The sequence below is a fragment of the Lucilia sericata genome, unplaced genomic scaffold (genome assembly GCF_015586225.1).
Source record: "Lucilia sericata isolate MDLA Ls3-8-SP2 unplaced genomic scaffold, ASM1558622v1 Contig000147F_arrow, whole genome shotgun sequence".
Lineage (NCBI taxonomy): Eukaryota > Metazoa > Arthropoda > Insecta > Diptera > Calliphoridae > Lucilia > Lucilia sericata.
Window position 1 is genome coordinate 1 of NW_023994179.1, and position 144,179 is coordinate 144,179.

Genomic DNA, 144,179 nt, shown 5'->3' on the forward strand with positions numbered 1-144,179 from the left:
TTTTAATTTAATTATATATTTTCCAAAAATTTCACATATTGTTTCCTAAAACGTTATTTTTTTGTTTCTTTTCTTTATATACATTCTCGATTGCAAGTGTCTGTTTGTATGTTTTCCGCCTTTCAATTAAATTAAGATTTTGCGGTAAATCAATTTCAATCAATCGTTGTACCATGCATGAACGTTTATAGATAATAATAAAATATTTATATTCAAAAGTATAACGAAAGTGTATGAATAATAATATAAATAAATTTTTATCGTTTTGCATTCAGAAAATCACTTAAGTTAAATACAAACACACAAACACAATATAAAAGAAAAATATTAAAGAAAATTAAATTTAAATTCTTCATTTTATTCGGTTTTTCTTTTTTTTGGTTGGTAAATTGGATTTTACAAACTGATGAACATGAAATTGCAACAGGCAGACAAGGCAAGTGAAGAAAAACGAAGATGAAGTACAAACATTGAAAAGTACACGTTGTAAAGTCAAAAATTCTTATTTTTTCCCTTTGTAAATTGATTATACCAATGAGTTTTTATGTAGTCGAAAATTATTACAACACAGACACAATTCGTTAGGTAAGAAAATACACACAGGAAAGAAATTTAAAAACAAACTCAAAATAGTTATATGAAAAGTTTATAAAGAAAACCACAAGGCAATAAGAAGACAGACAACGAAAAAACAAATAAGCCAAAAAACCAGGGAAAGGTATTGTGCATATAAATGTTTACCAAGAAACCAACAGAAACTCTATAGCATTATGTAAGCAAAAAGTGCCAAGTGAAATGAATATATTTTTGCACCTTTTAATTAAAAAATACTTTCTGGTCCATAGAGCTATGTCTATCCGGAAATTATGATACGGTTACTGATTGAATAAAATTATAGGAAAAACCTCTATACCAATTTTTATTTAGCTATCTAAGCAAATACCTAATTTGGCTGGACTAGTTTGCACTCAAACTTTTATTAAACAAATTTCACATGAAATGTTGTAACTAAGTGGTCGTTTATGATAGGAAAGAGTTATAAACTGTTCATTTGTTTTTGTTGTTCGTGTGTTGTATTTGTAACAGTATTCTATTTTTATACTGCACATCATTTAAGCTAAGAACTTTCAAAATCGAAATAGACAAGTTTTACTTTTAAATGCAGGTTTTATGCAAACAAATGCCAACTCACATATTGACTAAGGTAGGTATGAAAGTATATCTATTTACATTTGTTAGTTAGTGCTTCTTTCAGCTTAATACAAAATTTAGAATATTTTCTTTGCTTTATGCCATACATGCACATAAATTGAAACTATAACCTTCCAGCAAATCGGAATAATTCTATAGGTACTCATGTTAGGTACTTTTAAAATTCATGTGACAAATATCTAGATAACTTTAGGGCACTAAAATGAAGAGTGACATGCTGAATGATTAATTGAGAGCACTAAGGACGTATTAAATGTCTCAAGTAATTATATTTACATTCGAGTCAACCAAGAGTCATACAATTAAGAAAAATATACTTTAAAGGGATACAAGTACGTCTTTAAAAACTGCTGGGTACTTTGAAGTGCACGTTTAAGAAAAAATCACACAACATACTAAGTATCTAAGGCAAAGTTTATGCATTTGTTTGTATTTGAGTATCTGTGTGTATTTTACTGTTTGATTTAGATTGCCTTTCGTAGTCATTCTAAAGAGACCTAAGTGACCAATTTACTACATTAATGCCTTTTCAGTTTTTATACCTGTAACAAACAAATGTATACTGTATATAAGGATATATGTATGTGTACTATATATGTTTAAGATATGTCAGTTCTTGCATGTGGGGCATAAAAGAAAAGGACACAAAATGAGAACTCACATTCATTTTATCTTTTACCTGTTGACACTATTTAATGTTGGCTTACTTGTCTTCTTTTATAGTTTAACTTTCATTATATGACTTTATATGTATACATTTGAATATGTAAACTTACACATAGAATATTTTGTGCAGGAAACAATTATCTCTTTGTAAGGCTTCAAGTTCATTCAACTGATACTTTTTTTTAAATTTAGAAGATGGTGTATAATGAATTTGAAACCTTTATTTGTTTATTATGAAGGACCATATTAAGGTATTTCAAATACGCCTATTATTTTAAACTTTTTATAATTCTAGGTGAATGTATATTTGTTGCTTCTATCAATCTATCTATCTATCTATCTATCTATCTATCTATCTATCTATCTATCTATCTATCTATCTATCTATCTATCTATCTATCTATCTATCTATCTATCTATCTATCTATCTATCTATCTATCTATCTATCTATCTATCTATCTATCTATCTATCTATCTATCTATCTATCTATCTATCTATCTATCTATCTATCTATCTATCTATCTATCTATCTATCTATCTATCTATCTATCTATCTATCTATCTATCTATCTATCTATCTATCTATCTATCTATCTATCTATCTATCTATCTATCTATCTATCTATCTATCTATCTATCTATCTATCTATCTATCTATCTATTCCTATCTATCTATCTATCTATCATCTATCTATCTATCTATCTATCACTATCTATCTATCTATCTATCTATCTATCTATCTAGCTATCTATCTATCTCTTCTATCTATCATCTATCTACTTCTATCTATCTATCTATCTATCTATCTATCTCTATCTATCTTCTATCTATCTATCTATCTATCTATCTATCTATCTATCTATCTATCTATCTATCTCTATCTATCTATCATCTATCTATCTATCTATCTATCTATCTATCTATCTACTATCTATCTATCTATCTATCTATCTATCTATCTATCTATCTATCTATCTATCTATCTATCTATCTATCTATGCTAGCTATCTATCTATCTATCTATCTATCTATCTAGATATCTATCTATCTATCTATCTATCTATCTATCTATCTATCTATCGATATCTATCTATCTATACTAATCTATCTATCTATCTATCTATCTATCTATCTATTCTATCTATCTATCTATCTATTCTATCTATTCTATCTATCTATCTATCGATCTATATCTATCTATCTATCTATCTATCTATCTATCTATCTCTATCTATCTATCTATCTATCTATCTATCTATCTATCTATCTATCTATCTATCTATCTATCTATCTATCTATCTATCTATCTATCTATCTATCTATCTATCTATCTATCTATCTATCTATATCTATCTATCTATCTATCTATCTATCTATCTCTATCTATCTATCTATCTATCTATCTATCTATCTATCTATCTATCTATCTATCTATCTATCTATCTATCTATCTATCTATCTATCTATCTATCTATCTATCTATCTATCTATCTATCTATCTATCTATCTATCTATCTATCTATCTATCTATCTATCTATCTATCTATCTATCTATCTATCTATCTATCTATCTATCTATCTATCTATCTATCTATCTATCTATCTATCTATCTATCTATCTATCTATCTATCTATCTATCTATCTATCTATCTATCTATCTATATCTATCTATCTATCTATCTATCTGTCTATCTGTCTATTTGTCTATCTATATTTTTATTGTAAATTGTTTTCTATTTCCAATTAAGCACATCCCTCGTACAATTGTTTATTGTAAATTTTTTAAAACATTGTATGCGGAAATTTTTTACTGGAGTTATAAAAATAATATAAACTGTAATATTTATTTGAACAGTAAATGTGTGTATGTGTATTTTAAACATGTTTGTTTACTTAAATTCATACATGTCTGCCTGGAAGTAAGTATGAGTGCTGGTTTTATAACGGAACGTAACTGTAAAGAACAAATTGTACAATTGAACTTGCTGTTGTTATATTAGCAGCCATATTAAAAGAAATAAAGTAAAATAAAATTTAAAAGTCTCATAAAATACACATAAATATGTTGAATATAAAAAATTCAACGTTTAAAATAAGAATAAAAAGCAATTGTCTTTGACATTTTGATTTCGATCAATCTCCAGAGATTTGATTAAAATACATACAAACTCTCACATAAATGTTGTAAATATATGTAGGTTCATATTTACATAAATAAAAATATAATAATAATTCTTTAAATATTAATAAAGACTTTATATGTTTCGCTTTTTGTTTGTCCTTTAAAATTTATTGAATGTATTATTGGGTAGTGAAACAATTACATTTCTATTTATTTTCAGAGTGGAAATATGGTCTCCAACTTACCATGGTGAGTAGAAGAAACATTCGGATGTGGGCTAATAAAAGTACCAGTTAGTTAGATAGCCTACCGGAGGTCACACCAATAATTAGTATATTTAATTACATTTTTGTAGGTTATTTCTGCCTTTTGTTCTTTGTTAGAGACCTGCTGAAAGTCCAATTGATCGTTTAGATTTATTAGCAAAAATTTCCCCATTGATATAAAAACGTCTCCTTTTAACTATAGAAATTTGCCATTATACTTACCCAATAATAAATTAAACTGTATCTTAATGTTAATACTTAAAACAAATTGCATTAAATATTTATGGACAATGTTTGGCTAATTTAAATATTTTGATAATTCTGTGAGATTTTGTACAAGTTCAATTAATTGTTGTTCTTTTTTTATATTTAATGTCTCAGTTAACACTGTGTGTCATTTTTTAAAGATATAGAAATATAACCGTATACAGACACCCAGTTTTGCACAAAGTCATGTACTGCTTTACATGATTAGGAGTCTCGGTATAATTTTTTCTAAAAAGTGACAATTTTCTCAGGCTCACATCTTGTAAACCGTTCGGAATTTTGATTTACTCTCTGAGGCAAGTAGCTCTTGAGCTTTCTGTATTAACGATACCTGTACGTATACGTATTAATGATTTATTTATATTACAAATATTAAGTATACGCCTAATTTAGAGAAACACTTGAAATATTTTTTTAAAACGTAAAAAATCTAATTTTTTAAAGTACATATTTTGCGTTTTTAATCTTGAAGATGAAGTTTTTTGAATTTTATATTTTCACAACTTATGTTCGTGTTGCACTGTGTAATTGGTTTGTTTACAAAAATATAATGAAAATAATTTCAACATGCATTAACATTTTAATCTCCCAAGTTTTTCTTCGTACGTTTTGTTTACGCTGTTAAAATGTTGTTACAGGTCAACAACATTTTTGAACTTTTGCAATGAATCGTTTTTAAGGACTTCAGCGTTAAAGCGACAACAACAGTAATTGTAGCAAACACACATACCATGCACTCTCAAATCTAACATACATAATTTGTCCCTTTTTTAAACATGTATTGTGCTGTTGTCAGTCAGTGACAGCAACAATATGAGTTGGTATGAACAAGTGGAATAGACCACATGCCACCAACGATAAAATGCTAGCTTTATGTTGTAACTTAAAATGAAGCAAAAAAAGTAAATAAAAAACATACAAAATCCACACAAAAACATTATTTGCCACAAAAACACACAATGCATGTCGTTGTGAGGAATCCCTTCAAAACAAAAAGGGTACAAATTACTGCCACATAACAACAGCGAAGCAAGACCAACAATGCGACAACAACAAAAAATTGTAAAGGGACAAAAAATATATAAAATCCACTATTTAAAAACATACAAATTTGTGTGTTTTTCTTTTCCTTTTTTTGTAAAAGAATTTTGTTTTATATTTCGGTTAAGAGGAGAACGAATATTGTTTGGAGGCAAAAGAACAAGCGTTTTAAATAATTTAATTTGGGTCTTTAATTTAAGCACATTTGTTTTTGTTTCAACTTTTGGTCAAAGTCTTCTCTGAAGGTCATCAGGGGAGTAAATTGTTAGCTCTGCCCATTTTAGTACTTTTTGTGGGAAATTCTAAAGTGTAATTTTTATAATTAAATATTAAATTTAAATACTTAAGTACTTATTTTTTGGAATATTTTTATATTAAATATAATAACAAAAAAGTATTTTATATCTTCTAGATTTATTTCTTTTAAATTTCTAAATAATGAATGGTACAATTCTTTTTATTTCTGTTTCATGTTTTCTCGCAGAGTTTAATTTTTAATAACCATAATTTAGCTTTAACTTTGTGTTAAATTGTACAAAATTTTCACTCTCTTAAAATATTGTTAAACATTTATGGTATTTACGCAAAAATAATAACTTTAAGTGAATGCAATTATATGATAAAATAACACTCTTATGAGGTATTCCATATAAACACCGAACACACATACATATGTCGTAAATTTTAAGTGAATTTGTAAAGTTGGCTAAATGTGGATTTTAACTTAAGCAATTAGGTATTGATCCATTCGGAATTAGCATGATTTTTTAGCATGATCATTTTATTACATTAATGCTGAATTATATTGACAGGATTTTAATATAAATCAAACTGACGAAATTTGTAAGTTCAGTAGACACCCGGTTTAATTCCTGTTAAAACATCGGCCTCATTCGGTAGACTGTAACACATGCCTGAGCAGTACCGCCTGAGTTCACAGTTGAAGAATTTTTGCATAACTACAAGTTTGTCTGTTTATCTTCTTAAAATCTGATACATCATTTGGATTGTAGAGGTCTTGAAAGGCCAAATAAATAAATGTGTACAACACAATAGGCCACTACTTAAGTGGAGCTTTGTGTATCTCCATTTCAGTAGACTCCAGGCTCACATTTTTATATGAAATGACCCATATCAGCATAATAAAACGAGCTTGTTGCAACAACCATATTACCAACACTTAAACTAACTATTGCCACGGTTTTTGTTTCCTATTCAAATTTAATGTACTTGCTCTCGTTCTCACAACAATTTCTTGTTGCACCTGCATGTATTGCATGTTGATAATCAACTAGATTGTATGAGTATTGCGAAATATCGCTAGCTAAAATCACAAAAAAAAACGAAAATGAAAAGAAACGTACAGAAATAAAACAAGTAAAAACTTTTAAAACTTGTTAAGGAAAAACATTGTTAAAGTGTATTTAACAAACAATAAACTACGAAAAAAGGCAACAACAATAAAACACGAAGAAAGGGGAAAAAGAAACATTGTAGAAAAAAAGTGGCAAGAATTAAAAGTTAAATTCCTGCGGAAGTCATATGAAACAAGTTGCAATTTTCAATTATTATTCTACATTTTTATATAGTACATTCTTAGATGATGCCAACAAAAACAACAACAACGACAGGGGTAGCACTTGCAACAAAAGTCATCCAGCACTATATTTTTTTCATGGACACTTTCATGTGTTTTTGTTTTCTACTCTATTGTTCAGCTTTCTTTGGAGTTTAAGCAAAAAACTTCTAAGTCCATAAGCGGTGAAGGACCTGAAAAGAAAATGGATAATATTGTTATGTTTAAGTACAAGTAGTTTTTTCCAAGTTTTTTAGTTTTTATTCTTTTTCATACAGTTTTAGTTTTGTATTTGTTACTTTTTATTTCTTTTACTGGTCAAACATTATAAAGTTCGTTAGCAGTTATTAGCTCTTGTACCTCGTTGTTTAATGTTGCATGGAAGTTTAAAAGTAAAAAATCTTCAACAGAAACTAGTTTAATTTATATTCTTTTTAATAGAAAGAAAGTTAAGAATTAGAACGAAACATAAAGAAGTTAATAGACCTTTTTAATTGAAATAAAAAAGTCAAGAGTTCTTTTTCATGTTGTTTTAAAATAATGTAGTTTAAAAAAAAGTTGTTTAAAGTAATTTATTTCAAAGTCAATATTTTTGTCCAAACATCCGTACGTCAGTCTGTAAAATCGCTTTGTTTGCTTCTTATGGAGAATTATGAAAAATTGTGATTATTTCAAATATACCATCCGAAACTGATTATATGAAATACGTAAAGTTTGGCGTAGTACCTCTTAAAAGTATTATTTTTTCGGCATCCAAGCTTAATAGGGAATCACACTAACAATGAATTATTTATAAAAGTTTCGCCGGGTAGAACCAACTAATTTGAAATAAAACACACATATGCCTAATCTAACGTTGTTTATCGTTAAATGTCAGTTTTCTTTTAAACCTGACAATTTTTCGTTTCTTTTACTTTCTTTTTGACATAAGTAAATGAAAACAAAAACTTGTTACTTTAAATTCAATGTGCAGTTATCAAAATTTTATATTTGTACTCATACACTCATACATATGTTCTAATGAAAATGTTAAATGAATACGAATAAATTTTGTCAACAAAATTAAAAATTTAACTTGATTATTTTCTATCTTCCACGACTAGTGAACAATATTTTGTAGTAACTAAACTACTGAATACTTTTAGTACTGAAGTGAATAACGAATATAATCTTATTTCTTATTGTTGTAGGTTGTTTTTTCCATTTTGATGAAAATGTTGTTTTGTTTTTTTGTTTCCATTTTTTATTATCTAACGCTGATTGTATGTGTCATTATCCTTATTCCATCTCTTCATGTAAAGCGTACGCCATGGGAGTAAGGGAATAGACGACATCACAGCATTGTTGTGCGAGTATTATTGCGGTTCACAATGATTTGCAGTTAAAGTTTTTTTATGCTATTTTTGGAGTATTTCTAAAATACACTGAAAAAGAAAGAGAGAAAGAAGATAGATAGATAGATAGATAGATAGATAGATAGATAGATAGATAGATAGATAGATAGATAGATAGATAGATAGATAGATATAGATCGCTCGAGCTCGCTCGCTCGATAGATAGCTCGATCTCGCTAGATCGCTCGCTCGCTCGCTCGCTCGCTAGCTCGCTCTCTCGCTCGCTTGCTTGCTGATCGCTCGCTCGCTCGCTCGCTCGCTCGCTCGCTCGCTCGCTCGCTAGCTCGCTCGCTCGCTCGCTCGCTTCGCTCGCTCGCTCGCTCTCTCGCTCGCTCGCTCGCTCGCTCGCTCGTCGCTCGCTCGCTCGCTCGCTCTCTCGCTCGCTCGCTCGCTCGCTCGCTCGCTCGCTCGCTCTCTCGCTCGCTGCTCGCTCGCTCGCTCGCTCGCTCGCTCGCTCGATCGCTCGCTCGCTCGCTCGCTCGCTCGCTCGCTCGCTCGCTCGCTCGCTCGCTCGCTCGCTCGCTCGCTCGCTCGCTCGCTCGCTCGCTCGCTCGCTCGCTCGCTCGCTCGCTCGCTCGCTCGCTCGCTCGCTCTCGCTCGCTCGCTCGCTCGCTCGCTCGCTCGCTGCTCGCTCGCTCGTCCTCTCGCTCGCTCGCTCGCTGCTCGCTCGCTCGCTCGCTCGCTCGCTCGCTCGCTCGCTCGCTCTTCGCTCGCTCGCCCGCTCGCCCCCCTTGTTCCCGTCTTCCCTCCCCCCCTTCCTCTTCCTATTTTTCCTTGTTTTCTCTTGTGCCCTTGCTTTTTTCCCGCCCTGTCCGTCTCCGTCTGATTTTTGATATTACAATATTAAGTATCGCCTAATTTTGAGAAGCATTTCTTAATCTCGAAGTTTTTTTTTTGGATTTATAGGTTTACAATTTTAGTATTTATGGCAAGAGATCTAAATTCCTAACAGTTTGCAAGATATGAGACTGAGAATAATATAACATTTTTGCAAAAATTTCACCGAGGCCGCAAATCTTTAGGGGCTCATAAATAATGTGTATGACTTTGGGCAAAACTGGGAAACACGGGCCCTTTTTTTAGTCCTTTATATCGTATTAGTGTCCGTTTATGGTTATATTTTTCGTGTTGCATTTTGTAATTATACAATAACAAGTAACTAATTATCCCTAATGTAATTAAAGATGTAGTTGGTAGTTTGTAATGGGAAATTTATAAAGGAATTAATTAATTTTATTAAATATCCATTTTTCTCACTGTTGTTACATTATTAGTATTCTTTTTTTTTCAGTGTAAATTTCATTCGAAAAACACTAAACTGTATTTGAGAGTATGTGTCCATTTCTAAGTGCGTGTTCGTTTAACTATAAGTGGGTGGGCTAGTGAGTGAGTGTAAATAAGAAAGAATATTTTTCGTCGTATCCTAGAATACAAAATGATATCGTTGGCATTTTATTTCAATTACCATCTTTTATTTCGTTGCTTTTATTCTTCTTAAAACGCTAAAAAAATTCTATATAAATATAATTTTGCATTACCAAAAGATGCTAAAAGTAATTGTTTTGTTTCATTTTTTATACATTTTTCCCAAATTAGTTTAGTGTTGTTGTGTTCTATTTTACGATTATATAGTATTCTGCTATATTTTTTGTATTAAAGTTGTTAGTTTAAAGACAAAATTGAATTCAACAAAAACACTAACATCTATTTAGCTACATAGTTCTTTGGCAAGAATAATGAGAGAGTATTAATAAAATAAATTCGTTTGGCAAATTTTAAGGAAATAAAGTTTTAAATTGTTTTTTTGTAAGGGATTAAATCTCTTTTAAGTATGTTAAATAAATGTTGTTGTCTTTATACAGTTTATTTAGTTGCCCTTGAGTCACATTAAGTCTTAAAACAATAATTCAAATGTCTTTATCTAAAGGGGTTTGTTTTTGTTTTCTTCTTTATCAGTTCACATGCTGGTTGCCCCAAAAGCCAAACAAAAAATAAAGAGAAATTATCTATTTGAGGCAGTTTGCTTTTTAAGCGATTAATCCCCAAAGAATTGTCTCATCATTTATTGACTGTGTCGCAAGGAAACAAAGCGAGCAGACAAACTCATGCGACCATTAAAAAGACAAGAAATTACTTTATATGTTGGCGAAAAACGCATATGTGTCTGTGAGTGAATGTTTGTTTTTGGTCGTTAAAGGACTGTGTCATTAGGTTACCAGTTTATCAATGAATGCCAGCCAGTCAGCAACGTTTTATGAAAATTATTAGACGTTTAATTTAACCAAAACAAAAACATAAACATAAACAAAAATCCCGTCTTCTTCCTTTTCTTTCCAATAAATCAATCCCATCCATCGGAGAGAGAGAATCAAGTCCTTCAAGTTGTTTTTAGTACCAGTATTTTCTCTAGTTTCGCTCTCAAATACTGGGTTCACTTGTGTTCCGGCACATGCTCAGTTAAGTGTTGGCATTTTGGCGCCAATTTGTTTTTGTTTTTTCTCGTGTTGTTGCTGAATTGAATTTCCTTTTTGTTGCGGTTAATTTTGCATTTTGGTTGAGAAGAGTTGTTGTTGTCTTTGTTGTGTCAAACTATCAAATGTTAAATGTTTGTTGCTGTTGTTGCTTTAATGTGGCTTTAAAATATTACCATCATTGTCCTCGTGTGTGCTCTTCGTTTTTCAATGTCTTAACACCGAATAACCGAACGCAGTGTGTTGGTTGCCAATGTCTCTGATTTGTGTAGTGTGTGTTTCTAGTTAAAGCATCCTGTGAGTTTGTCCGTGTATGTTGTTTAAGTTCTGTGTCTCGCACAAGACATTTTGTGGTGTTTCAGGCAAAAAGTTCAGTGTTGTTTTAGCCGCGTACGAGTCGAGTTGTTCCAAAGGATAAACAATTAAATAATTGACCCATTAAGTAAAAACAAAATCAAAAATAAATTAATAAAAATTAAAATCACAAAAAGGGGAAACATAAATCGCTTAGCAAAAATTAACTTAAGAATTAGAACAAAAATGTGTAACCGTCGGTATTTAAGTTAAATTTTTTTAAAAAAGAAATATCAATTAAATTTTTCAATTAAAAAAAGTTGTTAAAATATTACAGCTCTTAAAAAGAATAAAAATATTTATATTTTCTTTTAGTTGTAAAAAATTAAATGTGAGTGTTTAATGACAAAAAAAAAAATATATATAAAATATAATTAAATTAAAATTACTAAATAATCAAATAACAAAAAACGTGATTTTTTTATAATCAACAAGTTTAAGATATAGTTTTATACTATATAAAAAAAATCATCTGCAAAATACATGTAATTAGTAAAAAAATATTATTTTTTTATAACCAGAGCAATCAAAAACGTGCTTTTAACAAAAGGAAATTTAGTGAACTTAATATAGAAAATGATTTATTAGCATTTTTCACTATAAATATATTTTTTATAAATTATCTTAATTTTGTATTTAATAAAAGGCCTAAACCCCTTATTAAAAAATTTAAATTTACTTTTTGTCAAAAAATACTGAATACACTTGCTACACAATATCAAAAAATGTATATTTATAGCATAGTTTTGGTTGCTCTATTTATAACAAATCCTATTATTAATTTGAAATTTGATTAAGTGAATTTATAAACGCACATACCGTGAGTGATAATTTCATGGAAAACACATTTACACATTAATAAAAAAGTACTATGAATGCGCATATTAAATATTAAAAGCGTCAATTTAATAAATTTGCAAAACAAACAAAAAATAATTTTTGGCTTCACGCAGAAATAACGTACATTTTTTATTAAAATATTTTTATTGGATTTTTTCTAAAGCTCTATGGACTTCGCTTAGGATGTAGTTTTTAAAACAATCAATAAATTATTCATTCATATTTGTATACAATCGAGAAATATTCTATTTAGACGTCGAATTTCGTAAAAGGGTAATAAATCTGTAATTTCTGAATGTTTGATTCGATTTTTTTTAATTATCACATGTCTAGAGAGGATAAATCGAGTATTCATTTTTAAATTTTGGATCTATAATCCCATTCGGGGTGAGTTCGAAAGTCCTAAAAATAGGTCAACTCAGGTAGGTTTACAATTAAGAATACATTCACAATCTTTTATTTGTGAACATATTTAACCGATTATAGCTAAATATTTATTCTAACAATTTAAAGTTTAGTTAATTATATTGAAAGGAATATGTATGTTACATTAAATCTGAAGGAATACAACTAGGCCTCCTCCGGACCTGTTGTGCGCTCTCTTATCAGTGCCTCAGGTGGGAATCTAACCCACAACCTCTGGTCTAACAGATTAGAAAATTTAAAAATTTTGACTCTTCTAAGTGGGCACACAGGGTCAAAACCCACGCCTCCAGATGAAATTCCGCTCCTTTTCCTCCAAAATATTCAGATTAATATTAAAATTCTTCGTGAAAAATTTAAAGAATTTAGTTCTATTAGTTTCCCAGATAAATGAATTTTTGTATTTAATTATTATGGGAGGTACCGCTGCCCTCTTTGGTAGTCCGCTAATTTATTACCCAAAATGTTTACATGGATATTAAAGTTATTCGTGCAAAATTCCAAGATAAACGAATTTTTGTATTTTATTTATATCGGAGATGCCACGCGCCCTAATGCCAGTCTGCCCACTTTTTGTTCTGAATAATCATATTGACACTAAAGTGGCTCCTACAAAATTTGAGGACTCAAACTGTTATATTATCTCAAATATACGAACTTAATATTTTCTCGCCCACTTGAAAAAAAATTCAAGATACTCTGTGAAAATTTCACAATTTCTATAAAGTTCAAACATACAAACATTTAAACAAACAAACACCCACGCATAAATTTTTATAAATATAGACTAGCTATACCCAGTGTGCTTTGCTACCCTAAAGTCAATATAAATAAAAAAACACTTTACAATTTTTGAATATTCTAGCTCCAATAGATTCCAAGATACCCGAATTTTGTACTTAATTTACATGGGAATTGAGAAGCCTCTTTAATCAAAGTTCCCCAAATGTTCAAATTGATATTAAAGTTCTTCGCACAAAATTTTAAAAATCTAGCTCCAATAGTTTCCTAGATAAACGATTTTTTTATATTAATTTGTATGGGAGGTACCACGCCTCTAAAATTAAGTCCGCCAATTTATTACTCATATGTGCACATGTGAATGTCAAAGCAGCTCCTGCTAAATATACCTTCGTATGGGAGGTATATTTTTATCCTAAATTTTCACATGGATGTTAAATGTCATTGTGCAAAATTGTAAGAATAAATAGTTTATCAGATCAACGAACTTTAAAATTTAATTCACATGGGAGCTGCCACGCCCCCTATTTCAAGTTCACCCATTTAGTATCAACATTCATGTTGGTACTAAAGTGCCTCCTTAAAATAAATTGTATAAGCTTTCTTCTGAGCAAACAGAAAAGGAAAAAACAAATTTTAGAAAAATTAATTTAAAAAAATAAAAAAAAAAATGGAAACAATGAAGAAATAGCTATCAGAATTCCTTTGGATAGTTTTCGCTAGGACCAATGGGGGAAAAGTTGCACTCATTTGAATAAAACCCTGTACGACCAAAATTACCAAATTTGACCCCCTCTAAGTTCGGTAGTTCTTGACCGATAGAGCTGAAAATTCTACTATCTAGTAGTACTAACCTTGGTGTAAATTTAATCAAAATCGGAAAACATCGATTGTAAAAGTTGGGTCACTTGACACGAAATAGCCCATATTTAATAAAATAGAAAAAATTTTCTATCCTTTGATATATACTTTGTCTACAGGCGTTTTGAAATAAGAAATTTTGCGCAATTACCCCACTGTGCATCATTTAAGAAACAAATAGTTAAATATAAAAATTTCCTAGCAAAGACTTCTAAAATATGTCTATTTTCTGTAGCCCCATTAGAGCGGATAAAAAAGTAAAATTTAAATTGTTTGATTGAACAATTTCATAAAATAAGTATTATTTTTAATGTTGTAAACAAATGCTTAGTGTTTGTTTACTACAAAACCTATTTTTTTAAGTAAAAGTTATTAATTTTTTTTAGTTGTTTCAATCTGTGTCGTTGAGAATAATTTTAGGAAATTTCAGGATATTATAAATCTTATAAAATATTTAATTTATATACATAAATAATTTTGCATTCTAAAGTAAATTTCCTAGCCATTTTATTTTAAAATGCTTAGTTATGGTTTATAAATTGTTTTTTTTTTTTTTTTTTTGCTTATTATTGATAATGTGCTTATTAGAGAAGAAAACAAATTGTTTCAAGGTGTCCCTACTAAATACCAACATATATTTTCCTTTCTTAAAAGGAAACATGACTAAAAAGTTGTCGAAATCTTCCTTATCCTATACAAGTGTAAAGGAATGTGTGCCTGTAGTGCGACAGTGGTAGTCGACATCTAGTGTAATAAATTAAATACTCAAAGACAAAAACTGTTACTCGAGCACAAGGACATAAATAATGTTTATTGCTTTGAGAAGTCAACCAGGCAACAAACCAGGCATCAGCCACACACTCACACCCACATACTCATCGAAAACCACTGACACACTCACAAAATCATTTCATAACAAATTTCAACTCAAAAAACATGCAACATTAAAGTAATCCTGCCACAATGTTGTTTCTCCCCTCCCTCTGCCATTCATTCAACATCATCATGTAACATTTAATTTAGTTTGTTTTTTTTTTATTTCATTTTAATGCTCTTTGAAAGAAACAAGTACAATGTGGTTGAATTGGGACTTTGGTGAGTGCATGTGGCATCGAATAGAGCATTAAACTGTTTCACGAGCATAAATTTTGTAAGATGATGTTGTTGATGATGATCATGATAATAACGTTTCGTGTTGCACATAAACTACTTGCAGTTGCAGTGGTAATAACGTTAGTGGTAGACACTTACATCGTCATTTTGTGGCATTATTTTTGTATTTTTTAAACTTGCAACATTATTTTGTGAATGACATGTAGTTTGTTTAATTGATTTGTGTTGTATTCATGTTGGTAGTAATATTTCTTTAAGACCTACAAATTGTAGTGGTTATGAAAAAGAAAAAAAGTCTAGAAAAATTTATTTTTTCCCTTTGAAATAGAAATTGTACAGAGTTGTTTTCAACTTGTCATAAAACTTTTTTGTTAAATTTTAACCTTGTATGTATTTAATTTTCTTACCATTATTATTTACTGTATTATTAAAACATCGTATAGTTGTTTTTTAAGCAAAACTTAGTCTTCTGTTTGTGACTTAGCTACCAGTACAAAAATATGTATTTCCTTGTTCTTAAAAACAATTCGTTTTCATTTTTTTGGGGGGTTTTATAGGAGATTAAAATTTAAGTTTCTGAACTAAAATTACACTTGTAAGACATTTCTTATACATATGTAGTGTACACAGTACATGCATATACACATACATACTTACATAGTGTAAGTAAAACATGCTTCTCATGTATGTTTTATATCAAAATTTTTGGAGATGTTTACAATTCCTCTCTAGTAGAACAATTGTACATCAATGGATAAGAAACTGAGTTATAATATTATAGTATAAGCTTGTTCACAAATTGAAATTTTATAATTAACTAGCTATACCCAGTGTGCTTCGCTACCCGGATCGCATAGATGCAATATCAAAAAGTCCCCTTTTAGAGATTTCATGTTTCTAGGATCAATATTACAAAAAATTTAGAAAATACCGTTTGAAGAACGAAAAAGTACCAAAAATTCCCCTTTTGAAGGTTCTCACTTAATCCGGCCTATACATGTTTAATTACATGCTTCTAGTTCCAATGTTATAGAAAATGTAAAAAGTACCTTTTGAAGAACGAAACAGTACCAAAAAGTCCCCTTTTATATATTCCCACTTACTCCGGGCTCTACGTGTTTAATTTCATGTTTCTAGGTTCAATATTATAAAAAATTCAAAAAGTACCTTTTGAAGAACGAAAACGTACCAAAAAGTCCCCTTTTATAGATTCTCATTTACTCCGAGCTCTACATGCTTAATTTCTTGATTCTAGGTTCAATTTAATAGAAAACTCCGGGCTACACATTCTCATTTACTCGGGATCTACATTTCATGTTTCTAGGTTCAATATTATAGAAAACTCAAAAAGTACCAGTTAAAAAACGAAAAAGAACGAAAAGGTAGCAAAAGTACCATTTATACGATCTCATTTACTCCGGGATCTGCATGCATAATTTCTTGTTTCTAGATTCATTACTATAGAAAATTAAAAAAATACAATTAAAAAAAAACGAAAAAGTACCAAAAATACCCCTTTTATGTGTTCTCGCCTAATCCGGGCTCTACATACTTAATTTCATGTTTCTAGGTTCAATATTATAAAAAACTCAAAAAGTACTAGTTAAAAAACTAAAAAGTACCAAAAATATTCCTTTGTGCTGAAGTTCGAAGTGATACCCCATTGGCATATTTAGTGTTACTAAATCTAATCAAAAATATATTTTGTATGTTCACTGGTTTAAAAGATACATGGAGGGCAAAAAAAAAGTACCAAAATACAGTTTTTACCCGTTTATTCCCTAAAATGGCCGAATTTGCAGATAGACAAGTATACGCTTATTTTTTAAATGAACGACAATAAGCTTTAAACTGTTTTTTATCTTTTCTAGTTAAGGAGATATGAGGTTACCGAATTTACCCGTTTTTACCCTTTTTCCCCCCTAAACATTCGAATTTTAAAAAACTTTGTGGATCTTTTTGGTGTGAGACCAATATCTAGTCCAAATTTCAGCTCTTCAGCTTCAACCGTTTAAGCTGTGCGATGATGAATCTCAGATAGTCTCAGATATAGATGTATTTTTGCACATATAAATATTTTAGTTACTTCTAAATTTACCCTCATTTCAAAATCAAAATCATATAATATATTTATATAAAACAAAATTAAAAAAAAAAAAAACATATAATTAATGTATTTTTTGCACATATCAATATTTTAGTTACTTTTAAATTTACCCTCATCATATTATATATTTATATAAAACAACAACAAAAAAACATTAAAATTACCAGTTTCTACTAGAAATGTGAATATTGGTAATCCTGCTAAAAGATAATAGAAGCACACTTTTTTTACATATGTACATACAAACATTTATTACATGCATGTGTTTGTATAAGTATACATATAGTTCAAATACGGCAGAAAAATAAGGAAGACTTTTGGATAAATACTACTGTGCTCCACTTTATTCCATGCAAAATAAAAAATTATAGTCATATACTTAGAGGACTACAGAGACCTCTCGTAAGAAGACACATGAATGCATTCATGAGATGAGTGAGTGTGAGTTTCTTATGCTATTAAGAAATTTTATCAACATCATCATTATTTACATATGTACGTACGAAGATACCCTGCAGTTCTGGAAACAAGTTATTTGATAATTTATACCCTATTTACATTGATAGTGGCAACAACAAGTTTATGTTATTGTTAAGATAAGAGAAAGACCTTAATACCTACATATGTAGTTTAAATTTGCTACTTTTAAGACCGACGGGTATATGTATTTAATATATGTATGTATAACTACATGACATTTATTATAAATATGTATGTGTGTTAAAGAAAAACTTTTCTTATTTTTTTTAATAAAATCTGTGTAAATGTGTGTTTTGCTATTATATCCTGAAAGTCGTTATAAGTTAGACAGACTCTTTTAATATACAAAAAAAAAAAAAAAAGACACATTATACTTCTAGATACATAATATTCTTGTTTTTGCAGCGGAATTTCATATTCTTAGCATTTTTTCATATATTGTTTTCTTGTTCTTAACTTTCGTTTTGACAAAACAAATGATTAATATTAATATAAAGATTATCTAAATAATACCAACTCTTTGGTAAACAAACAAATAACAATAAAAACTTTTCTTTTAAAAATCGTGAATGTGTGTTATTTATTTAAGGATCGTTAAGTATTTTATGCTAAACATAAAACTATTTTAAAAAACATGTGAGTTTTTAAATTTAGTTTAAAATACATGAGTGTCTTTAAATGTATTTTACTGTATAATAAATCACTAAAATCGTAAAAAAGTTGTAAATTATATGAATGGCTTCTATCCTTTGTGTTGTTAAATATTTTCCAACAAATTTCAGAACATGCCAATTTATCCTTTGAAGTTTTTTTCGGTTTATCACATAACAGAGTACATTGTCAACCGCATAAATATTTTTTCCTTTTTGTATAAATTATTTTTTAATTGGATTGTTTTCTTTTGAATATAACTAAATTAATTGAATTTTTTTAAAACATGTTTTCTCATAATATTTGTCAAAATAAAAGAATTCGATTCTTATCGGTTAAATAAAATACCAAGTTTTAAATATGTGTTTTTATTTTAAATTGGATCAAACATTTGTGAGAACAAATTTTTTAGACCTAATTATTGCTTATTATTAATATTCATAAAATTTTAAAATAAATAAATTTTTGCGAATATCACAGCTTAATAACACGTGGCTTTATGCTTATATATGTAAGTTTAAAAGTTTGAGGGAAATCTGAACCGTTTGAAATTTCCACAATATAATATTGTTTTATAAGAGTTTCCTATATAAAATTAGAAGAGTACACAACAGGCCATAGAGGGCTAGATGTAGTTCTTCGGATTTTATATATGTAACTAACAAACAAACAAACAAACAAACTAACTAACTAACTAACTAACTAACTAACTAACTAACTAACTAACTAACTAACTAACTAACTAACTAACTAACTAACTAACTAACTAACTAACTAACTAACTACTACTAACTAACTAACTAACTAACTAACTAACTAACTAACTAACTAACTAACTAACTAACTAACTACTAACTAACTAACTAACTAACTAACTAACTAACTAACTAACTAACTAACTAACTAACTACTAACTAACTAACTAACTAACTAACTAACTAACTAACTAACTAACTAACTAACTAACTAACTAACTAACTAACTAACTAACTAACTAACTAACTAACTAACTAACTAACTAACTAACTAACTAACTAACTAACTAACTAACTACTAACTAACTAACTAACTAACTAACTAACTAACTAACTAACTAACTAACTAACTAACTAACTAACTAACTAACTAACTAACTAACTAACTAACTAACTAACTAACTAACTAACTAACTAACTAACTAACTAACTACTAACTAACTAACTAACTACTAACTAACTAACTAACTAACTAACTAACTAACTAACTAACTAACTAACTAACTAACTAACTAACTAACTAACTAACTAACTAACTAACTACTAACTAACTAACTAACTAACTAACTAACTAACTAACTAACTAACTAACTAACTAACTAACTAACTAACTAACTAACTAACTAACTAACTAACTAACTAACTAACTAACTAACTAACTAACTAACTAACTAACTAACTAACTAACTAACTAACTAACTAACTAACTAACTAACTAACTAACTAACTAACTAACTAACTAACTAACTAACTAACTAACTAACTAACTAACTAACTAACTAACTAACTAACTAACTAACTAACTAACTAACTAACTAACTAACTAACTAACTAACTAACTAACTAACTAACTAACTAACTAACTAACTAACTAACTAACTAACTAACTAACTAACTAACTAACTAACTAACTAACTAACTAACTAACTAACTAACTAACTAACTACTAACTAACTAACTAACTAACTAGCTAACTAACTAACTAACTAACTAACTAACTAACTAACTAACTGACTAACTAACTAACTAACTAACTAACTAACTAACTGACTAACTAACTAACTAACTAACTAACTAGCTAACTAACTAACTAACTAACTAACTAACTAACTAACTAACTAACTAACTAACTACCTAACTAACTTACTAACTAATAACGAACTTATTTTTTGGAGATCGGGAAGAAGAAATAGAATAGTTTTAAAAGTTTAACATATCCGAGGTGTCCCTGGTGGTCCTATGATGACCAAATCTAAAACATAAAATCAACAACACTTCCTCTTTACGCATGTAAAGTTTTATTTCAATCGGGCAAGGAATTAGAAGTTACAGAATTATTTCCCACTTTTGTTATTTCTATACCACTTGATGTTATTTACTCTACTGAAAACCAGGCCCATACAGATAATACATACCTATTTTTTATGTAAACATCAATTTTATCAAAAATATAGGAACCCATCTTATATGGCCAATACCTTCTTAATAATTTTTGAAAATATTTAAAAATACCCCTTCTGTTAAAGCAAATGTTCCAATTAGTTTAGATGGGTGTTGAAACAACATTTGGCCCGAATACAAAATATATGTATGTATTTCCTACTATAATATAATTTTTTCATGCCAACAAGGAAACGTTTTAAAATTTCATACGATTTTTAAATTATACAAACCACAAATCTATATTGTTCTTGGCAAAGTAAAATGTTAAAAATGTCAAGAATTAAAATTAAAGTAAAAGAATATATGTATGTATATACATATTAACACTCATATAAACGCATGTGTTTATATACCTACACGCAATCATACGTATGTATGTATTTTTATGCAGGATAAGATTAAAGGGCATCGAAAAGAGATTCGCTTACCAAGTAATAATTTTCCATCATCAAATTATGTAAATTTTAAACAATAAACGATATTTAACCATTTTCAAAAGGTTTCGTTCTTGGTCAAAGGAAATAAATTTGTCAAATTTCAGCAAATTATCTTGAAAATATTGAGACGAACGGACATAGCTAAATCGATTTAGGAAATGATTCTGAGTCGTTTAAAACCAATATATCTATACGTTACATACATCAGCATAAACCCATAATATCATCCGTACTATAGCGGTGTAGGGTATAAAAATTTTGCTAACAAATTATTTAGTAGACAGGCTCACAGTGGGCACACTGTGCAATGTGGTTAGATATCTAGGCATGTGTGTATGATTTAGTTGACTTTACACAGTAACAAGGTACATATACATACTTACTCACTGTTATTGTAATACAACGAACAAAAAAAATATATAAAATTTAAAGAAAGTGCATAGAAAACAACCGGAAGAATAAATGTGTGCAGTTGTGCACGAATGTGTGTATGTGCGTTTAATAATTATCCTTGAACTTAAAGGCATTTTAAAAATTTCCCCATAATTTTTCAGCCAGTGAAAGTGTGCAACTTTCGATTTAGACTCTGGCCAAAAAACAAATTAAATAAAAAGGAGTACGTACGAAATTCTTCATCTTTTTTCTTTTGTTTCACTGCAATTTGGCAACTGTAAACAGGAGTTTTGTGTGCAACATTTCATATTGGTAAGTTTTATACATTTCCATTTCTTTGTATGTTTTCTTTTCTTGTTATAGTTGTTGTTGTTATCGTTTTCTAAAATGCAAATTTTCATATACGAATTAAGGTAAGACGTGTATTCAAATAGAATTGCCTCAAGGTTTTATTGCTAGAGTAAAGTTAGTGATTAAATTAAAGTGAAATGCATTTTTTTGGAAAATATACGCAAGAAAAAAAATTTTGTGAAAAAGTTATGAATTTAAATGAGTTAAGTCAACAATTGTTTTTAAGTTTATGAATAGAAATTAGTAGAGTTTGTTCGAATATTGGGTTATGATTAAGGCTAAAAATTTTAATTCGTTCAATATTCGTTATTAGGAAAATTAATTGTAAAACCTATTATGCGCCGTTGTGGGTCTATTTATGACTAATATTTTTATACCCTTCACCTTCGTGAGAAGGGTATATATAAGTTTGTCATTCCGTTTGTAATTTCTATAATATAATTAGATAGCGGAGTCGATTAAGCCATGTCCGTCTGTCTGTCTGTTGAAATCAGTTTTTAGAGGACCCCAGATATCGGCGAGATCCGAATCTTCAATAATTCTGTTAGACATGCTTTCGAGAAGATCGCTATTTAAAATCAGCAAAATCGGTCCATAAATGACGGAGATATAAGCAAAAATCCGAGACAACCTCTGAAAATTTCATTAAAAAAGACAATTTTTTCATGCTTTGATTAATAAGCAACAACAACAACACTGCTTATTCATTGAGTATTTCGTTTCACATGTTTGGATGGCTGTGTGTTTCATTGGCATGTGTATATTGTTTTTGTTTCTTGGTGTATTCAGTTTCGTATTTTTTGGATGTCTGTTGGTTTGATTGCGTTGTGTATTTTGTTTTTTTTCGAGTATTTCGTTTCGTATGTTTGGATGGCTGTGTGTTTCAGTGCCTTGTGTATATTGTTTTTGTTTCTTGGTGTATTCAGTTGTGTATGTTTGGAAGGCTGTGTGTTCCATTGCCTTGTGTATATTGTTTTTGTTTGTTGGTGTACAGTTTCGTATGTTTGATGTCTGTTGGTTTTACTGCCTTGTGTATTTTGTTTTTTGAGTGTTTATTTCGTTTAGCGTTGTTGTTGTTCATTTTATTTTGCTATTGCTATAATAATGATATAATCGGGAAAATTAAATAGGTACATAAATTTAAATTTTATAAAATTTATATTTTTTAAATACACTATGGTGAAGGGTATATAAGATTCGGCACAGCCGAATATATCACTCTTACTTGTTATATATAACACATACAGTGGCAAAATCATTATATATGCTAATCTTTTTAGATAATTTTATGCACTTTAATTTTTAATATTTAAGTGATGCTTTACTTAAATATAATTAAATTTTCTTGGCATTTGATTTCAAAACACATCTTCCAAAAGTGCCAAAAACAAAAACGTTTAGTAGTTGAAAATGTCATTTAAATAAGTTTTCAAAATATCTCTACATTTATAAATTTTAATTAATATTTCAAACTGTTTTCCTAAGTTAATTAAATTTTTATTATTTCATACACAATTACAAATACAACGGCGAACATTTAACAATTGAAAACACATCATATAGAACATTAATTAAGCTCTTCTTTTGGCTTTATTCTGATTCTAATTTAGCATTGTAAGCATCTTCAGTCTTAAAGTATCTGGAAAAATAAGTTAAGTGTCATAAAATTAGCTTTTCAAAATACAATAACAACAATACTAATGAAAAATTCATTAAAATTTATTTTTTAAAAAGCAGAAAAGTTGAAAAACAAATTCCCCAGCAAGTAATGAGCTGTAGACAGCAGAGAGACAGACATAGTAGAGCCATAATGTCTACTTTTTACTTTATTTGCTTGCCATTTCCTCCTGCTGCTATTTCCTGCCTCTCTTCTAAAGGAATAAGTTAAATATTACAATAATAATCAGAATAATCGGTTTGATATTAAAATGAACTAAAAAACAGGAAAGGAAAATATACGAAAGCGTAAATAAAACGGAATTCCAAGAATTTCAACAAACAATTTAAAAATGACAGTTTCACTGGGCCGCTTTCGTTTGGCTCGGCTTGGCTTATAAATCATATTAATTTAACCACTTTATAAATCATTTTAGCAAAAAAAAAAAAAATACATTGAAATAAAAATATAAATAAAATTTCTTTATATTTATGAGAATGTTGTTATGTCTAAATATACATATTTTTTTTTGTATTGGTATTTGTGTGTTTGTTTATATAGACACAGTATTAAATTATATAAATATACATATAAATCTGGATCTGTATTATAGAATAAAATAAAACGGGATAAAAAAATAAAATTGTTAACTAAACTTTTCTGCTTCACTTCACTCACTCACCATTGAATGCAGAGGCAGGCTTTAACAAACCGTAATACTAACAAACAGACCGACAGACAGACAAAGAATTTTGCTTCGTCTTTAAGATTATGGTATTAACAAAAAGAAGGAGTATTTCTGTGCGGGAAGATTGGGATAGAAAAAGGCATCTGAAAAAGTTTTCTTATTAAATAAAGCGGTTTCCACTTCAAAAAACAATTCAAATCTTTGTTTTTTTATTATTTCGAAAAAGTTTCAGTTCAGTGCTTTATACGATTTCAGTTTGTTTTTTTTTTATATTTTTAATAAAACAAAAGCAACCAAACCCGTTATAATAATGTGTTAGGTAAAGTTTTATTTAAAAATTCTTTAAACTTATTTTGTTGTTGTTGTTTTTATTTGAGTTTCAGTTTAACAGCCTTGTTTTCCTTTTCATTGCATTTAATTCAGTCTTTATTCATTCATTCACTCACTCACTTATTCAATCAATCAGTGCTTTTGATTAAGTTTCGATTTTCATTAAGGAATTCCTGCCATAAAATAAAACTAAATATACAAGTGGATCATCAACCCTACAGCCTCATGTATGTTTTTTGGTGTAGATGTTTCTGGTCTAAATAAAACAAACAAAATTTCTTGTTTTGTAAAAGTGAACTTGCAACATTTCCGTATTATTTATTTTTTGGTTTGAACTCTGCCTCCCTTTTGTGAGTTTGTAGGAAATTAAATTCTAAGGGATTGTTTATGGAAGTAGTACATGTTTAATTTATGTTGTTGGAAAAAAAAAGAAATCTATTTGTTAAAGGGTCTGCCATAAGTCTGTGATGTGTTTTTGTGTTTCTGAAGGTGAATTTTTTACAAAACATTAATTTATTACCATTTTATTTAAGTTAAGTCAATATCAAAGACGGTTCACATTTGACTCTAGCCTCCATATAAGCCAATTATATATAATATATATAATATAATAATATAATATATATAATATATAATAATATATGACTATAGTCATATTCTGACTATTATTGGCTTAAAAATACAAAATCTCTTATGAAAATTAATTTTATTTAAGTTATTTTAAACGTTGTGGTTAATTCTTTTTTTCAGGAAAACTACTGCTACAAAGTTAATAATATTCTAATTTGAGAAAGACAATTAAATTTCTGTTTCAGTTGATCTTCAGCTGTTCTCACTGTTCATGAATTATCTTGCCATTTGTTATAGGCTGACAGTTAGTTAGTTAGTTAGTTAGTTAGTTAGTTAGTTAGTTAGTTAGTTAGTTAGTTAGTTAGTTAGTTAGTTAGTTAGTTAGTTAGTTAGTTAGTTAGTTAGTTAGTTAGTTAGTTAGTTAGTTAGTTAGTTAGTTAGTTAGTTAGTTAGTTGAGGGAATGTATGTATATAAGTACGTACATCAATACAGAAGAAATAATCCTAGGCCTCTATCGGGCCTGTTGTGCACTGAGGGAATCGAACTCACGTCCTCTGTTCTACTAGTTAGAACACTAACTACTAGCTTATTGAAGGCCATACATACTGCATTTTATTTCGTTTATAAAATTTTATACAAAATCTTATTTTAATAAATTCAGTTATTCATATTTATTTATGCAACAACATTGATATTTTCGCAGCTGCTACAAAACAACCACCACCACATCAAGTACCAAATATCTATCTTAAAAAAACTAGCTTACAAATGCTGCAGTTTTAAGTCTTGACTAAGATTTATTAAAAAAAAAAAAATTATTAATAAAAGAAGTAAACAAAATATCTTAAATTCCCTACAAATATCTAAAAGCAAGCAGCAGCAGTTGCTGTTGCATATAATACCAGTTTTAGTAACAACTTCCACAGTATTAAACTACAACAGTATTAAAATTGAAAAGAAATGATCTAGTGAGACAAACATCAAAAGGCTTTTAGTTACAAAAAATATTTCTATAAACAAAATAAAAAAATACTCGAATGCGGTCTAAACCAACAAATTGCAATGTTTCCCTTTTGCAGTCTAAAAAAATGCAAAACTTAAACTCAACTAATGTACACAGCAATAGCAACAAAATGTTTCAAGCCCACAACATTCATATTTACATCCACCCACTTCATTCCAATACACAGCAGACTTAGCATATTGTGTCATATGGTAGTAATTCTATGTAGTTGTGCATCTTTTTTCTATTAATAGATTCTATTTGCTTGAGAGTTCTCTGTAAAAGAAGATTAATGAATTCGAGGAATATTCTCGCGAAAGTGTTTTTTAATTTGATATTTGTTACAAATGTTAGAAATATTTTCAATTTATTTAAAAAAATGTATTAAGGATAGGTTCAAAAGGGTATAGTTCAAAAGTGACTCAACTCAAAATTTTATCGTCCTGTGTTCAGAAACACAATTTCCTGGACGAAAATCCTTAGAATTTTCCATGTTATTTGGATCTAATTTCTCTTCATATGCTCTACATACATGAAAACAATATGGTCCATCGCATGCATTAAATAAGAGAATGTTGATGATCATGTGATTAGTTTGTTGTAATACATGTAGGGATTACGTGGTCCTCATCGTAAAGTCAAATGGATCATGCTTTTTTCATGTACATATGTATTTGTATTAGTTTTGGACCAGTCGTAGTTCTTTGTGGAGTGCTCTTTACACTGAGTATTATCAAGTTTTGTTTAACACACGTGTGTTTAACAAGAGTGAGCCGATACCCGTTTTAAAATGAACCAATGCAGACTTTAAGTTCTCAACACTTTATCTCTTTTTTATAGCAATCATGAGTTTTTATTCTTACTTGAAAACTTAACTTTTTGACATTTTGGTATTTTTTTATTTTTTGTTTCAGTTTTTGTATTATTATTTGTTGTAGGTGTTTTATTGGTTGTTAGAAAGTAAGAAAAAGGCATGAAAAGTTTAAACTTGTTTTTATCCTTCTCAGAATAAAGTTATTGAGCTGTAAACAAGGTGTTCACTGGCTTTTTTTTCTTATTTAAAATAAACAACTTTAACACACTCAAATAAGTTAGTCAATGGATTACTAAATCGTTTACAAAGTTGGAATAGTACATAGTCGAAATAAATCTGGTTAAACAGTTTTTAAAATGATTTATTAAAATATTAGATCTTATTTCTTAAACTTTTCATTAAGTTCCTTTCAAACTTTCGACCCAATAAATTAGTAATCCCATTTTATACCCACCTACAAAAAAGATAATGGGTATATTGGTTTTGTCATTCCGTTTGTTACACATCGAAATATTCGCCTAAGACCCATAAAAGTTTATATATTCTGTCTTTATTTGATTCTGAGACGATCTGGCCATGTCCGTCCGCCTGTCTGTTGAAATCACGATAGGAACCACACTGGAGGAGCTATTCTCTATTGATAAGGTTTGTGTGGTATTGAAAATACACAAAATCGGTCCACGTTTTCGCATAGCCCCCATACAAGTGGCCCCCCAGAAAACAATTTTAACAGTCATAACTGGTTTAAAAACACCAGTATAACGATGAAATTCTACATAAATAAGTCTTATGTGAACGTAAATCTTTTAACCAAATTGTATGAGGATCGGTTCATAATTGATCCTATGCCACATATAAGGACCCCTCCATAAAATGTCTTTAATGTCCATTACTGGCTCAGAAATGCGAGTACACAGATGAAATTCGATATAAAAAAGTTTAGTATGATTTAAAATCTCTCTACTAACTTTTGTAAGGATCGGTCCATTATTAAGGTCCCTTCAGAAATTTACTTTAACAATTATTACTGGCTCAGAAATGAGACTACAGCGATAAAATTCGGCATAAACAAGTTTTGTATGTTTATGCCTCACTAACTTCTGTGAGGATCGGTCCATAAATGACCATACTTCCCATATTAGGTCCCCTTCAGAAAATTACTTCAACACTTATTACTGGCTCAGAAATAAGAATACAGCGATTAAATTCGACATAAATAAGTTTTTATATGGGCCAAAATCTCTCGTATCAACTTTTTTGAGGATCGGTCTATATTTGACCCTATCTTCCGTATAAATTCCCCTTCAGAAAATGATTTTACCGCTTATTACTAGCTTAAAAATACGAATACAACGATGAAATTCAACATAAACAAGTTTTGTCCCCGTCAGATCTTTCTACCAAAATTTCTGAGGATCGGTCAATAATTGACCCCACCCTATTCAGAAAGTGAATTAACTTCTTTCGTTAACAACAAATGCATCGATTCATAAATTCAAAGTTTATTTATAAGGAAGCAATTCTTTTCGGCAATGATTTGATGGTGAGTATATAAGATTCGGCATGGTCGAATATAACACACTTGTTAATGCTTGAAGTAAAATTAAGAATACTAGTCAAAGGAATACTCTGTAGACTAAACTAGTTAGTAGCCCAAAGACTAGTGCGAAGATTGGTTTATATGTAGTAATTTATAGACTAGTTCATAGAATAAACAGATCATTAGTCAATGGACTAGTCCATAGACTTGTCAAACGACAAGGTACTAGACACTGTATAAGATAATCGATGGAGTAGTCAATAGACTAATACATAGTTTAGTCCATAGATAGCCTATAGCTCATAGACTATTTTAAAGTTAGTACTAAATTACTCCATAGATTCCTCTAGAACATAGACTACTTCATATACAAGGCTATATATTCGTCCATAGCCTTGTTTACTCTATAGATAAGTAAGTAGATTAGTCAATAGATAAAAAGACGACTAATTTAGTTATTTTATCCATAAAAAGTACTATATCACTCTCAGTGGTTTAAAATAATTTAATATTATTACCTAAATAGAGTGCATTTAAAAATTTGCTATTTTTAACTTGCCACTCTCTACCGAAATGATTTTATTCTTAATGTTAAAATAACTATAAAATAATGTTGCATTTTACTTAAATGTTTTCTAGGAAAAATATTAAAAATAAGTATTTGTCGAAATATAAAACTTTTCGAAAAAGCGTTGACTTTATTGAAGAGGAGTAAGTGCGTTTGTTTAAAGTTTAAATCTTTCACTCAGTTTCCTCAAAAATGTGGGTGTTGCAATTGTATATAAGTATATACATTTATTATGTAAAATATTCATGTTGTTTTTTTTATGACAACTTTTCTAAAATGTTGTATTTTCAGTACAGTAAGTAGACATACAATTTAAATCTTTTCTCTATTGATTTTTCTGACAAATTAGTTTTTTGTAGCTGTTTCTTATTTCTTTTCTCTAAGTTTTTCTTGTTCTTTTTTTTGGTAGAGGATTTTATATTTATTTAGATTTTTTTATTTATTTCTTTTTGTTGTAGAGGAAAGTTTTATTTATTTAGATTTTTGTTTTGTTTCTTATATGTTGACAACACGGATGTTATAAGGGATTTTAAAGGACTAAAAAACAACAAACAATCCCTATTTGACAGATGTGTTTAACGGCTTGTCTTGTTATTTGTGAGATCAATATTAGAGTAGAATTGGTAAAAACAATTGATGATTTATAAGACACAAAATGTAAGTTAAGGGAAATAAATATACAAGTTCAATACCTACAATTTAGGGTAATGTATTTCCTTCTAAACATAAATTGTAATTTTATGTTCAAAAAAATCAAAAAAAAAAATGCTTTAAAAATACAAAAATCTGACCAATTATTTGCTTATAATTGCGGTTAAGTAAAAAACTACTATTATTGTGTAAAACTTGGTCTTCTTTATGTTTTGGCCGAATATCACATTCAGTTTTGTTTTGGCTTTAAAAATCCCAATTTTAATTCTGAATTGCAAATACTTTATTAAATTCATTAGATACAATTTTTCTGCTTAAATTTCTTTACTTTTACAAATTTAATGCCTATTTCCGTTATATTTTTAGTAAAATTCTTTTAGTTTTCCATTAAACTTAAACCTTTTCTGTGCTGTTGTAAAAATCTCTTTTTATTTTTCTTTTCTCTATTTATAACGGAAGTATAGAATCTTTATATGTTGGCTATAAAAAGATTGTTTAGAAATCTAATTAATGAAAACATTTTTTTCCAATGTTTATTTACTTCATTTTTTTCCATTTTATTTCATTTTCTTTTGGAAGGAAAATGCTCTTACAGGTATTTCCTTTTTGTATTCTTTTGTAGTTGAAAATGTTTTTTTTTTCCCTTTTGTTTTGTATCCTACAAATACTACATAAACACATACACTCACACATACTATATATAGCAATATTACAACCTTTAATACTACATTCACATTCAGACGCATAGAAAACGAAATACAATGATCTGAACTGGAATTCAATTGCAGAACACAACTATTTGCTAGAATTTATGGTAGAAATATAAAGGGAATATTTTTTTCTGTTTTACCGTATAGTTGAATACATGTTTCATTGAAAAATTCATGATTTCATTCATAACGAACAGACATTATATTTTTTTCTTAAATGTTTTAGAAATAATGTTTAACAAAATGTTACACATTATCAAATTGGTTTAATTATTAGCTTTTTATTTTTCCAATCTAATTATATTCTCTTTCACCATTACATATGTATTAGGGTTGTCATTCGAATGGAAATTATTCGATTAAAAAAATTTGTTTTGCTTCGAACGAATAAAAAAGAAGTCTGGTTGACTTCTTTGGACAAAAAGTGTAATATTAAACTACAACGGGGAGTTCAGCGTACATATATGCTGCTTGAGAACAAGTGGTGGCATAAGCTTAACGTCAAGCAAGGCTCTAGAAACGTTGCTAGATATTCCACCCATTGAAACATATTTAAGATATGAGGCGGTACTTACAACCGAACGACTCATTACTTTAGGAAATAGTCATCAATGTATACTGGACACATTGGAAGGCTATAAACAATCATAAGACGTGCCTGATCGCATACCAGACACAGAATATGTCGGAAACTTAGAAACACTGAGCCTGATCGCATACCAGACACAGAATATGTCGAAAACTTTGAAACACTGAGCCCAGATAGTATGTCTTGGTCAAGCGGAACATTTCTCACGAACACTGATTTGTAAATTCTTAGGAATTACTGCCAGGAAATTGAGTTTTAGAGCATTGAAAGATGAAAAGCTTGTGCGCTGCCGAATAGTGTCCTGTTGTGTAGTCAGATTTGATGTAATATACATACTATCAACCCAACAGTAACCTATTATCGATTTTTTTGCATATGTAACCCTATTGCCCCATAAAAAGCATCTTTAAGAAAATCGGTTTTTGAACAATTTTGTTTTAAGAAAAACATCAATAACTCAGTCAATAAAAACCAAATTGCGTTTTACCCAGAATAAACATATTTTTTTAATAAATGAATAAATAGTACGATTTTCTTATATAAAACAGTTTGTATAAACGTCTGCGAAACAGTTAAACATCGTATATATCGTAATAAAGTCCTCGGCTTCCACTTTTAAATCCGTTGGGAAATTTAAAATGGGTTGAATTATTAAATTATTCAAATGTTACTCGTTCGAATAATTTTTAAAATTTAATCGACTACTCGAATGAAAATAAATAGTACATTTTAAACGAATAATTGACATCCCTAATATGTTTGTACATTAGAATGTAGAAAATAACATGGTACTAATGTTGCCACCAAAAAATTAAATTTAGTTCATTTTGATATACCGATTCTCAACATTTTTGTCCTGGGGTCAATATTTGGTGAGCTGGATCAAAGAATAATACAAAGAAAGTTTTGAAGGAAATTATCTGAAATTTTGATATAATGCGAAACGTCTCTCAATGGCCTATCATACGTTTCTTTTAATATTGTAAACCTTATAATTTTGTAGAAAATTTTACATAGATTTATACAATTTGCGTATAATTTCTGTTAAATGTCTAAAAAAGGACTTTTGTTCCAGCTCAATATCATAGTATGAACTAAGTATTTATTTTCGCCGGAAATATCAGCAACTTTCATTTTGCGGCCACTCTATTGTACATTTTAGCAAAAATTACAAAACCTTCACATAAAATCGATAATCTAACATAAATCATACGCCTCGTACGGTTTGTAATTAGTACACGAGTATATTTTCCCATTTAATATTGAATTGGCTTTAACAGCAATAATAAATCAGTTCGTATTTGGCCACATAATTACAGTCGTAATAAAAAATCTACAACAATCTTGTTTAGTTTGAAAAACGTTCACTGAGCTCTGGCGTATATTTTTTGTATTTTGGTAATCTTGTTGTCTTACTCGTACACGATTTTCATTATTTGTTCCGTTTTGAAAATTTGTATAAAACATGTTCGGTTTGCGACATGTTCGTGACCACATGAAATGGACACTACTGATTAGAGAGAGGATATAACATTTTAGTGACAGATATCAAATGTGAGTGACCACAGTAAAAGACCATTAAATTATAAATGTAATCAGTATTTAATGATTACGTCATCCCCTTCTATATTACCTGATTTTTAATGTAAAATTCATAATAATTTTCCAAAAGTGCTGCAAAAATAATCTCTTATTGTATTTAATTTAAAAAAATGATTATGTGTGCGTGTGATTTTTTATGCAAACTCGTTTGTCATACTCATTTGTATCCTTAAATTTTGAAATGGAATATTTTAGGCAAATTTTTATCTGCCATTTAGTCTCATTTTCTGGGTATCCTTTTTATAATGTTATGGGTGCTTACGTATATTGTATGCTTTATAATTTTATATGTGAAATGTCATTTTAATTCTTTTGGGTTGTAAACAAATGGCTTTAAACATTTTACAATTTTTACTGTAAAATTTTATGAAAAGCATTATAAAGTATTTTTCTGGGTTGACATCAAACCTAAATCTAAAAACAAGTAAGCAGCAACCACATGAATACATTGTTGTTAAAGGATTTCCTTTTTTGGTTTAAAATAACTATAATAATCATTTTTACACACATGTAAGATATTTTACATATGCATGTGTATAGAAGTAAGTATGAGTATGTGTATTTTGTATATAAAATATTTTGTCATTATTGTTTTTATGATGTTCATTTGACTTTTTGGGAAAATATTTTTCCATGTTTGTTTTTGTGCTACAGAGTGTTTCGGGATGTGAAACAGAGTATAAGGATGACCCCTAAATTCCCAGAAAAATTCTCGTCATAAAATATTTACTAAAGGTGCTTTTATTTATATTTTTATCATACGAAAATGTTTTTATTATAATTGAAAAAATCGTACAATAGCATTGTTTAAAATGCACTTTCTCTCATTACCAACCCGGAAATTATGTAAATGTAAACCATTCCTAAGAAGCCCAGAAAATCATAGATATATGGTCAGTCAATCACCCACGACGATAATTTTGCATTTGTTCTTTATTTGAATACTATACTCTGCCTGTATTTTGTTTCCAAACTCTAAAATGTTGGCTTAAGAACCATTTAAAGAACATGAAATTAAATTTCAGCATTTCTTAGGGCAACAAACATAAACTAAAATTTCCATTTTATTTATTTAACAAAAACTAGATCATGTCAAAATTTTGTATACCCTTCAAGTGTTCGAAACACACAGATATATACTATGTATGTATAGGAGTATATTTGAGTATATATGTATGTGATAGTGCAAATGTGTCATATGACATGATGTGACATTATGAATGTGTTGTGGCAATATATTTGGCATTTTTTTTTTGTTAGCTTGGCAGGCAAGCAGGCATTCAGACTGGTAAATAGACAAACAGTAGTTTTGTTTTTGAAAATGCGGTCTCATAAGTGTCACCATCATTAACTGCAGTGGTCATTTATCTTGTGTGTTCGTTCGTTCATTTAGCTTTAAATTCATACAAACTTTAAACACTACACACGTACACATTCTTCTGCTAGTATTATACATTTACATATTTTGTGGGAATTGTATTTAGTGACACGTTTGTTTTAAGTTAACATTTGTTTCAATACATATAAAGAACCCTAAGGTAGATGTATAACATTTAGTGTTTGTAATTTTATTACAATTGTTCATTGTCAGTTATTTCGTTGCAATTTCAAACAATTTCTAATTTGCATTTGAACATGTTGCAAATATTGAAAATTTATATACAACACACAATTCACATGTATATTAAGTAGTATGTGTATTTTTGGAGAAGCATTTTAAATTTTTTAATTAGCTTTTTGATTTGGGATTTTCAATTTGCTGTTTTTTCGTTTATCCCTCAATTCAATGTTTCTTTTATTGCTCACAACAATTTAGTTGTTATTCATGCCAACAAATTAGATGCCTACAACATTTTTGTTTGGCTAAATTACACACTTACAAAATACGCAGATTTTTAAATTTACCAACAAACCACTATGGAATTATATGAACCCAAAACATTTGACTGGTATGCCTATACTATGGTATCTACTTTGCCATACAAAGCCCACCCTATTCCCTCTCACAACTTTTGTTGTTGTATTATTATAATGTAGCATGTTTTGTAATGGTCATAAAAAATATAGTCTTTAATTAAAACCAGCACAACAATATTAAATATCTGTGTTAATCACAACAACTCTATTGAGACCAACAACGATAACAATAATAAGTTTTAAACAAAATTGTTAATGGTTGTTATTGTTGTTGTTGTTGTAATTTATATTTGCTATTTTTAGAGCTAAATGTTTAGTAACAAGAAATGTTCATTTAAAATCAATTAGTAATTAACTAATTGCCAAATTGTCTTTAAATGCCAAAGTGTATGGCGCACGTGAATATCTCAAACCATCAGCGAAATATTGTTGTTGTTGGTTAAGTACCATACTTTTTGGAATTTTAAATTTACTGGCGACTTTTAGTTAAGTAAATTAACTTTAATTTAAGTAAATATTTCTTAAACTTTAAGATTTCTTTCTAGCATATCTATTAACTAGTGAACGGACCAGTCTATTGACCATTTACTATGCTATTGACTAGTTTATAGGCTGGTCTATCGACTTTTCTATCATGGACGAGACTAGTCTTTTAACAAGTCTATAACAAGTGGACATAGTAATTTTTTCCCTATGACTAGTATATGGACTAGGCTATTGATTATTTCAAAGACTTTTTTATTGACTAGTCTTTTATGAGCTATTCTTTATATTCTTCTTTCCTGTAAAAGACATCCCATTTTCAACGGCCAGTTCAGCATTTTAGGTTTCCAAGAATTTCCAATATACGCTCATTAGCCAATTTACTGTCCCATCCTTCAATGTAGACAGGGGACTTTAAGAGCACCGGAAGATCCCTCTTCTTTACCAGTCCCAGCTTAGCGTCGTACCCACCAAGTTCTTCAGGGTGCCAGCACATTGGTGAGATGCCAATCAACATAACGCTCATGCTGAACTCGCTGTCCACGCTCTCTATTGGTTGTTTATCTTTTGAAGCGATTACGTGGTCCACTATCCTATTGTTGACCAGATCTTCTACCTTATTCTGCTGGTCTATTGGAATCTTGCCTTTTGGATTACGGGATTCGTATACTGCATAGCAGAGATCGTCCCGGTGTCTTCTCTTGGCAACTTAAGCGTAAGATGGCGGCTATTACCCTTTTCCACTGTCTAGCTTCTCTTTCCTCGTTTTTTTTTTTTTGAGATACCCTTACCTTTGAGGTTGATTTCGCCGACATGTTTGTATTCGGAATGTCTGGCTTAGCGTTGTCTGCCTTACTCGCAGGATTCTGACTTGAGGTTCATTTGAGAATGGTATGGCTTGGCTTCGACTGTATATTAGAAGACGGGGAGCTCTTTTTCTTTTTAGGTTTATTCTCAGTCGTCAACTACTCGGGAGACCTGATCCTCTTTCCTCAGATATTGAGAGAGAATCCGATTTTTCATTTGGAGTGTCATCAGATTGACTCACTATGATTTCCTGAGGCATCTTCTTTAACTTCCTCCTCTGTGCTCCAGAAAGCCGTTTTTTAGTAATAGGTAGTTTAGCTATGCTATCACCTCTTTCACCATTTGGTCTATTTCATCCTTTTTGGTATTCGCTATGATGGTTTTGTTATTATTATCATCTGAGTCGGAACCCTTACCTATATTTAAAGGCTGAGGTAGCTTAGAACTCTGTCCGAGTACATCCTAATCTTTTACCCCTATGTGTTTGCCAACGGCATGCTGTACAGTTAACGCATTGTTCGCCACAGGGGCCAAGGTACCCACCTCCGTAGTAGTCTTTTGCAGGATGACGACGACACATGACACGCGAGCAGATCAACATTTGACGCCGGTACTGTGTTATTTAGGCCCTGCACCGGAACTTTTATATTATTATTTTTATTTTCCATATTTATCTTTTTTCCAGTTTTTGGTCCGCGAGGAATACAAGATTCCCAGGTGGTGGACAGTATGCCCTCCCTCAGCTTAAGTGAAACTATAGCTGGGAGGGACAAACGCGCTCGGTAGCAAAAACTGGAAAGACTCCCCCGAGATTATAGCAGTAAATACTATAATCTATCAATCTAAATTTGTTGATATATACAAATCTCAATGTTGAGAACATTTTTTAATTATTTCTCAAAATCATTTAAGGAATTAAAAAAGAAATTTACAGAAAACAAAATATTAAGCAATTTACAAGTGTAAATATGTTTATAAATGTAAATATATAAATTGATATTTCAATTTTAATAAAATCCTCTTATGAATCTTAACAAATCATTAAATAAACTAAAATCTTTGAAACATACATACATATGTATATATATTTACTTTTGATATTAAATATGCAAACATATACAGTTTCGTTTATATTAGTGTCAAGTATCTTAACTGTAAAGTAAAATTGTATCTACTTACGTATACATGTACATAAAATGTTACTGTTAGATGTTATTTGCTTTTAATATTGATTTTTTATTAACAAGAATAAGAATATTAATTACAATTAAATGTTTCTGAACACGCATACACCGCCATGACAGACAGCCATGACTGCTCTTAGTCTACTGCTTGAGTTTATTTAGTTTATGTTTGTGTTTTATTTGCTTTTGTTGTTGTTCTTATTGTCGTTGTGCAAATAAACAAATTCTAAAAATAAACAGCAGCAATTTGTAATAAATAAACTTGAATAGTTTAGTTTCCTATTTGTAAGTAGTAGTGTGAACCGTGACCAGGATGTTAAAGTTTCCTTTATAAGTAGCGTTAATTTAGCTTTAATTATATGTACTCAGTTAACAAAATTGTGTATTACCGTCGAAATTGTATATTTGTACTTGTATAAAAGAAATAAGAATTACTCGCGAAGACTAAAAATAAGGTTAAACTCATTAGTTACCATTCATTAGGCATTAAATTAAATACGAAATTAAATGAATTTTATTTTGGATTTTGTTTTTCTTTTAATAGAATTTGTTTGATATTTTCGTAGCAACTAGCAAAGTAATTATTTTGATTATTTGCTTAAGTATTTTTCTATTTCTCAATATTTTCTTTAATTTATATAGTAAAAACTTTTAAATTTAGTAAAAATTGAACTGAAGGTTGCTGGCCTACTGGTCGTATGAGCAATCTTTTGAGCTATATTTAATAGCACATCACACATACGTCACTAACGGTTTTTGGAATATATTTGTCACATCACTCATACGTCACCGAAAAACTTTAGAGTCAAATATTTGGCATTTTACATTGTTTGCTTACCAGACTAGGATTCAAGGAGGGGGTGGGGGTTTTTTGTTAATTTCAAACTAAAATTATAAATTTTGATAAAAGTTGAAAAAAAAATGTTCTATTTATAAAAACTGAAGTTTTTATAGCGGAAATATTAACAGTTTCTTTTTTTTTTAAATTTCCCAATAACAGGATATGGGGATCGCAATTTCGAGATTGTCCTTCACAAATTTTTACTAAAAACTTAAAGCATAAATTATGTTCATACTTCCTTATGGCAATTTCAAAAAAACATTTTTAAAACCGACAGAGACACAGACAGAGATGTACGAAACAAATTGCCCGATTGTTTGTTGGACAATTATGTCAAACATTCCGGCAGTCACTTATATGTATGTATGTATGTATGAGTTTATCGTTATATACCCTGCAATTCGGGTAGCAGTTCCAATGTGACTAATAATTATTTTAGCATGTATCTTAGCTAAGTAGAAGTTAATTGATCCATTGTTGACTACAACTATATTTTACTTTGATTACAAATTTAATATCTGTATAACATCTGTTGGGTAAAAAAACTATTTTATTAGATACAGAACGGAAAATAATTCTACATAGTATTAAGGGGCACTTATGTTAGTGATGATGGACTTCATTTTAAATGATCCAAATATTAATAAGTCTACCTCAATCTTGTAGTTAGACATTTGAAAGATATATTATTGATTTATTGACCCCTTGTAAAACTGCTGGGTATGATTGTGTTCAAACAACATAATTCCCTTGAGGCAATTTACAATATTCCATGTAGAACACATGCAAATATGATTTCACTCACATTTAACTGACTTTTATTCAACGTGGAAAAAATAAGAAAAAATATGCCCGCAAAAAATTGAAATAAAAAAAACGTGCGTTTTACTATAATGTTAATGGGGGATTCATTCTACTGCTACTTTTCTTTTTCGAACATGTTTTTCGAGTTAATTTTTTTTCTTTGAATTTTTTTAAGGAAATATTCGCACAAACATTTGCACATATGTATAAAAAACATTTGAACATGAGGAATGTCAGGCAAAAAAACCGAACAAAAAACCTAACTAAATAATATACACACTTTTACAAATAATAATAAGTAAAAACACAAACTTACAAGTACAAACGCTCAGACATGTGTATATGTATGTATAAATACTTACACACATACTACATTTGTAGAGTACACATGTTATACATGTGTATGTCTGTTGTTGTATGTGTACATAGCGTAACATAAACCCGCAATTGTGTAATAGAATTTAATTCAGTTATATTATGGTTGTATATAATTTTTTCCTTATTTTCTTTTTTGCTGCCGTTGTTGTTGGTGAAAATAAATGTGTTTTTCATACAATCACATTCACATGCTTAAGAATACATATAAACACACGTACGCTAATGTACGTACTTATACAAACAAACAATTGTTCATTCAAGTACAATACCTACACATACTATGCAAATACACTTGTATATAAATATGCATATTTACATTTGTGTATAAACAAATTTACACACATAAGCGTATGAGTGAATAAGCTTTTGTAAACTTTTTTTATTTGTTGGGAGTATTTGCAAAACTGCTACTTTAGCCTAAATGACAATTAAAGCGTTTTTCCAGGCCTCCTATTACAAATATACAGTGGGTATAGATAATTCAAAAATCCGGCAAGGTAGCAGAGATTAATTTTAAAACGATACTCATTTAAATCCAATTTTTGTGACCTTTGGCGTCCTATATCTTGCTCAGAATACATTTATAGACCTAACCAGTTTTCTAATTAAAGATGTCTTTTTGCTGTTATAACATCGCAAATATGTCCAAGCGGGTGTTTTCAAACTTTAAGACACGATATCTCGAAACTTTATGACACAATATCTCAGCGCTACTCAATCCCTTTGAAAAGTATACTTGGGTATCTAGTTTTCGTTATCGTTTAAAAAAATGTCAAATTTTAGTTCATTTTTTGTTTATTTATTTATTTTTCATCCACTGTACGTAATTTGTTTTTCATATGTAAATATGACTGCATCATCGATAATCTGTAAATTCTATACACAAACACATTTAAAAGACATATCTAAATTTACACATTTTATTTTAAACATTTTACTCGAGGGAAAACCAAAATTAAATAAGAACAAAAATATTCAATCATAAATTGAAAATGGGAAGTGGAAAATATAAAAAAAGGAAAATATGAAGAACACATGCACAATACCAAAAGTTTGTGTCTTTAAAGCCAGCAACAATTTTCGTTTATTGAAAATAATTTTTCAATTGTCATTGTACATTTTTATATCATCATTATTACAATGTGTTTTTTTTCAAAGGGGGACAATACAATTCAAAAAGTTTTAAACACTCATTCGTCCTTGTACGGTTACATACATACATACATACATGTGAGTAAACGTGAATACAAATATTCATATACTTATGTATATGTATGTGTTTTTTTATAAAGCTAATGTTGTAAAACTTTTTATCCTTCAGTCAAACCAACCAACCAAAACACCAGATACCGAAATCCTTAATCTCATTTTCTAATTTTTTTTCGTTAAATAACAAACACTTTCCTTTAATAAATGACACAATATTGGAAAAAAAGATTCAAAATACTTTTTACTTTTTGCTATAAATCATTCGTTAATTTATTGAGTTAGAATACCCTACACAAAACTATTTGAAGATTATTTAATTAAAAGGAATTTTAATATACTTATGTACAAATGTTCTTAAAATGCTATTTTAAAATTATCAATAAGACTCTTTTAGTGACATTTTATCTATTTAATTATAGTAAAACTGTAATATTAACCTAATACATAACTGATCTTTTTTTATCAATTATTCTATTAATTTAGAGATAAATGTGTACAGCTTTTTAAAATCGTCTATTATTTACAATACACATTATTATTTTAGATTTGAAAATTTCTTAAAAATTATACTCAAATTACAAGGGTTTGAATTCTATTGAAATCATTCATTCAAGTATTTCCTCATTTTTCCTCACAACAAACATAAGAGTGGCAATCGAAATATCTTAACAAATACTTGTTAATAAAAATATACGTATGTACATAAGATGATGTTTTTTTCAATTGTATATTTATTTCGTTAATTTGTAAAATGTTTGTCATGCTGATAATGGAATATTTTTGTTTACAGGCGTACAAACATTCTTTCTGGCAAATTAATAATAAATATTCATAACAATCATAATAAATTAATATATTGAAATCTTTGAATAGAGATTTCTTTTCAGAATTACAATGTTAATGCTCAATATGTAAAAAAAGTAATCTGGAAATTGTAAAAAAATTACATAATCACAATGGCAATAAATTCAATTGTCATGCAGTTTATAAAGCTAACAAGTTTGAGAACTTTATTAAATCTTATTAATAAATATTTTGATAAATTACACAGTGCAACACGAAAAAATATAATCATATACGGACACAACGTGATAAGAGGCTAAATAGATTAGGCGTATACTTAATAGTTGAAATATCAATAAATCATTAATACGTATACGTACTGGTGTCGTTAATAAAATCAGTGCAATTCCACAGTGTTATATTGATTTTATATGTTTACAATTTTTGTTTTTTATGACAAAATCTACAACTTTGCATTAGAGAGTAAATCTAAATTCCGAAAGGTTTGCAGGATTTGAGCCTGATAATATGATTACTTTTTTGCAAAATTGACACCGGCCCCCAAATCTTTGGGGGACCATACAAAAAGTGCATGACTTTGGACTACACTTGCAAACATGTATCGGTGTCAAATAAGTATATGAAAATCAATTTTAGCTGCTACTAATACTTTTTGGAATTACATTATTATCATAATGTACTTATTTTTACAATTTTTAGTTTGATTTAATCTAGGATACATATGTATGTACCTAAATTAAGTTGAAAATAAGATTGATTTAAATATAATATAAATAATATTCCTTTAAAAATAATGTGCTAATTTCAATCTTTTATTAGTTTTAGCCCGATTATTACTTGATTTAAGAACATTTCAGAGAAAGTTCCTACGAATAAAAATATTGTGCTTATTTCAAGGATTGTATTGTATTAATTCTTAATTATACTTAATTTCATATGTACTTACATTTGAAGAGTTTCTTGGCAAAATCGTACTTAAATTTTCAAGTAATTTTTCAAAATTAAATTGAGAATTGTGAACATTTTTACCAGAGAAGTTTTTATAATTAAAAAATTATTTTTATTTATTTTCAGTTTAAATAAAAACCAATTTCGAAAAGTCAAAACCGAAGATAATGCACCCAAAACGAAAGGCATATGAATGGACATCTTAACATAAACTCAGAAAAGGTAAGTCTTTTTCAGTGCTGAATTTTGTCTTAATAATTTATGGCAAGTACGGTTGTACGGTTTGTTTCATAAATTGCACTTAACATTTAAGCCCAGTAATCATAAAGTTATCGAAATCGAATTAATGAGTTCTTACCCATGAAAAATCCGGTAATGTGTTGTACTTACTTTTCAATGACTATTATTTACTGTCTTATTACTTAAAAATATTCCAATAATTACTTACTTTTAATCTGATATAGATATTGTCATTTTGTTTGTACATTTTATTTGCTTGCGACTTAAGAATTGTGGTTGACAAAAAAGAAAACAAAATTAAATTTCCATGTGAAAATCATTATTTGACGCACAATAAAATAAACATTTGACTAACAAACCGTCCCTGTCCTGGTTCGTATTCTCGCTGGCTCTTTTTATTATTAAAAAAACAAAACAACTTACTAAACAACTTCTTTATAAGATAAATTGCAAGTACTTCTTTAACTTCCTATTTGTAAACGAACGTGGAAGTACTTGCCTTCAATGACATCACCGTGTTAAAATAATGACTTAAAATGCTTATGAAGATGCCTACTTGTAAACGAACGTGGAAGTACTTGACTTCATTGACATCACCGTGTTAAAATAATGACTTAAAATGCTTATGAAGAAGTAGTGAAAAGCGTTTTTACTAACATAATCGGATTAACTTTTGTATAGAAAACTGTAGATTAGAGATATGTATAATTTTACCACCGAAAATTGATCGGGAGAAGTTTTCTATACAGATAATGAAAAGTTTACTACAGAAAATTTATCGGGGGAAGATTTCAATAGGATATTGTTCGGGAGAAGCTTCCAATAGAAAATTGATCGGGAGAAGTTTTCAATGGTTTCGATAGAAAACTTATCGGATAAAACCTTATTTTATAAAAACTTCATTATTTTAGGGTAAAAAACTGATCGGAACTTGTTCTTGTATAAAAGGAAAGAAAGAAGCATTTTGAAACTAATTTAATAGAAAACATTTTTATTTGAAAAAAAAAAAAGAAAAATTGTATTTTGATTCTTTTTATCCAAGTGTTTTATTTTGTAATGTTAATCAAATTTGTATTTATATGAAAATAAATTTATCAGCTTTATTTCCCTTAAACCATCCCTAAAGTAAAATAATAAAAAGTCCTTTGTGACTATCATGATTTTAGCTTAGAAACTCCATAACAGTACTTGAGCTTTAAGTTGTAATTGAGATACTAATTCAATGTCACAATAGCATCACTCCACCAACGCACAGATATATCTTCATCTTACCTGTAGGGACAAAATAGAAAGAACAAAATATTTTTTGAAAAATTCCAAACATATTTCATGTTGGTGAATGTGAATAAAAGTAGGGATGGTAGGGTGAAATATCCAAATGTTGATGAGAATACTGTTAATTATAACGATGATGACGTTGATTATGATGTTGTTGATGTTTATGTAGATGTTGATGTTGTTGTTATTGCTGTAAGGATAATATTGTCTACACAATATTTATACTAAATATTTGTGTATAAATATTCGTAGTTTTTGGCGTTGTAATTCCTTAGCATTAATTTACTATTTTAATTATGTCAACAAGCTTAATCTTAAGCTAAGATGGAATATATACAACAATATTATCGCAGCTAAATTACGACCAACAAAATTGTAAACAATAGCAACAACGACAACAAAACAACAACAACTTGTTAAGGTGTAAAAGAGTCATGTGAAGCATCTCATTACGGTTGATATTACAACATTGGAATATTTAAAATAAAATGAATGTGTAACAATACCAACAACATCAACGTATCATGAAGAGTATCATCATTATCACAACAATAACAACAGACAAAACTATATAGTTAAAACAAGAACAACATAAATAACCATAAAGATGGTAATGACAATGTCTGTGAAGGAGCTTTTTTTAAGATGACACTCCTCCTATTTATGGGGTTTTAATTTAGACAGTATGTTTACATATACATACATATGTATGTATGTCATGAAGGTATATGTAAATGAGTTTTTTATAAATATTGTGTTATTAAGCTGTATTTAATTTATGACAATTATATTATATTAAAGAACAAAAAAGCATAAATATTTAGTAATACGTGTTCTTATTATACTTTTACATACATCCTGCCTCATTAAGGATTGCTGTTTTTTTTTTTTAATTCAAAGACAATATAATCCAACAACACCACCAACAATGAGCTGAAAGTGTGTTCATACAAATTCATAAACAATCAAGTTAATCTGTCATAATCTTTTTACGCCCAAAAATTTAAATAAAAAAGGGTTTTACTTTTTATACGAAATGTCAAGTTAATTAAGGGAAATTTCATTTAAAATTTAAACAATTAAACGTATAATTTATTCATAGGATCGTAGTCTACGCAGCAGTATATTATAATTATACTTGTGTATGTATTGTGTTGAAAGTATGTTGCATGTATGTAACCATTTTAAATTATGAGGCTTAAGGATAAATTAAATCCCTTAACACATTGTTTTACTTGTAGAATTTTGAATATTTTAAATGTTCAGCACCGAACATTTAACAAAACTCATATGAGGAATTCGATTAGATTTCTCAGGAAAAGTATTTATTAATAATGATAATGCTGTCTAGAAAATTGACTAATATTAATAGTCTCTAGACAATTTCGTTCGATCAGTCTTCTATAGAAAACTTGTATCGATCAGTTTTCTAAAATTCCCTAATTTTTATTATAAGGTTTCTACAGAAATGCTGATCGTTGAAGGGCCCTTCAGACGATCACACTTTACGTACGACAAGTCTAATGAAAAAGTAAAATGAAATTCCATCCGTATGACAAAAAAGATAATAAAAGTCGTATGATTTATATTTTTTGTGTTTACACGACTTGTATAAAACAATAACAAAGTAAGATGGAAACAGCTGATTCACTTTTTTTGTATGTGTTTTCACAAAAATACATCCCTGATCTAATGCGACTTGCTTGTTTTTTGAATCATTTCAAAAAATAAAGAGAGCCATACGACTGTCAAATTTTCAATCCGTATTTTCTCTCAATGTGTGATGGTTTCACTACATATTGCGTTTAGACGATCCCATCCGTTCTCTTCTACACAAAATTTTGACAGATCATATTACCTGTGTGCTCGTGTGAAGGGGGCTTAACTTGTATCGATCAGTTTTCTAACGAATTCAAGAATTCCCTATTTTATCATTTAAGGTTTCTATTGTAGTTATCCATAGAAAACTGATCGCTACATTTTTTCTATATAAAACAGATCGATACAAGTTTCCTATAACAAACTAATCGATACAGGATTTCTATAGATACTTTATCGAAAAAAATTTTCTACAGAAAACTGATCAATACAAGTTTTTAAGAGATAATTGTTCGATACAATTTTTCTGTGGAAAACTTCTTCAGAACTGAACTGGTTAAAAACTATTGTTTACATCAACTAGTTATTTTCTTAATAAAATTGTAGTTCTGTTTACTCTAGCCAATCCATTTGTACATTCTACCTTAGTCTAAAGAATAAATATAAATGTATACGCATTTATGCAAATCATCATGAGGTTGGCATATGTTTTTCGCATTTTTTTATAACTATGTTATATACAACACAATTGTATAAAATAGATTATGTATATAATATTTTTTATAAAAAATTATTGAAAACTATACTTGACTTTAATGCAAAATCAAAATCTACAAGTTAAAAGTCACGCACAACTCCAGCGGCATTAATCAAAAACTATCATTCATATAAACACACATACTTATTATGTGAAAAAAAAATGTTTTACATTTAATAAATAAATAAATTTAATTAATAAAATTTAATTTCTATATTGTAACATTTGGTTCATAAAAATGGCTGCCATCACCTCGTGTATGTAATAAAATTTTGTTGAAATGCAAATGGAAATAAAAAATAACATAAAATAAAATTAAAACTATTCAATAACCAATATTGCATTGAAATGTAGTTTTTAAAGTTATATAAAATTCGTTCAGTTGTATACCCTACAACACTATAGGTATAATGCGTTTGTGCTGATGTTTGTCACATCAAAAATATTTGTCCTACACCCACCTTTAAGTGTACCAATCGGCTCAGAATCACTCAGATCACTTTAGCTATCTGAGTCCGTCCGTCTGTGCTTCCATGTAAACCTTGTGCTCACTCTACAGGTTGCAAATTTCAAGATAAGTTGATAAAATTTGGCACATAGTCTTCTTTTAACATACTCTTTAAGGGCGAAGCCTATTGGAAATGGTTAAAATCGGTCCATTATTTCGTATAGCCCCCATACAATCGTATCCGTCGAATAGGAATTTTGAGCTCATAAATATGTTCTTGTATCACTTAAAAAAAAAACTTAGTTAAGTATAAGTCTTAATGATACTGCTGATTTTCGTAACGATCGGGACTCATCCCTTTCAGAAAATGACTTGATGGTCAAAATTCACTTATAAACACTAATATCACGATGATATTCTGCATAAATAACTGATGTAGACGTAAATCCCACTATTAAAATTTATAGCGATAGGACCATATTAACCGCTTGACCCCATATAACCCCCCCTTTTAGAAAATTCCCTTTTTAGCAATTGTTAAAATATTTCTGAATTAAGGTAATAATGAAATTAAATACTTTATATATGTTCGGCCATGCCCGACTATAAATACTTACTTTATTTAAATTGTCTTATTGTGTTTATACTTTTATACAAAAAATGTAAATATTTATATGCCTTTGTTAAAGATAAAGAATTTTTATTGTTTTAATTAAAAATTTAATGAGTTTTAGGCTGATGTCAGTGTGGGCGCTACAAGCGATGCGAAGCTTTGCGCTACAAACCTTTCCTTGTGTTTTCCTATGTGTCATGTCAGAATGAAAGCGAAGCTTGATGCGAGAAAACACAAGCAAATGTATGTAGCGCAAAGCTTCGCATTGCTTGTAGCGCCCACTCTGACATCAGCCTTAGATTTGAACAACAATTAAAAAGAACTCAAACAAATTCAGCTTAAATAATGTAAATATCGAGGGCTTTATTCATAACAAGTTATCAAATGTTTATAAGACAAATTTTCATACAAAATTTGTTCTATAAACCTTTGATAAATTGTTATGAATAAGGCAGCGAATGTTTATATTCAAAATAGTCCAACTCCAAATTGGGTCACGTTCGTTAACGTATTACCTTGTACACAGAAAAAATTAATACATAACTTGAATGAATTTTGTAATAAATTGAATGAATCGAACATGACTTTTTTTCCCAAACCATTTTCATTCAGAATATTAAAAGTTCATAAAATGTATGAATTTGTACATTAAAGATTTTTTTGGTTTTTTTGCTCATTTTTTTTTTTTTTTTTTTTGATTTTCATAAAAAATTGGAATAAATATCCGCGTTACCTATTAATATCTTCCATTTTTTAGAAAATAATCACATATTAGCGAATTTTTATGATAAATAAATAAAATGTTGGAAAACAAAATATGAAATAAAAAAACATCAGCATATAGCTAAACATCCATTCTTCAGAAAATGCTGCATGTTACGCGCATATTTCATTGTTTTCAATCTAAAAATCATAAAGAAATAAAAAATTTTCCAAAAAAAATTTCAAACATTTTTTACAAATAGAAAAATATAAAGAAAATTTTTAATATTTTAAGTCAAGGCTTCTAGATTATGTTTAAAAATATAACAAGTAAGAAATTATAGTCGGGCGTGGCCGACCATATGATACCCTACACCAGTTATGAATATTAAATGTGATTTATTTTTCATAATAAAGCATTTATCTTCAATATTCCCTTGTTCCGATACATTTAAGCAATTTATGGATGAAAGACTAATTTTCTGAAAGAGGCTTTATATGGGGGCTAGGGGCAAATATGGACCAAGCCCGATAAAATTTTGTGAATATATTTATATTTACATAATATTTTATTGTGCTGAATTTCATCGCGATATTTGTGTTTATAAGCTAATTTGGGACATTCAAGTAATTTTCTGAAGGGGACTTTGTATGGGAGCTAGGGTCAAATGTGGCCCGATCTTTATGAAATTTGGCAGGGTCATCAAGACTTCTATAAAACTTAGTTGTGCCGTATTTTATCGATATATCTGTATATTTAACATAATTATGAGCTCAGAAGCGCTTTTCGGGGGGTTCTGTTGTATGGGGGCTAGGTGAAATAATGGACCGATTTTAACCATTTTCAATAGGCTTCGTCCTTAGGTCAAATAAAACGTGCATGCCAAATTTCATCCAATTATCTTGAAAATTGCGACCTGTACCTTGCGCACAAGGTTTACATGGACAGCCAGCCAGCCAGCCAGACGGACGGACGGACATAGCTTAATCGACTCAGAAAACGATTCTAAGCCGATTGGTATACTTTAAGGTGGGTCTAGGACGAATATTTTTGTATGTTACAAACATCAGCACAAATCCAATATACCCTCCCCACTAAAGTGGTGTAGGGTATAAAAATGAAAAAATTCATACAATTTAGGAACTTATTCTTAAATATTATTAACTTTAGTCAATGAAAGCAGTTCATAATATTTATGCTGGAACTTTTTTCTGTGTATGTCATATGTAAATTCTTAAAATTTATTTTACGATTTTTTAAAAATTTATTTTATGATTGTTCAGAACAAAATTTAAAAAATTTCTTTAAAAAATGTGTTTATATACATTTTGCATATAAACACACAAAACATTGATTTTTAACATATCTTTTACTTTCAGTTTTCCAATTTTTGTTTTTGCTTTAACAAATTAACTTTAAATATTTTCCAAATTAATTTATCGTTGTCGATTTGTCTCAATAATTTTTTTTTTGTATTAGAAATAAATAAAAATGTCGTATTGAAAGCAATGATGTATTGTGTAATTTTATAAACTGTCACTCAGATACGTTAATATGCCTCTAATATATGCAAACAACATTTTTGTGCACCCACATAAACTCGCAATTTGCTTGAAATACAAAAATTTGTATTTTACAAATTTATTTTGTGCGAAATTCACACAATTGTTTTATTACAAACTAATATTTCAATTGTGCAGACAAATGACATTAAAAGCACAGAAAATATTTCGGTTTTATCACCTCTCCAACCATAAGATGGTAAATAAAAGATCTGTGAAATGAAAATACATTTTGTTAATGTAATAAAAATTTTGTAAGCTGGAGAAAGACTACCAAGTGTAAATAAAATTGTGGAAATTGTATAAGCGTAGCAAATTTCTCTGGTCGCTTTATTGTTGGCAGTTGCTGAGATATGCTTTCGAAATTCTAAAATACTGGCTATAGTCCTTTGTTTCTAATTTCACTTACACATTTGTTTGGTTTTGTTCATGTTGTGTATACATATGTATGTTAATAGTTTTTTACTCTCTGCTCATTATGACTAAGGTTGCCGACCACCGATTTAATGCTGCAAAAAAAGGAAAAATTAATATAGCTAAAAATCGTTTTTGTTAATGTAGCATTTCCATTAAGTCGTTTTGGTTTGCTAATAATTTTTTTTTATATACTTAGGACTATTTTTTACTTGTCAAATATTTTGACAGTGAATTATATTTTAAGATGTCGATGAACGCTGTGTAAAGAAGTGGCTTGTGGTGGCATGTTTTAAAATCATCACGCGTTCACATTTTATTTATGTATTTGTTCAGTAAGTGGCAAGTAAGTAAATGGCATTTAAGTAAGTGACTAAGTAAGTGAGACAGTCTGTATAAGTAACACTTATGGTATCACTTTGTTTGTGTTACTTAAGTCCCTTGTTTTTTTATTGTTTAGTGATATGTTTTTTTTTTTTGTTTTTGTTCACTTCTTGTTGATTTATCCAGAGTGATGAATGTGTATTTTTTCTTTATTTTCACTACGTGACTTTATATTTGGGGAATTTCGTGTAGAGTGACCTAACTTTAAAAATCGATGTGTTCCGATTTGGATGATAGTAGGTCAGACATAAATTTTCAGCTCTATCGGTCAAGAACTGACGGAGTCAGAGGGCTTAGGTTAGGTTAAGTTGATAGGAGGATGTATTGTACACCAAATCCGAAGAAATACACCTAGGACACTATCGGGCCTGTTGTGCGCGTAATTTCTAAGAATTTTCCAATCAGTGTTAGTCAGGAATGTTATTTCCGGAATAACATCACTTCCATGATACTTGGATCTAACTTTGACGAATGCTCGACAGTGGCAAAGTTTCACTGTCTTCTCCACATGCTCTACATTCGTCTGAATCCGCACGGCCAATTTTGTATAGATGTACTCGTAATCCTGTGTGTCCACTCAGAATACGTACCATCATACTAACTTCAGACTTGCTCATTTTGAGTAGTTTTCTCGTCTTGTTCTCATCAGGGTCACCCCATAGGATCTTTGTGGTTCTACCGACCGTTTCATTATTCAAAGAGGCCTTATGGCATTCTCTCACCCATCTTTTTAATTCAGTTTTTGTTGCGTCGAAAGGTTTTGCGTTCGTCAGGTTAACTACCTCGAGCTTTCTTCCCTTTAAAGCTATTTCATTCGTCCATTCGTTGGGCTTTATAGTCCCATAATGGGATCCGAGTGGGATATCCATCAAAAAATTATTTTTTAACTCAAGAATAATTTTTTTTCAATATTTGTCACTTAATTTCCCCAATTTTTTTTTTTCAAAATGGACGTTTTTGTTGTATTTTTTTTTTTGGTTAAAAGAAAGCTTAGACCATTGCCTTTAAGAGCTCTAAGTCCGGCAGTTTTTGATCGATAGAGCTGAAAATTTATGTCTGACCTACTTCCAATAGTACTGCAAATTTCGTCGAAATTGATTTTTTGAGTTGAGTCACTTGACATGAAATTCAGCATTTATATAATTTCCACAATATAATTTTCCTATGATTGAGCTATGTCCATCTGTCTGTACATCTGTTTAAATCAATTTTTTGAAGTTCACATATCCAAAGCTTATACAGGCCTCCGAGAATTTTCCTATTTAAAATCAGCAAGATCGAACCATAATTAACGGAGATAATCAAAAATTCTAATAATTGCACTTAAAGTGTTTGTTTCATTAATTTTTCATCTGGAAACCCCTAAAATGTATTTGTATTACGATCAAATGCTAATGCTATCATTACGAAGATGAAATGAAGAATGAAATTAGAAAAAAAAAAATACAAATGTTTGTACATTATTTATGTCATTTCATTATTTTCTTTTAGATTTTCCATCTGCAATCAATGGAATTTTAATATACTTGAAAATAAATTGTCTCTTAAATGAAAATACTATAAAAATTTAACAGCAGAAATGCGCTAGAAGAAAAAGAAAAACAATTGATAAAAAATCATAAAAATTTATTTTACCACACTTTGTTCAGTGGGAGTATTTGGTGTAGACAGCCTGGCACAATTTACGCGGGAAATTAAAGAAAAATATTTTCTTTAAAAAGAAAAAAGAAACTATGGGAAAAATAATAAAACAGCAAATAAATATAAATAATAAAGACAAATAAACAAACTCATAAACAGTTAAATAAATTGTATAGAATTACAAATTACAAATTTTGTAATTTTATACAAATATTATTACTTATTCGTATCATTATTTAGTTTGTTTGTAGTTGTTGTTTTCTTTGCGTTTTATTGTTGGGTATTTCTTTTTTTTTTTTTTTTTTTTGATATTTTTATGGTTCTAAACAATGTTTGTTTATTTAACATTCGTTAGTGTTTGTGTATTGGGAAATGTTAGTTTTGGCCAAACCAACCAACAACCATCCCGTCATACAATCAACCACTAGCTGTGTTTTGACTTGTATTTGCGATTTCTTTAACTGAAACTGAGGACTTTTTAAGCTTATAAAATATTTTCATAGTTGTTGTAGTATTTCTTTTTTTTTTGGTTTATGGTCGGAAATGTTGTATATGACAACAAAATACCTTTTTATGATTGTCGTTGTTATTGCTGCTGTGTTATTATTTTCCCAAAAGAAAGCAAAACTTTTCATTTCCAACATTGGCAACTATTTGACCCCTCTTGCTACCGGATGTAAGTGGAAACTGCCTTTGTTTCCTTAACGGATGTTGCCTTATACGCTGTGTAGATGTATGAGTTTGTTGTGTATTTTTTTCCTTCAATTGTTAGATTTTTTGCTATTGTTCTTCTTCCCTCTCATTTAGTTTTTCGGTTTTGTCTTATATTTCATTTTGCTAGTTAGCGTCTTTATTGTTGTGTTTGATTGTTTGCCTTTATTTCCTGGTATCCTCTCTAAATGTCGATATAAATTGTATAAATTCCTTTCGTTGAACTTCACTGGAAGAGTAGATTTGAAATGTCATTCCGTCCGTCTTGGTTTGGCCTTTTACTCTGTCATCTATAATTAGTTTTATGGTTTGGTTTGTTTATTTTGAATTTAACATTTTGTTGACACTTGTTATGAGTTCACTTTTGCAGGTAAATGTGATGATGAAAAAAGGAACAAAACTCTTAATTGAGTTATATAAAAAGATAATTAGAGGTTAGAATTATTTAGAAGTCATAACCTAAATACATATTGCTAATTATTATAATTTTTCAGAGACTTTTCACAGACTCCTTAAAAAAATGTAACCAGTGGGACCGCTCTTAAACCATGAAGGTTTTTTCAGTTTTTCAGTAATTGAACTTTAGTCGAAATCGATTTCCTTATGATAAAAAGATGGATAAAGCGATTTACGAAATTGACAAAAATTACAAAGTTTTGATTTGGTTTGTTCCATGTAATTGTTTCGTTTTTAGGATATTAAACAAATTTAACAATATACGTAAATAGAACTATTTTACTAAATATTTGGATTGCACTAAATTTGGTACAAATCACTTTATATATTCGTCAATTAGTTCTTCTTATCGTCATATTACTAATTACTTCATTACACATTCAAACTTATTAACTAAATACAACACACATACATGAATAGCGCAAATCACTTTATTCACATAAAACATTTTATTGTTTAAAGTGTTGAGCTGTAAATGATCCACCGCGTCCTGTCCAGTCCATTCGTTTTGAATTGTATTTCCATTGAAAGTGCTAATATGTCTGTCTGTATGTAATCGACCCAAAAACACCAATGAGATAAACACATGCGTGCAGCCATTTATCCATTCAGTCCGTCATCCACTCATAATGGAAACATTTAACAATGTCATTACATACGAATGGAGGGTCATTTAAGGTTGTTTTTATTATTGCTTAATACACACTTTCATTTATACTACAGCGTCTATTATTAGTTACACACATAACTAGTCCTTACGTATTACACTGAGGGAAAAAATTACAAAATAATTTTCTGGGACACATGTTTTTAATTATCCTAAAGATTAAAGCTGCTGATAAAAATAAAATATTGTTAACTAAAGGTCAATGTTGTAAATATATAATAATATTTCATTTGAAATCAATAATCAGTATTTTTTTATTTCTTTATATAATAATTAAATTTACATTATACATTTGCAGTCCGTAATTATTAATTAATATGTAATTTTCTTGCTAATCTAATACGCCCACCAGCAAAGCATGTGTCGTAAATTTAAAGTTAATTTCACAAGGCGGCACTATATGTATACTTAGGTTTTTATGAAATTATCGTCATTTATTTCTACACAGAGGGAAAAGGAAATATACACGCCTGCCAGAATCTTTAGTGGGACTGATAGGTTAGAACACCTATCAAAAACACCTATTTTGATTTCAATTTAAACAAAACTTGATGAAATGGCTAAATTTTTTGTATTTAATCAACAAAAATTTGTATTGCATATTTTACTTTTCATAGATTTTTTATATTTCAAAAAATCTAACCAAAACTTAAAAACTCGAATATTTTTTATAAAATGATTGTTTATCAAATTTCAGTGTACAATTTTTAAATAGGCAGTTTTCAAAAAAAGTTTATAATGTGCAAACATATACGACTTCATTCCATTAAAAGAACACTACAATCTAGCATGTATCCCTAACATTATTTCTAATACTATCATTTACACTTTATTAAATGACTTCTCCTCTATTGAACCGCACTGTATGTCTGCAATATTCACATTAATTTGTTCCTTTCTTGTGTAAATATTTAATTGTTACCAAGCAAGTGTTGGCAAAGAAAAAAAAACTAATTCTCTAACCATTATAAGCCTAAGACTGTAATACCCCCGATAATATCTGGTATGTCGGACAAACCTTAAATTTATTTCTGTTAAATTTATAAAAAAAACGATGATTGCGTGCTAAATAAATACTAAACAAACCTAAAATAAAAGTAAATTGCAAAATCCTTAAACAGCAAAAAAAGAAAATAAAAGAAAAGCAAGAGAGAAATGATAAATAAATAACACTTGAAGTTCTTAAAATAAAAGAAGAAAAATATAATGAATTTGCAAAAGGCACGCTCGAATAAAAACACCACCTGGTTTGGCTGGTTGGCTTCTTAGTGAGGAATTAACTAAATTGCCGGTTACGTTTGTTTATTTGCTTTTTAGATATACATGGTTTTTTCACAAGAAATTGTTTCCCTCTACAATCAGAATGAAAAACCCGAGAAAATACAAGCGTCAGTGATTCATCGTATTTAAATCATTTGTTGGTTTTACTTTGTGGTAAATCGTTGGTGTTGATACGAGAATTTATTTACATTAATTCTTTTATACAAATGTATATACTAATGTGGTTATTAGGGTAGTATTCAAATAGATTACACATACAAATTTATTATAGGAATATTTCATCAATATTAAAGGGTTTTGTATAAATCCTTTCTATTTTAGAAATTAAACATCCTTTGAAAATGTACTTAATTTCCAGCCAAACTAACATCCGTAAAAACTTTAAATATAATAAATCAATTAATTAATCAAAAGAAAATATCTTGAAACAAATTACTTTTTTTGCACAGATTTCTAAACACCAAATAAATTTATTTGAAATTATCGAATTTTTTACTCCAAAAAATAGCGTTACCCTAATGTATATATGTCTTCCTACATCAATGTCTCAATTTCCGTATCCTTGTATCGGGTTTCCCATAAATATTTTTTTTCAGCTTTTGGTTTTGTAGAAGCATTTAATTGTTTACACAAATGACAGTCGTGTCATCTATCGTCAAGACCAGCAGCGAGTTATCGTTGTTATAAAAACACCAAAAGCAAAGCAATTTTCACGGTACCTTTCTCTTTCCGCCGCCGAGGTGCAAACCAACCATTTTATTATGTCATGTTTTCGGAAACCTACATAGAGACAGACACACACGCTTGGTAGAAAAAACTTGATATTTTGTTTGTTTTTCATTTTTGTTGGTTTTGTCAATATAAAAAGGATACTAAAATATTAGAGCAATAAGTGACACGATGGCTTTCCTTTTGACTAATAGTTACTAAGTTGTAGAACACGTTCACACAAATAAATGTAGTGAACAAATTTACATAGAGTGTGTGCACGGTAGAATTTTTAAGAGAAACTTTATTCAAACCAAAACCGATGTTGGGTTTTTACAATGATACCGAAAACAACAATTTATTCAGAAAGAAAAAAAACTATATTTTTAAGAAACATCTTTCACTATCGAAAGAATACAGAATTATGATATTCTAAAAATGAATTGTTAGTTAGTTAGGACAATTAATATAATCAATGCTATTTTGGTTATAAATATTTCGGATAAGATATTTGCAAAAAGAAATCGGAGTATCCGAACTGATTATTTGCTTAATATGAAATCTAATATTTCCACGTTCGCCGAATTTCAACTAACATTAAAAAGCTAATCTTTGCATAAATTTTTTTCCGTGTTTATTCTGTTGATAATTTGTATAGCATTTCGTAACGTTTGCGTGTCGATGATGAATGATAATGGCGTTGATAAACATTAATTTCTTCTCAAAACAAAAAAAAAATATATATATATTTATATCTGATACTCAAACATTTAAAAGCGATTGTTGTATTTAATTTGTAGATTGAACACTTTTTTGTATAATTTTGTTGTTTATATACTTCTATAATACATACTAAGTTTTATGGTTTTTGTTATTAATAAAATAATATACAAGATACTCGTATCATATTTATCTGAATAGTTTGTATTATTAAAACAAAAATTTAAGGATTAACGACAATGGTTACAAAAAGGAATACATACATATATATCTTCGATACTGGTTAACGATAGTTTTATTTAAAAAAGTTGTGTTCAACAACACACGGACATCACAATCTATACAAATAATCCTTAATAACAAACAATGTATAAATTCGGATCAAGCATGACCAGTTATAGTACAAATTTGATTTACACTCGGTGTAATTTTTGCAAAGAAGTTGTCATTTTCAGGCTCATATATTACAAACCGTTCGGAATTTTGATTTACTTTCTGACTCCAAGTTGTATGTAGCTCTTGTTATAATTTGCTTTTCATTAACAAATTGCTTTAATACATAGGAACCGAGGTAAAAATCACACAATCCGTTCGAAATTTTGATTCACTATCTGAAGCAAAGTTGTAGTTCTTGCCATAAAGAACGAAAACTGTGAACATATAAAATCAAAAACAATCAAAAACATCTTAATTTGCTCATTTCAAGTTGAATGTTTTACATTGAGAAATTGCACTAATTTAATTAAAAACACCAGTACGTATACGTGTTAATGATTTATTGATATTGCAAATATTAAGTATATGGAAAAAATCTATTTTTTTTTTTTGCAATTTTGATCTTGTAGATAAAGTTTTTTCTCTTTCTGAAAAAGGTAGGCATAGCCTTTTTCTTTTTTTTTTTTGTACTATTAGTTTTGACAAAAAATTTAATTATTTTTTCGTCAATATTCGAAAACAAAATGACAAAACTAGAAAGTAAGTACTTACAGTCATTTGTAAGACATTACTAGACTCCTTCTTAGTAGTGGTTTTAGGACCAATATTTTTCTGCTTTAGAAACATCACCAGAAACGCATAATACCCTTCCAACTATAGTGATGTAGGGTATAAAAAAAACCTAAAATAAAAAGTAAATAATATTTAAAATAATTACTTAAATCTCCGAATTTTTAAAGGTATTAAATAAATCCTATTATAAGTAATTCCAATAGTGTTTAAATCCTTAAATAGATTCAAAGGAAAGGAAAAATTAAACAAAAAGATATAAAACTACGTTATACTGAAGTAGCAAAAGCTGTAAATTTTATATATGTATGTATACCCCACTATGTTTGTGTACAATTTGCTGGTCATGCGAACATAATCTCATACAGCTCACAAATACATACTACGTATCCGTCTAATATTACAGTATTTTTAACTTTATTAGTGACAACCATATTGGCTGGATAGTAATTCCCTTAGAGGCTGGGATTTTTTTTCTTCTCTTGTAAAAACATGTGTTCGTCCAATATAATGAAGATAAGTTATATCGAAATATGGTGGATATATATTAAAAGCAACACTAACGTTAACACACAATCAATCGCATTCACAATTTTCACTTAATTGTGATTTTTAAACGCCGCAGGATGACATAAATGCGCTGCAGTAGTTAATATCAGGAAACCGGAAAATAGCGGATAAGAAAACTCAGTTTCGTATTATCTAAAGCAAAATTTGTTATCCTGCTGAACCGCAATATTATTTGCAGCAACATTGTAAAAGTTTCATATAAAATACATAGATTTTCCATTTCTAAAGGGATTTTGCAATGTAATGTTCACTGATATGTAATAATCCATTTACTAAAAATTTTCTTTTAAAAAATATGTTCTGGTTTTAAAGGGAAGACAGAAATATTAGCAAAAGTTAAGCTCAAAAGGTTAATGGCAAGAATTGTATTTATGGAATAGATGATAATGATGTTTAAGAAAAAAAAAATTGCAATAATCTTTTTAACATCAGTCCATCCATGTACGTTCTTTGCAACCTGAAAAGTTTTTGCAGAAATGCACAAAACTATGGGAAGGCTAAATGTTAATCACATAAAGGAAATTTCTGCATTTATAAAGAAGACAGGCGGGAGAGAGAATGACACAGAGTACCAGTTTAGTTTATACTTCATGGACACTATCACAAATGAATTAGAAGTATGAATGTATTTCAAGTATTTACAAGGATTAAATGTATAAATGTGGTTTACATTAGGATGGCATGCAAAAAAATTAAATCCAGAATAAGTTGTTTCAATATTGTAATATATTGGGGGCAAAAATATTGTAAAACATCCAAATTTTATGAGTCAAACAGCAAATCGTTTGATACTAACTTTTGTCTTTTCTTTTTTGCATTCGTTGACCTAATACCGATTAACGCGAACGGATTCGGGACAATTTATATTATTATATAAAAATTCATAAATTAAATTTTGTGTTTAGTGCCTTGGTATGCGTAAGTATACTGTTATATATGGTATTATAAATATTCTTAAACCATGAATTTGCATTACTAATACATACATATTTAGCATATACACATGTATGTACTGCGATTGTAAATTTAAATAGCCTAACTATAGTTTACACCATTAGCACTCACATGTCTAAACATGCACCTACAGTTAACTGTAAAAATAGATAAACAAACATTACAAATGAAATAATTTAAATGGACACTTTTCCTCAAAAAAATGTTTCATCAATAATAACTGTTTAACTGTAAATGATTGCTAAAGTATTTAATAGTAAGTACAATTTTGTTTTTAACTGTATTTTAGTTTGTTTACAAATATTTATGTAAATTTAGCACACTACTAAAGCTACGTTCAGACCTGTAAAATATTTGGTCCAAATATTTGTTATAAAATATTTATAAAGTTGCGTCAAACAAACGCAATATTTATTTCATGTTCAGACTTGAACAAATATTTGATGGTATTGTTTTATCAAACAGTGCAAAAATAATTTGGTTCAAACACACACATGTTTTGCAGCCACAGTATATCGTATATTTTCATGCAAGAAAAAAACAATTTGGCAATTTGTTTTAATTTTAACTATTTTTATTAGGTTTAAAATTAAATTTTTATAATAAAAGTGTATAATATTAATATATAACACTATTGAAAAAACTTTGTTTGTCGAATCTGAACATAAAATATTTCATGTTAACAAACAGCAATGCGGATGATTTTCATAAAACAAATTGATTTGCTGGCAAATAAATATTTTCTCATTGTTTCATCAATGTGAACACCAAAAGTCAAATAATTTACGTCATTTTGGTAAAATAATTATTTGATCTTGCAAACCAAATGTAAGATCAAACAACGTCAATGACAGCTGTTCTTTGTTTATTTTCTGAAAATGAGTGTTATCACCTCATACAAAAATGTAAATAGTCGCTTATATGACTGGTTTTATTTTATTTTTTATAAAATATAAATCTGAGACAAAGTTGTGACATTTAATTGAAATTCAAGCAATTGCGTAAATTAATGATAATTATTATTTTTGTTGTTTGTTTTGTTATTTATTGGTTGGTAACAACATACTATATATAGTTATGTTACATAATATATGCATCTATAGTCTAGTTTGCAGTCTAGTCCAACGGTTCCCAAATTACAATTAAATAAGAGATACTGTTATCTCGGAGTATGAAGTTAGGCCACATTTCATAATTCAAGGACAAGCTTATCACAGATTTAAGTTTGTCAAATTGTAAACAAAAGTGTTCTTGTTTGGAAGGACTAAAATAATATATTTCCGAAACAGAGGTGACTCTTTATTCGTTTTCAATACGTTAATCCAGGTAATTTTATATATAAATATTCCATTCCGACGTGATACACAGATTTTAACTTGATTTTGTTGACCAATATTATTAAATTAACATCAGAAAATGCGTAAATAGTCAAAACCATGCAGTAAAATTCACAGTACTTTCGCAAAGAGTTCAAGTCATATATTATGCGGATAACGCATTCCGCAACAATATCGAAGAAGTTCAACTTTCTTATATTATTTTCCCGAAAAATTAGCTAACATACTTAGTTCACCCGTCTGCAATCGCAAAAAATTTTTGCAATATGACTCTTTAAGCACATGTCGACGATATTTGATGAAGAAACCTTTTCGTTACTTTAAAGAAAAATGAACGTGAAAGATCTCACGATCATAAAATTAAACATCATGTTAACATTTCAACAATGAAGTCATTCTATCTTTAAAAACAGGCAATTGAAACTTCTCTGAAATATTAATTATTCTCAATGTACGGGAATATTTTATTACTCAATTTATTTAAACAATTATTTATTATATTAATGGATATAAAAATATATTAATAATAAACAATTCTCTATAATTTTAAATTTTATAGATATGTAATTTAATGAAAATTATTTATAATTTGGTTATTTCCGGGCTTATAGCGATTTTTTTGAAATCGCTATAAACCGTTCCAAACAACCAAGGTTTTTCGCTACATTGACTATACTAAATAGCAACAACATGACAGTAAAGATCCATTATCTATCTCTTTTCCACTTGCACAAGGTATTGAAGTGTAACTTCAATACCTTGTGCAAGTCTATCTATGTCTTTTCCACTTGCACAAGGTATTGAAATGTAATTTCAATACCTTGTGCAAGCTTTTTAGTAAATATAAACACATACATATATTTTTGGCTTTTGGTTTGGTTGCGCATTAGCTGTTCTTGTTGTTATGTTCCTCTTTGCCTGCAAACAAAATCTTGTTTTTTTACTGTTTTATCCGTCAATTGTTTTACGAAATTATTTGTTGTAATGTGAACACCGGGCAAACAAACTTTTACTATTTGTATTGAATTGTGTTTGGCTTTGTTTCTTCAAACAAAACGTCAAAATAGAAATACTCATTTTAAGCACATTATGAAATAAAAATGTATTTAATTTTTTGTTTTTAGGCAGAAATTTCTATGAAATCGTAAAAAATATTATTAAATAGTTTTTTTAACGTTTAACAAAAATGTTTCATGTTTGGTGTTCACATTGTGTTCACATTAAGAAAATATTTGTAGGTTGACATATAAAAATGTTTCAAGAAAAACAGCTGATATTTTGTTTGCTCTTCAAAAATATTTTGTGTTCACGTTACAGCCAACAAATATTTGATAAAAAACGTCAAATATTTGATAGGTGTGAACGTACCTTAAGATAAATTTGTATATGCAGGTAAATTAATATTTATTTATATGACCACATCTGTAGATGTGTATAAATCCACCCTAGGGAAATTTTCTATACAAAATAGTTTCAACTCTTCTATGATTTAAGCTCATTATATTAAGGTGGCCCCAAAATGGATTTTCGGCTGATGTTCCCTCCGGAAAGGAAATTTAAATTCATTCACAAATACCATTTCTTAAAACTATTATTTTGACGTCAATATTTGTAGAACTCAATTAAAGGATAAAAAGGTCCTTTTTTAAGCTTTTGTATGTATAAGCAAATTTTAATTTTTCGACAATGTTTTTAACTTTTTTCATTTCCGTATATATGTATGTATTTCCGTAATCGGTGCCGAAAACAAAATTTCATACATTTAAATCAAAAAATGAAGTATTTTTCGTCGCAAATGTATGAAATTTCGTTATCGGTGCCGATTACGGTGTAAATTTTGAATGTTAAGATTCAAATAAAATTTGATCTAGATTGGGTTTTGAAAAAAGAATAAAACTTTATCCATAAAATTTTATGAAATAATAAACATAATTTTAGTACATTTTTAAGTAACCTTTTTTCGAGAAAATATTTCTGATAGCCATTGCAAACGCCTCACAAAGATTTCAGATGATTCAAAACATTCCTTACAATGAACCAAACATTTTCGGTGGGAACATCAGAACAGAACACCATACTTCTCCATGCAATCGGGACCACCCCAATACACATACATGATTATACTACTCATGTGTTTCTTTTTGGTTTGAAGCATAGAATTGCCACTTTTTAATTTAATTTAAAAATTCACTTGCTTGTGCCTCTGCTCGTTAGTTTTTCAGTCAAATTGTATGGTTGATTCGTGGGTGGTTCCGTTGCATGGTGTTTTTTGGAGCACAGTTTTGTTTGGTGTCTGAATATCCATAAAATACTACATAAATGTTTACTTTACACGGCAAATTAAATTTATTATTTTATATACGAAAATGTCATTTAAATTTTGGCCTTTATGCCCACATACTAATTTAAGGATGAACGAATTATGAAAAATATTATGACGCAGTTAAAAATAATAATAAAAAATTATATTTTTATTCATACACATTTTAAATGCTGGCACAGCATAAAGGTTTACATATTTATATGCATACATTCCAACCTTTTAGGTTAATTTAAATACATTGAGAAAGAATATTTGCAATAAACCTTAGAAATGGCACGGAATGAATTTTATAATAAAAACCATTTAGTTTCAGAATATGTACTTTCAAGTTTCGGTTATTATAAATTTTTATTTGGTCTCTAAGTGATTTAATTTTCTAATATAAAATTACCAATAACATAACATATATATCTATGTCTATTAAATTAAAGAATAAAAGTTATATTCTTGTCTAGATTTGTTTGGTTTACTCCTTTGACGTCAAACTAAAAATTACGCTAAAGGGACAACCTTGGGGATATGTTGAAATTTATTTGAAAATCCTTAACATAATCACTCGTACATTCACATCCATCCATCCATCGACTCATATCATTGACATCTTCATCATTTTCAAATAATGTCAGTGCAGACATTGAATTAATAATATTGCTTTACTGTTGTTTATAATGGAATATTTTTATGTGTTTTTGTTATTTTTATCTTTGCAGATTTCATCATCTTGAAAAGCCACTAATAAAATAAAATTAAACGTAGAATTGGGAATTAATCTAATACATTTAACGAAGCAAACCACCCACCAACAGCATCACAAGGAGAAACTCAAGAAAAATGATTTCGATAAAAGTTCATTGTAACATAATATTTGGTTTTATGGTCATATGCGACAACATTGGCTGCCATTGGGGCTGCTAATGCTGCTGCAGATGTGTTATTGTTACTTCCAATCGAAATAAAAAAATAAAACAATAAGCCACGTTAACAACAGCAACAACAACGACGATTTCCAGCTAAAAGATAAATGCTAAATGATAATGAATAATGCAATCGGCCACATTGGAAACGTTACATCATCCAGCTTTATCAATACCAATAGATCTGTGCCATATTGGGAATATGCCGCCTTGCTACAACCACTGGCCGCGAACATACCGAGAGCACATAATATGGCTGCGCAACAGGCACACAAAGAACAACATCCGCCAGAGCTGTTGCTGCAGCAATCAAACTCACCCGCCTTCTCAAGAAACGACAATCACAGCCATGCATCAGCGTCGTCTGCGGCAGAGACCACTCAAACGCCTGCGTCGCAATTCTATTCGAGTTTCAATATCTCAGATGATCTCTTTTACTACTTCAATGGGTTCCTGGAGCGTGGAAACGCACCGGAAGTCTCCACCTCACCAACACCTGTTGAAACTATCACCACACCCGCGGAAACCTTCAACGTCACGAGCATACCTCAAGAGCCGGACTTTAGCGAGTTCCTCAGTGCATTGCCCAATGATCGTGTCAGCCTGCTCTCCTTCCTATTTCTCTTTTCCTTTGCCACTGTGTTCGGTAACTCGCTGGTCATCTTGGCCGTCATAAGGGAGCGTTATCTCCACACAGCCACAAATTATTTTATTACGAGTCTGGCGGTGGCTGATTGTCTGGTTGGCTTGGTTGTGATGCCTTTTTCTGCCCTTTACGAGGTGCTGGAGAATACTTGGTTCTTTGGGACGGATTGGTGTGATATTTGGCGCTCGTTGGATGTTCTCTTCAGTACGGCTTCCATACTCAATCTCTGTGTAATATCGCTGGATCGATATTGGGCCATAACAGATCCCTTCTCATATCCCATGCGCATGACCGTGAAAAGAGCTGCCGCTCTTATTTGCGCGGTATGGGTGTGTTCGAGTGCCATCAGTTTCCCTGCGATAGTGTGGTGGCGTGCAGCCCGTGATGGCGAGATGCCTGCCTACAAGTGTACCTTTACGGAGCACTTGGGATATCTGGTGTTCTCCTCCACAATATCCTTTTACCTGCCGTTACTCGTGATGGTATTTACGTATTGTCGTATCTATAGGGCGGCCGTAATACAAACTCGTTCACTGAAGATCGGTACGAAACAGGTACTCATGGCCTCCGGTGAACTACAGTTAACGTTACGTATCCATCGTGGAGGTACCACACGAGAACCCTCGACCAGCTCTCACCATCAGGCGCTGCACGGTTCGCTGGGTGGGGCGCCGAGTGGCGGATCTCAACATCATCCCCACTCACATCACCATCACCGCACTTCGCATCATAATCATAGTGCCGCGGGGACTACCACCTCAACGCCGGAGGAACCGGACGATGAACCTCTATCGGCATTACAGAACAACGGTTTGGCTCGGCATCGTCACATGGGCGGCAAGAACTTCTCTTGGTCTCGCAAACTGGCAAAATTTGCCAAAGAAAAGAAAGCTGCCAAAACGTTGGGCATTGTCATGGGTGTGTTTATTGTTTGTTGGCTGCCATTTTTCGTTGTAAATTTGTTGTCGGGCTTTTGTATGGAGTGCATAGAACACGAAGAAATTGTTTCAGCGGTTGTCACTTGGTTAGGCTGGATTAATTCCGGTATGAATCCTGTAATTTATGCATGCTGGAGCAGAGATTTTCGAAGGTAAGTAAATGTGAAATTTTTATTACACTTGACAATTTTCCAAATTTTTGTGTTTCGCCGCTAATTTCATTTAAATATTCGTTGCTGCTTTATAAGCATAATTGCTCTTTATATAAAGAATATCCATTATCATTACGTTTCTTAGCTGCTTTCAGTTTTCCTTTCTATCGATTTTTATTGCTCTTTTTCACTGTCGTTTACTATGAAGTTTGTGTAAATATTTAAAAGATTGTTGTATCGTTTTTTGTCAGCTTTGTTTTTTTTTTCTGCTTTAAGACTTTAAGGCAAAATACTCTAGGCACAATTTAGATTATCACTAAAAAGAAAAAAAGTACTTTGTGGTTTCTTGGTGTGAAACCACAAAGAAAGTTTTTTTTTCTTTCTACAGTATAGGAAGGTATGCCTAAGCTCAATGTGGAATTGTAATTCAAATTAATTAGTATATAGAATGATATTGGTCGAATTATAAGAATAAGTTTGATTTACATTCAAAATTTCATATTGTTAGGATAGTTATAAATTAAAGAGAGAAGAGCGTTTTATAAATGAGACAATGTCAATTGTTGATATTTGGAATACCATCCCTATTCATACACGTGTTTCAAACTGAAAAACATGAGGAAAGTGTTGAAGTTTAATACGACTATATTTTGAAACGTTGTTATTTTATATTTTTCTAAGGACGCAAAACATTATAGTATGTACTTAGTAGTATTAGTAGTAGTGAAATTTGTTGCTTATAGAGTCGAGTATTTAATATTCTTTGCTAAATTTGTATCCGTATTTGTTATGCTTTGTTTCATACTTATACCGAGTACAAACATATACATACATATGTATATCCATAATCACTGCTATGAAAACTTTGTGGTTGTTTTTTTAGTTTCTTTTGAAATTTTATTTCAGTGTCTTGTTGTCCTTGTTTGGGGTTTTCGTTACAGTTTTCTTTTTTTTTGGCTACCATTTGCATAATATTCTAATGCGTCTAATGGCATACTTTAGGGACTCTTTATTAATGTTGCGGCAACAACGTATAACAGTTAATTCTATAAAAATTACAAGCCCCAACAATTCTCTTGTTGTTGTTCTTATTTTTATGGTTTTATTTGTTTTGCTTTAATTTCGTTGGAGTTAGAGTTAAAGTTGGTTATGGAGAACGAACACCTTCCCAATACTTACAATAGTAGACGTTTGTTTTCTTACTTGTGTTACGAGTAGTAAGTAGTTTTAGTGATTGTGTGTATAATTTGTACATTTGAATAAATTTACTTTTGGTGTTTTTTTCAAGAGCTAATTTTATTATTATGAGTATGGTATTTAAGTAGACACAGATTTATACATTTTATGTTATGCAAATAGTTTCAACTACAAACTTTAAAAGTAGGTTAAATTGAATGAATGACTTTATATAAGGTATCGTTATGCTATGAGTTTATTTTTGGTATTTTGTTTCTGCAAGATTTATTAGAAGTTAGAGAGTTTGGCTCGTTTGGTTAAACAGTTTATTAAACTTTGCTTGCTTTTAGCAATTTAAGGATTCTGTTGGTAAATTTTTAAATTTATAATGTTAGATCGAATTATGAGCATAACAATAAAAATCTGGTTAATGCAAGAAGGATTTAATTTTTACTCTGTCTGTCAGTTAAGAACGAGCTTTTACGAGTTAAAAAAAATATTTTAAGTGCGTCTCTAAATTAGGCGTATACTTAATATTTGTATTATCAATAAATCATTAACACGTATACGTATAGGTTCACAATGTAAAACTTTCCACTTGATACATATTAAAAAAATGAAGATGAAGTTTTATGGATTTTATATGTTCACCCTTTTTATTCTTCTTTGCATGATATGAGCCCGAAAAATGACATCGAGGCCCCAAATCTTTGGTGTCCCATAAAAAAGTGCATGATTTTGTACAAAACTGGGATTTTGTACGAAACTATGGTCTTTTATCACGTAGTGGTGTTCGAATATACATAGTTATATTTCCATGACTTTTCCATGACACACAGTGTAACAATCATCATGACTCGAGTTCAGTGTCCAATGTTCTACGTGCTTAAAATATTTTAAAACCAGATCCCGATTCAAGAGCACTTTATGATAGCTCATGCTATAAAATTCTAAGGAGCAAAAAAAATATTTTTTTGCAGACCAGTGTTATTTATAAAGTTGTTAGTATATAACACCACAATTAGAATATTATATCAATGAAACAGATATTATTCATACAGTAGTTCGTATGTAGTAGTAAAATACAACCTCAACTTCTCGACAGTTAGAAAAGAAAAATGTTATTTTCCGATAGAATTTGGTTGGCTACATTTCTTTTATAATATTTAAAGTAAGATCAAGAAAATATTTAAGATTAAATTGTGTGATTTTACTTTTTAACACAAATTTCTTATTTCGCATTTATACCTTTATAATATTTTATGAGATTTTTTAATACAAAAATTGTTTTTTTTTTTATTATCTTTAGCTGATATCTTGTTCATACTTATACTCATGCTTTCTTACTTACTTACATACGAATAAATTTACATTAACACTCAATATACATTTTTTATTATATTCTCTGTTAAAATATTAAGAGTATTACAAAAATGTTTTTTTATCCTGTTTGGGGGGGTTTATTTGTTTTTATAATTGCAGAGCCTTTGTGCGTATATTGTGTGTATGTTGTCCACGTAAAATTCGGCGAAAATATCAACCAACGATGCGTTCAAAATCTCAGGTGAGTTTCTTTTTGATTTTCCTTTATGTTTTATCCATAAAAATGTATACTTTGTGTTGATTCTTTCGCCTGTGTCCCTCCCTGAAGCCATTTGTGTGTAATGTTTTAAAATTTTCGCTTTTTGAAGAAATGGCCAGGGGAGTGATATGCGGGAGTATAAGAAGACGAGTTGTTTTTGTATATAATTTTGTGTTTATTATGTAAAGCCTTAACAACTTTATTTTCATAATTTACGTAAATTTTAAATAATTTCTAATGTAAATAAACCAATTCTCCTCTGTTTTATTTTGTTGTTCTGTTCTTTTTACTTAATTTTTTGGCCAAATTTTTAAATTTGTTTGTTTTGTCTTGTTTGGTACAAATGTAAATTTATTTTATTTAATTAAGTGCCTTTGGTTTTCCTTAATCTAGTATTTTATTATTTTTTCACAAAAATCCTTTTTCTCGAGCAGAGGTTAAATTGAATTTTCTGGTATACTAAATAAAATAGCAAATACATAGTAAAATTAATTAATAATTCTTAAGAAAAAAAAACCTTAAAATTTCAATTCATTTTGTAAGTGTTTTCCTGTAGTTGTTTTTCTCCTGTCAAAACAAACTTCCAAAAGTTTCAGCAACCAAATTAAAGGAATACAAGACAAACTTACCTTCATCAAATAAATATTTCTTAATGAATTTGTTACAAATTTTTAAGAAAAATCTTATTTAAATTAAAAATTTTCCTACTCTATTGTTGGCAGTGGTGATATTTTTCTATCATCTATACTTCTTACACTGCACAGTGGTTTTGAGCTTAAAATTTAAACTGAGCATTGCTTGGTATACAAATTTTAAATAGCAATTAAAAGTTTTCAAAAGGTTTGTGAAATCGAGAGTTGTATTGAAGCATTGTTAAACTAATTTTGTTTTAATAAATTGAAAATAAAGTACTGGTTTCAACAAAATTTTATGGAACTCAATGGCATTAAGAACAATGGGATTAAGAAAACAATTCTAGTGTTGCTGAGAATTGTGGGAGTAGTTACAAGTATTTATTGATGGAAATAATTTATAATTTAGTTTAGAAATTATTTAATTAATTTTGCAAAAGATTTAACTTGTAAATGTTATATATTTACAGAAAACTTATCTCTTTAATTCAATTTTGCAATTTTATTGTAATAAATTATTCAAATTGTCATCCATTTCTTAACGTCTGTTTAAAATTTTCTAACCTTTCTATGATCTCACCAAGAATTTACTATAATCCTTTTTGTTTCTGCAAAACCCAATATGTCCTCTATTTTTCTCCGCACCTGAATCTCTAAAAGACTGATTGTAATGTAAAAGTGTGTGTGAATTTGTATTTTTATGTCCTTTTACTTGTTGTTATAATAATTGTTTGAACAATTTTTTGATCCTTAAATTGTGTGTGGTACTTTGCAGAGATTCGCTACAAGACGATGTTACTCAACATGTTCTCTGCATGGGATCCAACATGTGCGACACAATTCATGCGAACAAACGTACATTTAGTAATAATGAAAGAAAAATTATTTCATCGTCACGACACGAAACATCTGCCGCCAGTGCATCAACGTATACCATCCTCAGTAACATATCAGAACGGCCAACAACTACTATAACAAAAATTTGGCAATTAAAACAAAAAAGTATATATTCTATAAGAAATACTATAAGATGATGTATTCGTTTAATAATACATTGAACCTTTCTACTCGTACTCTAGTGGCCTTTTACTACACTCCTCACCAGTTTGTACTTCAGAAAAAACTGCTCCACCATCACCAGTGCCTCCATGCACATGGAAAACAATTTGTGCAATTTTTTCATTAAACATATTAAAATGAAATTTTCCATGAAAAATGCCAACATTTATAAATTCTTTTGCACACACAACTAACGGAGGCGGAAATAAAATAAAGTGAGCAGCTAGTGAATGAGAGAACGAATGTGTATGTATGTGTGCGATTTATGAGGCAACTTCTTGGTTCGACATTATGCAACGTTGGAAACGGGGAAAAATTGCGAAAAAAAAAGAAAACAAAAATGAGAAGATTATAAAGTTTTTGTTGCTACTGATTTTGATTTGGTTTGAACTGTTGTTTATTCCGTTGTTACTGTTGTTTTATTTTGTTTGTCATCCTACACGTTTTCACAATGTCTACGTCTTCTCTTAACTATTGGTGTGTGTGTATGGTGTGTTATTGGGCAAATGACAAAGATTTCCTTAATAACTCTTCATATTGTTCATCAACATCATTGTCGACGTAATTGTCATCATCAACATCATCATCAGCAGCACAGAAATCAGCAGCATCATCATTATTGTCTTGTTTGTTCAAGTTTGTTGAACAAATAAAGACAATGACTTCCGTCAAAAAAAAAAAAAAAGTCAAACATATCAAAAAAAGGACCTTACATACACATGCACTTAAAGAGAACTTTCTACGTTATATTGAATTGTATTTGTTCTTGCGAAGGAAATTAGTGTGAGTAGTGTGTAAGAGTCCTTATTTCAACAACAACAGCGTCGTCTTTTACTTTGGTGTTAATGTTTATCTACTGTTTTCACAACAACTGTTCTCCTCTCTATTTCGTAAGGTACGTAAAGTTCTTTTCTCGGTAAAAATGCACTCAATACTTTTATGTTTAAATGTTGTCGTTTACGACTTGGTTTTGTCAAGAATCAAGGAATTTCACTCCTAAGAAAAACACTTATTTGTCGTTATTGTTGGTATTATAATTGTATATTTTCTGTTTGTTGTTTGTCTCGTTATTTTTTAAATGCAAAAGTAGTTTTCACTTACCAACCCATCACCAACCACCAAAAACAACAAAAGTTTGTCTAATAGCAACAATTCTTGGCACTTTTAAATTCCTGTTCTCTTATTAGTTTATATGTATTTGTCATTTCACTGTTTCCTTTAAGACTGTATTCACCTCCCGTAGTTGATGTTTTTTCCACTTCCACTTTACAAAGAGAAAATAAAGTCGAAAAACTGTTGAAGTGTCTTTGGAAAAAAAGTTTGTTATTAAATGTCAAATTCTTTTTCCTTTTTGCAAAATTTCCACTTTGTTGTGTTTCACTTTAATAGAACATATATTGTGTATATTATGTACATATGTAGTGGTACCTACTTACACAACTAAATTAATTTTACTTTTTTAGTTGTGCAACTTAAAACTTTTACTGCGCTCCTGTTTAAGGATAAACCTGCATATGTGTGTCTGTTTGTTTTTATATAAGTCCCTGTATATATAGATGTATGTGTGTGTTTTATATTTTATGGCATTTTTATTGTCTTTTGTAAATATTAAAATAAATGACCCAGTTTCTTTTTTTGTTATTATATTTTTATGAATACGAATAGTAAAAAGTAAAATTTTTTATTATTTAATTTTCTTTTTATAATTTTTGTTGTTTTTAAATTTTTTATGAGCACTTAGTTTTTTAGAATTTGTTTTATATTAGTATAATACACGAGCATCACGACTAATAATAATATCCATACAAACATACATATGTATGTATGTATAAGAGATATTCAAATAAAATACAAAATTCTACTATTAATTTAATATTTTTCCGAGAAATTGTCAAGCTTTAGTCCTATTATTATTATTTAAAGCTAATGCCGCCCAGATAGGAAATATGTATTAAATTTTATATTACTTTGAAAAATAACAAATTTATTGAGGTTTATAATGGATTTGTTTTATTAATAACTAACTTATCTAGTTCGACTAACTAACTGACTGACTGACTAAGTCAGTCAGTTAGTTAAAACTCCATTCACTTTTTAATTGAAAAAGGTTCGAAATTAACATATTTCCATCAACTAAGTGATAATATAAATCTGAATTTCTTAGTAATTTTATTTTATTTTAAATTTTATGTCCCAGAATGAAAAAAGTTTTTATAAATATTTTAATTTACAAGTATTTTCATTGGCATTACAATAAACCCAAATACATCAACACACATACATCCATAACGTATAGCACACATCAGTATGCTGAAATGAACCTTAATTTACACATTCAACAATCGACCAAATGAATTTCTTTATAGAACTTTAATTTAAATTCAGTTTTTGTTTGCCTCAATTTGTGTCTTAAGAGAAATGTATGTCTGAATGTTGTCTTGTGCGATTTTAAAGGTTAAAGAGAAAAATGAACCCAGGATTTGGCATCTGACCAATGATGATTTAAAATACATGTGCAATTGCTATTAAATTTGTTCATGTGTGTATATGTGTAAATAACAATACCCGACAGTTCTAAAGGTTTTACCAAATTAAAGAATTTTAATATAAAATGCTTAGTTAGTACCAAGACCCAAAAGGTTAAGGATACATAGTATAAGAAATTTGCTAAACGAAACATGCTGTAAGATTTTTGTATGTAAAATATACTGGTCGTTATAGTATTGAGTGAGTACGTTTACGTCTGTTTCATTTGATAAATTATTGGCTGTGATTGAATTTTGCCAATTTTTCTTTTTATCCACAGTTTTGTAGCAACGTCATTTTCTTTATATTTAGTTTACAAGCACGTGATTTGCCAAAATCGATTTAAAGACGAAAGGAAAGGGGTAAAACCAAAGTGGAATGTACAAGAAATCCATTCATTTAATTTTTTTTTGTGTGTGTTTTTTTTTCCTGTTCTACCTCCTTGCTATAAAGAATGATTATTGTTCTTTTCCACTCCTTTTATTGTGAAACGATATCCTGGTCTTTTAGTAACAGTTTGGTGTGGTTTAAATGTTGATTTGCCAGTTTGAACTTTTTCTCTATGATTTAAGATTGAATTTGAATTATTGGTTTGATGACCACAACTTAGTTGGCAATATTTTCACACGTTTTAGTTGAGTTGGATAATAAATGACTTTGGCTAAGTGTAGTTGGCTTCTGCATTTCCTTTATTTTTTGCATTATACTAAATTATTTAAAACTATTTGTGCAATAAAGTGCATACAGAACCTATTAGTAGTGAAGTGTTGTTTTCTTTAATAATGACTATTTTACTGAGATTAATGCAATTTCCTGCTCAATTTTCGTTCATAATAAATGGGAATATTTTTAGGCTTGCAAAATATAATATGACCAGTTTTTGCAATATTATTACGATTAAAACTGTTATAACATACCTAATATTAGTGATAGCTAAATTTAAAAATGATTTAGTACTCTTAAATATCTGGTTATGTAATGTCTGCTGAGTTATCTTAATACTTTAGAATGTTTTTTATTGATTTGTAATTTATTTTTTTCAGCTTTGCAGTAAATAAAAACAATTAGCTTTTGTGCACGTTTTTAAGTAATTCCATTTATCCCTTTTATACATATACACTTAAAATAAATAATTTTACATTTACTTTTACACAAACTTTATACATACATATTTAACACATTTAACACTCTCCTAGCCTTTGGCCCATTCACCGAGCGAATCAGTTGCCTTTGGTCAAATAGATTTAAGCACAAGTTATTGAGTCTTCACAACAAACACACAAATCTACACCAACAACACCCACAGTAAAACACGCTAAAATCGGTTGAACAACAAGCTCACAACACGGTAAATCATTTAAAAAAAATTAAAACCAAATTATTTACAAATTTTACCTTTTTTCATATTTTTTGCTATATTTATTGAATATTAAAAAAAAAAAAACTTTTATTTTTTATTGTTTGGTCTAAATATAAATTTCACAGTCATGGCCATTTTGTTCGTATGTCAGGCATAATATTTAATCTGCCAGTCCATCAATGTATTTGCTGCTGTTTTTTTATTCTTAAGCTCACTCCTATTAATGCCGTCGTGTTTGTTCTATTTAAATGCAGGATTTTTTTATAAAAAATATATGTACATACTCACACACATTTCTATAGTTATGCAATGTATGTATTGTATATTTATGTATATGTACATTAATAAGCTTTTATAAGTATTTTTAAAGCCTTTGGCCTTTTCACTTCATCACTTTCTGGCATTCAACACCCACGTATTTTTAATATGTTCACTTATATGCATTAGGGTGGTACTTTAAATATCCTACACCACTTTATTGGGGTGGGTATATTGGGTTTGTGCTAATGTATCTCGCGCATCGAAATATTGGCTCTACACTTTAGAGTATACCAATCAGCTTGGAATCATTTTTCCGACCTTGTAATCAAACTACAGATCGCAATTTTCAAGACAATTTAATGAAATTTGGCATAAACGTTTCTTTTGATTCAAGGACGGTTCATTATTTCACCTAGTCCCCATACAACCGTACCTCACAAGTAAGGCTTAAGTATGTCTTACACCGTTTCAATAAACCTAGACACTTGAATGCTTCTTTCGTTAAGTCCAGCGGACATCGCACTGAATTCTCATGCCCAGAACATCAAGAGTTTCCGATTCCTTAATATTTACACCACCCAAATATTAGATGGAACAACAATATCTGCCAAGCGTGTTAAAAAACAACATTGAGTGTTGCGGGCGTTAACACGACCCCATTCAGAGATTTTTATCAAGTCGTGATTAAGCGATTCATTCATATTTCGCCTTATTGCCCCAACCTTTAGAGGGCATGGCCTATAATTGAATGAATAAGAATGGCAGATATTGCTGTCATCCGCAAAAGAGTAGATAGAGTTGGAAGTTTGACATAGAAGGTCATTTATGAAGATAAGAAATATGGTAGGAGAAAGAACGGAGCCTTGCGGTACCCCTGAATTAATCTTTACTTTCGCCGAAATGGTGAATGGAATGACACCATTTCTCTCAAAGGTAGGTCTCCCGTAGAGCGACCTCTACGAAAGCCATTTTGGCGCTCGTTAAGTAAATTGTTGCTTTCCAAATACTTGACAAGATGGAAATTTACCATAGTATCCACAACTTTAGAAAGTGCTGAACAATTTACTATTGGGCGGTAATTTTCAGGGTTATTAGCCTCTCCCTTTTTAGGAATTGGCGTTACATTAGCAATCTTCCAGCATGCAGGAAATTTGCCGACATGGTATAGAATGCTGAAAAGATTAGGTAATGGATGAGCTAGCTTCTGCTTCTTCTAGCACTGCTTCAAGACCTGTGCCGATATGCCATCTGGTCCAGGAGACTTGCTTATGTTGAGATCTGTTAAAACCCTTTATATTTGGCATAGTTACCTGGATCGGTCCGTAATTGACTATGCCTAAATATTCGAAGTCTAAAACTACATTATAATTTAATGAAATTTAAAAATGCAGTTTTTTTCGCTTATATGTGATCTGAATAGTTGCCCATTGTGCACTTGTAAAACAAATCGAGTTCATTTAAATATTTAAACAATGTATAACGCCAGCCAAGCAGCACTTATTAAGCATTCAACAATAATTAACCACAAATGTTACAAAATATTAATTATTCTAAATGGACTGTGACAAATGAAACAAATTTATACAATTGTAGTAGACTTTTTAATTTGCATTGTCAAGTATGTATGTATTTATGAGCATACATTTACATAGATATTTTAAAAACAATACACCTATCCATGTGTATAGTTGTTAGGATGTCTCAACAACATTTTTATTGCATTTTTATAACTGTATATAACAACGTTTAAAATTCTTTAAAAAATTATACTATTCTTCTAATAAAAGAATGATAATTTCTTAAAAAAATAGATTTTCACTTTAGTTTAGAATATAAGGGACACCCTAATGTTTTCAAATGTATTATTACAAAAGCTATAAATACATTAATTCACAGCGAGCAAACAAGGCAGTGTTTGAAAAACTAAACAACTAATTAAATTTGTAATAATAATTAATATTTATGTACTTATGTCTAGGAATTTATTAAACAAAAATACTTTCATACAAACATTCAAATATTTCACACATAAAATGGGTCGCATATTAAGTCCTTCGGTCGTTTCTACTTATTGACTGTCTGTATGGGAATTAGCAATGAAATTAAAATGCGTGTATACACTCAATTAAATACTTAAATTATTCATTAACCCATTAAATCATAAACATTTAAATAATACAAAAGAGCTGGCGGACATTTCGCACAAATAAACATAAATTAAGAAACAAGTAATAATTCTTTACAATTATTGTTGTATTAAATTTGATTTTATTTATACAACAAACCAACAAACATATTTATGGTTTATTTATGTATCGTATTAATTGAATTCTTTTATTGTGTTGTACAAACATTTGTCAACGTTAATATTCAGTGTTTTTATTCAATTCACTCACTCTCCTGCAGTCGGTGTACAATTTTAATAATTTGTTCTTTTTATTACATTTTATTTTCCTTTTTCCATTTCCTGGCTGACTTTTTTTGCGACATTTCAACAATGATTGCGGCATGTTCGTGTTTTGTTATTGGGTCATGTGCGTTGTTGTTTTACCGCAACTTAAGTGTCATGTGGCTGCTGCCATGGTTGCTGCCTCAACATCATTTGGTTATTCGTCGGTGAATCAATTTGATGGTAATCGTTCGATTATGTGACGGCAGCTTAGCAGTTGCAGCTCTTGCAGTGGGAGTAGCAACTGCGGTAGAAATAGTGTGGTTCACCATCACCACCACCATCACCCGCATCATCATCAAGAACAACTGCAGCAACAACAGCAGCAGCAATTTCAACGCGAACGTTCCTGTACACGATGTCAAAGTTTTCATCGTCACCACCACCGACAAAGGAGAAGATCTTCAGGTGTTCATTACACTGCAGCCACCAATGTGATGTCGAACACCACCAAGGCCATAGTGACAGTAACACCACCCATTACAGCCGGTGGTGCATCACGTTTATCTACGGCAACCACAACATCCGTATCGCCAACATCTTTAACCAGTCTATCATTGGCATCTCCCTGCAATTTAAACAATTCCAGCCACTTAAGCGGTGGTGCAACAACACCACTGCATCCTGGTGCCAGTAAACATTGCACATTTGCCTTGACCCCTATCACGATTCCACCACCGCCAAACAAGGTGTCTTTCTTATCAACCGCAAAATTCCATACGAATTCAATCAATTCAAGTAGTGCAACAATTGCAACCACTCCAACACTACCACAACCACCACCCAACAATATTGCTGCCACCGCAGCAGCAATTTCTTCAATTATTACGCCTTCCACACCGCCGACACCTGCAATTGTTGATGAAGATGATACTGCCATGGTCGGTTTAATGAATTCGCACAATCATCCGAAATTGCAAATGCGACCAAGTGTTACAAGTCAAATTACTACAGTGGAAGATGTTGATGAAATTTGTAAACTTCCCCTGGACGATGAATGCGTCGATGCTGTCATTCATCATCAACATCGCTACTCCAGTCCATCGTCCAATTCCTCGTTATCGTTATCTTCGTCCGCTGTTATGACACGTGATAACATTGTTCCTTAAGGTTAGTTAATTAAATGTTTTTATTATATTTGCTATTAAGTTTTATTTATTTTCGTTTTTTTATAAGTTTCTTCCAAAACTAAGTAGTCTTCCAAAGAACATAATTAAATGAAATTAAGTTATTAGCATCGTTATTTTGTTATCTCGAAAATTTCCAAAATTTTTAATTTTAAGTTTGTATTTGTTAAATCTTTCTGTGATAAACAATGATATCGTTGCAAATGTCATATTTGTAAGACCTCTTTTGTGAGGTGTTTTATATATTTCATTCCTTCTTTGGACTAGAATCAAACCGAATTATCTCATTCATGACAGAATAAGCTTTCTTTCGTTAAGAATATCGATTGCGAAGTGTATTTAAAAAACAAGGTTGTTATATATCAAATCCTATAGTTCGACACTAGCTCTTTGGTACTCTCTACTAATTACATGTATTTAAGTATTTAAAATTAGAAATTTCAAAAAATACAAATGAAATTGGTTTTAAAAACAATGCCGAATTATCAGATTCATAATCGTATAAGCTTTTTTGTACCGGTGAGAAATTTTGTTATCGTAATTAAATATTAAATACTAAACTTTATTGTTCGATATCATTCATAACAAAATCTGTTATTGATTCTTTTACTCCCACGTTGCTTCACACACATTTTTACTTTTATTAATTTATTTACCAAAGTTTAGTCAGCCTGAACAAATAATTGTTATACACGTGTGGTAGCGGAATTTAATTATCACAGCAACAATAGAAAAAGCTAAGAAAAAAGAGTGTGCTATTGTTATAATTTATTGTATTTAATTATGTAGGTTTGTTTTTTTACATAATTAGTTATATTTATATTGTTAAATCTTGTAATAATCTGGTACCTGCTATTTATCACAACAACAAAAGAAACCAAAAAAACAATTAGAACAGAAAATAAAACATAATCACACTTTAATGTGAATTAATACATATTAATCATTAAAATGCATAAAATATATAAAAAAAAACAACCAACAATCAAACACACATTATTCACTCTTACAAAAAAGTTCAAATTTAAACAGATTGTAAAATGTTCCTTTAATTATTTTTTTATATTTAAATAAAATAACTAAATAATAAATACTCTATAAATAAATGTATATTGAAAATCACTAACATACACACAGCTAAACCTCATATGCATGTGTGTTAATATGCATATGTATGTATTTGTATTAAATAACTATCATAAGGATTAAGTAACAGTATAAGTAGATTGTAATAAATAGAGACGTATATGTATGTGTAATTCACATTATATTATGATAAATTTTGTATTATATAATTTACATACATTTACACAATCGTTTATTCTCTCATCTCTCCACATGAATTATTCCGTATACATTGGTTGTGTGTTGGTGTTAGCGTACATGTGTGGAGAAAAAGTTTAACTTTGGATCCATAATGAAGTCAAAAGTTACCCATAAGGTTAAAAGTAGAGTGCATATATTCAAAACAAACACAAACACTTGCCAAAAAGGGCAATCTGAAGAGTCCTTTTAAAATACTTATTCCTTATTTTTGTTTAGAACTTCCATAATATTAATTCGTTTTACGAATGTCGTTGGTTTGTCGTGACTTTGTCGAAAGTTAAGTTATAAATTATGATATCAACGCGCAACTAGGTCCTGGCTAGTCAATGAACTACCCAGGAGGCTTGTCCATACATTAGTAAGTAGACTAGTCCCTAAACCAGTTAATGGAGAGGTCAATGGACTAGTCTGTAGACTTATCCCTCTACATATACTAGTACTTAGAATGGTCAATAGACTTGTTAATAGACTAGCCCATAGACTAGTCAGTAGAAGAGTCAATGGACTAATCAATAATTCATAGACTAGTAAGTAAACTTTTTAATATATACTAGTCCATAGAATATTCTATAGACCAGTCAATAGACTACTTCACAGACTTGTTAGTAGTCTTGTCCATAGAGCATATACAATTTAATAGACTAGTCTATATACTAGTCCACATGCTAGTACATAAACTGCTCCACTCAATAGACCATAGACAAGTAAATAGACTTCTCAACAAACATAACAATAGGTAAATCCATTAAAGAGCCCTTCACACTTTACGTACGACAAGTCTAATGAAAAAGTAAAATGAAATTCCATCCGTATGACAAAAAAGAGAATAAAAGTCGTATGATTTATATCTTTCGTGTTTACACGATTGGCATAAAACAATGACAAAGTAAGATGGAAACAGCTGTTTCACTTTTTTGTATGTGTTTACAAAAAATACATCTCTGACCTAATGCGACTTGCTTGTTTTTTTTAATCATTTCAAAAAATGAAGAGAGCCATACGACTATCAAATTTTCCATCCGTATTTTCTCTCAATGTGTGTTGGTTTCATTACATATTGCGTTTAGAAAAATTTTGACAGATCATATTACTTGTGTGAGCGTGTAAAGGGGGCTTAACTGGTCTATATAGTCTTGTCAATAGATTAGTTAATATTAAAAAAACCAAAATGTAATTGAACCTCATTTATTTATTTCCTTGTAATATGATTATCTAATTCGTGTACAAGCTATGATTTTTAACGGATTTTTCAACTTGCCCTCGTAAACAATAATTTGATTACAAACATATATCATTATATTGCATTATAGTAAATGTTACATAATAATACATGCACACACTCAAACACATTTTATATTAATAATTTATATCTAAATATAAGTCCTAGTCATACATACCAAAAAAAAAAATAATAATAATAATGATAATAAAACACATGAATGTCTGTATGTGAATGAAAGTGAATGAATGAGTGGGTGGCTGAGGATGAGTGAGATTGAGAATATGTATAAATCACATACATATGTACATATGTATGTATATTCGTAACGTACAAATGTAAGTGTAATAAATAAATACAAAAACACATACATACATAAAGAAATATTATAAAAAAATATAACTTGTATTATACTAAAATAGCTAAATAAATTATATTTTTAGTTTTCATATACATACATATAAACAAAAGAAAAAAAAAACAACAATAACAATATTTCATGCATTCAGTTTTAATTTCGTTACACATTTATTTGATTAATTACAAACAAACAGTAATATGTTTATTCTAAGTCAGTGTATGTATGTATAAATGTGCAATAATAATAACAATAAAATTAATAATAATTTAATTAATAATAATACAATTATCTAACAGTAATATTTTAGTATACGCGCTCCTGTAAAATAGAAAAAAAATCATAAATATTATTTATTTTCTTAAATAAGCTAAAAATACTTTATAATTATTAAATAACTTTTTATTTAAAATTTGTTACTTAAATTTACTTTAATATAAACCAAAGCGATTTTCTAGAGGCTCATTAGAAAACCGCTTTTGTTTGTTTCTTTTAAGACTAATTCAAGCGAAGTGCAAAACAAATTTATTCCGAATAAATAAAACATTTGTCTAGTCTGGTATTTTTGCTTGAATTACTCTTGTAATTAAAAATCAACTTTAAAATTTTTATTTATAAATATTAAAAAAAAACATAAATCAATTATCACTGTAAAAACACCAAAGAATTTCCAACTAAAAGTTACTTTGTACTTTTAAATTTGTATGTTTTCTTTCTGTTAAAAAATTTGAAATTAATTGAATAAATACAAATTTGTCATCTACATTTCAATGTTTAATTTTAAGTGTAAAAAAACAAACATTTAAAACCAACATGTCTGTGTAACAAATTGATTAAATTTACAAAATCAATAAAAGAAACTAAACTAAAATTTATATTTGTAAAAAAACAAACAAAACAATAAAAAAATGAAAGAAACACATCAATTAAAATTTTGACTTTTTAATTAAATTGATGGTCAACTAAACAAAAAGGTAAGTTTAATTAGAAATCAATATTTAATTAAAATCAACTACATAATTAGTACATAAATAAATTTTTTATTTAAAACATCAAATATTAAACAGAATCATAAGAAAACTCATTTAATATCAATATTTACTCTTTAATATTTTCATTCAAATATAAAATTTTATAAAAAAAATATTTTTTACATTTACAGCAAGACTGTCATAATCCAAAATTCGGGTTTTTTTTAACTCTTTCACGTATACGGGACACCGGTGTCCCAAGATTTTTTTAATTTTTTCTCGATTTTGAGCGTAATTTTGATTCACAGCTAGAGTAAATGCTCATTTCCAAAGAAAAATAAGTTATTTTTTAGATATCCATCGAAAACACTTTTTCCATTGTATGGTGAAGTCATATCCATAAAAAGTCCTGCGGTTTAGTTTTGTGCGTGAAAGGGTTAAGAAAATATGTAACATATTAAAGTCTTTCATAGAGTTTTGTCTATTTTTTTTGTAAACATCAAAACTAAACTTTTTAACTCCATATTTGTAAGCACTTATTCATGTAGTTATAAGTATGATGAGTTAGAATGCGAATGAATAAGTAGTGAAAAGCGTTTTTTTTTAGCTTTTTAACTCGTTACTTTCCAATGTACTTTATATGTTTTTTTGATTTATGCCATTCTTGAAGTAAATGAGTGGATATTTATTTACATTATCATTCCATCAGTTGCTTATTACACACTAATTAATTTAATTTAAAAAAATCAATTCGTATTCATATGTATTTATGTTTAATTTAAAAATCCGAAAAAATAACACAACAACATTCCATTAAAAATAACAAATAAAATTAAAAAAAGCTATAAGAACGGTAAAGCTAACAAAATCGTCTTATTTTCGGCCTAACTATGTATACGTAATGTAACTTTTTTAAGCATTTATAGTCAACTTCGATTTTCTTGTACAATACCAGGAATATTTAAACATTTAAAAAAATGACCATATACTTTCAGGTCGCAATGAGAGTTATAAACCGAATTCTAAAACTATAATATACTTTCGTATTTCAAGAACTGTATACTATAAATTAACATAATTTGAAAAATCTATCACATCATTCGCTCAGGATCCATATAATATAAACGACATACATACAGTTTTAAGTTTATTTTTAATTTAAATGGATTTTTTAATTATAGTAAATGGTATAAATACATTTATGATATTAGTTTTTTTAACTTAAATTTAGGATATAAGTATAGGCTTGTTATGATTGATTTTTTAGTATTTCCTTATAGGAAATTTTAATTTTTTCAATGTGTGTTCTTGGGTGAATTAGACCAGAGCTACAGTTTCTACAGGTATCCTGGAAATAAAGATAAAATATAGAAAATTATAATAATTAGGTAATTATTGACATTTTTTAAGATAATCTGTAAGAAATGAAACAATTAAGAGTTTTATATTTGGCTGTGCCGAAACGTACATATATAGCTTTCATCATGATGTGTTACAAATTACAATCAGAACAAATTTTATTACAAAAAATAAAAAATACCAGTTGTAAAATGAAAAAGCACCAGGAAGTTCCCTTTTATAGGTTCTCACTTACTCCGGGCTCTACATGCATAATTCATACTTCTAAGTTCGATATTATAGAAAATACAAAAAATACCTTTCGAAGAAGAAAGAATGACAAAAAGTTCCATTTTAAATATTCTCATTTACTCCGGTCTCTACATGCTTAATTTTATGTTTCTGGTTTCAATATTATAGAAATTCAAAAAGTACTTTTGAAAGATCGAAAAAGTACCAAAAAGTCTCATTTTATATGTTCTCACATATAAAGTGCTCTACATGCATAATTTCAAATTTCTAGGTTCAATATTATAAAAAATTAAAAAAAGTACCTTTTAAAGAACGAAAAAGTACCAAAAAGTCCCCTTTTATGGGTTCTTACTTAATTCGGGCTCTACTTACTTAATTTCATGTTTTTAGGTTCAGTTTTATAGAAAAATCAAAAAGTACCTTTTGAAAAACTAAAAAGTACCAAAAAGTACCCCTTGATAGGTTCTCCTTTAATCCCGGCCCTACATGCTTAATTTCATGTTTCGAGCCAATAACATAAAGTGTTGATCTCTCTTTGCTTTGTTTTTATAAACAAACAATTACAATAACAAAATTTACCGTATGATTGTGTGTTTTTGCTGCTTGTTTATTATTTCCGTTGTCTTGGATTTTTGCTCATATCTCCGATATTTATGGACCGATTTTGCTGATTTTAAATAGCGTTCCTCTCGAAAGCATGTCTGACAGAATTATTGAAGATTCGGATCTCGCAGATATCTGGGGTCTTCTAAAAATTGATATCAACAGACGCTATCTATAAGGATCCAGAATATATATACTTTATAGAATCGGAAAAGTATATTATAGAAATTACAAACGGAATGACAAACTTGTATATACCCTTCTCACGAAGGTGAAGAAAGTTTAGATAGATATTTTATTTTTAGATATTTAATTTTCAGAAATCATGGAATTCTGAAAATTTCCATATGTAAACATTCTCGCGAATTAATTTATGATTTTAAATCAATTACACTTCTATATAACAATTGACAGGTAACAATACTCTTCTTAATAATGATTTATGGTAATGGTTGAAAACTGTTTATTTTTAATTTAATAAACAGATTCGTGTTTAATTTAAACAAAATACAATAAAATCAAATAATCCTTTTCTCCCTCTTTTATGTTAAAGCGAAATTTCTGCGTTATGTTTAGAGTAAAAAATCGTTAATTCGGATGCCCTTGAGCTAAAAAGTACAAGATATTTTTACATCTAGTTTATCTCAAGAATATATCAGTTAATGAACCAACATCTAGTTAAATACATATGTATGTACTTGTATGTATATTAGGGAGGCTCCGTTTATGTGGAGAAAAATATAAGCTTGTTCATTTTAAGATAACATCTCTCAAAATGTCTGTCTTGGGTTCAGAAATAATAAATTTAAACAAAACGCTTCAGTTTTTGCTTTTCCTAAATTCAACCAACATCAAATTTTAGGGCATAATACTGAGAACAACAACAGCGCCTTTCAAACCCCTTTCATATAATACAAAATTTGCTTATATTTTCTTAAAAAGAAATATGGAAAATATTATACAAATCTAAAGAAAGGGCCTCTTTATCATTTAATCCAGCTAAACAAATGCCAGGACAAACATTTTGAGAAATGGTATCTTAGAATGAACTAAATTATAATTTTCGGTGGAAACTTAAATCTTGATGCCACCTTAATATACATATGTTTATTTACACAAAATATATAACATACAACAATTTCAACTGCCACCACAATTAGATGAAATGATGAACAGTAGAATATGTATACAGTTACCGACGACCAGCACTTGTATTTTATTCGGTACTTATGTAAATGAAATATTCCTAAATTTAAAATATTGTCATCGTTAAATTTAAACACTACACAATAAATGTTAACAATCGAGGTAAAACCCAGGCAACTAAGTAGAATATTAAGCACATTCACTCATTTCTATTTATAAAAGTTACGTTTAAAAGCATTGTTGAAGACCACCACCGCCACCAACTTTGTCCACAAACAATAAATAGTGGCCACTAGTTGGTAGTTTTATCAAGTGCAGCATTTGATAATGGCGCCATCAGTATTTAAATGAAATAATACAAAATTAAAACATAAAAACTAAAAAAATACAAATAAAAAATAATGAAATCGAAAAAAACTACAAAATATTATCCAAAATGAAAGTTTGTCGTTTCGTAAAAACTGCGTGGCGCGTTAATGCTCGCAATTGCAATATTAGTTGTGTTTTCCCCCATTTTATTTTGAAACTTTTTAGTTTCTAACAAATACATACGTATGTATGTACATAAAAATAATATTGAAACAATTTGAGTAGTGAGTATTTTTGTCCTTTCGCCACATGCACACGCATACACCTACAAATTATACTATATATGTATACGTTGGTAACTATGAAGAGGAAGATGAACTAACAAACGAACAATTTTCGTTGCATTTGAATTTGGTCATGACTTGCATTGTGAATTTCAATAAAACTAAAAACTAGAAAAAACCGTTTTAATGGATTGCTTTAAGCTTTCAACTTTTAAGCGTAAAGTAATTAAAAATAGTTAAGTTTCATTTGTGTAGTTGCTGTTGTTTCTTCTACTTTTTCCTAAAACAAAAAAAAAAAAAGTGACCAGAAAATGGCAGCAAATAAAATAAAAATAAAGTGGAAAATTAATATTGCAATTCATATATAAAAAAAACTATTTACGAAGAATACTGAGTAGAATGGAAAAAAATAAAATAGATTTATTTTTTCTGTTCTATTTTTATTTCAACAACTTATGCCGAAAAGAATAACTTTCTAAAGCGGAAAGAATGAAAGCTTAAATTTTAATAATAATAACAACAGCATTTGTGAATACTTTCCAAATCAATTCATCTAATCTTATGGTACATATCGGTCATTTGCTACAAGACTGGCATAACTAAAAAAATAGTTTCGACTCTTTCTTAAATCACTTTTATATTAAAGAGCAGAAAAATTTGATATGTGTACAAGGGTGGAAAAATCAGTACGATTGTACTTTTTTAGTACTTTTTGACATCGAAAATGTAACAGTACTACCATGACATATCAACTATTACATAATTTGGTCAACAGATTATGCCATAAACCAGACAATGAACTAGTCCTATCCATGGACTAGACAATAGACTATTCTATTGACTATAGAATAGTCTATACACTAGTCAATAGACTGATTAATAGTTAATGGATTAGTCTTTTGACATTTATATAACATTTTTGTGTCGAAATTAGGATTCTTGTGATCGTTAAACGATTTACTGAAGGTGGGATTGTGTGGACGAAATATGATCCGAATTTCACCAAACTTTGGATTATGCGTATAGGTCACATACATGATGTATATTTAAATGTAAGTAAATTGTTAAAAAATAAAATTTTAACAGCTGTCAAAATTTTCATAGATAACTACAATATCAACACAACTTAAATTGAAAAATTTGTAAAATTCGTGACTGAGTTTTGTAAAAAATTATTCATTAATAACAGTTTAGACAACACCATCAAACCCTAATTGAATAGTATTTTTCTTAAACTTTAATACATGTCGACAACGACGGCCACTTAACCTTGACATCTATTTGTAACAAATTACAGTTGGCCACATCATACTAAAGTAAATACGAACACACATACATACAATATATTTAAAACAATTTGTATGTATTTATGTATCTTTTAAATCATGGTCAATGATGCCCCCATTAGATTTTGCCAGACCTTAAATGTCCGACCAAATGTCTACTGGCCATAAAAATAGCACAAGTATAAGAACATAAACTAGAGATGATTTTTACTATTATATAGACTTTTTGACCTAATGAATAATTCATGCAAAAAATAAAGACAATCTGCAATATACTTACTAGCTTTAGCTGGTAACGCTTAGAAGGTATGAAGGCAGCACATACTTACAAACATACTTAAGTAAATTCCTAAATACTTGTTAATACACATGAGTATTTGTGGCTCAAATGATTTGTTTAAAAAAAAAGTAAATGATACAGTTGATGCATGCAATAGCAACAGCAGACACATACAGAAAATGATAAATAATGAAGACATATAACACAGAATCAAAAGGAATTTAAGCTTAAAAATTTGTAAATAAATTGTGGCAGAAAAATTCAAGGCCAAAAATATTTACAAAGTTTTTCTGCTTTACTTGTCAATCAATAAAATCAAAATAAATGTATTGCAGAAAAAAGAGCAAAGTAAGAAAAATTGAGATACCGACTGTTATTAAAGATTTACAAATGAAGCACAGACAGACAGACATAATTAAGAAAATATATCATTTACATGAAAGCTTGTTTAAATAAATTTTATTAATTTTTAATAATCGAAGAATATTATTTTTTCTTCTGTTTCGTGTAAAAGTAAATTAAATGCTTCAATAACTAATTAAAAATAGAAATCCTTCTATTTTTCTTACTGTCTGTCGCCTTTGTAATTTTTTCTACAACTTTAATCGAACATTGGTTTTGCATATCATTTAGTTTAGATAGGTTGAAATCAAATATATTTAAGAATTCCGATAGAAGATTTGCTACGTGTAAATGAATCAAAAAAAAGTCGGAGACGCCGAATTACATCATCCAAATTTTAACAAAATTGAATGTTTCGAAATCAAAACTTAAGTAAAATGTAGCAAATATGTTTCTTCTGAAATTTAGAGAGACCTTACCGAAAAGAAATACACCTAGGCCGCTGTCGGGCCTGTTGTACGCTGCTCTTCATGGAAAATGTTTGTCCAGAATTTCACTGTCTTCTCTACATGCTTTACATTCATCTAAATTCTCACATCCAATTTTGTATAGCTGTGCCTGTAATCCTGTGTGTCCACTTAGAATACGTACCATAACATTAACCTTAGACATGCTCATTTTGAGGAGGCTTCGCATCCTGCTCTCGTTATAGTCACCTCATCGCACATTTGTAGTTCAATGGGTTTCGTCAGGTTAACTACCTCGAGCTCCCATCCCTTTAAAGTGATTACATTCGCTTTCGTTGCTTACCTCTTGGAGAGTATGCAGTTAGAGCATTCTTACAGTCCAATATGGTCTTAGATTTAACTTTATCACCTAATATCGGCTCTGGCTGTCGGTAAATATGATAAGCCCTGTGGGCGCCATATTTATTCTAATCCAATTTACGCATTCAGCTATTGCTCGGACTTCTGCCTGGTATATTGGTATTGGTGGCCCAATTTGTTTCCCAATTTAGAGCCACTCGGGTATTTGCTCTAATGCTCGCTTCAAAGATTCCTAAATATGTTTGTATATGTGTCCAGTATACATTGATGACGTGTTCTATAACCGCTTTGGTCCAGTTCGCTTAAAGTTATGAGCAGTTCGCCTGAAAATGCCGTATGTTTCGATATCTGGAAAACATGATGCGATGGAGAAATTCAGAGGCCAGATAGCAAAGTGTACTTTTAGGAAAATGTTTGTTTCATGTTGTTCAACTTTTTTTTAATAATTTGGTCAAACATTTAGCTAATATAAACCTGCTAAAATAATTTAAAGTACCACATGTACATATCAACTGAACTGATTTTAATTTTCTTTTAAGCACCTGAAACCCTTTTAATTAAATATTTTTGTAAAACATAATTTATCTTTGTTAACGTTTTTCTTTCATTTTTCTATACGTTTAAAAAAATTACAAACAATTTGCAACTTTTTTAAAAGAATTTCTTTTTAAATATTTTAAACATAAAAAGTTCTTAACCAAATAAGGTAGAAAATAAAGTCAAAATTATTTTGGTTTCAAAAGGTCGCCTATTTTATAAATATTGTTCTAAAAATATTCATGAATCATGTGGGAAAAAGGGAAACGCAGATTATGTTGCTTTAAAACTTTAATTTTATTTTGACCTTTATCAAAGCGACTTTTAAAACTTTTAGAAATATTATGAACTTTTAATGCAACTTATAATAAAAATCTAATTTAAATTTTAAAATCTTTGAAAGTAAGTGTAGATTGTTTGTTATTTAAATACTTAAAACTACTTATTTTTTCTTTATATTTCTTCTACTTTTCGATAAGCGGCCTTACTATGGGAAGGTTTTCAAAACAAATTTTAAAAAGTTATTCCAATCCGATTAACTTATTCTTAATATAAATATTTTTTGCCTGTGTAAGCATTAAATAGTAATTCAGGTGCAAAATCGCATTTTAAATGTCTTTAGCCTATTTTCACCATTTTTTTCACACGCAGAGGAATTGAAATGTACGTGGGTGGTATGATAATTGCAGTAAAAATATTAAATTAGGTTAATCATAACATTGATAATGGAAAGCTTGTTATTGCAAATAACAAGTTTTTCCTGCTTTTAATGCTTTTTTATTATATTTGAATAATTTATTGATTGCTCTACGTACACATACGTTTTTATAGGTTTTTGTTTAATTTTTATTTATTTTTGCGTGCCTCAGCTTGTTTTACTTCATGACATATTCGTGAAATTTTCAACAGGACTTTTAGATGTTTCGAATGTGATAATTCTATGTTTATTCAGCCAGAAAATTTACAAACATTTTGTCTTGTTCTGTGTGCTGTTGTATTTAAATCATGAGGCCTATTTCATACACACAAAAGTTACATTGTAGCTACATATGTATGTATGTGTTTTTGAATTTCTAAAGAAAAATATTTCGAAATTTTATGTAAGTTTAATACGAACATATTGAACACCTTACAAAATGTTTACATAAATAATTAAAAGGCTTACTGCAAAAACATGATAAATTAAATGGAACGTATATCTAGACTTTTTTGGTAAAATTTTAAATTTACAAAATTTGGAAATCTTTAATGTCAAAATCGAATTTGTTACAGACTGTAAGAGAAATTAAAAATACATTCACATCCTATAGAGGATGTTATAGAAATAACTTTAAAATAGAATATGGTAAAATTGTTCTGAACAATGAATAAATGTATCAATAAGTGTGTTTGAATGTCTATTGTAAATAAGTGTTTAGGCGTTAAGTATAAAATTTAAGCATAAATCTGGCGTTACATTATAACACATTGTATTATAAACAATTATGTAAACTGTTTGAGCAGTATTACATGGAATCAATGTATCAAGTGAGAACCTATTTTCTCAGCTCAGACATGAAAAAATTTAAATTTTTAAATCATCTGTGGGCTAGTTTATTGACAATAGTATATTTGTTAAATATACTATATATAAAACCCTATGAACCCATCTTTGGACATATTTCGAACGTTTTATTATTTTCTAATTAAATTTGATATACATATTTCTTTGCATACAAAATACATGCATACAAAATACATCCAATTTCGGCGAAAACCTGACTATGATAAAGAAAGTGCTCCAGAGATTCACTGTCCGATGAGATATTTGTGGTTCTACCCACCATTTTATTTTTTTCTCATCCATTCTTTTAATTCTGCTCTTGCGTCAAATGGTTTTGCGTTCGTCAGGTTAACTATGTCGAGCTCTCTTCCGTTTAAAGCTATTACATTCGTTTTTTCGTTGCCAAGTGGCCTTGTACCCATATGATGTAAACCTTACTTCTGGGAGAGAACTCGTTATGGCGCTGTTGACGCCATATTTTTTCTAATCCAATTTACGTATTCCGTTATTGCTCGGACTTCTGCCTGGAAACTAGAGCTGTGATTAGGTAAACGGTGGTATATTTCTGTTTCTGGGTCTTCAATATAGAACCCTAGGCTCACTTTGTTCCCCAATTTAGAGTCATACGCAACGGATTCCTATGGGTATTTGCAAGACATATCTGGGATCAGTTTTTCAAAGTTTGTGACATATTCTGTGTGTGGTTATGTATAGCCATCCAATGTGTCCATTGTGCATTTATGACGTGTCCTATAACCGATTTTGGACACTAATGAGCCGTTCGGCTGTAAATGTTACCTCACTTCTTATATATGTATATAAGTACACCAGATTATTGAAGCACAAGCTAGAATTGGTCTAATTACCCTTTTATAAACCCTTCTTGCCCAGGAAACTGGGTTGGATATTAGGGTGGTCGATTATTCGACATTTTCCAAAAACCGGTTTTCGAATAGTTGACATTCGAATAGTTGATATTTTTCAAATTCAGAAAAAACTGGTTAACCGTTTTTTCATTATAAATAAAAAAAAATATTTTAATTTGAAAAACTTAATGTTTATGTTTAAATTTGATTAATAAAACATGGCCCGAAATGATTTTTGACAGTTTAAAAGATTATAACTTTAGATCTAGTCGTCTGATTTACATTATTTCTATAATATAAAAAATTAGGAAAAAAGTGGGACACTTCTGTTAAACATAAGGTACTATGTAATCCTAGCTTATTTTAAAAGCCCTGTTTAGGGAATTTGCATAGGCATTTCAACACTTCCATAAAATTTCAGCCGTAAATTAATTATTGTAATTGGAATATAATCTTAAGATTGATAAAATTTTATCAAACAGTTTTTACAGTTAATTTTACAAATAAATTTTTTAATTAATTAGGAGAATCAAAAAAGTTTAAACAAAGGAGCTTTAGAAAAATATACGCTAGTTCCTCGTCTCGAATATTTTTAAAATTTAGACGGGCTGTATATAATCTTTGAATACAAAACAAATAAAAGTATTCGAAACCGGCTTTTAAAAAGTGACAAACCGGGTTATTCGATATTCGAAAAATCAACATTAAGAAAAAACCGACATTGGTAAAGCAGAAAAAACCGGTTGACAAATCGAGTCGATCACCCTATTGAATATATGTACATAGAAATTTTTGTCTCTCTTGTGAAAATACAGATTTCCGTCTTCACCGGGTTAACATTGAGTCCTCGCGATGGATCCAGCTCCAGATCGTATTCAGAACCTCTTCAGCTCTTCTACACAAGTAATCCTTTACAAAATATATCGCTTATTTATAAGGATATACAGAATATACATGTACTTTATATGGTCGTAAAATTTAATTGTGGAAATTATAATAATTAGCTATGATAGAAAAATTACTACTTCGGTATAGGCACTCTGAACTGCAGGGTTATGAAAAACCAAACAAAATTATTGGAATGTGGAATGGTTGACATTAAATATACAATAACCTTTTTAATCGTATTTATTTCTTCTATTTTTAAACAATTCTAACACATGTATTAAGAGGAGTATTGTTAAAATACAACAGTACAAACAAACGTCTGCAATAAACGTAAATTTTAACAGTGAGGGACAAATCTTTTTTTCAACCATAGTTCACTTATTCAATATAAAACCAGAGGTGACTCTTTGGCCCATTTAGGAGATGTTCGACATACTGCAAGCTACCTAACAAAGATTCATATTAATGAAACTAAAGTTGTTGTTGAAATAAACAAGAGAACAAATAGTAATCAACAAATAAAGGACCAATTTTATGTGAAAGTCAGAAAGTCCCACAGAGGTAAATAACACCTATAATAGTACACACTGTAAAATACGATTGTATTTTAAAATAATCGTGTGTATGTTTATGTATGTATGTTAAAGCGCCAATTTCAATAAAAATAGTGTAAAGTCGTAACCATTTGGTCTAATACAACGTACATATGCGTATCTGTGAGAGAGCAGGAGCAAATGGGTGAAAAAAGTATTAAATTAGTGGGTGGAAGATTATTAAATGTTACAGTGGTATTTTATGCTTTTCAATGATGGCGACGATAGTGACGACGACGATGATGATGTGTTACACTTTGGTTTTGTTTTATATTTTACTTGTTCCCTTCAAATGCCAAACTTTGCAGCGATTACGAGCGAGGGAGTAGAAAAATAAATAACATTCTTTTTTTCCTAATACATACAAAAATGCGTATTGGTACGAGGAACGAGGTTAACACCAAGGTCACTTCAAGGATGACGCAAAATTTACGTGTTTTCTATATGTATATGTTTGTGTGTGTGTGTGCTGCTACTACATTCATTTAAGAGTTATTGAATTGAAACTAAAAACCACACTGCCAGCTAAATAATTTAAGCCAAAAAATAATCCAAATATACAATTTCATTTACTTAAATATTGTTTTTGCATATTTATAATTTTTGGCTAAAATATTTATGTATTTAAATTTTATGTTTAGATTTGTTTTTGATACACTTATCTAGGTTTAAATAAATGTTGACCTTTACTTTTGTAAGGGTCAATTAAACTTTGTCCACTTTTGCTGTCTACATTTTTCTTTTGGAAACAATTGTTTTAACATTTTCATTTTTTTTCCAATTTTTTTTCCAAACTCATATTCAGTAGAAAAGTACTATGTGTTTTTGTTAAATTTCAGAGCTTTAAAGCAATTTAATCCTTAAATTCATTATACATTAACTCACCATTTAAAAGGTATTCCTTGAAAAGTGGTGCACGGGAAACCCTAATGTACATACGTTTAAAGTACATGGAAATTCTGGAAATTTAGACTAAGCTTAGTCCAGTGTATGTGTTAATCCATATACCTGACTATAGTAAGCTATATACTATTCGAAATACTAGTTCAAAAGTACTGAATTATTCATCCTAGCTCCAGTACTGATTGATCAAAATAAAAAGAGTCATGCTTTAAGTTTTTAACTAATTTAAAGAAATCCAAAATTTAGAACCAACAACAAACGAAATTACCAACTTATAACAAAAAAATTAATAAACGCAGTTTAAAACGTTACTTTAATTTTTAAAATTTTGCCAGTATGTTCCACATATGTATGCAAGCATTAAATATGTATGAACATAAAAATAAAATCAATGAATTAATATAGAATCTATATATTCAAACATGTGTTGCAAGTACTGTTGTCTTTGATGATTTCGTTCAACTGTATGAAACATAAATAGAAGTAATATCTGGAACAGCAGTGTCAATAGCAAATGTCTAATAGTGTTTTTTTATATGAATTTTTGTAACATTACAATAACCATTCACTTAGTCATTTGACGCCATCTGTAGCTACAAACTCTATCAGTTTTTACGTCAACAGACTATTGCTGATACTAACACACGTTGAAGTTGACACGAATGCGTCTTCATTGAAGCTAATCTAATAGGCATAGGCAGGCAATGAAATGAAAACAAATACAAACAAAACTGAAATAAAAAAAGTGAACAAGACTTACTTACATATAAAAACACAAGCTATTTTTAAGAAATCCTTTGTGCCACCCACTACTACTAACTACCCACTTCATAGCTCCTACTGGAAAAGTGGCATTATTATGTAACCTTCTTAATATGCACGTACGCATCGAGACCAAATAAAAACAGTCAATAAAAAAAACTGAGATGAAAACGGAAAAAATAGATAACAAATTATAACATAAAGGTCGTTGTCGTTCAGGGCCAGCACAGGACTGAAAGCCAATAGCAAGCAAGAGGTAACAAAAATATTCATACTCCTCTAGCTCATAACTTCAACAACATATATACATAAATATTTTAACCCTTTTTTATTTTTTTCAGTTTTGGTTTAGGATCTGTTTTTTGTCTTTGTTTTCATGTCAAAATATCTTTACAACATTGATGAAATTGAAAATTTTGCTGTTGAAAGAAACATTTTATATCCCATAAGGTATCGGTATGAAATTTAAAAGGATACGAAAACCTAAAACAAAACGTAAACGAAATAATAATGAAGTACAAAAATATTCATTTCACTGTATTAAAGTATATATTTAGAATATTTAAGTGGGGGCTCCAAAAGATGACAGCAACATTTAATTTATTTGGTACAGAAAACAAAAGCTTATAAATAAATACTTAATAACATAATAAGACATCTTACTACTGCACAGTGGGGCAGAATGAAAATTTTTTGGAAATAAATCTGGCATTTCTAAACGGCTGATCCGATCGGGATAAAATTTGGCGTGAGCGTAGCTAAGGAGTATTCGAGTTTAAGTTTTGAAGATGAACCCTGCAGATGCCCCAGGGACGGCGCTGTGGCGGCTCAAAGTAGGGTACCTACGACATGTAAAATTTTTAAACTCGTGCCATTTTTTTGTTTTTCACCCAAATACAAAGATTTTTATATTTTGTGAAAGCGCTCGACGAGATCTTGAAAAAACATGCTTGGACATACTACTTATCTCTTATAATATCCGAGTTATAGGCATTTAAAAATTTAGTGATACAAAATTTACCATACCTTGGTCCGCCTTTTTTTGAATACCGGGCGTAATTTTGGACCAAATGGACTCAATTTTTTCTTGTTAGTTAGACAACAAAATTTCCAATAATATACAAAAAATTTGAGATCAATATCATTTACAGATCCAAAAATATACGTTTTTTAATTTAAAAATTCAAAAAATTTTAGATTTTTGGCGTTTTTTTGCCAAAAATGTGTCTTAACTCTTTTATTAATAAAATAAAATTTTTATTAAGAACATATAACAATTTTATAGTTTTCTAAAAGGTATCTTTACGCAGAACGCTTTGGCGTAAAAAACTTGTCATATTTTTTGAAAATGTTGCCACTGCGTCCTTCCGAATATGACCTATTTTTTATCAAAACTTAAACTTTGGGCGACATGTTCTAAAATCCCAAAGCTGGGATCAGAAAACTGAAAGCAGTTTTGGAAACCTCAATATGTTTTCTATTTACTCCAAAAGTATTTTCCCAGCCCTGAAAGAAATGTGGACCCTATGGGCAAAAAAGTAAAAAATCCCATTTTTGGGATTTTCATTCCTATTTTTGGGAATTGCGGGATGCCCTTTGACCTTTTCAATTTTTTTTTTTGCATATTCTTATTTGAAATGACAAATTTAACAAGCGTTGAAAATTTCATTGAGTTTTGTTCATAAATAAAGATTTTGTCATATATTACATATTTGTTTAATTTCTAAAACTATGATTTATATCAAAATTTTAATAGGATCGCAGATAGCTACAACAATTTAGTCCATATTTATCCCTTAATATCATTTTTTTTATCATTTGTTAGATATGGAAATTCTCGACCCTTTACAAAAAATTTCAAGCCAATATCTCAATTACATTCAAAAATATGTTCATTTAAACCTGTGTCCTTTAATTTCATCTTTTTCATATTTTAGTATTAAGTATGACAGAACCAGTGATGCCAAGTGTAGGGATTTTTCCCTTTTTGTAGGGATTTTTTTCAAAAATGTCACGTGTAGGGAAAAAGGGAAAGATTTCTTACTATTGTCAAATTGTAGGGATTTTTAAATTTCATAGTTTTTAACAACTAAAAATATACTCTTTCATGTATTAAAATTTTAAAATTAAAAATGAAATCAGTTTTAAGTGTATCGTTAGTAAAAATTCCGCTTGTAATTTCTACAATATATGTAGTACCTACATATCGCTACAAGACTGGCATAATCCAAAATTCGGGTTTCTTGAACTGAGGTCTGCAAAACATGCGACATACTAAAATCTTTCATATAGATTTATCAAATTTCAAATATGTCTATTATTTTCGATGTGAAATCGATTTTTTGTAAACGTAAAAACTAAAACCCACGTTTTCGTAAATATTAGACAACTAAAAATTTAATTTCAATTTAGATGAGAAACATATTAACCTCAACTATCTGAATCTGGATTTTTAAAAACTCTTGATTTGTTTAAAAGTTATTAAAAAAATAGTTAAATGTCATTAAATATTCATATCCATTTTTCCTGAAACGACTTTTTGGATTATGCCAATCCTGTAGGGCGATATATTCTGACTCCTTATAGATAGAGTAGTCGGGGGCTTAATGCAGTAACTCAGGATTGAAAAAATGAATTTAATGTTCTGAAAATTTATAAAAGTAAACCGCAAAAAGTAAACGCAAAAGTAAACCTTATTTTAAATAATTATTTTATGAAATTTTTTTTGGGGAGGCACATAAAATAAATTTTTATCACTATTCGATATACTGCCATAAATCTTTTAATTGTCTTGTTTTTTTTTTTAATCTTAACTGAAGAGTCAGGGTTGGAAGATTTGTATGATGTAAAATTGAAAGAAAAAAAATTTTAAATTCTAGAAATTTCATTCCTAAAAATTAAAAAAAAAAAAAAAATACATATATATATATGTATATTATAAAACGGATCTAATATTTTAGTTTTTGATGTTATTTTTGTATTTTTTTAAGATAAACTTTGAAAAAAATGGAAAAAAGTAGTGTAGGGAAAAATGTAGGGAAAATAAAAAGTGGGTGTAGGGAAAAAAGGGATTTTTTCTCATAAGCGTAGGGATTTCTGAAAAAAATCTCCTGGCATCACTGGACAGAACATACATTTGGTGTTGAATAAAATATTTGGACAATTTTTAAAAATTATTTAGTTAATTATTTTATTATAATATTGTATAAAATAAAAAAAATTATAATTTTATTATGAGCCACGCACAACAACACCTAAATCACCCCACACAAATTACCTTTCCCGCCCACCGAAATATAAAACACAATTTAATACAATATCATCAGTTAGTATAATAGCTTTTTTTATTTGAACTGTTTATCTTAAACATAATACAATTAATTCTTACAACCTACTTATATATTTAATTCCTAACACTACTTATTTTCTATAAAATAATCTGTCATATCGGTATACATATCCAGAAGGTAATATAAGTCCTTTAAATCCTCCTTGTTTTGAGATGATAGAGTTTCATAACAAATCCATCTTTTTCGCATTGTTGAAAGAACAGGATCAGAAGATAGAAGTAAACTATTAAAAATATCTTCATTCTGTGATTGCCTGGAGCATTTTCTTGAGCTGAATAGTTGAACATGCTTAAAATCTCGATTCCTCGCTTCCTGGGCTTCTTCTGTTAACTCTCCAAGTGGAAGAATATTCGATTCAATTATTATTTGACCATGACACAATACTTTGTGTGCTGTTGGTGTTAGTTCCCTCCATGGATACAGAGATACAAGTAATTTAGAAATTTCAGATGTGTATTCCCCAAATCGATTTTCATTAATTTTATGTTTACTATTCAGTGCCATTAAAATAGTTTTAACTCTTCGAAGCAACTCCTTGTCGATTCCAGTTATTTTTGAAGTAATTTCAAAATCACGAAAAAACCTTCTCGACGTATTACCGTCATTTGTACTACCGCAACTTGAAAGTGGTTTGTCGATGTTTAATCCCATCTGAACTTTAAATTCTTCTTGGATTCTGCTTTTTTCCGCAGCTCTCAGTTCTTTCAATTCTTCATTATTTTTTGTTGATTTAGTAGGATAGTTTGTTTTTTTTCCTGGATTGCCTTGTATGATGGTAATATATTATGTCCTTTTTCATGCAGAGCTTTCCTTAATATTTGGTACTTATTTCGACTGAGACCCAGTTCCAACATAAGCGCTATTGCTTCCTCTTCAGTAAAATTTGATTATGATGTTGGAGTTGGTATACTTTCCACAATTCGCTTAAGTCGTTTTGGTGATGCATTAGGAAGAATAGTTGCAATATGTACGACATCCATATGTTGGTTTTCCTTTTTCAGCATTTCGTTAAATGTATCAGCAATTTCCTCATTTGAGATTGAAAAAAGTTTTTGTGTGACCCTCTTTTTTTTACCTTGAACATAAGTCTTCGTATGACTTGCAAGGCGCTCCTATTGATGTGTTGTAAGTTGAGATTTCCGTAGTAGTTTCCATCCAACTACAAAATTTTAATCGAAATTTCTTTTGATTTCCATCCACAGACTTACTTTTTACATCAAAAAGTTTTAAAAAGTTTTCAATTTTTGATATGCCTGTTTTGTCTACTTTTCTACTATATGTAGTTTTTATATAAATTGAAATGTCTTCAATTCTTTCTGGCCCTTTTGAAGATATACTCCATAAAACGGAACACAACTCTTCGCACTTTAATGTAATCTTCATTGTAGATTTATTAAATATGGTACTAAAAATCTGAGAAGTTTACTTACATACCAATTCTTGTCATTTCCGATACAGGTATTCCAAAGTAAAAAATTACGAATTGTCCACCTATTAACATTTAGGACTATATTACTATAACCTGTAATTCAGTCATTGATATTTCTTATTAGTGAATGAATCGAAATTATCATTACCTGTATATTTTTACCTACATGATCATAAACGAAACAGAACGAAATGATCTGTCGAAAAAATTTAGGTAAAAAATAGTTATAAATTTTTGAAAATTTAAGCATAATAGGACCTTTCAATTATAAGGATAAGCAAACAAATAGAAAATAGGTAAATATAAGATTTAAATATGTGCTGTCATACTTAATACTAAAATATGAAAAAGATGAAATTAAAGGACACAGGTTTAAATGAACATATTTTTGAATGTAATTGAGATATTGGCTTGAAATTTTTTGTAAAGGGTCGAGAATTTCCATATCTAACTAAAAAATGATATTAAGGGATAAATATGGACTAAATTGTTGTAGCTATCTGCGATCCTATTAAAATTTTGATATAAATCATAGTTTTAGAAATTAAACAAATATGTAATATATGACAAAATCTTTATTTATGAACAAAACTCAATGAAATTTTCAACGCTTGTTAAATTTGTCATTTCAAATAAGAATATGCAAAAAAAAAATTGAAAAGGTCAAAGGGCATCCCACAATTCCCAAAAATAGGAATGAAAATCCCAAAAATGGGATTTTTTACTTTTTTGCCCATAGGGTCCACATTTCTTTCAGGGCTGGGAAAATACTTTTGGAGTAAATAGAAAACATATTGAGGTTTCCAAAACTGCTTTCAGTTTTCTGATCCCAGCTTTGGGATTTTAGAACATGTCGCCCAAAGTTGAAGTTTTGATAAAAAATAGGTCATATTCGGAAGGACGTAGTGGCAACATTTTCAAAAAATATGACAAGTTTTTTACGCCAAAGCGTTCTGCGTAAAGATACCTTTTAGAAAACTATAAAATTGTTATATGTTCTTAATAAAAATTTTATTTTATTAATAAAAGAGTTAAGACACATTTTTGGCAAAAAAAAACGCCAAAAATCTAAAATTTTTTGAATTTTTAAATTAAAAAACTTATATTTTTGGATCTGTAAATGATATTGATCTCAAATTTTTTGTATATTATTGGAAATTTTGTTGTCTAACTAACAAGAAAAAATTGAGTCCATTTGGTCCAAAATTACGCCCGGTATTCAAAAAAAGGCGGACCAAGGTATGGTAAATTTTGTATCACTAAATTTTTAAATGCCTATAACTCGGATATTATAAGAGATAAGTAGTATGTCCAAGCATGTTTTTTCAAGATCTCGTCGAGCGCTTTCACAAAATATAAAAATCTTTGTATTTGGGTGAAAAACAAAGAAATGGCACGAGTTTAAAAATTTTACATGTCGTAGGTACCCTACTTTGAGCCGCCACAGCGCCGTCCCTGGGGCATCTGCAGGGTTCATCTTCAAAACTTAAACTCGAATACTCCTTGGCTACGCTCACGCCAAATTTTATCCCGATCGGATCAGCCGTTTAGAAATGCCAGATTTATTTCCAAAAAATTTTCATTCTGCCCCACTGTGTACTGTACGAAGTGTAGTAGATTATACTTTTTTGATATCAGCTATAGGTTAGAAAAAATTGACCTAAAGGAAAAATATTGTGTTAAAATACAATAGAGATTTTATAAAGAGTTATAATCGACTGTATTACGTACCATCTAATTCACTGACCACCAAACGGGAAATTTGTATACATATAATAAGTTTCCAAAGCAGATTTTTGTGATTTCGTCCGATCTAATTACAACAGACTCTTCATACCTTCAAGCTACTATATTTTAATGCTCTTTGTTCAATGAATTGTAAAATATTTTTTTCTTAAAAGCACGAAATACTTATTGGAAAACTTTATGAGATCGATTAGATAAAATTTTTTACAATTTCGTAATGTAAAAGTAAATTATAAAGTTTTATTTCTAACATATATTTCTAACAACTCTTTCTAAAGAAAATATAAAATAGAGTAAGAAACTACGGAGCCTATATAAATCTTGAAATCTCGACATAAATCAATAAAAAGTTATAGAAAATGTAATATAAAAATATCCCTGCAGTTCGACCAAGAATCAATGCATCCGAAAAAGACAGTGATTTTCACTAACCCCTAACCAAGTGGTAGACTCTAATTCGTCTTTCGTCACGGATATACTCTTTGTAAACGAGGGTGAAGATAATCGTCATTTTAGTTTCCCCTTTGTAAGTGAGAGTATATTTTAAGTCTTTTATTTTCCAGTGGAACATAGGGCCGCAACAAATGTTTTCCAGTTCGATTTATCACAACATAATCATCTTCATCTCGCTCCATGAAACTTCAAATTCCTGCAGCTCGTTTTCTATCTGTCGTCTCCAAGTATTTGCAGGTCTGCCTGGCCTTCTTGAGGCTTGGGGGTTGAATTCGTAGGCTTGTCGGAAGAGATCAGTACTTGGCTTTCTCGTAGTGTACCCAACCAAATTTACGAGAACGTATGCACATATGAATCGGAGCTTGGTCAGTACGTTTCCAAAGATTCAGATTTGAGACTCTGACTGGCCAGAAAATTCTGAGAATACGTCTGAGACACCGGTTGACAAAAGCTTGTAAACTGCTCATCTCTCGACGGCATATGTTCCATGTTTCGCAACCATACAGTACAGCCTTTACATTAGAGTTAAAAACTTTAAGTTTGATGTTCGTTGGGATGTTCTGTGATCTTTAGAATTTATTAAGTGTACCAAATGCTTGCTTTGCTTTTCTCAATCTATTCTGTATGTCATCCTAGCTGTCTCCGCTCTTTGATACTAAACTCCCCAGGTAACAGAAGTTATCAACGTCGATAGTCTGCCCCGCAAGCTGGAATTGTGCGTTGTTCGTGGAGTTTATACGCATTGACTTGGGTTCTTGATTTGTAAGCCAGCTATTGAATTTTGGACTGCATGCTTGAGAATCGGTGTGATAAAAGGCATACATCGTCAGCATAATCGATGACACCCAGTCTATCATGGAGACCCCAAAAATATCATGTTGTCCAGACATAGATTTGCTCAGCATAACATCCAGAACAATATTAAATAAAAGGGGGGTTGCAGAACACAGCCTCGATGGACTCCTACGTTAATATATATGGGTTTGCTCCGTGAGCCTTCATGACGAATGCGGCGGTTATGAGTCTGATAATCTATCAGGGACACCTTTGCGTCTTAGGGCCTTCCATATAGCATTGTGAACCAGTGTATCAAAAGCACGTTTCAAATCCACGAACACTAAGTAAAGGGGTGAACGCCATTCCACCGACTGAGAGTGGGGACACTTAAAAAACATACATAAGCTTTTTGTCTGTCTCTACGTAATCTATGGGGTGACGATTGACTTCCTCGTAGTACAAGCACATGTTAAAATAGCTACTCACCTGGACAGTCGGTGGCTGGAGATAACCGTAAGTGGTAGGTTAAATAGGTAGTTCGGGACTGTCCAACTGAACTGCTGGGATACTCTAAAGTTTAAATAATTCTATATTTAAACTTCTCGAATTCTCGGAAATTTCAGGAAGTATAACCGAATTGTAATTTCAAAAATCGAGATCGATTAACTAATGAAGCATTAAATGGAATATTTCTTATTTCTAATGAAGCAATATTCTATTCATGTAACTTTTTGGTTTATTTTGAAGCCAAATACTAGGAGCAAGCTGAATACATAAGTTTTAATAATAGAAACTATTTTCAATCATCATTCATACTCATGTTAGTTGTGTATTGTTTCAAATTAATTACACCCAAACACATATTCACAAATAAATACTACAAGTATTGTATTACAACTTTTATTGACCATTGTTCTTATTTTCCCAAGTAGTTAGAACCATATTTGCCCCATGGTATTTAGGAGAATTATTATTGGTATTGTAATTTATCCTTTAGCATTCGAAGAAGATTACAATTAGTGAAGGAAATGTTTGTAATACGTATGCTGGCCGACAATTTGATTTCATAAAGTGCAAGAATTTCTATTATATTCAATTAATCACACATGCGGGTTTCTCTGACGTTCTTGACTTCGTTGCAAAATGACTTATTGAATACACATGCCAAATTATCTGTGCATGCATACGAATGTAATCAATTTATTTTGCCATATTTTCAATATGTACTCGAAATACTCCAACATCTACCACCAAGAATGTAACTACATATGTATATAAGATACAGCCTAAATATGTATGTATGTGTGCATATATTTTCTAGTTTAAGTTAAGCAAAGTCAAGCAAGTTTGCCATAAACTCTTGATGATACTTGAGTAAATTCAATTTAAGTTCATGAGTGTCTGAAAATTCCGAAACATTTTCATCAATATGCCAGGTATAGTTAAGTTTACATACAGCAACAACAGTAGCAGCAGCATTTACTACATAGTAGTATGTATGTATGTACTTGCATATTTGCCAAGAAACTAAGATTCATTATTGAAACTGAAATTGCTGTCATATGGCTCATTTAGAGGTCATAGGGCAATCCTTAAACTAATCCTTTTAGATATTAATTTAATGTAATATTTTCTTGTGTGTGTGTGTGTGTATTTGAGTGTCTGTGTATATGTATTTAGCTTGAAGATATTTATCTTTATTACAAATTGTTGTCTGCACACAGGTGAGTTAAATGTAATAATCTTTTACTAATAATTTTAGTTTTTCTTAGCCAATAATTTTAAGCTTTACAAGTTTTTGCTGATTTTATGTTGTTAAATTTGATTAAAAATTTTTGGAGAAGCTGATTGAGAGGAAGCCTTTTTATATTGGTTTATAAAGTTGTAAAAATTTGGTAATTGAAAGCAACCTTAAAGCATTTGGTTTACACACTTAGATTTATTTAATTTAGAAAAAAGTGTGAGAAATACACTTTCAACATATTATTATTATGATATTAATATTTATCACAATAATCCATTTTCAATACTTTTAAAATTCTACAATATGGTAACATTACATGGCATCTTTAAAGGAAAAGTATTAGTATCATTAGACGTTGGGCTGCAGATAAAAAGAAATGGAAACAAAAACTAAATCTATATCGCTCATTTACTTCAAGATTGACATATCTCAAAAATTTCGAAAAAAAACGCATTTTACTTACATTTATTTCTAAAATGACTTTTAAAGAAATTGATTTCAAAAACAAATCCGATTTAAATACATTCATAGTAGATGTAAATATGTTGCCTTTGGGGGTGCACGTGGTAGCTGTGTTTTGAACCCAAATTCGCGGGAAGAGAGTTGAGTTGGTGTCAAGTGTATAAGATACGGTATAGATGTAAGCGTATGCTGACCTTACCCACCCGTATACCAAGAGTGAGTTTGTTTTTCCCAATGAGTGTGTCGGATGAATGAGAAGTGTGTTAAATAGTGATGGATGTAAGTTATCTTGTACAAATGATACCATTGAATTTTCCTTCCCTGTCCGGGTATGTTTCACTCCGTTTACTCTGTTCATACCAGTTTTACCACAGTGTATTCTCACAAGCACTCCGCTCATTTGATGGATTCGTGTTTCAGTCTACCGATTACGTCTCTAGGTGCTGCTGCCGACTCAACAGAGGCCATCCCATCTGATATTTTGCATCTCTGAGTTAAGCAAAGGGGCAGCAATGGTCAGAGATTAGATAGCTCGAGTACTTGAGCAAAGTGCTTATACATGGACCGGCAGAACCATGTACAAAAATTGCCACCGGCGTGTAAGATACACATAAGGTGGTCAAAACAAGCTCCGTGAAATTAGGCCTTCAAGACAAGTGTTCACGTAAAACACCTCGACATCTTGTATCATCATACGAAAATTAAAGAGTAATTATGATCAATTATGAACCGTTAGGGCGTATGAGCGTTTAGGTCATTTTGTGATCACTGAATCCAATATAGACCAAATGTTATAAAATTTTCCAAAGAGATCTATGTTATTATAAAACATGTTTAGGCCGAAATTTATTATTGTACTATTATCTTAAACCTAGTTATGAGCGATCGTTTTCGTAAGAGAACTATGGGAGGTATGGTCGTATGAAACTTGTTTATGTCGAATTTCAACGCTATACTCGTAGTTTTAACACAATTATTACTTTTAATCTAGCTCTTTCCGTTCGGAATCGTGCTTTCAACAGAAAAACATCTACTATCATAATTGTAGATAATTTGCTTATAACAAATTTAAATTTATCCACATAACGAAGAACATCGCTTATATATACACGTATTTATAATATTTGCCATAAATAAAATTTATAAATACCTAAACAATTATTTCTTCTTCTAGATACTAAAAGTAATAGAAAATTGTTTAAGAACAAAATCTTTATGATTGCTGTTTATCGAAAATGGAAAATAGAAAAATTCCAAAAGAAATAAAGACACAAATGTATAATAAATAAATAGACTTTGGAATCATTTGATCGTGAACGAAAATCAGCGTAATCAATTATTGGCAAATAAAAATATGTATGTACATTTGTATGTATGTATCAATATTTTTATTTCTTATATGAGCAATTATTATTTTATTTAGTTTGTTCTTTTATTCCTTTTGCCCCCTTTTTACTTTTGTTAGTTTAACAATTTGATTTGATTACTCAGTTAGTTAGGAGCTGGGGCAAAAAAAAAAAATGGAAAAACTTTAATTTTCTTTATACACATTCGCATAAAAACAGATTAATGATGGTTAAATATTTGTTTAACGCAATTTAATACGAATCAGTTGCGACTTGTCAAATAAAACAAGAAAAGCAGCAACAGCAGAATCTGCACAGCAATCTCCTTATCAGATCAGATTAGCACAGACTGGTAGTAGAACTAGTGGTAAATAAATATTTAGAGCAGATACATTTTCTCGTTACTTAAGTTGCCTGCTACCAAATACAGCTCAGCTCGTTCGTTGGTTGTTTTCTTTTTTTTATGTATTTAGGGTAACTTTGCTTACGAAATGAAACAGTTTCATTAGGGCAACTGTTTATGGAAGTGTATTAAAATTAGTCATTTGTACATGATACTACCCCAAATTAGAACTTAGCACAAGAAAAAAAGAATGAAGAGTATTATAATAAAAATAATACAAAAAAATAGCAACAAAACGTAATGATTAAGAAACTTGGCCAATAATTTATTTTAATGGGCTTTAATAAAATAATAATTTGCATTAAATTTGTATAAATGTCGCATTATTTCATTTCGTTTCATTTACTTTTGTTTATTTTGTAATTTTACAGGAATATAAAAAAAGTTTATTTTCAAATTAAACTAAATCGAAATTAATGTTACTCATACGCCACCAATGAATGGTGGGAAATAAAGAATCTAATTGTGGTTTGTTGCTGTTTTATTTGTTGTAAAAATTTACAGCTGGCCACAGAATTTTCGTCCATAATAACAAGCTGTGAAATTTGTTTATTTGTTGATATCATAAAAACAACAATTAAAAAAACAAGTGAAAGTTTCACCATGTTTTGGTTTGTTATACTTCCTGTAACTTTGAAAAATATTTGCAAAATAATGAAAATTTGGTTTTACTTATCTTTTGGATACAAAATCTTGTTAAGTAAATTAATTATGATTTGCTTATCTTTTAGGGGAATTGATTATTTTTTAATTTTCAAATACTTGAAACTAATATAGTTTTGTTATACAAATTTTTAAAATATATAATTTACATATAATTATAACATAAAATCTGTTTATATTAGTTTATATCAATTGCTATAATCGACAAAAATCTCTAGATAATATGAAAATTTTCTCATTACCTTAATTTTGTGTTTATTGTTTTAAAAACTTCATTATAAATTGTTTAAAATCTTCTACCGTATTAAAATCCGTTTGCTTGTTATTAAGGTGGCTCAGCCAAAAGAATTTTTAAATAAATCACGAAAAAACTAATGACTTTTGAAAGTTTTTATTTGACACGTAATGTTAGTTTATATATGCCGAAAACATAATAAGACTGCAAATAAAAGTACAAAAGTATGTATGTATATGGGAAAATTTAAAATTAACAACACCACTTTCCAAAACCCTTTTGGGATTTTGTTCTACTAACTGTGTACTTTCTATGATATCATTGGCGGAAGATTTTTTTTACAGTATAACAAGTAGTAGATAGTGGTCGATCGAACACTTACAGTATAACAAGTAGTAGATAGTGGTCGATCGAACACTTACATAAATTGTTGCTAATTATTTTAAAACTCGTCCGTAGCACTTTGCGGCCGGAACAGTACAGGGTATTAGATCACAGTCTCACAGAGGTATATAGTGAAATGCGTGTCAAGTGACCCAACTTTAAAAATCGATGTCTTCCGATTTAGAATTTGCTCCAAGGTTAGTATTGTGGGATAGTAGGCCATACACAAATTTTCAACTCTGTCGGTTAAGAATTGCCGGAGTCAGAGGGGGTTAAAGTTGGACATTTTGGTCATAGAGGGATTTATTCAAATGAGTGAAACTTTTCACCTATTGATCCTAGAATGAAGAAATAGCTATCTGAACTCCTTTGGACCAAAATGTCCAAATTTGAGCCCCTCTAATTCCGGCAGTTCTTGACCGATAGAGCTGAAAATTTGTGTCTGAGCTACTAACCTTAGTGCAAATTTCATCAAAATCGATTTTTTGAGTTGGGTCAGTTCACATGAAACAGCCCATATACATTCTGGGTTCTTGTAAGGTTCTAAGATGATCTAAATATGTCCGTCCTTCTGTCTTAAATCACGATAGGGTCTGAACTGAAGGAGCTAGGGTAGTATTTAGAACGTTGATGCTATTTATTTGGCAGTGAAAATATACAATATCTGTCCAAGATTTCCCCATACCCACATAAATATGTTAATTACATATAGATTACGGTTGCAAGTTAGTTGTGTGCACCCGTAAATTGTATTGTACAAGAGTGTATAGCGGACATAGAGAAATATCTTACAAAAAAAAACAGTATAAGCATGAAAATCGATACATAGAAGTTGTATAGGAACCAAAATCTCTCTACCAAATTTCATGAGGATCGGTTGATAGTCCACTCATACAGAAAATCTGTTTATTATCAATAAATCATTCAAAAATCATAGGATATGAATAATACTCATCAAAACTTATTTGCCAACCATTGAATGAGTCCCATTGCGAAAATCAGACTAATGTTCCTAATAATATCAACACTTGATAGCAAAATTCAGAATAATTATAATAAATGATTAGATTTTAGTAAAACATAACAAAAGTATCGATCATTAAAGACATTAATCCATGCATAAGATAAACTTCCTAAATATATGCTTTGATGGCGGGAATATATGATAGGTCTTAATCGAATATTATATTCTTACTTGTGTCAATAAACTATCACTGTTGGAAAGTAAATTTATTTAAGAATAAAGAATGATATTTTATTTGATATTGTACCAGTCTACTGTACAGATACATATACATACATATATCTACAAACATTAGTATTATTTAACTGAATACATTATACAACAAACATACATACCTGTTGATATATTTTGTATTTCAATTGTTGTTTTGTTTGTGTAAAATAATAATATTGCTGCAAAAGGGTATTAATACACTATTTAAAATGTATTGAATAATTTAATATGAACATTTTCCAAAAGGATTAACATCACAAAACAAACGCTGAAAATATACAAAATGTAAAAAAGAGTGTAAACCAACAACCACTAGTAAATGTAGTCAGTATATATTGAATAAAACTTATGCATATTTGAAAATATGTACATATACCAGAGTTGGAAAATTTAATATTATGATACATTTATCCCAAATATTATTGGATGAAGACAAAGTATATGCAAATTAAGAATAACTCAGTTTTTCCAAATAGACTACTACTTTAGTTTTAGTTCTTTTTCCATTTCTGATAACTACACATGAACATACTTTTGGTTACATTTACAGTATAAAGAGTTAAAAGTGTTCATTTATATTCACATTCATACAAAACAAATCGACAGAGTCAGTGTAAATTTGAAATTCATAAAAATGAAAAATTGTTGTGAAAATGGTTTAAAGTGTAAATGGATGTAAGTAATATAGACACAAATGCACTCACACATGTTGCAATTGTAGCATTTATGACTTCTCCTATATTGCATACCACACCATATTTACAGAGAATAAAATTCGAAAATACCTCGATCATGTTGCACGCTAAATTTCTCGTACATACATTTTTATACATATGTATATGCAATCTATAAATTATAAAAGCTTATTGTAATAAGAATTAAGCAATTCAACATTAATGACAGATTTGCTTTATAAAACAAAATCTACTTTTAAAAAGTTTTATTTTATCGAAGTTAAGGAAAAATATATTTTTAAAAATCACGTTAAAAATTAACACAAATTTACCAAAGTGTAGGGCAGAGATACAAGCCGATGCAAATTGATCGGCGGCGGCGGCGCAACCATTTTAGGTCGGCGGCTTATATTAGAAAATATCGGCGGCGGCTAAATTGTCGGCTCAATTTAACGTTTTCTTCAGAAATTGACCTTATAAGCGTTTATTATATTGAAAAATCTCTGTATAATAGTATGTTATATAGAAACCTGTCTCTATATAAGTTTTTTCTTTAGAAAATGGACATTATTATAGTAGTTATCACTATTTTAATATTAGCACAATATTGTCTTTTGAATTTGCCATAAGAATTTAAAATAGTGGCAACTCTGTTCGAATTGGTGACTATACCCCTACACTGTAGGGTATAGTCAAAAAAGTATTAAGACACATTTTAAATTTATGGCAAATTGAAATTTTGATGTTTTTCTTTCTGTTTATTGTTCCGTTTCATTCACTAAAATAAACATTATATCCGCTTCCGTTTGTACTAAATCAAAACACCTTTTTCGATCGTAAATGTTGGTAAATTTATGGTAAAATAAAAAATTATTGAATAAAAATAAAAGGAAATTTATTTCAATTCATGTTCGTAATAATAACGTTATTAGAATTTGATTTAATATTTATTTAAATTGTTTTTATTATCATTCGTATATGAAATTGAACTTTTAAACGGGAAAATGGTGTCAATTGTATTCTCCTGTTAGAAGGACGTGCCACCATATTATTAGTGAGCAGTATTGAAACTAAATGAGGACATTTAGTTCTAATACGTGTTAGTTTTGTATAAACTCAAATAACACCAACTTATACACAGAGGGAAAAAAGACGTTTTAACATTATAACCGCTTGGTACCAAATTGACACCCAAATGTTTATAATTTTTCAATAACATCCGTTGTCAAAGTATGTACGGATTGTTGTCATATCAATAAAAAATGCACGGCGTTATCAAATCAACAAAAAAATAATAATGTGTTATAAAGTGACAACGCTATGTTGTCGAAAAAACAACGAATCGTTGTCGAAATCACAACGATGCATTGCCGAAATGACACAAAACGTAATCGAAATAACAACAATGTGTTGTTGCAATGACAACGATGCGTTACCAAAATTACAACGGTTGTTGTCAAAATGATAACTGGGTGTTATTTAAATTTTATACACATCCGTTGTATAAATGTTAACAAACGTGGTAAGCTCACTTTGACAATGGTTTGTTTCAATCCTCTCTATGTAATACTAATTAATCCCAATTTATGCACTCAACCTTCTTTTAGTTTCATAATAGAGGTGCCATGCTATTAAAATTTTTTTAAAATATAACATATTAATTTATTAACACGAAAAATAAACCCTGATAATCATACCTACATATTGATACATATTTATTTTGACACATATTGTGTTAAATGAAGTCAACAGTATAAATTTATAAAAGTTCATTGTTAATATTTCTTGTGCATTTTTACACTATTAATTATTTAAATACTTGTGTGTATTTTAAATTAAAGTGTGTACACAAGAATAATAGATCAAAAATGAATTGAAATTAAAATGTTATGAGAACATGAGTTCCCAAATTGTTATTTCAAAGTACCCTCAATTCACATCAGCCAGACAAACGAAGGGTAATAAAAAGTGAAGTAAAGTTATTTCGGAAAAAACAGGCCTATCACTTCAAATTTTTTCCATATTTCAGAAAAGAAAAACGAAAGTTCCTCTCAGAAGGAAACTGCTTTCATTCATTTGTTGTCACATATTAATGGTTTTTGTTCCTTTTTCGTAATGTTTGGGAACCACTGCTATTTAATTTAGCATGTCAGTGTAAATAATCTTTAATATTCGTATTGATTTTAATGTTGATTATATTTTGCCACTTGCTTATCAAGTGTGTGCAAATAATTTAATTTATAAGTTCATTTTAACAACAATTATACAATATTTATAAGAGTATAATAAAAGAGAAGAGAAAACAGTGAATGTATATGCGAAAAAGTTTTTGCCGATATGTAAATAAAAAGAATCACTCCCCCATTGAAACATACATATTTAAAATGGAAAATTTGGTGGCATAACACAAACAATATTTGATAAGAAAATTATAATGTATTTGAAATATTTGAATTTTTTTCATAATTACAATTAAAGATCACTTGCCTTATCAAACATTTTATTAGTTGAGGTCAAAGGAAAAAGCTCACGCCATTATATGGTTTATCGGTGAGTCGAACGGCATGTTTGCATTATCAGGGACCACCAGCAGACTTGACGAAAATAATTTATACAATATGTTTTGATTTTAAAATAAAAAAAAAACTAAAATTGTGTCTATAAAAAATAAACTTTTTTTCCACCTACAGGTTTCTTTTTCTACTATTCACCTTCGTGAAAAGGTTATATATAGTTTGTTATTCCAATTGCAATAGAGACATCACTTGTCTCTATTGCAATTATTGAACTCATTTCTGTTTTAAATAAAAAAGATTAAAAAACAATTTAGAGTATTATATTCAACTATGCCGAATCTTAAATACCCTTCACCTATAAGTTATTTTTTTTACATTTTATTAATTTTGAAAGCTTAAAATGGTTTTGATGACGACAATTACACAGAATTGAATTCTGTAAGTTGCACTTTATAGAATTTTGGAAGTGGATCTTATATGGGAGCTACGACCAATTATGGTTATTAACTGATTTGCGGAAGCTATGACCAGTTATAGGCAGATTGGAATCCAATTTCTCTCAACGATTTGTTTACATATTAGGGCGATCGACTAGGGTTTTCAACCGGTTTTAAAACCGTTTTTTTTTTCATTTTACTACTGTCGGGTTTTTCGAATTATTTATTTATCAAATAACCCGGTTTTTTTATTTCGAAAAAAACTGGTTTCGAATACTTTTATTTGTTTTGAATTAATAAAACCGTTTTTTTCTGTATTTAAAACCCGTTTTTTCTGAATTTGAAAAATATTATCCGGTTTTTTCAAATGACAACTATTCGAAAACCGGCTTTAGGAAAATGTCGAATAATCGATCACCCTATTACATACGAAACAAATAACTGTTACATTTTTCCTGGTTATTTGTTAATGAATTATGTGCGTTTAACTAGTTTTCAGAGGTGGGCCTTAAATGGAAGATATGGACAAATCCGATCCGGAATGATTTTTATATATAAAAAATATTAATTGATTGTTCTTTTGAAGTGAACCTTGTACGGGAGCTATTACCAATTATGGGCCGATCCGGGAAAAATAATCTGAATAGTTAATGCTCATTTTGTAGAATTTCGGAAGTGGACCTTATATGGGAGTTATGATCAATTATGAAGCGATGCAAGTTTAAGTAGGTAATACGATATCTATTAATGTTAGATTAATGTATATGTGCAAAATTCTGCAGTAATACCGATATTACAGAAGGGCTTACAATTAAGAGATTTTGCGAGAATATGTACATTTGTATAGGGGCTATATGAAATTATGAACTGATTTTAATAATTTTTACCGGACCTAGCCCCTGGATGAATAAAGAGAACTGTGAGAAATCGAATTAAAAACTATCATAATTCTTGATTAATATTTCCATGCGTTGTTTCGGAATTTATCCGTTATTTATGGACTGATTTTAAACGAAAACATGGCTGATAGACTATTGAGACCTTAAAAAAATTAACTTCAACATACCTTCGGACAGGCAGCGGTTAATCGATTCCACTATCTGTAAGGATTTAGATTCTAAATTCTAAATTTTAGAATTTATACATACATATGTATGTATATACGGAAACTTATATTATAGAAATTACAAACGGAATGACAAACTTACATATATATATACCTTTTTCACGAAGGTGAGCGGTATAATAAATACGTAAATGATAATGATATATTTAATCTTTGTTTATATTTTTAAATTTTTGGATTAAGCGTCTTATCAATTAGGAATTATTTTATATATCGAGGGACTATATTCAATAGTCCCTATCTAAAATAATACAAGTTTTCAGAGTTATATGGTTAAACACGACAATAAAATTGATTTAATTAGTATCATAATGAGCGATATCTCAAAAACTATTAGACCGATTTTAAATATTTTGACGGATTTGTGTTCAGCATGTCCAAATTATTAAGAAGACTTGTTTTGCAACAGAAAATCATCCAAAGGGATAGAGTTTGAAGCAATTTTTGGATAAGATAGAGAGTTTTGCATTCAGAATTTTTCTTTTTTTAAGATAGAGAAATTTAAAAAAAGCTATAAAATTGCCAAAAAATATTTTTTTTTCTTTGAAATTTATATCACTGATGCGGGATAGTTTGCTGAATATTTTGCCATCAAAATCTCATTTTCATGAAAATGACAGATAGCGACTATTGAATATAGTCCCTCGATATATTTGTTGTAGTTTTTGTTTTTATTAGGGTCTAAAGTTCAAATGATTAATTTAGTAAGAAAACACTAAGGTAAATATTTGATTCAATCACTTTCCATTACTATTATCGCCAAAGAAGTTTGATATTTGAAAATGGAATGCAAATATTTTAGTCTAAATATTGAGAAATACTAAATAATATAAAATCTTATTAAATGTACACTAAATAACGATTACTCAGACGTGTAACAAATTTTTTTGAAAGGATTTATTGGCAGTATTTGTTCAAGCGTTAAAAAATTAATGCGAAATAAAGGTGAAACGAAGTTCTAAAACCAGATTTTATTTATTCTACAAAAATATTTGAACTAAAAATTAAACGAAGTTAAATTGTTGGTAAATTGCTCATAAATATAAATTTGTAAATTGTATCAATTAGGAATGAATTAAATAAAATAAAAAAGAAGGTTCTATATAAATGTAATGCATTCATTAACAACATATAAAACTCCAATCAAAGTCCAATAAACGAAAATGAACTTTAACAAATCAATAAGAAATAAATGTTTGTTTATTTAGTATTACAGTAAATGATTGACTGGGCTGAGTTATTGGATGGTCTGGTGTTTCTGACTTTCTAGAACAAACTTATGGATACTTGTAATCAACATCAGCAACAGCAATGAGAAGAAAAAATAATGGCAACAAATTAGATTCATTTAAATGAAAATTGATAGTGCAAATAATCAAGTATGAAAACAAACAAAAATACTCAAGAAAAAATAATAGTAGAAATATAATCACGATGGAAAATAAATACAAAAATGATCAAATAAAAATAAAAAGCAACAGTATGAAAGAAAAACAAAACAGCTTAATCTCTAAATCCAAATAGTTAGTGCTAGAACAGTAAATAAACTACATACATACGTACGAGTTTCAGTTCAATTATTTATTGTAAATATTAACACTACTACTGCATTTGTACAGTAAGTACAAACAGCAACAACTAGAACAAAATAATAATTGACTGACTCGGTTACAATGAATGAAGGTTTTCGCATGTCTATAGTAGCTACACTGTTTCCATTATTTTTACACAACTAAACATTTTCGCGGAAAACAACTTTTGTAACTTTTGCAATAGTTTATATTTTTGTCACATATCCATAATATTAAAATTAAAAAACCTTAATTCAAAATATACTTTTCAACATTAGTCTTTGAGTTTGTTTGTGATGTGAAAGTAGCTTCTAATCTTGTAGAACCAGTTATCTATTGAGAGTCGTGTGAAGAGTCTTATGAATATGCATTTTTTGTTTTTGTTAAAACATTCAAAAGAAAATTAACCAAAAGTCTTTGAACTTTAATATAATTTACATATTTTTTTGAACTCATAAAACGATTTAGTATTCAAAATTAATTTTCATTTATACTGTTTTATATTGAGGGTATTCATTTAAAAGATTTTTTTAAGATCTGCTATAGTTTAATTAAATGTCAAAATAATATAGTTTTTATTCTATTGGATGATAAAATTTCTTAACGTTCGACTTAAAGAATGCCATAAATTGCATATAAAAAGGGTTTTAGATATTCCCTAATTGTAAAATTTTCTTTTAATTTGAAAACTTAAATTGGAAATGGTGTGAGAAAATTTTTAATTTATAAATTAACAAACAGTGTGTAGTCATCTTATACTGTGTTTATTGTCTCAAGTTTGAATGTAATTTTTATTTACAAAATTAAATCAATTAAAAATAATTTCAACTCAAATACTAACTTAAAATGTCTGGCGGCATTTGAAGGCTTATTTAAATTATTAACAGCTAATATAATTTAACCGAGAGATGCTAAATAAAGTAATGGATAACAAACAAATGCATTTAAATGTTTGATTATATACAGGCCTTTCACAGAAATTCATTCCTATCGAAAGTTTAGTTTGAAATATTAAAGTTAAATTAATAATACAGCTAACAATAAATTATAATTTTTTTTCAGTTAGCCTTATTCTACACCATTTCCAATTATGTATATTTTAAAACTTTAAAATAGTATATCAGAACTCTATTTGTATATCTAATAATATATCATAAAATTTCTCTTGTATTTCAGAATTTTTCATTTGTATTTAAAAAATTTCCATTTGTAATTCAGAAATTTCCATTAGTTTTTTAGAAATTTCATATGAAAATTCTATTAAAAATTTCTGTAACACAATCGGAAATTTTTGAATACAATTTGAAAGTTCTGAAATGGTGTTGTACTTTCCAGATTAAGAGGTTTACAGTAAATCATAAAGATAAAGTCATAATAATCTACTAAACCAAAGAAAAATGTAAAATTAATGTAAACAATTTTTCGTTTAGGCTAACTATTCCTCTCAACAAACGAATGAAATTAATTTAAAATAATTTAATCAGAACCAAATTTTACAAAGATTTTTTTTTATAAAACTAAACCGTCTTTTAGTATAAAACCTAAAAGATTTGAAATTGTCGCTATAAACAGTGTACTCAAGTATTTGATTGAGATTTTGCACTATTTCTGTATAAATTGTTCAATTAAGTTAATGAAATTAATTTATTTCTTTGCAAATATCTTAATACAAAACAAGTAGAGGTAGGTTCGGTGCAAATAAAATAGTCAAATAAACTCAAAATTAAATACAACACATACATACATACATACATAATACAAAGAACAAAAAACACAATTGATTTTAAATGTTAACTTTTTTAAATATTTTTTATTATTGGAATTTCACTTTAACAATTAACACATCGACTATATATTATTATTGTATTGTATGCACTGGTTGGTTGGTTGGTTGGTTAGTTATTTCATTATAATGGGAGGTGATTGATCGTTTAATTTCTTAATTATCATCACAGACCAGAACTTTTGGCATCTTTACCTTGTACGAAAGTTTGATAGGATTTGTTCAATTGCTCCAAGAAAATAAATGTCAAAACTGTGTGTGGTCCCAGACGGCAGTAGTAGGGAGTAAAGCCCTTCCACAGGGCAAATACACCCTCTTGGCGAGCTACTCTAGCCAATACATCGAAAGTGCCACGATATTCTGGTTTGCCATCGACATATTTCTGGTTTTGAATACGTGTCTTGGCAATATCCAAAGGCATAGAGGTAATTGTTGTCAGCAAACCAGACAACATACTGGCGCAGAAGTGCAATTTGATACCTTCCTCCATTTGCAAAGGACCGGTACGGAAGTATGTCTTGAATTGTGAGTACGAGGCAAGCTGGGTCATATTGACAACCATAGCACGACCCACAGTGGGTAAACTACCACGCCATAAAGTGGCCAAACCTTCTTCGGTGGTAATACGGGTCAAGGCGTTAAAAACGTTCTTGTAGTTACGTCTTTCAGCCAAAGGAAGACGTCCATCGGAAGCCATACGCACTAGAGCTACTTCGGCAGGTGTACCAATGAAGGCACCACAGGCACCGGCAATCACACCCATCAACATACTGGCCGACACATTGGGATCCTTGTTAAAGTGTGCTCTGTAGGCATCATTGAGATAAGAGTAGACACCCAGACGACCTGTTGTATAAGTGGCCTGACGTAATAGAGCAGCGCCAATACCTTGATAAAGACCTAGTGGACCTTCTTTGCTCACCACTGTCTGTATACAATGGAATGAATTGCGGAATTCTTTCTTTCCACTGCCAGCTCCAGAAATTTGCATACGTGTCTTGATTAAATCAAATGGTTGCACAATCATGGTAGCACCCATACCGGCCGCACCGCCAAATACAAATTTCAAACCATTTGGTATGTTTTTCTTTGGTTGCTGTTGTTGTTGGGGTTGTTTTTCTTGTTGTTGATTAGACATATTGGCGCCTCTTAGTTAATTTCCCTTGTAATGTGCTGTAATTTTTTTCTTTTCACCTTATTTCCTCTAAATTCAGTCTGCTGCAGTTGCTTTTTTGTTATTGTCGTTGTTTATTAGTAAAAAATATTTTCACTACAGCTTGTTATAAACTCTACAATTACAAATATACAGGCAAATGTAAACAAATTGTAAAATTAACAAAATTTTGCAACAAATCGATTGGCAAAAAAACACAAGGCACTGACTGACTGACGACTACTACACGGCTGAACTTGAATGTATGGTTAAGTTAAATACAAATTCAACGTTGTTGTTGTAGCCCCAGTCACATTAAGTCATATGTTCAGTTACCACTTACCCACACCCCACTACCCGATATAATGTATGGAATCCAAAAACAAAACCAAAACGAACGAAGGCACGTACCAAACAACGTATGTTATATTTGCGCAAGCCAAAAACTAAACTGTCACGATGGACGAAGAGTATCGTACTGAATGTATATTTCTATAAAAGCTCTCATCGTCTCAGTACAGTGGAATGAATAAATTTATTCAAATTCTCACTTTTAAACAACTGGCAGGCGGCATAACAACAAAATCGACAACAAATACAATTTAAACATTTTACTTTTTCGCTGTCTGTCTACGTCACGATTTCACTAAAATTAGAATGCCCCAATGCTGCTCCCCGAAAAATTAAAGAAAACAACAATAACAACTGAAAGAGAAACTCAACTGATCACAAATTGTGACTAAATTCCAGCAAAATGAACTGACATTTAACAGCTGATCACTGAAAACAATCTGTTGTTGTCACGAGACAAGAGAACAACAAAAATTTTAAGAGAATAGCAAAGAATGTTTACAAAAAAAATTGAGACACAAAAATTTACATTGCGGAAATTTCTAATTTCATCGTAACCTTGACAATAAACTACATACTTACTTGTCGTATTTAGACGCCTTTTTTAGTTTTCATGTTGTTTGTGTACCTACATATATCTTTTAAAACAATTTATTTATTTTATGATTCATAAATACGCACATGAATATTTGAATTTGTTATAATTTTTTGATAACGCGTCATATTTATAGCAACAAAATCACTGTAATATCTTTCTCTTTGCAATAAAATATTAACTGTGTTTACACAGCTCTCTTTTACTAGTTAATTTCACAAAAATTCCATTCATTTGTCCAGCCGCCAAAAAACTTATCATTTTTATGAATATTACTATTTCGATTTTTCTGATTTTTATTTGTTTATAATGTCGTATTATTTAATATTTTTTATAACTACTGTATGTCATGCTTGCGCATTTAATATTTTTGATTTTGTTCTTATCACTTGTTTAATTTTTGCAATTTGTTATTTTGCCGCTCATTTAACTAGTGACGTTTGTTTATTTTTTGTAAACATTCCTGTAAACTCTCTTAAATGTTTTCAATTTGACAAATGTTTTTGTGACAACTGGTTTTAAAGCATGGTTGTAAAAAATAGTATGTTAGTTACGTATTTGTTAATAGTAGTAGGAATATTGATTGCAATTGAGTTTTTTGAACAATTATTATATTAAATACGAGAGATATAAACAAATAAAATTTATAAAAAATTATTTTCTTCCTATAAATATGTTTTTAGATTTTTATAAAAAACTATATTTTTATAAAAATTTTAGATTATTGGGAACAAATTAAAACTTTTGTATAAAAAATATTACATTTTTTAAAAGAACAAAGTTCAAAAGTTCATTCTGCTCTAAAATTAAATCTTCTATATTTTCGCTAAATAATAAATAAATGTATAAGGATAGGACCATATTAACCCATGGCTCTCATCTAACCCCTCATTTAGAAAATCCCTTTTTTGTCAACAAAAATATTTCTGAATTAAGGTAAAAACGAAATGAAATACTTTTTTATTAAAATTTTTATATTATCAAATTTTTTACATAATCACTGGTGTAGGGTATGACATGGTCGGACACGATTGCCTATAAATTCTTACTTGTTTTAAGTAAATTTTCATTACACGGTTAATTGAAACAAATTAATCGCAGTATTGAAAAAATAAATTGATGAAGAGTAACACAACACGGTGTGACAAAATAATCGAAAATAGAAATAGCTGGGAAGTGATACTATTTTTCTGAAAGGTAGAACAAGAATCTATTTTTGAATTTTGACAAACACCTCCAAAGTCTTGAGATACGGGTAAAAACCGGTTATTTGTACCTTTAAGCACTTATAAATCAGTAACTTAGTTGAATCTGAACCGATTTTAAGTTTCTCAACGGATTTAGAAAGCCGAAGCTAAGGCCTTTATAATGACATATACGATGTTTAGAGAAATACGTGTGCATTTCATAGGCAAATATGATTTTGATTTTACTTGTGGGATAGGGTTAAACGTGGGCCGATCCTCATAAAATTTTTTGGAACTATTTATGTTTATATAAATGCTGTTTATGCTGAATTTCATCGTGATTTATACAGATCTGGACATTTATCACCACTTCAAAAGTAGCAATTAGTGAATTTTTTAACTTCTGTGGAAGTGATGTTTAATGACTTCTGAAGATATTTTTTTTTTTTTTTTTTTGTTCTTACATTTCTGTGAGATTATAAATTTTATTTTTATGCTTCTGTTTTAAATGTATATATTAAACCTTATTAATGTTAATATTATTTAAGTCAAATTAGTTGTATTCCATAATAATACAATTTCACTTCCGAATAACTTCCAAAAACAAAAGCATAAAAATTACTTCTTAAGAATGACTTCAGAAGTAATGAATTTGGAATCAAATAAAAAGGACATCCCTTCTATGACAAGCCTGTGTTTAAATCATCATTTCTTCAGGTCTTTTTCTGTATTTCCATGGAGTAAATTATATTTCTTTTTCGCTTCTTTGGAAGTTCTTTTTTTGCTGGGTAGTGTCGCTTAATCGAACCACGGTTAATCGATTGAATAGCCTAAAGAATATCAACATTCAGCTCTGGATGGATAAAGAACGTCGAGCGTCATTGTCATTGTAATCAGAACTTCATTTTTTGGGCGATGTGGCTTTCTATACAAAGGTTTGTTTCAGTATTTTATGGACGAGACTCCATGGATTGTCACTATGCTATTTTATGCTGTGCCACATAAGCTTTAAATCACCAAAAAAAAATTATATCTACTGTCGGGTATATAAGAATCGTCATAATATCCAAAATATTTTATCAATTTATAGTATATAGTATAGTTATATTCTGTAACGTAAATACATATCGCTCATTTACTACAATACCTTCATAAATCAAAAAACTCCGTTTTGTGTAAAACACCATTGTATGTTTTATGATATTTTCTACTTTTTAAATAACTTTCAAAACACGGATTTGAAAAAAACTTAATATGTATATAAAGAAGTTGTTAATATAATATTTCTCATCAAAAATTCACCCCTATTCTGCATTTCAATTCGAATCGAAATTTTCTTCGTTTGGCAACTTTGGTATTCTGCGTTTCGATACGACTCTCCGCCACATAAACAACAACTTACAAAAACACAATCGTAAAACATTAAAATAAAATGGAATTGCTTCTCCTTTTTCTTCCGATTCCGTTTTTTGTGGGAATACCAATTTTCGATCGTAGCGTAACTGAATGCGGAAACGTAATCGAAATGCAGAATAGGGGGGATTAACAAAATTATTACTTAACAAATATGTATATATACGTGAAAACTTGGTTTTTAGTTTTGACGTTTACAAAAAAAAATCACACGCGCTCCGAAAATAATAGACATTTTTGAAAATAGACGAACTAGTTGAAAGACCCAGTTCAAAAAACCCATATTATGGATTATGCCAGTCTTATAGTAAATGAGGGATACATATTTATTTTATTTGCATTCTACAGTGTACAGTATCATTTGTTAAGGATATTCAATTTTGTTTTTTGCACTTAAATGCATTTGTTTGAAAAACGTGCAGGAATTTTTTTAGTCTTCTTTTTAAACGATTTTAGTTTTTTCACATTAATTCTTTAAGTTGATTGTTCTAAAGCGTATAAAAAAATCCTTGCGATTGAAAAAATCTGAAGTTTATCAAACTTAACAGAGAAACAAAAATGTTAGAAACATAAAAGAAAAAAAAAAAAAGAACTCTTTGTTATTTCCAAGGACTTTATTCGAAAGAATGTCAAGTTCTTATTCGAATAGAGGGTTAATATTTACAATAACAACTGCGTTTGTAAATTGGACAGTTTGGAAGGAAAAGGATAAAATAAACAAATAATAGAAAAAGCATTTGTCATTTCAGACAATCATGACAGATAGTTTGCAGTCATAATGATGCATTTCGGAATGATGATGACATGGTGTTGATGATGGTTATTTTATGTCTATGAATAATTAATATTCTTTAATAAAATAATGTAACTGTAATGGAATCTGCTGTTTATTATTATTTTTCAAAAAAAAAAAAATAAAGACTTACAACACCCCCCCCCCCCAGTTTTTTAAAATTTTTCTGACTATTTACATTTTTTAAATGACATCATTTTAATAAAAACATTGTGAATTTTGAGATAGGAAATATGGATATTTATCAATATTATGCAATACAATTCGATATACAGCTGTGGTCAGCTAATTGGAAACGTTCTCTTTATATTACAGCTTGACATGATTTGTATAATATTATGAAAATATTATGTTAGATTTTCAGTTCGAAACTCATGTATTTTATAAATTGATGTTGTTATAATAAAATGAAATGCATTTTGTTGTGGAACATTTCTTAATTCCTTTTCAATTTTGAATTTGATGAAAATCGCCCAAAGATACATCAAAGAAATTGCGACAACTAATTGGAAACGACCATTTTTTATTAAAATTTTTTTAAATTAAATCTAATTTTGATAAAAAATTTAATTGTACTTTGGTAAATATTATTATTAATTTAATTTATAAGAAATTTTACATCATTATTTTTAGGACTAATAATGAAAATAGAACAAAGAAATATTCCTTCCCTGGGTAGATCCATTTTTGAACTTCATAAAGCTTGTAAATCGTAAAAAGATATAGGAGAACAGCCCTTTTGTTCAAAAACATATATTTTTGATCGTTTATAGCATTTTAAGAAATATGACACTGATACTAACGCTCTACGTCAAAAATTTTCCAGAAAAACATCAGCCCACCCCCAAACAGGATGATAATACGAATCTCTAAAGCTGGCCCAAAGGAATCATCCACGGGCATCCAGCGGTAAATTTGAGAAAAATTAGATATAACGTTATCTTAGCCAACTATTTCACGATCTTTGGTGGAATCGGGGCATATTGGAAGAGAATCGCGAAGGAAACCTTTAGCAGCTAAAGTTTAAAGAATTTGCCATATCTCATTCGAAAATCTGCCACACCTTTTACCATTTATTGTACCTTGTATATTGAGGTATAATACGATTAATCTCTGTTTCAAAGCTCCGAAGTAAATAATTCCACTGATTAACCGTCTAATTTTGATAAGATCAGGTCAATTCAACACGATATTTCATATACAAGAGATATTGCAAATTCTTTGAATTTTAGTTGGAAAAGGTTTCTTCCGCCCTTTCTCAAGATGCCCCGATTCCGTCAAAAATCGCGAAATAGTTGGCTTAGATAACGTTATATCTAATTTTTCTCAAATTTACCGCTGGATGCCCGTGGATGATTCCTTTGGGCCAGCTTTAGAGATTTGTCTTATTATCCGGTTTGGGATGGGCTGATATTTTTTCGGAAAATTTTTCACGTGGAGCGTTAGTATCAGTGTCATATTTCTTAAAATGCTATAAACGATTAAAAATATATTTTTTTGAACAATAGGGCTCTTCTCCTATATCCTTTTAAGATTTACAAGCTTTATGGTGTTCAAAAATAGATCTACCCAAGGAAAGAGAATTTCTTTGGCCTATTTTCATTCTTAGCCTAAAAATAATGATGTAAAATTTCTTATAAATTAGAAACAATATATACCCAAATGCAATTATATTTTTTATCAAAATTAGATTTAACTTAAAAAAAATTTTAATAAAATATGGCCGTTTCCAATTAGTTGTCGCAATTTCTTTGATTTAGCTTTGGGCGATTTTCACCAAATTTAAAATTGAAAAGTAAATAAGAAATGTTCCACAACAAAATGCATTCCATTTTATTATAACAACATCAATTTATAAAATACATGTGTTTCGAACAAAAAATCTAACGTAATATTTTCATAATTTTATACAAATCACGTCAAGCAGTAATATAACGAGAGCGTTTCCAATTAGCTGACCACAGCTGTACATGAGTAACCTATTGCATGAGTAACTCTATTTGCTACACACAATGAGTGACTCATTGCTTTGCACTCAACTCATTGTTTGTTTAGAATAGTATTTACAAAGTTTTGTTATACTCAAACGTTGTGAGTACTATCAAGTGAATGTGCAACTACATTCAAATCGAGCGAGTAAACAAGTTGTTTATGTTAAAACAATACAAAATAGATTGTTTGAATCGAATGAATCGATTCAAACTTTTTCTTGAATAAATGGTGAAAATTTTGAATGCTGTTAAAACTAGTTCCTGTGGCCCGAATTCGCTGAAATTTGGTAGTCTTGAGTACAATTGATGACAAGATAATATTATGTTCGAATATTCGAAATTAAGTTCGAAAATTCGAAGTTATGTTCGAAAAATTTTTTATGCTTTTAAATTATTCTTTGAGTCCAAAAAACTAAAAAAAAAATTTCGAAAATTCGAACACATGTTCGAAAAAAATTTAAAGCTGATAAAACCAGTTTCCGTGGACCAAATTGGCTGAAATTTGGCAGTGTTAAGTACAGTTGACGACGCTACTATATTATCTTCGACTATTCGAAATTAAGTTCGAAAATTCGAAGTAATATTCAAAAAATCTGTTAATTTGTCGAACTTAAAAATTGTTTTGCTTTCACTCGATTCACTCACTGTATACTACTTGAATTGAATCACACAAACACTCTCATTACTTGTTTCGTTTGAATTGAGTATTGACTAACATTCCTTATTTTCAAATATACTATTCATTTCATTCATAAAACAATGAGTGAGTCAAACACAGTGTTTGAAAAAAATCAAATGTTTTAATTTATTATTTAAGTCACTCATGCAGGGCTCTAATACATACATAAATTTGAAATAAATTTCGTATTTTTTATAGAAATCATATTTTTATACCCTACACCACTTTTGTGGGGAGGGTATATTGGGTTTGTGCTGATGTTTGTAACGCACAATAATATTGGTCCTATACCCACCTTAAAGTATACCAATCGGCTCAGAATCATTTTCTGAGTCGATTTAGCTATGTCCGTCCGTCTGTCCGTCCGTCTGTCCGTCCGTCTGTCCGTCCGTCCATGTAAACCTTGTAATCAAACTACAGGTCGCAATTTTGAAGATAATTCAATGAAATTTGGTACATGATCTTCTATTGTCCCAGGGACGAAGCCTATTGAAAATGGTTAAGATCGGTTCATTATTTCACCTAGCCCCCATACAACTGAACCCCCCAATAGGGCTTGTAATCCTTGTAATCAAACTACAGGTCGTAATTTTAGAGATAATTCAATGAAATTTGGCACATGATCTTTTATAGTATCGTAGACGAAGCCTATTGAAAATGGTTAACATCGGTCCATTATTTCACCTAGCCCCCATACAACTGAACCCCTCGAATAGGGCTTTTAAAACTTGTAATCAAACTACAGGTCGCAATTTTGGAGATAATTCAATGAAATTTGGCACATGATCTTTTATGGTACCGTATATGAAGCCTGTTGAAAATGGTTTACATCGGTCCATTATTTCACCTAGCCCCCATACAACTGAACCTCTCGAATAGGGCTTTTAAAATTTGTAATCAAAATACAGGTGGAAATTTCGGAGATAATTCAATGAAATTTGGCACATGATCTTTTATGGTATTGTAGACGAAGGCTATTAAAAATGGTTAACATCGGTCCATCATTTCACCTAGCCCCCATACAACTGAACCCCCGAATAGGGCTTTTAAAACTTGTAATCAAACTACAGGTCGCAATTTTGGAGATAATTCAATGAAATTTGGCACATGATCTTTTATGGTACCGTAGACGAAGCCAATCGAAAATGGTTACCATCGGTCCATTATTTCACCTAGCCCCCATACAACTGAACCCCCGAATAGGGCTTTTAAAAATTGTAATCAAACTACAGGTCGCAATTTTGCAGATAATTCAATGAAATTTGGCACATGATCTTTTATGGTACCGTAGATGAAGCCTGTTGAAAATGGTTTACATCGGTCCATTATTTCACCTAGCCCCCATACAACTGAACCCGCCGAATAGGGATATTAAGTTCATAATTATGTTTAATATACTCATATCTCGACAAAAAGCTGCAATAACCAAGTTGTATACAAGACTTGATGACCCCCACGAATTCCATAATAATAGGTTCTCATATGACCCTAGCCCCTATGAAAAGCCCCCTTCAAAATTTCAATTAAATGTCCACAATTTTATTCAACAATAAACGGCTTAAGTATGTATATCTAAGGCAAGGTACAATTCAACTTAAATGCTTTATTATGGCAACTAAATCACATTATATTTTTGTCAAAGGTGTAGGGTATTATATGGTCGGCCTCGCCCGACTATAATTTCGTACTTGTTAATAATATTTTTGTTTCATGATCTAGTGTCTATATACTTTTAGTAAATTGTTTTCCGAGACAATTTGTATTACTTCCTGTATTTACTGTTTTTCCATATATATTATTTAGGGACATAATATTGGGAAACACTGATTTAATACATTGTAAGCAAATAACTATTAACTGTAAAAGTAATACATGCATATTCAGATCTTTTTTTATTATTGGTTTGGAAAGATGTTTAAGTGGGTTAGTTTCCTAAAGAGCAGGATTATTAGGTGCACTGTTTTTTTTTCGGTTGTCACAAAATAAACAATTTTATATTCACAAATCTACTTTGTCATTAGAAAAAAAGTTTTACTATTATACAAAATGTCATAATAAGCTTTTAAAAATGCCTCAAGTATCAATCAATGTGTTAACGTCTTCCTTCTGTTATATAATTTTGATACAAAATAAAACTAACGACTTTTGGTATTTCTAATCTTTAATTTATGCGATATTATTTATGTTGGTTTCGATTTCAAAAAAAAACAAGTACGAAATTATAGTCGGGCGAGGCCGACCATATAATACCCTACACCTTTGACAAAAATATAATGTGATTTAGTTGCCATAATAAAGCATTTAAGTTGAATTGTACATTGCCTTAGATATACATACTTAAGCCGTTTATTGTTGAATAAAATTGTGGACATTTAATTGAAATTTTGAAGGGGGCTTTTCATAGGGGCTAGGGTCATATGAGAACCTATTATTATGGAATTCGTGGGGGTCATCAAGTCTTGTATACAACTTGGTTATTGCAGCTTTTTGTCGAGATATGAGTATATTAAACATAATTATGAACTTAATATCCCTATTCGGCGGGTTCAGTTGTATGGGGGCTAGGTGAAATAATGGACCGATGTAAACCATTTTCAACAGGCTTCATCTACGGTACCATAAAAGATCATGTGCCAAATTTCATTGAATTATCTGCAAAATTGCGACCTGTAGTTTGATTACAATTTTTAAAAGCCCTATTCGGGGGTTCAGTTGTATGGGGGCTAGGTGAAATAATGGACCGATGGTAACCATTTTCGATTGGCTTCGTCTACGGTACCATAAAAGATCATGTGCCAAATTTCATTGAATTATCTCCAAAATTGCGACCTGTAGTTTGATTACAAGTTTTAAAAGCCCTATTCGGGGGTTCAGTTGTATGGGGGCTAGGTGAAATGATGGACCGATGTTAACCATTTTTAATAGCCTTCGTCTACAATACCATAAAAGATCATGTGCCAAATTTCATTGAATTATCTCCAAAATTGCGACCTGTAGTTTGATTACAAGTTTTAAAAGCCCTATTCGAGGGGTTCAGTTGTATGGGGATGTAAACCATTTTCAACAGGCTTCATATACGGTACCATAAAAGATCATGTGCCAAATTTCATTGAATTATCTCCAAAATTGCGACCTGTAGTTTGATTACAAGTTTTAAAAGCCCTATTCGAGGGGTTCAGTTGTATGGGGGCTAGGTGAAATAATGGACCGATGTTAACCATTTTCAATAGGCTTCGTCTACGATACTATAAAAGATCATGTGCCAAATTTCATTGAATTATCTCTAAAATTACGACCTGTAGTTTGATTACAAGGATTACAAGCCCTATTGGGGGGTTCAGTTGTATGGGGGCTAGGTGAAATAATGAACCGATCTTAACCATTTTCAATAGGCTTCGTCCCTGGGACAATAGAAGATCATGTACCAAATTTCATTGAATTATCTTCAAAATTGCGACCTGTAGTTTGATTACAAGGTTTACATGGACGGACGGACAGACGGACGGACGGACAGACGGACGGACAGACGGACGGACATAGCTAAATCGACTCAGAAAATGATTCTGAGCCGATTGGTATACTTTAAGGTATACCAATATACCCTCCCCACTAAAGTGGTGTAGGGTATAATAATGTAAACAGTTTGGGGAAATCTGTTAAAAATGTTGTGGTTTATGACTATAAAAATGAAGTATGAAATGATTGCTATTTCATGGAAACTACCAAATAGCCATAAACAGTTTAAGATCTTGTTAAAAACAGGAAATTTGAATTTTAACTCCTCTCCATGCCTAACCACCTCATGGGGCTGTATTTTTTCCTCCAATGTTATTATTGTTAGCATAATCGTCATCATCAGATACTTACAAACATATGTATGTATGTTTGTATATGCAAGAAAAATGGTAAAACTTTATTTATATACAGTTAAATTTATGTTTTGTGGCTCGTTATTGAACGAGAAATTGTGTGGATGTATGTAAAATGTTGCACAAGAACAAAATATTAATAGTAAAATTTCAGTCATTGGAGCAAACAACCAACAAACATAATCATTCATTCTGTAGAAACAAAACTTGAAGGGTTAAGATTACAGTACTCAAAAAACAGGGTTGTTTCAAAAACAGATTTTAGAATGTTTCGACATTTTCGAAAATAATTCTATATAGTATTTTTAAAAAACATCCTTTATAGCCCTCAATTCAAAAAACTGAATTTTGTATTATGCCAATCGTATAGGGAATGAGCGATATTTATGCAGTATTTATACCCTACACCACTTTAGTGGGGAGGATATAATGGGGTTGTGCTGGTGTTTGTAACGTACAATAATATTGACCATAAACCCATATTACGGTATACCAATCGGTATAGAATAATTCTTTGAGTCGATTTAGCTACGTCTGTCCGTGTAAACCTTGTAATCAAACTACAGGTCGTAAATTTGAAAATAATTCAATGGTACATGATATCCTATTGTCCCAGGGACGAAGCCTATTGTAAATGGTTCCATGAAATTTCACCTGCAAAGGATTTTTTAAACCTTTTAATCAAAGTACAGGCAATTTGGAAGATAATTCAATGAAATTTTGCACATGATCTTCTATTGTGCTATTGATGAATCCTATTGAAAATGGGTAACATCGGTACAATATTTTACCTAGCCCCCATACAACTGAACTCCCGAATAGGGCTTTTAAGTTCATAATTATGTTTAATATACTCGTATCTCGACGAATAGCTGCAAAACCAAGTTATATGCTAGCCTGGATGACCCTGTTGAATTTTTTGATGATAGGGCCTCATTTGACCCTATACAAAGCCCACTTCGCAATATGACTTAAATGTACACAATTTTATTCAACAGAAATGGCTTAAGTACAATTCAACTTAAATGCTTTATTATAAACACTAAATCACATTTTATTTTTATAACTGGTGTAGGGTATTATATTGTCGGCCTCGCACGACTATAATTTCTTACTTGTTTTATTACTATTTCCTTTTACTGAGTTTTTAGCATTCAGAATATGCAATTTTTTAAATTTCTCAAGAAATTTGAATTCTTACTGTTCTCAATTCGATTTTATAACTTAATTAGGAACATTTCTAGAAATAAGAGAATTTCTCTAAAAACTGTCCACAGTTCCATATACATGTATGTACATAAGTACATACATGTACCAAAGAAATTTTAAATAGAAGACCTATATTTAAAACATACATATGTATATTAATTAGGGAGTACTTTTTGACAAATTTCAGGGAATGATAAATCGGCTAATATTAAATATTCAAAATGCGAAAAAATTTAAAGCCTACTTTTAAATAGGTATTACATTCAGCTATAACTACTTAATTCCAAATAAAAATACAAAATTTCACAGCCCACTTAAAGTGGAAAACCACCTTAATATGCATGTAGTACACATTTACAACCAGATACACCAACACCCACTTACAAAACACGAATACAATTCCATGTAGTTTTTCCCACTAAAGTTAATGCTAATGGCAAAATGCTTTGATTATTTTAGCGTAAAATTTTATTGATTGCCAATAAAAAAAGCTTGGGTGATTGACTGCCAGCCACTAACTACTACATTGTGTTTGAAACGAAAATGTAGCAGCAACACACACTCCCAGCATACTTTGTGGGATAAATTTGGATTTGGAATTGGTTATGAAAACGTAGAGGTGGTACCTTTATAATATAAAAAACATGTTTTGGTTATTTTTGTAATGTTTTGTTTTTATCTCAAGTTATATTTTTATACCCACCATCAAAAAAGATGGGGGGTATATTGTTTTTGTCATTCCGTTTGTAACACATTGAAATATTCGTCTAAGACCCATAAAAGTATATATATTCTGGTTCCTTATTAGATTCTAAGACGATCTAGCCATGTCCGTCCGTCTGTCCGTCTGTCCGTCTGTCCGTCTGTCTGTCTGTTGAAAACACGATAGAGTCCAAACGGAAGTAGCTAGCGAGCTGAAATTTTGCACAGATACTTCTAGTTGATGCAGTTTGTTTGGTATTGAAAATTAGCAATATCGGTCCACGATTTCGCCTAGCCCCCATATAAGGCCCCCTTCAGAAAATGACTTTATCGCTCATAACTTGCTAAGGGAAGCATCAATAGCGCTGAAATTCAGCACAAACATGTTTTATGGGAACACAAATCTCTTCGTAGAATTTTATAAGGATCGGTCCATAATTGACCCTACCCCCCATATAAAGTCCCCTTCAGAAAATGACTTTATCGCCCATAACTGGATAAGAGAAGCGTTAATAGCAGTGAAATTCGGCACAAATATGTTTTATGGGAACATAAATCTCTTTGTAATATTTTGTAGGGATAGGCCCATAATTGACCCTACCCCCCATATAAAGTCCCCTTCAGAAAATGACTTTATCGCCCATAACTGGCTAAGAGAAGCATCAATTGCGGTGAAATTCGGCACAAACATGTTTTATGGGAACCTTAATCTCTTCGTAGAATTTTATAAGGATCGGTCCATAATTGACCCTACCCCCCATATAAAGTCCCCTTCAAAAATTACTTTATCGCCCATAACTGGCTAAGAGAAGCATCAATAGCGGTGAAATTCGGTACAAACATGTTTTATTGGAACATAAATCTCTTCGTAGAATTTTATAAGGATCGGTCCATAATTGACCCTACCCCCCATATAAAGTCCCCTTCAGAAAATGACTTTATCGCCCATAACTGGATAAGAGAAGCGTTAATAGCGGTGAAATTCGGCACAAACATGTTTTATGGGAACCTAAATCTATTTGTAAAATTTTATAATGATAGGCCCATAATTGACCCTACCCCCCATATAAAGTCCCCCTCAGAAAATGACTTTATGGCCCATAACTGGCTAAGAGAAGCATCAATAGCGGTGAAATTCGGTAAAAACATGTTTTATGGGAACATAAATCTCCTTGTAAAATTTTATAAGGATAGGCCCATAATTGACCCTAACCAACCCCCCCCCCCCCCCTATAAAGTCCCCTTCAGAAAATGACTTTATCGCCCATAACTAGCTAAGAAAAGCATCAATTGCGGTGAAATTTGGCACAAACATGTTCTATGAGAACCTAAATCTATTTGTAAAATTTTATAAGATAGGCCCATAATTGACCCTACCCACCATATAAAGCCCCCTTCAGAAAATGACTTTATGGCCCATAACTGGCTAAGAGAACCATCAATAGCGGTGAAGTTCGGCACAACCAAGTTTTATGGGAACCTAAATCTCTTTGTAAAATTTTATAAGGATAGGCCCATAATTGACCCTACCGCCCATATAAAGTCCCCGTCAGAAAATGACTTTATCGCACATAACGGGCTAAGGAAAGCATCAATAGAGGTGAAATTCTGCACAAATATGTTTTATAAGAATTTAAATCTCTTCGTAAAATTTTATAAGGATCGGTTCATAATTGACCCTACCCCCCATATAAGGTCCCCTTCAGAAAATTACTTTAAGGCTTATTACTGACTCAAAAATGTGAGTACAGAAATAAAAATTCTACATAAACAAGTTTTGTCCAAGCCAAAAGTTCTTTATCAAATTTTATTATGATCGGTCCTTAATTAACCCACTTGTAAAGTCCCTTTCAGAAAATGACTTTAAAGCTCATTACTAGCTTAAAACTGCGATTACATCGATGAATTTCGACATAAACAATTTTCGTATTAGCTAAAATCTCCCACTAAATTTTATGAGAATCAGTCTGTAATTGACCCTACCCCCCTATAAGGTCCCCTTCAGATAATGACTTTAACGCTCATTACTGACTCAAAAATGCGATTACAGCAGTGAAAATCTACGTAAACAAGTTTTGTACTAGCCAAAAACTAAAAATCGTTTTAAGTTTTAGAAGTATCGATCCATAATTGACTTAAACGGGGTGGGCGTATAGGGGCGCCTTTAACGATTCACTCCAGAGACTGGAAGTTTTCAATTGAATTTGATGAGGATAACTAATCAAACACCCATTTTCGGTTCCCTTCAGATAAATATTTTAAACCTCATGACTGAATTAAAGATACAAGTACAGCTACATTAGATGCAAATAATTATTGTATAAACCGACAAGGATAGGTCCATAATTGACTCTACCCTCCATATAACCACTCTTACAAAAAAACAGTTTATGGTTATAAATATTGGATCAAACAAAATTAATATTTTTAATTCGGAAGAGCACGGTCCATGCTTAAGCCCTTATTAAATTCCCTCTACCAAATATTTCCCTGATGTTCATATTAATATCGACATATGATTCAACATAGATCGATAATATCAAAGTTTATTTATAAGGATGATTTGATGGTGGGTATATAAGATTCGGCATGGCCGAATATAACACTCTTACTTGTTATTTTATTCTTTCGAGTTCTGCATATACATAGTTGTGGTTCGATATGTGGAAGCAAGCAGCAGCAAAGAGAAAGATACCAAATATAAATCTATTTAATATGGATTTTTCTACTTTGTTACTTTGTTGTGATATATATTTTCGTATCCTTTATGACAAAAATCTTTTTCATAATGCATGTATGTAAATAAATAGAGGGACCTGTACAGATTTTATTTTTACGGTCTTACGTATATCCATATAGCACATACTAATATTTTATGAACACAAACGTATGACGACTAGATTTTTTAACGTCTACTAACAATTTATTTGAGGTTAGAGTAGAAGATCCTTACAAATGTAAATACACGTACGAGTGAGTATCTTTTACACATGTAAATATGTGGTAAAAATATTTGTTTGTTAGCATAATCGTTTTGAAGGTAAAAACGTATCTGAAAACACATACACAGTTACTGATGTTTGTAAAATTCTGTAAATAAATTCTATAAATACTTGTACTTTTTTTTTTTTTGTTAAAATCCAAGTTTAGAAAAAGATTGATAAACGAAATTTATTATAATGTTTGTGTTGAAAAGTTTTTACCATAAATTTTGGATTTTTTGAATAGAAATATTCTAGTACTTAAGTATATAGGATAAAGTATATCGCATTTGTATAAGCAGTAACCTTAAGTACTATTTACAATCTTAGGTATTATTAACAAAAGTCAACAAACAAAGTCAACTTTTTATTTAGTTAAAAATCTGGGATTATACGAAATAGTCCCAGAAAGCTTTAAATCGGGCAAACAACTTTTTTGGTCAGTTTTTGCGACTTAAAGATAGCAAAGGAAATACAGTAAGTTTTGAATATCATCAGCTAGAATTGAAGACACAATTGTTTTCAAATAAGTGCTAAAGGAATTTGATTTAATCGTTTTTTGCTAAATTTGATTTTCATATATCATCATTCAAAACTTTTCACCTAGTTAGTTCTGTTTTGGTCCAATTGCTTTTCAAAAATTATACAGATTCGGATTTAGTACTGTTTATCGTTTAGAAAAGTATACACTGGTCTCTGGATCCATTTTGTACGGACATATCATTTTAGCAAATAAATTATTATAAAAACATTCTTCAAAATTATGATCACGATTAGGAAAAAGCTCCACACCAAAAGGCGCTGCAGGGGACAAACTTCCCTTAATATAATTAAATAATCTATATATAAGAGTCGCGTCACTGACTGATTCATCATCGCATAGCCCAAACGGCTAAACTTAGAATCAGGATTTTTTGAAATGTTTATATTTGGTGGTAAAAAAGGGGAAAACGGTAAAACAGGCGATATTAGTGATACAAAAGAAAATTTAAAGAGCAGACGGGTGTCTGGTACTTTTTTGAAATTCCTACTTTTAAGGGGAGAAAATGTGTAACTAAAGGTAATTTTGGTACCTTTTTTGGCCCTTTATAAATTCTCAACTAATAAATATTTTAATAAATAAGTACATATATTGGACACACCTTTCAAAATTATCAGGCACCTGTTCGTACTTTTTTAAAATTAGGTCTTTTTTTGGAGTAAACGGGAAAAAATGTATTTTTTGGTACTTTTGTAGCACATTGAGATGACTTTTTTTATTTATTGACGTATACATATTTAATTATTGACTGACACTGCAATATATTTTGAAATAAAATGTTTAATATTTCACTAAGGGGAAAAAAGGTACCAAAAAGGGTAAAAACGGAAAATTTATTTTTATTCAAAAACATTGAGCAATTTTTTTTTTTGCTCACACAAAATAAGGAACTCGAGTACTAAGGGTTATATAGGACCGAATTCGGGTAAATAGTACTTTGTGAAAATATAATTTTTTTCTTAAACAAATTAAATTTTCAGTTTTATCTGTGTCTATTCCTGGGCTAAAAAGAGATGTAAGCGAAGGAAGAATTTATTCCACTATTGGCACTTTTTCGTTCTTCAAATAACAAATACTCTTTGCATGTTTTGTAATATGAATCCAAAACACATGATTATTACACACGATCCTTATGGAATAAGATTCTTTAAAAGAAAATTAGTACTTTTTATCTTTCGAATGATACTTTTTATACCCTACACCACTTTAGTGGGGAGGGTATATTGGGTTTGTGCTGATGTTTGTAACGCACAATAATATTGGTCCTATACCCACCTTAAAGTATACCGGCTTGGAATCATTTTCTGAGTCGATTTAGCTATGTCCGTCCGTCTGTCCGTCCATGTAAACCTTGTAATCAAACTACAGGTCGCAATTTTGAAGATAATTCAATGAAATTTGGTACATGATCTTCTATTGTCCCAGGAACGGTTAAGATCGGTCCATTATTTCACCTAGCCCCCATACAACTGAACCCCCGAATATGGCTTTTAAACCTTGTAATCAAACTACAGGTCGCAATTTTTGAGATAATTCAATGAAATTTGGCACATGATCTTCTATGGCACCGGAGACGAAGCCTATTGAAAATGGGTAACATCGTTCCATTATTTCACCTAGCCCCCATACAACTGAACCCGCCGAATAGGCCTTTCAAGTTCATAATTATGTATATTATACTCCTATCTCGACTAAAAGCTGTAAAACCAAGTTCTATACTAGCTTTAATAACCCTCATGAATTTTATAATTATAGGGCCTTATTTGAGCTTAGCCCCTATAAAAAGGCCCCTTCAAAATTTGACTTAAATGTCCACAATTTTATTCAACAATAAATGGCGTAAGTATATCTGAGACAAGGTACAATTCAACTTAAATGTTTTACATTTTATTTTTGTAACAGATGTAGGGTATTATAGGGTCGGCCTCGCCCGACTGTAATTTCTTACTTGTTTAATTTTCTTAAATATTTAACTTTGAAATATAAATTTGACTGAATAAATGGGAACTTTTTCATTCTTCAAATGGTACCTTTTAGAATCTTTATAATGGCGAACCGGAACACCTGACATTAAATGTAAATTTATAAAGGGAAATTTTAGTACTTTTTCGTTATTCAGATGATACTTTTTGAATTTTTTATGATATTGAATAAAGAAATATAAAATTTAACAAAATTTTGATTTGATTTTGGTTAGGGTAGCGAAACACCCAGGGAATTCTAGTTAAATAATAGTTATTTAAAAATTTACTAGAAGTTGCCACTTCAGAAGCAATTATATTTTAAATTATTAATCCATTAATCCAAAATTTAATTCATATTTATATGTTAAGAAGTATTTGTATTTCATATTTACAAAACGTAACTAAATTATATAGACCATTTGTACTCGTACATACATACATATATACATAGCTACGTATGTACCTATATTATTTTATTTGTATTTCTATAACTATACTCACTCATACAATGTAATTTTCTATATTTAAAAAAATAAACATTATAATCAATAATTAATTTCAAATCTGGCAGTAGCGAATTTAATATACCCTTTAAAAATCAATTAAAAATACAAATAAAAAAATTAAGATCGGTGGTTGGCGTAAAGAGAAAAAGAGAAATGTTGATGGCTTAAAAGCTGTTTAATGTAATACTACGAGTGTAGGTATTAGTTTTATAACTGTCATTGATATTCGTGCTGTTTTTGGTGATAATAGATCGCTTGCCTTTGACACCTGTTATCTTTAAGTGCTAGCCAATGATTTAAATCATATACAATTCTCTTCACAAATCATTTCTTGCTATTTTTAACAAATAATGATCTTTAATTTTTCTTGATTTATTTCAAAATGCTACAACTGAAACAATAAAATTTAAATACAAAAATATTTATATACTTTTATGTGTGGGCATATAAAATGCTTATAATGATTTCCGCAAAATAATATTTATTTAACTAAATATTTAAACAGAAATATACAAAATAAACAACAGAATAAAATAATTGAAAATCGTTTCTGTTGTTTTCCAGATAAATCCAATGAGTATGTAGAAATAATAATAATAATAATACAATTTAATAATATACTAGATATATAGCTATTCATAAAACGCTTTTGGTGAATTTATAGATTTTGTGGTAAATATTGAAAAATAAAATAACTGAAAATCTAATGCATTTAAGCATAAATTATATACAAATTTTAAACCTAAAATATTAACAATTTATTAGATTTATTCTATTATGGATGGAGCATAAAGCGAAAATGATTTCAAAAATATTTTAAACTAATTTTAAATAACAAAATCAGTTTTATTATATTTTCCTGCCATAGATTTTATATTTAAATGGTTTTTAAAAATCCACAATGTGGTAGCAAGTATTTAAATGGAATATTATTTTAATAATGATTTAATTACAACTAGAGTTTACTGGTCGGTTTTTCAAATCTATAAATAATGTTTTATTCATATTTTAAACGTTATTTTTTTCCCTTTTTCTGCAAATTTTTATATTTATCAATACACAAAATACAACAAACAATTTACAAAATCGAAATTTTCATATAAATCTATTAACTATTCCCTTTATTCAAAAACTTATATGGCAGGCGTTTGTTAGTTCCTTGATTGAGGCAACAATACAACCCATTTATTGTATTTATTACCATTAAATGGTTTGTTAGTTTTTGTTTATATTTGTTGCTTTTGTTTTATTACTGGTTCTATTGAATAAATACTCTATATGATAAATATAGAGTAAAATTTTTATATCCATATATTTGTGTGGAGATTTAATAATAAACTTACTTCTTCGTTATTTTGTTAAAAACTTTATTTTGGGTAGAAAAAAATACTGTAGCAACTATGTCAAATTTTGTACCGATTGGACCAGTCGCTTTGGATTGCCAAATTTCCAAAAATGTGATTAATCCATTTATAGTTCTCTGCGAAATAACACGAAGAAAATGTTTTTTTATTCATGGGGTTACTATATTGGAAATATTACAGTATCGACTATATGAGATTTTAGTTTGACATGTTACATACCGCCGGAAAGGTCTAGTATATTATTAATTAATTAATATTAGCATCCCACTAAGCGACCAAAAAGCTCATAAAAGAAAAGCTCTAACCAGACCGACAGACAGACATCCAGTATTTATAAGGATCCAGAATATATATATTATAGGGTCGGAAAAATATATTGTGGAAATTACAAACGGAATGACAAACTTATATATACCCTTCTCACGACCCACCCGGGTCATGTTTCCTTGATGAAAGAACCTCATCTTGGTGTAAAGAGGTTCACGATGTAAAGAGGTGCTACCACTACCTCTAGTCTGCCGATACTATAAACAGGTGATGTCATTTCACTCCTCGGCTAATCCTTGGAATGATTTGACATGTTGTCTAACCAGAGAACCACATAATCTGGTACTATGGATGGCCAGTTGCCCGCATTACTTTCCCTGTCTGATGAGTTGGTTAAGGTTCCTTCGAGAACCACGTAGTGGCTCTGGCTTAAACTCAAATTCGCGGGAAGAGTAAGGTGCGATTAAAAGACTGATGTACGGTGAAATCTATATTTCGGGATAAGTTCGGTGCTGTTGCCGATTGACAACAGATACCCCACAGAAGAGTGACTGTGGGACTAAGCGTTGGAAATGAGTTGGTGTTAATTGAATATACCAACACGGCAGGTGTGCACGTAAAGCACTTCGACATTAACACCCTTCTCACGAAGGTGAGAATTAAAAATTTTAAATTTTGCAAAAATGTCAAACTTTAACCCTCAATAACTCAGAAAGTTATTGATCGGTCTTAACAGTGATGAAAATTTTATCCCGATGGGAGGACATCGGTTTTAAAAGTTGGATCATCCCCCTATGCTTGTTACCTTATAATTATAGAACACAGTATTTATATTACAATATGGTTTATATTTATATCATTTATTTGTTTATATCAAATACCTACTCACAATCTCATCTACCAATACATTTAACATAAAACATATCTCTGTATCCGCAACTACAATTCATAACGAGCTCTTTTATTCCTGTTTCAATACATCCTATCATGTGTATTTATTCATACATTCATTTAAATATATTTCCCCGCTGTTTAACAAAATAACAATGTATCATTTTTCACAATATTTTGCCAAAATTTATTAGAATTTGATAGAAGAATTTTTTGTGCCTTTAGTGCCTCTAAATAATCTAGAGATCTTCGAATCAGCGGCAAATAGCTTACTCATTAGTTCTCATGATCGATTACTTTCACACATACATAAACAAGTACAAAATTATCGTTTATTCCTCCCGGAACTACAGGGTTATTTATTAATAAAGGAGTAAATATTTTATTTATACAAGTATTTGTGTGTCGTTAGGTCTCCCTCAGAGTGTTTTGTGGTAAAATGGTTTTGTTTTCATTAATTTCATAATTTATGAAATATTCGAAATATGTAGTCATCATATGGATATTTTAACCATAAATTAAATTGATTTATTTATAAAAACCAAAAAAAATGCTTTTAAACAAGCAATAGAGTGAGTAATAAAAGACGAAAACGAGCTAAATAAATTTACATAAAAGTTATTATTTGATACATAACGTATTGTTAAATACATTAAATTGCTAAAATCTTAAATGTTGGTTTGAGTAAATATTGATAATTTCAGAAGGATATTGATTTTAGGTATTTGGTGAAATTTTAAACAATATTAAAGTGTTTTCGATTAATAAAACAGTGACTAAAAATAAAGTTGGCTTAACACTGTAACGTATCGAATATATCGAAAAACTGATCTTTTCGATTTTTTATTAAAAACTCTCGAATTCTTTAGTAAATCTTGACAATTTAATAGAAATTTCTCATTCATTATTTGAAAATATATTTAAATCCAATAAGCTTGTTTTAAAGCCTTTACTATATCCTGTCTTTAGTTCTTAATATATTCAGTCATATTTTATTATAACAATGGAATTTAAAATCCATTAATATTTATTAAAAATCTTATCAGTATTTAAATCACATCATAAAGTAGTATATTGTTTAATGGTTACAATAGCAATTTTTAATAGCTGTAAATAACATAAAGTTCTTGTTTTTGACACATTTTAAGCTTAAGAAGATGCTCTTAAATTTGTAAATTTTCTACATTAAAAGCTTTAAAGACTTTCAATCAGTGTTTTACCAGTTATAAAACTCAAAGTAATGATAAATATTTTGCCTTACAAAATATTTACATTGAATTATTATACTACTTACACACATATACAACCATATTTACAAGCAATAATAATCCTAAAGTGTATAAAGCTTTCCCTTATATGAATATACAGAGAAGCATACATAACAAATACATACATATACATAAATATATAAAGGATACAAAGATATTAGTCGGTGTTATTAAGAGGAAAAATGTATGTATGTATGTAAGTATGATGACTACTTTTTCCCTAGGAGTCTGTGCAGATTTTAAATGGTCATTACAATTTATGGTATGATTATCTAATATTATTTTCATTATTATGGCTGCTTTTAATGGCCAAAATCATATAAAAAAAGGCAGGGAAAACAAAACATATAATAGAGCATTTAGAAGTTGCAGTGTGGTTAGGGGTGAGTAAGGAATGGGTCAAACTACCAATGCCAATGACAATGAATGACCATTTTTTCGTCGCAGAACATAAAATTGTAATGTAATAAAAATCCTTGGCATAAATATTCCTGTTTGTTTGTATAGCAAGAGAATAAAATAAATATTTGTAGGAGGCAGTGTCTGCCATCGTAAAAAAAATATTCAAACATTGAATTTTTGTTTAACAACTAATAAAATGTACCAAGTGTTGGAACAAATATTTAAGTAGCATTCTTTAGAGAAGCTAACATTCAATGTGTTCTTTTATTTTCTTTTTTGTTTGTTAGTCTATTCTATTGCAACTGTCAGCAGTAGTCAAGTTTTGAGAATTTATATTGTATTTGTTGCTATTACTAAAGTGTTTAAAAATTTTATGGTCACAATTAAATTGTTATGTTTTTTTTATTCTTTTTTTGTTACTAAGATTATAATGTTATACTTTTGGTACTTGTCATTAAGATTTAAAAAAAAAAAATATTTAAAAATTTTTAAAAATAAAAGAGTCCATGGACTGGTATATTGAGTAATCTAGTATGCGTCTAGCCTATGGACTAGTTTATTGACTCACCTATGGACTAATCTATTGAATAGGTTAATGATTAGTCTATGGAGGTAATTAGAACTAGAACTATACGGACTATTTCTTTGACTCACATATGGACTAATCTATTGAATAGGCTACGGACTTACCTATTGACAAGTCTATCAATAGACTTCCCTACTGACAAGTCCATAGACCAACTTATTGACAAGTCTATAGAATAGACTAATTTGCCTACGAACTAGTCTAGTGACTAGCTTACGAACCAGTCTAGAGACTAGCTTACGAACTAGTTTATGGACTAGTCTATGGACCAGTCTATGGACCAGTCTATGAACCAGTCTGTGGACCAGTCTATGGACCAGTCTATGGACCAGTCTATGAACCAGTCTATGGACCAGTCTATGAGCCAGTCTATGGGCTAATTTGTTTAGTAGTTTATTGCTCAGTTTATAAACTAGTCTATTAGATTATCCTATAAACTAGACTAGTAACTAGTTTATGAACCAGTCTATTGGACTAGTTTATACTCTAAAACTATTGACCATTCTATCAACAAGTCTACAGACTAAACTTTTCTAGCGTTAGAAGTAGTTTTTGGACTAGAACAATAAGAGTATATTATTTCAATATCTATATCTACCGATCCTAATATTCATATTTTAATTTATTGCTGCAATAACTATAGACGACACAAAATGAACTGAAAATAAAGGAAAAATTTAAAGGTTTTATTAAATTGTATGTTTTGTAATGATGGTTTCTCATTTTCTACCCCGAAACTATTTTATATGTATCAACACAAACAACATAAGTTTAAAACACCTGTGTGACATTAAAGCAAATACTTTAACCTCTATTTGTATATAAACGTACATATACCTACGTAACTGTTATATACATAAATATAGTGCATATACCTGGATATTATATACAAGTAATCATATCCAAGTATTTGTTAGTTCTCAACATGTTGTTCAAAGATTCAACAACAGCTGAGAAGGTTCTACTTGGTTTAATGTTGATGACAACAAACATTTTATACTTTGGGTTCATAGTTTTTACACTATTTTTTCTGTTTAACAAACATATACTTTCACACATGCACACATAGCTACTATACAACAACAGTGTTTAAATGACAGTATGTGTGAGAGTGTACTATTTTTTAATATTTCCTTTAAACAAACATGTATGCACTCATTTCAATGTGTTTGAAGATGTCCACGTGACCAAATTGCAACAATATAGGGACATCATATAAACAAAACTACAACAACAAACTGGTAAAGAAAAAGTAACCAACAACTAAATAAACAACAATGGCCCTGACTAAGTAAATGATTCTCATACCAATTGACACATACATACATATACTTACATACATATGTATGTATGTTTGTATGTACGTGTGATTATAGGAAGAGTGGGCATAGAAAGGGAGCTGCCATGTTATAAAAATTAAATCAACGCCAGCCAACAAGTCTTTAACTAAAACGAGTTCAGTGAAAGGGCAAAAAGGAGAATGAGAAAGAGCCAGGGAGAAAGTATTCAATGACCGTAACAACAAATGAAAAAGACATTTAGTCCAGCCAGTATTAAACATTGACTGGCAACAGGATTTTCTTTCATCCATTCATTGTCTCTTAGCCCTGAAAAAATATTTTTATATGTTGACAATATGTTGTTTTTGTTGTTGTTTCGTTTTTGCTGTTGTTACTTATTGCTCGTATAGTTGCTGTTGTTGCTTTAATAAAGGTTATTTGCAATATTTATTTACATATATATATTTATTTATGTATAATAACAACGAAATATGAATCTTAAGGATATTTCGATTGAATTACTTTTAAATATTTAAAATGGATAAATATTGTTTATTGAGTCGCTTATTTACAAGAAAATTGTTTTTCACTTGAAAAAGGCTTAAGATATTTTAATTATTTATAAAGATATGTATGTAAGTGTTCAGACTTAAGAGAATTATTTATAGTTTATCAGAGAGTTTAAATTTTTAAGATTATGAAGACAAATTGTTGTGTTATTTGTTGTTGTAATGTCAAAGATGACTGTTAGTTTGTCGGCTATGTGTTTTTTGCGAAAAGCGCTCGTTATAAAGAAATAGAGGATTATGGGTGGTATGAGTACTTTTTATTTCTGTGGATTTCGTAATCATACGATCTGATGTACAAAAAATACCAAAGAAGGTGGTATAAATTCATGAGTTCAACTGAAAATGTTTCGTTAATCATGTAAAAAACTAAAATATTTATAAATATTTTACAATAAATATGTAAATCTGCAAACTCTCTTTAAAACGATATTTATTACAAATGTCCCATTATTTACCATTTTACAGCAATATAATTGAACATTATACAAATTTTTAAAGAAAAATTACCAAAAATACAATTGAGTTACAAAATAAAACTTATTTTTCCTGCATTTTAAATTATCTACCCATAAACTGGTTGATTGTTTTATTATGCCGTTTCTCCTAAGGCTTTTTTTTTTTTGTTTATTTAAACCTTAATAAATTTAAAAAAAAATATATGAACATATGGACAGCGGAAAATAAAAGAAAAATAAAAGATTTATTTTACAACACAGTTTTTACTGCCAATAATACGTAATGAAATTGATTGCGGTAAAAACGAATAAAATCAAAATAAAAAATTACATCCTTCTAACGCATAAAGATATACTTGCGCATATGTATGTGTAAATAACCTATAAAATATTTACGTACATCGTATGGGTAAGTAAATATGTATGCATACATATATTATTTCTAATATTTACGTTAAAAACATGTCTAAATTATATCAAATAAAATGTAGCTAAAACGAATTTCGAACACCCAACAGAAAAACATGGATTAAATATATTGCAGGTAGTGAAATAACTCAACATGCAAACCTAGATAGATAAGATAAGAAATACATTAACCTTTACTATTAGGATTAATTTTTCAAATCCCATATTTGGTTTAAAATTTATTTAGCAAATAGTAAAATGTCATAAAATATTTAAAGCTGAACTTTCTTTAAACTGTATTTTATATCAATATGTAGAATCATGTTAAAACCACTTAATAAGTTTTTGCATAAGCAAACTTTTGGCTGACAAAAATAAATATCTGGATATGTTACAAACTGAGTAATAAAATCAATATATTTTTCAATTTATTTTTGCTGATGCTTATAAAAAATAGATGAAAAATTATATTGTAAAATAATTCAATTTAAAAAACCCATAAAATCGAAATTTTTTACTTTTTTGTT

General features: G+C 29.7%; 2 protein-coding genes and 1 long non-coding RNA gene across 9 annotated transcripts; 1 reads left to right on the forward strand and 2 right to left on the reverse strand.

Annotated features, from left to right (window-relative positions):
* Positions 1 to 11,731: 11,731 nt before the first annotated feature.
* Positions 11,732 to 79,465, forward strand: LOC119601194 (dopamine receptor 2). Of its 6 annotated transcripts, none has more exons than XR_005231191.1 (8): positions 11,732 to 11,858; positions 21,779 to 21,929; positions 42,193 to 42,288; positions 63,148 to 65,087; positions 67,746 to 67,827; positions 69,253 to 70,431; positions 73,259 to 73,410; positions 76,342 to 76,474. XR_005231191.1 is itself a non-coding variant. In XM_037951971.1 (6 exons), the coding sequence occupies exons 4-6, from the start codon at positions 63,466 to 63,468 to the stop codon at positions 77,239 to 77,241; spliced, it is 2,604 nt and encodes an 867-aa protein (XP_037807899.1). In that variant the 5' UTR covers positions 11,732 to 11,858; positions 21,779 to 21,929; positions 42,193 to 42,288; positions 63,148 to 63,465; the 3' UTR covers positions 77,242 to 79,465. The 6 variants fall into 6 exon arrangements, 2 of the variants coding, with proteins under 2 accessions (XP_037807899.1, XP_037807901.1); XR_005231190.1 differs by having other exon boundaries at positions 76,246 to 76,381; XR_005231193.1 differs by lacking the exon at positions 69,253 to 70,431 and having other exon boundaries at positions 76,246 to 76,381.
* A 1,643-nt stretch (positions 79,466 to 81,108) lies between these two features.
* Positions 81,109 to 118,774, reverse strand: LOC119601187. Its single transcript, XR_005231189.1, has 3 exons — positions 118,315 to 118,774; positions 108,244 to 108,389; positions 81,109 to 82,481 (listed from the first exon to the last, which is right to left on the reverse strand). It is a non-coding gene; the product is annotated as an uncharacterized LOC119601187 (long non-coding RNA).
* Positions 116,227 to 118,073, reverse strand: LOC119601186 (mitochondrial 2-oxoglutarate/malate carrier protein). Of its 2 annotated transcripts, none has more exons than XM_037951956.1 (2): positions 117,725 to 118,001; positions 116,227 to 117,517 (listed from the first exon to the last, which is right to left on the reverse strand). In XM_037951956.1, the coding sequence occupies exon 2, from the start codon at positions 117,364 to 117,366 to the stop codon at positions 116,395 to 116,397; it is 972 nt and encodes a 323-aa protein (XP_037807884.1). In that variant the 5' UTR covers positions 117,367 to 117,517; positions 117,725 to 118,001; the 3' UTR covers positions 116,227 to 116,394. The 2 variants fall into 2 exon arrangements, with proteins under 2 accessions (XP_037807884.1, XP_037807885.1); XM_037951957.1 differs by having other exon boundaries at positions 116,307 to 117,517; positions 117,793 to 118,073.
* Positions 118,775 to 144,179: the final 25,405 nt, after the last annotated feature.

What these genes read in the sequence shown, in the direction of transcription:
- LOC119601194 (XM_037951971.1), top strand. Translation starts at nt 63,466, where the DNA reads ATGATAATGAATAATGCAATCGGCCACATTGGAAACGTTACATCATCC. An exon ending in TGGAGCAGAGATTTTCGAAG is followed by an intron (nt 65,088 to 67,745) that starts GTAAGTAAATGT and finishes TTATAATTGCAG; the next exon opens with AGCCTTTGTGCGTATATTGT. An exon ending in CGATGCGTTCAAAATCTCAG is followed by an intron (nt 67,828 to 76,341) that starts GTGAGTTTCTTT and finishes ATGTGACGGCAG; the next exon opens with CTTAGCAGTTGCAGCTCTTG.
- LOC119601186 (XM_037951956.1), bottom strand. Translation starts at nt 117,366, where the DNA reads ATGTCTAATCAACAACAAGAAAAACAACCCCAACAACAACAGCAACCA.